This window comes from Ambystoma mexicanum, chromosome 2p, assembly GCF_040938575.1.
Source record: "Ambystoma mexicanum isolate Mex_15411 chromosome 2p, UKY_AmexF1_1, whole genome shotgun sequence".
Taxonomy (NCBI): domain Eukaryota; kingdom Metazoa; phylum Chordata; class Amphibia; order Caudata; family Ambystomatidae; genus Ambystoma; species Ambystoma mexicanum.
The window spans coordinates 167640822-167785000 of record NC_090923.1 but is presented as its reverse complement, the minus strand read 5'-3'; positions in this window follow the sequence as shown (position 1 = coordinate 167785000).

Sequence of the window (144179 nt, the reverse complement as noted above, 5' to 3'; positions counted from 1 at the left end):
ACAAATGGGCCTTAAAATGTTATAAAAGTTGCCAGATCAACTAAGACACAGTCTTGGAGCTCTGCAAGGGTAAGGTTTAAGCTTGAAACACCCTAGATTGGCCAAAAAAGCAGTTTTAAACTGTCCGGGGGTACGGACAATGTCCGCAGATACTGGTGAAATGGTGATGTTCCATGGACGTCCGGGGGCACGACAGCTATCCCAGGACAGCTATAGGGTGGGTGACAATGTTCGCATGTGCACCAGTTTTCGCAGGACAGGGGTGGTGCCCCTGGACTAATTAAAGTGTGTCATGCAAAAATGTACATGTGCGGACATTGCTCGCGACCGGGGGCATATCCATTTTGAGTATCGACGGACAGGTGCTGTGTCTGGGGGCACATTTATTTTGGGTGCGCGCTGTGTCTGGGACTAATGAAAGGTGCGTCATGTAAAAATCGACAGGTGCGAGAACGCCATTTTGAGTGCGGACACCCTGGAAAGTCACGCTGTCCGTGGACCCATAATTGGGCTTTTAAAAAAATAATTACTGGACTATACACACATTTATTTACAGTTAAAACATACATTAATTTAACAAAGACAAACTCAAAAGGTAGGGAACCTAATCTGGAGTGTGCATGCACTCATATTATATTAGATAAAGGGGGTATAGGAAATGGTGTGCTGCAGTAGTGGAGGATCTGGTGACTTCCCTTGGTCACCTATTGGGTAGGACAGACAAATGAGTGATTGGGCCTGATCCGGAGGAAGTCGGTCGAGGGTTAACAGGGCCGGTAGAGCTTTATACTTAAAACATATTCTTTATTCGCCTCGGCTCCTCATTCATGTGCCCAGCGTTCCTAGTTTTAAATGTGCCGGAAAAAGGACTTTTTCTACACAAACGGGATCCTCTGAATAGGTGCTACTATACAGTGAAGTCAAAGTGGTATTTGTATATCTGACCACAATACAACATAGTCACTCACAGAAAAATATAAACAAATAATAAGAGTTGCAACCTGGAGAGAATTTCATAAAAAGACATTTAGCTCATGTTCTTGATTTAGACCCATGTTTAGGCAATGTAGTTTGCAGATCATATGGATCTCAAATTGGCGCAGTTGTAGTTGTCTGTCTCCACTTCGGGCATGCATCTAGATATGTTTGAGTCCAACATAATGTGTACCCTTACTGTCATCTTGTTGGTGCTGGGTTTGCCAATGTAAAGCGAAGGGGAGTTTCGGATCTTGACTGTTGAGTTTTGACATATGTTCCCGGATTCTGACGCGTAATCCTGTAATGGTGCTACCTACATAGATTGTACTGCATACACATTGGATTCCGTAAACCACATATTTGGTGTGACAGTTGATATAGTCTGAGATCCCCACTTGTAGTCCTCCATGACATGAGAAAACCTTTGTTGGAGATAGAGCAAACTGGCAAAAATTGCATGTTCCACATTTGTGAAAACCCACTGGTTTGGTTTTTGGAGTTAACCAAGTGATCTGTCTGGTGGTATCAGGTTTTAAGAAAGAGGGACTTCAAGAATTTTGCAAGGTGAGTGATGTGGTAAATATGATCTTTGCTTGTTCTGTAATGTATTGTAAGAGGTCTGGATCTAATTTTAGGATATACCATTTTTTTTGTAATATGTGAAACAAAATCTTGCTATCATTGGAATATTTGGTGATGAAGTTCACTTTATCTGGAAACTCTCTGTTTGCTGGGTTAGCCTTGGCTAACAGCTGTTTTCAGTCCACTTTCTCAGTAAATCTCGCTCCTTGGTCAATGATGTCTTGTTGATACCCTCTTTCTGAAAATCTGGCACCAATTGACTTACATTCTTGCTGATATTGAACATCAGTGCTGCAATTTCGTCTTGATCTCAAAAACTTCCCTCTGGGAATATTATTGATTACACTTTTTCTGTGGCTGCTGGAGGCATGCACAATTGAATTTACGGCTGTTTGTTTCCTATGAGTTTGAGTTTGGGTGTAATTGTCTACAATACTGATGTTCAAATCTAAGAAGACCAATTGTGTCTCATGGATATTGCCAGTGAATTCAATATAAAACTTGTTATTGTTCAGATGCTGTAGACACATGTCAAATCTTTCTGAAGTGCCAGTCCAAATAAGAAGTAAATCATCTATGTACCTTTTCCAGATCTTTATATAATTTAGAAACACATTATTCTGAAAAATATATTGGTCTTCAAAGAAAGCCATAAAAAGATTGGCTAAGGCAGGCGCATATTTTGCACCCATTGCAATGCCTTTTGTTTGTGAGTAATGTTCACTGTGGAAAATAAACTGATTGTGGTTTAATGTGAATTGAAGAAAACTTTTAATAATTTCTACATACATTGTATGTGAAGCCGAGAATGTCCTAAAGGTGTAATCTATTGTTTCTAGGTCTAACTGATGTATCGAGGTATACAGAGATTTTACATTAGTGTCACTAGATAATAATGTGGCTGCCAAGTGAGCTGATTGAGGATTTGGAGTGTATGTGTGGTATCCTTTAGAAAAGCCGGTATGAGCGGCACTAGGTTCTTAATTGCTGAGTCGATGTACTCTGCCAGGCCTTCTGTGACCCCTCCTTGTCCACTCATAATTGAACATACTGATGGTAATTGTCAATACATTTTATGCACTTTAGGTAGGAAGTACACAGTTGGCATCCGTGGTCTAGTTCTGTTAAGAAATGATTTTTCATCACCCGTTAGGAGGCCTTTGGAGTACCAATGTTGTATTAATATTTGTAGTTCCATGACAGTTGAGCTGTAGGGTTGGTATCCAGTTTTAAATAACAACCTGGTGTCGAAAGGTGCTCATTGGCCATTTCAATATAGTCTTGTCTGTTTAGCACCACAATGTTACCTCCTTTATCTGCCTCTTTTATTGTAATTTGTGAATCATCTGCTAAATCCTTTAGGGCAGTTCTTTCAAGTTTTGTGAGGTTACTTTTTTGCTTATAAATCCTTTTGACTTGCCATCAATTTGATTATGTATTTAATTTGTTATTGACTAAAAAAAGATTTCTATTGCATTGTCTCCTGAAGGAGGGGGCATGAACTTGGAAAGCTTCTTAAGTTCCTGCATGTTCCTGCATGTCGATATTACTCTGGTGGATACCTAGTTCACTTTGTATTTTGATAAGTGATTTGGTATTTTCTTCATCTAAGTTAGTCAAGACATGGATGTTTTCAATCTCCTGAATGGTCAGGTTGCTGACTCCTACTGGTACATTTGCTGGTTCATATGTATTTAGTCAGTTATGAAAGACTTTTTAAAGTTTTAACCTCCTGGAGAACTTGTATAAATCAATCGGCACCTCTGTCATATCAGATGTTGCGCTCAAGGCGCTCAGGGCAAAAGAAAGGCCATGGTTGAGTAATGACAGTTGGTATGGTGTGAGTTGTTTGTCCGATAGGTTAATGACTAAACTTTGAGAATGGATTTGCTCATTTGATTTTTTAGACTGGATCTGGCTAATCTTTTGTTGGTATTGCTTTTGTCTCCTCTTTCTTGCTCCTCTTCCTCCTCTGAGGTGGTTGGAGTCATTTGAATATTGGGCCCTACAGGGGCCTTTTTTTTGGAAACGTAGTTGTTTAATGATTTGATTGTAGTTAGACTGGTTTTTTAATCCTTTAATGTCCGCTAGAAAGTCTCTCCTTTGATGTCTGGCAATGTCAAAAGGCGACTGATTTTCATGTCCTTCTTGTGTGATATTGGTGGTTTCTGTTTCTGAGTCTGCGTCTGAGGTATTAGGAGTGCTGGTTGGGATTTTTACTAAGGTCATGTCTCCATCGTATTTAGGCTGGAAAGTATAAACAGTGATTGAGAAAGTCCTTCTCATCTCTATCGAATTTGTGAAATGTTTGCATTTAATGTCATTTTGATATTCACCTAGTATGGCATACATTTCTTCACATTTTTTTTCCTTTTTTCATTTCAGAAATTTCTTTTTTAATTGTTTCTTATTCTGAAGTAACGCGTGTGTGTTCACGTTCCACATTTTTCAACATGCTTTCTGAACTGTTGGTGATATTTGCTTCCCAATCTGCAGCTAAATCTTGATCTTCTTTATGCGTGAAATCTGGAAAAATCTAAATCCTCAGGGCTCTCGGGATAATGTTTTGTTTAAGGTAATTCTTCAAGGAAACCTGCTCCCAGCATTTATTGATTTCTCGTTTGCATGGACGTTCTAGCTTAATAAACATTTGAAATAAAGTTTCTGGTGGTATGACTCGATTTTTAAAAGGATTGCTATCTATGCCACGTGGTGTAAAAAGGGCAGAACTGTCTTCTTCTCTAATGCGAAGATATTCTGCCATTATATACAAATCAGTCTGGTGTGAGATTGCTGCACTCACTAGGTACTAAGGCAAACTCAAAAGGTAGGGAACCTAATCTGGAGTGCGCATACACTCGTATTATATTATTATATTAGATAAAGGGGGGTTAGGGAATGATGTGCTGCAGTAGTGGATGATCTGGTGACTTCCCTAGGTCACCTATTGGGTTAGGACAGACAAAAGAGTGATTGTCCTCTACCTGTTGCACTCAACAACAGAATGACCAATTAGTTGTTCAGAAAAGTACAGATTTCACAGGGCATGCCCAAGAAATTTTGCCTATGCCACTGTATTTATTTTGATAGAAAAATCAAAACGGTCTTGTATACTGGTATCTTGTTTCTATACCAAATCAAAAGATTAACAAAATACAATACAAAATACACATAACCCACAACAGGTAGTAAATAGATAGTCTGTTTTATGCAGATACATATAATAACACAGGAGATTTCAATCAGTACTGCCTGAATTTCTCAAATTGGAACATAAATGGGCTATCCAAAAGTTTCAACATAGCTGAAGACGACACCTGTTTCAAATGCTTAGGGTCGTCATCAGGGCGAATAAAAAGTTACAATATTGCAACCGTCTGTAATCGAATAACACAAATAGGAGCATAAGCAGGGAGGTAAGGGGAGAAGAGTGGAAGGAAGGGAGAAGGGGAAGAGAGAGCAAAACGAGAATTAGAAATTCCTTTGAGCCATTATTCTTGCATATATAGGTGAACATGTAGTTTTCAAATTACTTGGAGCATGCTTAATAATAAATGAAAAGACCCTTTGTAACTGACCACATTACTGTGTAAGTGATATAATCCACCTTTATGCGACATGACATATCATTTTCCTTAAAGTACACCCTTGTAATATGGAACATCAAGTGTTGATTGAGGAGCCTCTATAACTTGCATATTTGGATCACATTATTCAAGTACCTTACAAGTTGTTGGCGGGGTAAGTAGCTACGTCATTACTAGTTGGATCATATTTAAACGGTCACTTCTTCCTGTTTGGTTCAAGTCTCTCTATGTGTAATTTCAAAGCCTGATCTGGGGATAGATTAGACGTTTAAAGCTGGGTTAGAATTTACCTCTCCTGATCACGCTGCGTTGTAAGCCACAGAATCAAGAGGTACGCTTACCTGTCCAAGCATTCATGCTGGGCGCACAAGATATGTTGCTTGAGAAACAAATTGGAGATCACAGCACACTAGCGTGCAACAAGAATCTAAAGGTAAACAGAGATGAGAAATTGGAATGGGAAACATATATGGGAGAATTGTGAATTTCAGTACAATGCTCATGAGGGGAGGACTGGAGTGAGGTTTCATCACAGCGTCTTTTCTTTAAATTGAGGGAATTTAATGGGGATAATAGGTTGGGAGAAGGTGATCAGGTGCAGGAACAATTAGGGCAGTAATAGCGAACATTTTCCTTAACATGATTTTTAACAGAGGCTAGGAGCTGAATACAATTATTATTCAGTTATTCCATTTTTGCTGATAATTTGATTAGTTAATTATGTACATTTGGGGTTAGGTGCTCTCTGTTTAAATGTTCAGATTCTCTCAAATGGAATTGGGCTGTATTTTCTTCATTACAAGTATTTACTGTTAAAAAGAAAAGAATGTTATAGTGAGATTTCAACAAATTACATGAATTATTTGTTTTAAAAAAATGTACTGCATACCATTAGAGATGTTTTTATCAGTAATTTCTTCATTAGGGACATTGGGCCTCATTACACGGATGGCGGAGAACCATGGCGCTATTAGCGCCATGGTTCATGCCGGTAAAATACCGGCACCACCTTGGTGGAAAGGGGAATTACCGCCCTATTCCAAGGTTGGCAGGGCGGTAATTCCCCCTTCCACCATTGCCCTTCCCCATTCCCATTTTTGCCCCATAGGGCTCTATGGGAATGGGGAAGGCGCTAATTACTGTACCGCAAATTGCGGTACTGTAATTAGCTCCCTGGTCCCTTTGCGGGTTGGGGAATTTAACGCCTGCTTTTTGCAAAGGGACCTCGTGGTAAGGCAGTAAGGATTTACCTGTACCGGTAAAATACCGGTACCGGTAAACCCTTACCGCCATCCGTGTAATGAGGCCCATTGTCCTCTAACCGTAACAGTGTGCTTGCCATTTCTGTTAAAATAAAAAATTGTGATTTTTCCTTATAATATATTTATATATAACCAATGGTAATAATAGAGAAATTAATACTCTCTACCCCTAACCCAACTCTCTGTACCCCCACCCACCATGCCTGCACTCTCCCTATACCCACTCTACCCCACCCATTGTACACCCACGCTACCCCCACACTCTCTGCCCCATCCACCCAACCCTACTCCTATGCTCTCTACCCACCAATTCACCCTACCCTAATCCCCCTCATTCCACCCCCATTCTGTCTAGCCCCACCAACCCTACCCTACACTGACTCTCTAACCCTAACCCACCCATCCATTCTACTCTCATTCACTCTAGCCCCACAACCATAGCCACAGCCACCCACCATATCCACACCCTCTCTACCCCATACCCCCACCCTACCCCTACCCGCTCTACCCCACCCAAACAACCCACACTCTATAAACCCCCACCCACCCTACCCCATTCTTTCTACCCACATGCCCTAGCCCCATTCTCTCTAACCCCAACCACCTACCCATCCAATCCCCACTCTCTCTCCCACCACCACCCCACCCTACGCCACTCTCATGACACCCAGATTCCCCAAACCCACTCTCTCTATCCCACCCACCCACTCTACCTCCACTCTCTCTACCACCACCCACCCTACCTCCACTTGCTTTACCCCACCCACCCTACCTCCACTCTCTCTAGCCCCACCCACACAACCCCCACTCTCTCCATCCCTACCTATCACACCCCCACTCTCTTCACCTCATCCACCCTACCCCCACTCTCTCTACCCCGCCCTACCCCAACTCTTTCTACTCCTACTCACCCACCCTACTCCTATGCTCTCTAACACCACCCACCCTACATCCACTTTTTCTACCCCCACCCACCCTACTTCACTCTCTCTACCCCCACCTACCCTAGTGCAGCTCGCTGAACCCCCACCTACCCTACCCTCACCCTCTCTTCCTATCCACCAAATCTCCACCCAATCTACCCTCACCCACCCTACCCCCACTCTCTCTACCCAAATCTACCCACACTACATCTGCACTCTCTAACCCCACCCTACTCCCACTCTCTCTACCCCACCTCACCTACCATACCCCCACTCTCTCTACTCCCACAAAACCTACCCTACACCCACTCTCTTTACCCCACCAATCCCCACTCTCTATACTCCATCCACCCACCCCCACTCTCTCTAATACCCCCACCCTCTCTATCCCCACCCACCATACCCACACCCTCTCTACAATAACATTACCGTCTCTACCCCCACCCATCCCCCACTCTTTGTACCCCCACCCACACTACCCTGACTCTCTATACCCACATGCCCTAACCCCATTCTCTCTAATCCCAACAACCCAATCCACACACTCTCTACCCCGTCCAACCCAACCTACACCACTCTTTCTACACCCATTCCACCCCCACTCTCTTTACCCTACCCACCTATTCTACCTCCACTTGCTCTATCACCACCCACCGGCCCTACCTTCACTCACACTACCACCACCCACTCACCATACCTCTATGGACTTTACCCCCTGCTGCACTATATCAACTCTCTCTAGCCCCACCCACTCTACTCCCACTCTCTCCAATCCACCAACCCTACCACCACTCTCTTTACCTCCACCCACCCTACCCACACTCTTTCTACTAGCACCCACCCCCTACTTGGGGCCCCAATACCTTCAACTCTCTCTTCCTAAATATCTTCCTTCTCGAGCTCTCCGCTCATCCGCCTCTAACTCCCTCAGGGTGAGTCGCTTCTCCAAACAAAGAGTTGGTGGTAGATCTCTTTCTTCGGATGGAGCCTCCCCCTGGAACAGCCTCCCTGCCTCCCTTTAACTTGAGGAGAACCATCTCCAGTTCCGGGAAGCACCTCAAAACCTTTCTCTTTGCTTCTGCTTTTTCTTCTCCTCTCCCCTGCTGACCTCCTGGCTGGACACCCTCTGATCTCGGGCCCAGGTCTCTCCGCCGCCAGTCTCACACCATGCACTGCCTACCAGCAACCCCCACACTTGGGAACTGTTTCTGTATCCCTACAGTCCCCCAACCAGCACTTGACACCTGATGTCTGCACTTACCCCTGCACTTGCCACCTCTGGCCGTTACTTTTACTTATTGTTATTATCCATTACCTGTACTGCACTGCCCCCCCCTTCCCACACACTTGCGCGATCTGAATTATACCTGGCCTAGTAGGATCGTTGTCTGTCCTCCCTCTGTTCCCCCTCCCTGCCTCATCGTGCCTTGAAACACGTTTATAGGCGCGTTATAAATATCATATCATATCATATCATACTCCCACTCTCTCTAACACCACCCACCCTACATCCACTTTCCCTACATGTACCCAGCCACCCTACCCCCACTCTCTCTACCCTCACCCAGCCGTCCTATCCCCACTCTCTCTACCCCCACCAACCTACCCCATCCCCACTCCCTCTACCCCATCTACTCAACTCCCTCTACAGATCTACCCTCTCTCATGCTTCCTCTCACACTCTCGCTTTATTTCTTAGCCTCTCACTATCAACTTTTCTCGCTCATATGTCCTCTTGCTCTTCATCCATGGCATTGGGCCTAATTATGAGTACGGCGGTAAGGGGTTAATGGCGCCGGTAAGGATGCCAGTGCCGTTAACCCCCTACCGCCGCATTTCGAGGTCCCTTAGCAGGTCCCACTAAGGCTGGCTGGTTTGACCAGGTCCCCTTAGTGGGAGCCGCTAAGGGACCGGGGAGCTAATAACGGGCCCGCTATTTGCTGGCCCGTTATTAGCTCCTTCCCCATTCCCATTGAGCCCTAAGGGGGCTCGAATGGGAATGGGGAATGGTTTTCAGAATGGGGACTTACCGGGTCCTCCAAGGTTGGAATGACCCGGTAAGTCCCCATTCCGACTACCCGGACACGACTTTGGCGGCAGCCATGGTGGTAGTAGCACCATGGCTGTCTCCAAACTCGTAATGACCCCCTTTGTCTCTCAATCATTTCCTCCATTGCTCTGTTCTAGTTCCTTCTCATTCTCTGGCACAACCTCGCCCCTTATGACATCCTCCTTTGAAAAGGTGCACTCTCCTCCTTGCACCCTGGTGCCTATAAATATTTAATGAAACAACAGCAGTAAACACCAAAACTATGGCTGTATCATCAGAGCCCTTAAAGAAAGAATAGTGGAGCACTTTCGAGCCATAGGAAATAGAAAAGGTAGGCACCCTCTTGCTGCACACTGGATGGAGCACCCCAGCAAGTACAACTACAGAAAGGTCCGATTAGCAGACCTCCATGATGGGGAAGATCTAGAACAAGCTACTTGGAGCGTGCATTGTGCCAGAGCCAAGCCCAATGCTATACAGGGTGCATTTGGTTGGAGATGATTTCCAAGATGAAAGTAAAAGGTCGTCATTTGTATAGTTCAAGTCTCACCCTGTTCATATGGTTATTTCACCAACGGGTAAATAAGTAGGAACAATACCAGGGTTTGCACAGTGCAGGGCTCATCTGCTAGACTGCATGAAGTCCATATCAAAATTAGTGTTTGTAATCAAGCAGTTGATCTAGCTATTCAGTCACATATTTGTCAAGTAAACCAAGGCCACTTATCTATCTCAACTAGTTGTTAGGGTTAATGATGGAGGGGAGACCAATGTATCTCAAAACCTCGGTCATCAAACCACACACTCGTCCTCATACCATTTGTCATCCTTATCAGTTTATTTCTGTTGTCAGTAGTAACTGAGAGGGCATTGACTTTGGTTTCTAAGAAGCAAGGTCAGCACATTGGTAGTAGTTTTCACCTAGTGATATGTACTCATATCATCATGGGAATCACCTAGTGATATGTACTCATATCATCATGGGAATACCTACAAAGATGTATGAGCTGGGATATCATGGGAATACAAAAGAGCTGATGGCTGGAAGGTTTAGCATTGATGTTAACCTATGGCATCATTCTGGCAGGTCTACCCAGACCATCATCTTTCTGAGGCCGATGAAATGTGTACCATTCAAGTGGATAACAATAAACATCTGTTATCTGTCAACAGCGCCAAGATACCCCTTCTGGAGGTGAATATACTCTGTACAAATTCAAGTTGTATGTTAGGTGCTATTGATCAATCCCCTATGCTTTAGGATATTGATTAACATAGGCCTTTTCTGGGTTTTGCCTAATTTGAGTCCCAATTACTGGAGTCCTTTGCCCTCCAGAGTGAACCTGTGTGCCCACTACTTAAGAAAGTAGATTGAAGAGTGAGAAGCGTGCTTTTGCAACACCAAGAAATACATGTGAAACGCATATCACATTTTGGAGAGTGTGGACGCCAGTGCATATAGACATGGCATTCCCTTGGGTGCGATGCAGCCATATGTAGTTGCACAAAATGGAGTTTGAATTTCACACTGTTGCAAAGGCAGAAGGAAATTATTCTGTAAGCAAAAGAGAGACTCTACCCTGAACTTGAGCTGAAGATAATTATTGAGCTATCTCTGTTGGGAAGAGAAAATCTACTGCCCTCAATCCATTAGTGATAGTAGAGTCCACAAGTGTCAAGTAGCAGAAGGGGCGTTTCACTCATTATTGACCAGCAGTTCACTCAGGTATAGGGGACTAACCCTAGTCAGGCATTTTTGTGTGATCAGGAGAAGGCAAAATTGAATTCCGGCCTCGATTGGAAGCCAATGCAGACTACGTCTGGCTTCATACACATGGTCCCTCTTCCTAAGGCTCTTACGATGTATGAGCTAATTTCCAACAAGGGGCAAACACAGTTTCTGATTGATTATTATATTGCAGGCAAAGTGAATGTTGGGGCACCTTCCTACCACGGATACGTGCAAAGGCTGTTTGTGAGGAAATTGAAGTGAAATGTTAGGTGGCATGGGTTGATATGAGTAGAGCTTTACTGGGCAGTCTCTAGGTTGGTGAGATTGATATTTCTGAATTGAAAAGGGCATGACTGGAGGAAACGGTTCTCCTGATAATTGAGGATTTCTGTGTGAAGTGTTGTCCCAATGACCCTATGATGAACATGACATTTCAACAGTAAAGCAAGTTGCTGATGAACTGAGTAATGAAACCAGTGTGCGGAATGACAACGTTGGCTCACCACTGTGAGTGGGTAATAAGCTCATCAATGGCATAAATGAATGAATGAATAATACAAAAAGGAACTGTTCTGAAGAGTTCTTATTGCCCATTGATGGCGATGACATGGATGACCGTCTAAGTTTGAGTGTGGTTTGAAAAAGAAGCCACAAGAGTAAGGATGCCTGCGTTTGCCACATGACTCTAGTTGTGCACCCTTATGAGCCATGAACATATCTGGTAATTTATGTCATTGGTTCATTTAACACTCTGCCTGATGAATGCACATACATTGTGTGCCTGATTGCTGTCTATTTTCAATCACCAGCAGCAAAACCTGTCACATATGTCATACCCAAGCAGTAAAGGATTTCTAGGAGGAAGTGTTTGTTAATGAAGTATTACCTACTCAACCGGTACCTAAGTATGAGTACTTGACACAAAGGAAACTTACAGTCATGTATATATCGTATTGTCGCACTAGCCAGAGCGTTAACAACAAGAGCCATTGAGTTGAACGATGCCAGTTACCGTACACATACCTATTTCCATGAAAGTTGAACAATGAGCTGCCAGTAAGAGATGCACTGACAGATAGCATCCAGCACATGTTAGTGACACCAGAGCGGGCGACTACTATCAAGGTACATGGCAGGTATATTAATATTAAAGGTGAAAACATTTGTGGATTTTCTCGACCTCTACTTCTCAGGCAAGTGTGGATACATTGTGGATACATTGTGGATACATTGTGGATACATTGGGTCCACATCCTGATATAGTTCATAAGAGTATACGTAGATTTTATTATAGCAGGTTTCATCAAATTCTATTCCATCAAATTCTTTCCATTGAATTTTTTTGCAAATGTATGTGGGGGGTGGGTTTGGGTAATAATACATGTGGGGAGGATATGAGGTGGTTGCAGGGAGTCTCCCCCTACATTCATTTGTGGCAAAAAGTCTGTCAAAAAAATGGATGAAATTGAATTCGATTAAATCGATTCAACAGAATCACATAGAATCCGTTCGCAAGTGTGATGCTGCTTAATTGTTTTTCGAATGGAAAGTAATGCTTACTTATTTATTTTGTTTATTGTTTGCTTGTTAGGCGCTTATACAAAAAGAATTTACTGTTTGAAAGCGCCCACAGGGCAGGGACGGAGGGTGAGTGGGAAATACATTCCAACATTACAACACAATATTTAAGAGCAGAGGGGAAAGAGGGAGGGGACGAACCTATTATGCCCTGTGAGTATTCAGAACGTGCAAGTGCAGAAAGGAAGAAGGAAGAGCGGGTAAGTGATGGGAAGTGAGAAAAGATAGAATTCCTTTAAGAAAGAAGAGCTGATAGTTGGACTTCTTGGCAATGTCCTTAGTGTCCTTAGTGTCAGGGAGGAAGGAAAGAGAAGAGTTGAAGATGACACCAAGGTTTCTGGCTTCAGCTGAAGGCGCAGGGGAGAGCCCAAGGAGGAAGGCCAGAATTAAGTGAAGAAGGAGGGAACAGGGGTCCCAATGGGAAGGAGTTCAGATTTACAGGCGTTGAGTCAGAGATCATTGGAGGTGCACCTGGATTGGATGGCAGATAGGCAGTCAGGGATGATGGAGGGTGCAAGAGGGTTAGCAGGGAGTCTTAACAAGAGCAGTGGGTCATCTGCATAACACTGGAAGTCGGAGGAGAAAAAGGAGATGAGGCGTCCAAGGAGAGCAAGGTAGATATTAAAGAGCCCGAGGCGGGTGTATTGAGCCCTGAGGGACACCACAGGTAGCGATGGAAGTAGGACAGGAGAAGGGGCGCAGGATGACTTGGGAAGAATGGTTAGTGAGGAAAGAAGACAGCCAATCCAGTGCCTGTTCCAAGATTCCAAGTGTATTGTGGAGCCTTTGTATGAGGATTGAATGGTTAATGGTTTCAGATAAAGAGGAGAAATCGAGAAGTATAAGAGCAGCTGGGGAGTTGGAGTCCAGAGATGCAAGCAGAAGTGTTCAGAAGAGCAGTTTCCGTGCCTTTGGATGCCCAGAATCCAGATTGATGGTCGTGAAGGCCTCCAACAAGTTCAGTGTGAGAGTTAAGTCGGGGCAAGGCCAGCTTCTCAAGTTGCTTCCCCAGGAAGGGGGTGATGGAGATAGGGTGATAGCTGGCAGGGCAGTTAGGGTCAGAGGAAGGTTTTTCAGGAGTGGGAGCACAAGGGCATGCTTAAGGGGGGAGGGGAAAGATCCAGTGATAAAGGAGTGATTGCAGAAATCAGCGAGAGCAGGGGCAAGAGAGACAATGTTATCCTTGATGGTCCTGGATGAGCAAGGGGAGACCTGTTTAGAAGAGACCTTTATGGAGCAGACAACTCTAGTAACTTCTTGAGGTGTGACAGGAGAGAAGGAGGAAAAGGTAGAAGGAGGAGGGAGGAGGAGTATGGTTTTGTGAGGGAGTGTAGAAAGGGTGGTCAGAATGTCCTAAGTTTTGGTGGCAAAGTGTGAGGCCAGTAAATTGCAGAGGGCCTGGGAAAGAGAATGGGAGGAGTTGACTGCAGAAGGGTTGGCTAGTTCCCTGTAGATTTTGAAAAGTTAAGCTGTGTTGTTGGATGCGCCGGAGACCCATGCCTGAATGTGGGATCTTTTCTTTGCATGGATGACGAGCCTATATTGCCTTTGGCGTAGGCAGCAGGCTAGTGTGTCAGAGAATGGGCCTGAGGCTTGCCACTTCTGTTCTGCTGCTCTGCAAATTCATTTCAGGGCTACAAGTTCGGGGTTGTACCAAATGTTAAGCTTTGAGCCAGGTTTCAGACAGATCCTCATGATTGGGCAAGAATGTCAAGAGTGCTGGTGATGGAAAGATGGAGGTTGCTGAGGGAAGAGTCAGAGGTAGGGTCAGAGGTGTGGTGGTGCAGGGGGGTGAAGGTGGAGGAAAAGACAGCTGCAGTCACGCATTTTATGGGGCGAGTGTTGGTGAATGAGGTTGGTGCGACTTTTGAGGGGGGCAGTCAGGGTGCCAATGGGACGCAGATGGGAGGGCAGGAGGGAGTGGTCTGACCAGGAGAGAGGGGTGACTAGTGGGGGGAAGAGAGAGAGGTTAGAGTGTATGAGGGCATCCAGAGTGTATGAGTACATCCCGAGTGTATCCAGTGTCCTTAGTGAAGTCTTAACATATTTCCACATTATAAAGTGACAGGCATGTGATAGGCACCTGCATTAGGTTGAGAACTAATATGAGGGGTTTTTCGCCCAGTTCAAGAAATGTGTATTGTACTAACCTAGCACTTTTAGTTTTTAGTTGACGTTACTTGGTGCCCTGTAAGCGCTACCTTTAAGCTGAAGCTACTGCCAGGGGAAGTGAAGATGGAGAGAGATGGGATGTTTGGAGGCATATTCTGGCTGTGGTTGTATGTTTAGCTTTTTTTAAACACCCTATGACCATTTCAGCCCACTACCTGCCCATTCTCGCTCAAAGTGCCCAGCAGTCCCCGGGATCTCTATTTCAAGCTCCCTGCTTAAGGGGGTGCAAATGTTATTTCTAAGCTGCCTTCTGAAAGGTAATTATATAACAGCAGCTGTAGACCAGCTCCTTGGTTAGGTTATATTATTTTATTGGAATTAATACCACGCTCCTCCGCCATTTGTATGATCTTCAGGTGTTCTAGCAGATCTGAAAGAGAGGGGGGTGAATGAGGTTGATGGGGAGGGAGAAGAAATATGAAATAGCTTTGTATTTGTGTTGATGAATGTAGACTCGAAGTACCCTGAGCTTTTCACGCAGGTCAGTTTCTAGGTGCACTGTGACAAGATCATAGCAGCATCTGTGCTACAACGATGAGTTGTGTGTGCCTGTGGGTATAGAATGCCTTTGCCCAAGGGATGGTACATTTGTTGTAAAGCTGTAGTGCTCTGATGTCTGATGTCTGTTGGGAGGGGTGTTCAATTGCCTTGTGTGGGTAACTTATTTGGCATGGGTATTCTGTGTTGGAACATAGAATTTGAGTGTTAGAACAGAGAGCAGTCAGTGATCTTGCCGGGCAGACAACCCTGGAACCACAAATAAGAGAACAGTGTAATGTCCCTTTAAGTAGACTGCGAGTGCAGTCAAGTCACATGCCAATAGAGGCGGGTCCCACGGTGAGCATTAGACCTGTGTCCGTATTGCTCTGTTACCGCTCCAGTGCCTCACCTGGACCAGGCCCCCACAATACAATATTGCTGACGAGGTGGGACCCCACGCTATTCACAGCACACTCCTGTTCCTGCCCATGGCAGGATTTGTATTTCTGCCAATAAACCTGGAAAAGTTGCAGCCCCTTCCACACACACCTGCCTTCCCTCACGGCCTTATCACACGCCGGTCAGGACTGTGTAGGGAGGGGCTTTTCACCCTGCTTCGGTCCACGGAGTGGGGACAAGCAAAAAAAAGAAATAAAAATCTGCGCTCATTATTCTTCCTTTGGAGGGAAACCCCTCATTGGGCACTGCATACCACCAGCATCCGGGAAAAGGCAAGCTGGGCCCAACACCCCTTCCAGCGCCACGCACTGCCGCTAGTACAGTGCCACGCACTGCCATTGACATTGTGGGTTGCAGCTTCTCAGAGGAGTGCCTGTGCACCCAGCCGCTGCCCAGCAGGGTGCCCTGCCGTCACCCAGGAGGCCAACTGTGGGCAGGGTTGCAGCTCAAGAGGTGAGTGCTTTTGCGCCCTGACCCCACAGTGAAAAACTAAACTGGTGCATCCATCGCCAGTTGGACCTAGGCCTACATACACGAGACACCACCACAACAATTGAAAAAGGGGGAAGAAGAGGAAGCACTGTGGGCTGCCAGGCTACCACGCTCATCAGCGCAACTAGCCCCTTTACAGGAGTTTGACATTTCGGGGGCCCCGTCATCGATGGGTCCCAGATAGATTGCGTGGGTGAAGAGGTTGGATATGTTCGTCAAGGCCACCGGAGAGGATGACAACGAGACGATGAAGTCCAACATGTTGTACTCAGTCGGTCTGGCGGTACACAATACCTTTGAGACTCTACGACCCATGGACGATTCATATGCAACAGCCAAAGCAGCCCTGATGGAGTACTTTGCACCCATGGCAAACGTGGACTATGAGAGAACCCTCATGAGGACAGCTGTGCAGAAAGAGGGTGAATCTTTTGACGCTTTTCACAGCAGGCTGCGTCACATGTCAGTGGCATGTGCCTGGCCTGATGTGGAGCATGAGATACGACAACAGGTCATACAGGACTGAATGGAGGTCAAGCTGCAGTGCCAGATACTGTGCGAGCCCGGAATCACGCTCACGTGCATCCTGGAGCTTTGGGGCTCCCACGAGCTGGCCGACGTCCGGGCGAACAAGGTGTGCTCGGCAATGAAGGATATCAACCTAAAGGATGCATGTGCGGTAGGACGGCGGCAGTTTCAAAGGAATGACAGGTGCCAGCAGTGGAACAGAAAGGAAGACAGAGGGGACATGCCTCAATGCCTGAACTGCAGGTTTGACCTGCCCCACCCCAAAGAGTGTCCGGCAAAAGGAAATGCGTGAGGTCGCAGTGGCATAGCGAACCATTTTCTTTTGCATGTGTCTGCAGAGCACCAGCACTGTCAACGCATTCAAGAGGCCCGGTGTCCTCGACACCAGCGACACAATAACCAACGGCGGAGGAGGATGAGCTAGGAGGGGTTGGGAGAAGACAAAGAGGATGTCTTCTTCATTTTGAGCAACAGGTCAAAACGGCAACAGCCCAGGTGCGTAAATTGCATCTGTTATTCCCTGATACCCATGTTTATCGACACTGGTACTTCTGTGAGCGCCATTGTGAGACCATTACCAACAGCTGGGTAGCGTAAGAAGGACGAATGTGCATATTTTTACATTTGGTGGGAAACAACCACTACCACTGAAGGGCGTTTTTGTGGCTTGAGACACTCATGAAGACATATCGATCAGGGCCTGTTTTTTGGTAACCAAAGTGAGCAATGTGACTCTACTAGGATGCGCCGCCGCTGAGGCATTACGTATTGTGAAATTCGCATTTGGAGTGCATCTTGAGGACATCCAGATGCTGCACATTGACAACACGGTGCAACCAGTCGCGTTGAAACATCGCAGGGTGCCCTGTCACCTGATAGACCGTGTGGAACAAGAACTCGACAATCTGATCAGACTAGACATCATCGAGAAGGCAGAAGGTCCGACTCCGTGGGTCTCTCCTATAGTGATCGCAAGAAACCCCAAACAGCCGGAAGCCATACGCATCTGCATGGACATGCGTCTCCCGAACACAGCAATCTGTCAGGAGCGATACATTGCACTGACCCTGGGCGACATCCTGGCAGCCCTACCAGGTTGCCGTTACTTTTCCAAGTTGGATCTCTGTGCCGGTTACTACCAGCTCGAACTGGATCCTGAGTCGCGCTACATTACTACCTTTAGCACGCACAAAGGGCTATTGAGATATAAGCGCCTGAGCTTCGAGGTCTCCTCGGCCACACAGGTCTTCCAAAATTCCATCAGAGGAACATTGGCTGAGCTACAAGGAGCAATTAACATCAGCAATGACATAATGGTTGACGCAAAGTCAGAGTAGGAGCATCTGGAGAGATTGGAAAGTGTACTGCAGCGCATTCAACATCTCTGTCTCACTCTGCACCAGGACAAATGAGCGCTCATGCAGAGAAAGATCGAGTTCTTTGGATTTGTGTTCCAAGAGAGTGGCATTTATCCTGACCCAGAGAAGGAGAAAGACAATGAGGAAACCCGTGCCCCGGTAAATGAGGTGCGGAGCTTTCTGGGGATGGCCACCTTTTGTGGCTGGTGTATACAAAACCTAGCCACTCATGCCGAACCTAACGAAAAAGGAATTAACAAGGAGGTGGACGGCACTTGAACAAAGAGCATTCAACAACATCAAGCGAGCGCTGACAGCAGAGGACACAATGGCTTTCTTTAATCCGGAGAAAAATTCAGAGATAACAGTGGACGCCAGCCAGTTCGGCTTGGGGGCCGTCCTTGTGCAGCCAGGTGAAAATGGTGTGGACTGTCCAGTAGTTTTTGCCAGCCGGGCGCTCTCAGCAACTGAGCAGAGATATTCACATATTGAAAGAGAGGCCCTTTTAGTACTCCGGGGGTGCAGATATTACCAACTCTACATCTACGGCAAACCGGTGAAGGTCGTCACGGACCATAAACCCCTAATTTCGATCATGACTGGCTCTTCCTCCAAGTCACCAGCGAGAATTGAAAAGTGTCTCCTTGCCCTACAGGATAATGATGTTGAACTCCCGTTCCGCCCCTGGGCCACCAACGCAGCAGACTATTTGTCACGCCACCCTGCCCCGAGTACCGAGAGCACTGAGGAGGTGGAAAGGGAGGAGTATATAAACAACATTGCCAATGCGATGACCCCAGCCCTCATGTCAATCAACAACATTCGAATGGCTTCAGTTGATGATGAATGTTTCAGAATTCTCCAGGCTGCTGGAACAAAAAGGGAGTGGCAGAGAGTCCTCTAAAAGTTTGGGGCAAGGACCGCAGAGGCAAGAACAGTGCTTGAGTGGATGTGGAGAGTGGAACTCACATTTCTGGATGATGGTTTGGTACTAAGGGGCACGAAGATGGTGGTCCCCGCCAGCATGGTGGGCAAGGTGTCGGAACTGGCACACAAAGGTCATCAGGGTGTCACTAAGACAAAGGCCCGGCTCGGCATGAAGGTGTGGTTTCCGGGCCTAGAAGGGCATTTGGAGGACTTTGTCCACAACTGTGTGTGGTGCCAGGCAGTGCTGCCGCACAGATGAAAAACCTGTATTGAGTCTATGGAAAGGAGCTGTGTGCCATGGGGCATGGTACACATGGACTTCGGATCGACTTGTAGAGACAACCATTTTGTGGTCCTTGTTGATCAGTGGTCAAGATACCTGGAGGTCCAGTTTGTTGAATCCACAGCCCTGGAGGACGTTATCACAGAGTTGGAGACGATATTTTCCACGCATGGACGCCCAGTCGAAATATACTCTGACAACGGACCTCCATTTCAAGGTAGAGGGTTTGCAGAGTATTTGCGCGACTACAGTGTTACCCACTGGAAGATCACACCACTGTGTCAGAGAGCAAACAGGGATGCCAAAAGAGTCATGAGGACATTGAACAAAGACTTCCAGATAGCCCACGGGCAAGGGTAGTGCGAGAGACGCACCCTATACAAGTTTTTGGCAGAGTATTGTGCAACTCGTCATGGCTCTACGGGTGTGGCCCCCGCTGAACGGATTTGGTCAAAATGACCGAATCCATATGACCTACACCACAAAATTACCTAAATTAGATACTACTAAATGTCCTATTGACCAAATGTTTGTAGGACATTTTTTAGTATCTATTTGGTGGTGTAGGTATCCCCGCAACACCCCGCTCACTATACTGTTTAGTGAGCGGTGGTTGTGGGGGACACGCCTGCGGCTGTTCCGACCAAAACAAAAGAAGGCTGTGGGGGTGTCCCCCTATAAAGACTCGAGGGGGTATCTGTACTCCTGCTCCCTATATTGCGGAGTCGAGGCACAGAGCACCCCAGCCAAGATTCTCTATTGTTAGTAGCAATGGATGAGCAATCAAGGCTTAAGCTCTCAGGAGATGATGCAGGCTGGTTCTTAAGTACAATGTAGTCCCCAAGCACCCACAAAGGAATGTCCACACACTATGTTAGTGAAAATACAGTCTTTATATAAATAAGGTTCACGTTATATACACAATCACAATAACACACTTTGTACTCTGATAATTTTAAGATGGTAAATATATAAAGTTTCTATGTGGTTGCACTATTACTCTGATTCCATTAAAAAGCATCAACTGAAGACAGTTCAAATAGCATACAAATCAATAAAGCAAAAGGTAATAACCACAGATGTAGGAGCAAAGCAAGTGTTCAGACAATTGGCAGAATACTCAGCCCCTACCATCAGGCACAGTTCTGCGTGAGGATCCCCCAACCTGGGCAACCTGTAATTAAGATATATCACATATCACAAGCCCAGTCCATATATTGTCTACCAGAGTCTTATCTCCTTCTATAAAAGTTCTGGCCCCCCAAAGTACCTGGTTTAGCAGAGTTTCGGTGTCGGGTCCTCGACGTATCCTTCTTGAGTGACCCCTTTTCAGGCAGGAGTCATGGATCATTGAGATCCCATGAAGAAATGGTGAACAAAGGCATTGAGGCAGCAGCTTCTGTCCTGGCGGTGCTCGCCGACGATCGGTCGTGGACGTCCTGTGAAGATGAGGCATGCAGTGGACCTCGACGATGATAGTTTGTTGCTGCAAAGAGTTACTGAAGAACTTTGGCCAGCCAGTTTGTCCTGGACTTCCCCACAATACCATATATGGAAGTTACACCCAACAGTCAGTCTGGGGGAAGGGACAGAGTCAGGGTTTCCCATGACTTTGGGAAAAACAAGGTGACAGGCAATATAAAGCAAGAGGACACAGGGGCCATCTTGTCTCCTATCAGGAATCAACTGAGGTATCCCAAAATGGAGGATGCTCAGAGCACCTGTCAAATTCAGCATGGAGCTGCCACCAGCCCATGCCCTGCTCTGTGGACCACACGCAGGTACACAAAAACATACACTAGGAGTACATGGTTGTGCTCCCACCCATGGGTGCAATAAGGGTATCACAGGGGTTTGTACACCAAACCAAAAACAGGAAGAGGTGCACTGCCAGCAGTCCCACATGGACTCCTGTGCAGAAAACCACACAGAATATACACGAAAAATGACTATAGGACAAGGACAGGGAGGCCTTGTCCCTCCAATGCATTTCCAGTATCACACCCCCGCAACACCACGCTCACTATACAGTATACAGTTTAGTGAGGGAGGGTTGTGGGGGACACCACTGCAGCTGACCCGTCCATAAATAAATAAATAAATAAATAAATAAATACATAAATTAAAGTACCCTAAAGCGCCGGTTCCAGATCACGTCGCAGGGACCATCGAGATGGAAGGAAAGGTAACTAGGGGTGTAGGCGGTGGGAAAGGGTTAGGGTTTCTGTAGATTTGGGGTTGTTTTACCTTGGATTACCAAATGGGAAATGTACGAACAATTTTGTATTACGTACATTTCTCATGCAGTCATTTCCTTCGCAAACTTTTCAGTCGCTGTAAAACAACCCCAAATGCGCTGAAGCACTATTTCCATGGTGCCCACGAGAATTTCTCCTAGACCACCTGCCACGCTCACCGGGAATCATTGATGATACCGCAGTATCTGAAGGAAGGAGTAAGGCAAATTTCAGGGTGAACGACTGAAGAAATCTGCAAAGCAACCGGGTACTGGTGAGAACAAGAAACGTGCGAAGGAAATTGTCTCACTCTCATGGGCTGACACCCCTCACTGTGACAGACACCAACTGATCAATGGTAACGGCTTTGGATGGCAATACAACGGTGACCAGGAGCTCCTGTTTCTTCAGGAAGATGGGACAGTCCCCAGAGTTGAGCCCCGAACGACAAAGGGGGACTGACTTCACACAGAGCGGGTCACATGCGGACAGTGAAAGAGAAGAAACGAGCCAGAAGGGCCCAACATCCAGTGACATGCGAGACAGCCTGGCTGACCAAGGAAGAGGTCTGACCTCGGCGGAGGATGACCCAGGAGGGGAAAGGCACTACCCTGTAAGAGAGCGCCTCAGATAGCCCACCTATGTGCAGGACTTTGAAGTGGACTTTCCCTGAGGCCAGAGAGCCCCCGTTCGTGTAATTCTTCAAGTGGTATCGTTGAACTGTGATATCTGTCTTTGAAGTTTGATCTCCCAAATTCAAGAAATAAAAATGGTAATGTTCCGTGATAAGCAACTATATTCTGTTTATGGTTTGTTTGAAAAAAAATATGAAAAGGGAGGAGTGTAAAGTCCCTTTAAGTAGACTGCGAGTGCAGTCACGTCACACGCGAATAAAGGTGAGAATTAGAATTGTGTCCGCGTTGCTCTGTTACTGCTACGGAGCCTGACCTTGACCAGGCCCCCACTATACAATAATCATAGCATGATTTAGCAGGGCATGCAGATGGTGTGAAAGTCATTGCAAGACATTATAAATCACAGAAACAGGTGAGAAAGGCCTTGCAACTACTGTCCCCCCTGTGTGACTATGATTGGGCTCTTGCAGACAGAATTAATTTCACTTTCTCACATTGCCACTGTCAGACTCTCTCTCTCTCTCTCGCTCTCTCTTTCTTTCTCTTCCTTTTGCCCCTCTAAATAGATACATGTTATCCAATGTGTCTCAAGGACTGGGAATTGCATATGGAGTTGCTGGACAGTCTGGAGACTCGCCTCATTATCATTGGCTCGGTGGTAAGCGTTATGGGAGGCAAGAACCTTTGGTACAGAGAAATGGCTGCTTGAGATATGAAGACCCCAGGCACCAGCGATAAAATTGTGCCCAAATAAAGTAGTAGAACTGTGACTGTGCAGGGGGTGGTGTATGTAGGAGGGTGTAAGTTGCAACACATTTTTAAAGGGTTGTATATGAGCCAAGTTGACAGCCAAGTGCGTGGACTATGCATAATGATGATCTCCATATCGCTTTTTATCAATTCCTCTCACTTGGTAGATGAATTGGATCATGTATATGTGACCTTTCTGAATCAATCACCTCTAGTGGCTGATCTCAACACTGGAAGAACCCATACTTAACACCTACATAAACAGCAGCTGCTTCAATAGGGGCCTGCCACAAATGTCTGCTCTCATGAAAAGAATTTGGTACTTTATGACAAATCTTTGATCCCAAGACTCACGGGTTTGGGGCGGATAGGTAAAAATGTGGCCCTAACGCTATTACCTCTGCATTACTGCTGCGTCCAATTCAGAATTTGGGAGGAAAGTTCCAGATTTATCTCCAGTTTTCAGCTGGAGCTAAATCCTGCCACTTTCTGTCCATTTTCGGTGCTATTACCGCAGCGCTATTATAGCCGGCCATAATTGCAGCCAACATGCCCCACAGAGTTCTATGGACTGTTAAAAAATGTGGGACTTACAGCCTACCACAACTCTGGATCCAGCGCCAATGGTGCCAGACCGAGTTGTGGTAATGCTATTTGCACTGGGCAGTATCCCAGCAGATTTACTGCAGGGATTCCGCCCAACTTGTGATGATGCCCAAAGTCTTTTATCTCCTTTGTTCTGACAGAGTGCTGGGGATGAATAGTCTGTGGTCCTGAATTATCCTACAGGAGTGCATTACAGTAGTCCAAGTGAATAGTCACTAATGCTCCCAATATAACTGCACACCTATTCAGTGACATGAATGTGAGGAATTCGACCATCTGCACTGACAGCCTGGGCTTTTTTGCTTTTTAATAATGAAAATGAATAATGGGAGGCCAACCTCAGAGAAATGTGCGAGGGCATTCCGTGCACATTTCATCTGCATCCCGCACAAACACATAGTCACATGTACTACAGCCTACAGGCGCCGTCTTCCCCTGTCATGTTCAGCTGGGATGTGACAGCCCATCATCAAAGCATCTCAAGAAGGGAGAAGGCACACCTTCCTCCAGCATGGGCAGCCTAATTTAAATATCAAAGGCTCCATGGATCTGCATTGCTTTTTTCCTCCGGCTGGTGGCAGTGTATACTAACGAGATAATTGAGGCAATCTTGCTGAGTGGGCTTGATTGCCAAAGAGACAACAGGAAGGCGGGACTACCATCCCTTTGGTATGTAATGTGTCATCTTGAAGCTAGTTCCCATCCCTCTCTATGAAAGGCAGTGAATGGCCTTTCTGGGTCCAGCAGTCCCTGCAGAGCATACCCCTTTCAGAGGGGAGAAGTATGTGTCGTGGGGGAGACAGGAAGTCTTCTCCCAGAACAAACTGCAAGGGAACCCTGCACTTTAAACAAGAGTAACAGAGGGCTCAGTTAACCAGAGAGACACTTTGATCTACAAGGGACGGGGAAATGGTTGGGACATAGGTATATGTTGTCACCCCCTTGCTGTCCTGTTGCAGACCACTCTGGTCCTTACCTCAGGCATAACACAAGCGTGCTAGTGGGGACCCAGGATTGGTTCAGTAAGGTGGGCTTAGCCTGCACCAATCACTGATACTCATTTTCCTTAAAAAGAGGGCTGAACTGAAGACTTTGAAAGGATTAAGAAGAAGGACTCATTTGGACCCGAGCTGAAGGTACAGTCTACCTTACATCTTCCGCCAGTGAAGGAAGGCCAGGAGTTCCAAGAGGGGAGCAAGATCCCTCCCCTAAACATCTCCCAGGGAACAGAGGGAGATACCGGACTCAGAGGACCCATCCAGCAGCCCCAGAACTGGTTCCCAGCCAGCAAACAGCATGCCCTGCTAGGTTCTGCCAGCAAGCTTCCTAGGTGGGAAGTGACAGAGTGTCTCTGGAGAACGGATAAGGCTGTTGCCTGTAATCACACTCCTGGGCTTTGGGCTGTCCGCCTTGTAAAGACATGAGCCCTGCGAAGAAGCTAGGAGGAGTGCCACACAAGCATCATCCAGTGTCCATCTTTCAAGGACATTTTCGAGACAGTCGAGTACTTGAACCGCATCTGACTGCACAGCTGACTGTTGTCATGTCGCAGTCACAAGAGCCATCCGAGCTGCCTCAAACAGTATTCAAGATCCGCCAACCAGCACAGAGACAGCGATTCTTGCCCCCGAGCCGCCACACCAGACAGCCTGCAGATGTCCATCCAACCCCGCTTGCCAAACTGCCTGCAACTTGGTACCCGCAGCTGTCTCCTGCCACTAACTCTGTCTCAAGGTCTGAGAAGCGCCCTGGAACCTGCTCGATGCTGTCAAGCACCAAGAACTTCTTCAGCACCAGGTACATTGTGTTTCTGCCCCCCCGGTCCTTCTCTGAAGGCCTCTGGAGACAGTTACAACCCTTTTTCCACTTGGTGCTGAAACCAATAACCTTGAACTGTAAGACTGATTACTTTACCAACTACCCTCCTGTCAATATCCAGAGTGCATCCCTTTCCGTCATGAAGCTGTTCCTTTGCAGGGTGTGTTATATTGTGTAGTGTGCTAGAACTGTCTGTTGTAGTAATAATAAAGTAGATATTTTTATGCAACCTAGACTGGACAGCCCCTTTTATCATTGGGTAATAATTGTATTTTTTCGCTCTGTTACAACTAACCAACGATCCACAGCCTTCAGAGATAAGCCTGCCGTTCCTTTCACTTTACCAAAAAATGGACAAGGACTTCTTATAATTCACTTGTATTCCAATCTTTTCGGATCCCTTCTGGTGTATTAGAGGTGTGGGGTTGATTGATGGTTTAGAAACTGATATACATCCCTGGACCACTGGTGCCCCCGGAAGTTGATTTGGCACAATGAAAGTGCAAATGCCATATAGCCACCTGATGTTAAAATAAAATCCCATGCCAATGGCCTGAACCTTTATAAACTATTATCTAAGCAATGAACCTGAGAAAACAACTTTAAAACTTTTTCGTAAATCACGCTGAGCTGTAATCCATGCTTCATGAACGTACAGTGAAAAAGGTTTCAGTTTGGCTGTAAGTGGCACAAGGTGGGAAAATGCCCTTGCTAAAACCAAACAGACTCTCAACCCCACTGAAGACGGAAACCTGCTCACCTCCCAACCCAATAAAAACCAACCTACTGCCACCTGAGGAATCTGTTACACCTAGTACCATGCCTCGGCCGTGGATTTCTGCACCCCACCCTGACACTAAACTCGGCCCACACTGAACTCCACTGAAAGGGGCTTTTGTCAATGTGAGATCTATCGAGGAAAATGCCCTGCACTTCAATGACTTTATGACCTCTCATGACCTAGACATCCTGACCATCACAGAATCGTGGCTACGTACAGCCCCCGGGCCAGCCCTCTCACTGGAAATCCCAACAGTCTTCTCTATATTCAGAAGCGATAGACCTAATGCTAGAGGAGGAGGTGTTACACTAATTGCTGAGGAATCTCTCCGTATAAGACAACTCACTACCTCCATGGGAGGAATTTTGATGTACTTCCTGCCAAATTGGCCATGTAACACACTGACACCATTACTCTGCACATACTCTGTCGGCCGCCGGGCCTCACCCTCTCCTTTGAAGAGGAATTCTTACACTCACTAGGCACCAACATTAAGCCTACAACCAGAACCATTCTCTTAGGTGATCTGAATCTCGGCCTTAATGACCTTTCAGATCTGAAAGCCATCTGAGCAGCCAACTGCACTGGGCTTTAAGCATTGTATTAGTGACCCCACACATGTAAAGGCTGCACTTTGGATTGGACAGCAGACCTTCATTGCCAGGTATCTCTCTGCTTCAACACACCTTGTCTGTATTGTATTGTATCGTATATGAATTTGTACCGTGCTTCAATGACCCGAGGGCTTATGATCGTTGACAAAACACACACAAGAAGGACAGCTACCTAGCTAACAGAGCAGATTGTATTCACATAATTTCAATGGAGGCATCACCAGCAGAGCAGATTTAATAAAATAGAAATGTCTGACCACCACATTGTCTTTCTTTTTCACACCTACTAGGATCACATCCCACTCCCGTCTCCTCTAAAACCTACACTGGACCGCAGTTCCTGCAAACCTATAAAAGACCACATTACTCCCCTACTCCAGGCTCTCCAACCACAACACTTAGACTCAAATGACCCTAGCGTTCTTGCGGAATTGTACCTACAGACTCTCACAGAAGCAGTTGTCTCTGTCGCCCCACTAGCCCCCAGCAAAGCTATCAATAAGGTCATGTGAACGTTCTGTTTATCCCAGAACTCTTAGAGCTATGCAAATAAATACAACTTGCAGAATCTAATTGGAGGAAAGCACACTCTGACACCCAAAAGATGTTTTTCACTGCTACTCTATATTATACTGGCTAAGTCCACGTCCTACAACACCAGAAATGCCACTGCCAAATCTAACACACTGGAGATATTCACCATCTTGAAGCTCCAGCACTCGCCTCCGCCCCTATATCCAACAATGAGTCTTGGTGCACGAACATACAAAACAACATGCTGTACAACATTGATACCCTACAAAACAAAATCAGCCACAATCACTACTTAAAACCCCCCAATTGCCTCCCGTCACTCATCAGCCTTCTGCTCCCTGGCCAGTCATTCTGCTTCAAAAAGATCTCTTAGCAGAGGTTGTAACTATTGTTAAGAGCCTAAAACGTTCTAGATGTGAAGGGAACATTTGTCTGGTCACCGTCATCAAGGAATGCTCATATGTACTGGTCCCCTTCATTACTAGATTCATCAACTACGCCCTCACCACCGGCTTCGTTCCCTCAAGTCTGAAGGAAGCCTGGGTACTCCCATTGCTAAAGAAAAACTCACTAGACCCTGCTGCCCCTAACAATTACTTATCAATCACTGCTGTCCCTTTTCTCTTGAAAATATTGGATAGAGCAGCATACATCCAAATCCAGTCACTTCTGGAGACCAACCATATCTTGGGTAAACACCAATCTGGCTTCCTGCTGGTCACAGAAATTAATCTGCCATGCTCAACCTGAAGAACAAGCTTGACGAAATCAGAGATGAAGGGAAACCTGCATTCCTTCTTCTCATTGATCTCTCGGCTGTCTTTGACTTGTTTGACCACCAAATCCTATGCCATTATCTTTCCACCACAGCCAACTTCTCACCAGAAGCCACCAATTGGATTGCCTCCTTTCTGGAAAATCTACATCCGAGTGTTAGCCAAGAACACCAGCGCCCTCCCAGCACTGATCCTCACCCTATATAACATATTTACCCCCTTATTTGACCAACTGGACTTGATCAGCATTTCCTATACTAATTATACCAACAACATACAAATCTTTCTCCCCGCTCTGGCATTAGTACTCAAGACTCACAGACCTTAAACACAGCATCCTCCATGATCTAGGCTTGTATGGACACACACCGGCTCTGTCTGAACCATGGCAAGAGAGAGATCCTCCTCATAGGCCCTTCTATAGTGATTAAGAAGCTCAATGCCTAATATACCTCCTACAATATTAATGGCACACAGATCCCGGTATCATCTTCTGTGCAGATACTGGAGTGTACCTTGACGACACCCTCTCACTCACCCGACAAGTCAACGCCATTGCCTCCTCGGCCGCATATACAACTAAATTCATTAATGCATCTAGAGCCTTCCTATCTCAAGACAGTTGCCTTACAATCGCCCAAGCTGTTACCGGGGCAAGACTTGAAAATTGTAATGGCCTTTTTGCAGGCACCTCATTACAGAACATACAAAAGATGCAGGTAATCCAGAACAATGCACTCTGAGCAGCATCGAATATCCTGAAACGGGGGCACATCTCAAATGCCAGAAAAGAGGGTCACTGGCTACCAATTTGAGAAGAATAATTTTCAAAACTCAATCTATTACACATAGATGTCTTTCCAACACTGCCGCACTGTACTTGTCGCACAAGATCACCAGAGCCCACTCGGTCAGACCCCATGAGATTGGCATACTCGCATAAACTCATTCAGCTGCAATTCAAAAAGTCTAAATCAGGAGGAGCAAGCTTTCCCACCTTTGCAACAAATCAGTGGAACTCACACCTGACCGCCGTGACAGCTGAACAATCATACTGGGCTTTCAGAAGGGCACTGAAAACGTAGCTGTTCACTTAATTTTAGCATGTGAATACCCAAACGCTCTGTTTTGTGTGTTAACATTGATTACGTGTAACTAGTTATGTAAAAGCGCCTGTATGCCTTCAGGTTTAACTCGCTTTGTAAATGAAAAAAATAAAAAATAAATACATACACTAAAGAGGTATGCTCTAACTTCAAAAAGAACAGTTTTGGTTTGGTTTAGTTTAGTTTATTCATTTGTATTGCGCGCCAGACCCGAGGGTAAGAGGGCGCAGGAACAAACAAGATTATTCTCAGCTTAGTTTCAGTGCTGTACAGTAGTTGCAGTGAGTACATTGGTTGGATCAGTTACAATAGAGGCAGTGATATACAATTTAAAATTTAAAAATATACATATTTACATAGTTTACAGTGGCATGGTAGGTTAGGCAGTCAATTAACAGTCATTGGCCCTCATTACAACACCGGCACTAAACCATGGCGCTATAAGCACCATGGTTGGTGCTGGTGTTGTAACGAGACCGCCATGGGGAAATGGGGAAATACCGCCCCATTCCAAGGTTGGCGGGGCAGTATTTCCCCATTTCCCCATGGCCCTTCCCCATTTTTGCCCCATAGGGCTCAATGGGAATGGGGAAAGCGGCAATTACGGTACCGCAAATTGCGGTACCGTAATTGCCTGCAAGGTCCCTTTGCGGGTCCCTACTTTAACGGCTGGAAACATCTTGCATAAACAATCTGGCAAGCCCTGAAAAATATAATTATGTAAGTGATTTCAATCGGGCACTTCACCTAAGTCAATGCATAGCGTGGGATGCACAACTCAAACCCTTAATTATTTATTTGTGTCTATAAGTTCTTTTATTCTGAACGATGTACCACTTATATCACTCCCCTCTCTTTTAACCACCCCCCCCCAGGGTCACACTGAACCAGGAAGCAGGCTGGTTTGCAAAGTTAAAATATTTATTATGTATTTCACAATATATATATCTCACTATTTTAATGGGTATACAATGATCACCAATGGGGTGATTTCACACTAAACAATCTATTTAATATAAGGAGTAATGATGGGAAAAATAATGCAGCATAGAAATAATACCTTTGCATGTGTTCAATCAAATGGCAATGTGATTACTATTTCCCCTGCACACCCTCAATCCCCACAATATGCAATATAAAGAGATAGAAGGAGATAGAACAGGTTTCAGGAATGCAGAATTCAACAAAATATATCAATCTCAATTCCCCCCTCCCCTCCCCGCAAACACCAGAGAAAAACAAGAATGATTGGCAAACTGTCAAAAATGGTTTTAAAGTTGAATGAATGGGGTAAAACACTAAAAATGGATTTAATTCACTGAAATGGTTGAAATGATAGTGGGAGCCGCTTTATATGGTTGCAGACAAACACTATCAATGATTTGAGGGTAATAAGCAGGTTGAAAACTAACAGGCCGATTCATGGAATAATTAGCGCGGCGCAAGTGGCCAAAAACTTGCGATTCGCAGTGGAATAGCGAAAATCGCAGTGCAAGTGCGAAAATCGCACAAAAAGCAGCGCACATCGATTCATGGAAGGCCGTGCGCGAGAAAACCATCGGATGTGCGCTAAAAAAGTGCGCGGCGCACGGCGCTCAGGCCATCTAACGGCGTGCGCCAGGTCACAGCGAAAATCGCACAGGCCACAGCGAAAATCGCACATAGCGCAGCGCACACAACAAAAGTAGGCGGAACACGGGGCGTAACACTCGGAATGGGGAACAACTTGCCAAAATGTGGGCGTCACAGGGGAAGTACAGGGTGCAAGTGCGCGGAACACCCACACGCTCGCTTACAACACGTATTCTTGGAATCGAATAGGTCAAAAAAGCGCACGGTCAAACCAGCGCACAGGCACAAACACGACCGCCACAAGAAAGCAGGCGGTAGCATCTCAGCGCCTGTAATAAATGTGCACCAAAAGGTGCGCCAACAAATAGCACCTATATACAGCCATGATGAATGTCCTATACTGTGGCCCTCCAGGACAAATGACGTGCAAAGGGGTACCCACAAACACGGACACCCGCTGACTGAAAAATAACGTGTGCGTGTATTCCGGGGTGCGCGGGAACTTTCACACGTGATTTGGCTGGGTACGTGGATCTCAGGGGTGCGCGGAAAGTCCCACACGCAATTTGGCAGGGTACGTGGATTTCAGGGGTGCGCGGGAAGTTCCACACGCGATTTGGCCGGGTACGTGCGCGGGAATTTACACATGCGACTTGGCTGGGTACGTGGATCTCAGGGGTGCGCGGGAAGTCTCACACGTGATTTGGCAGGGTACGTGGATTTCAGGGTTGCAGGAAGTTCCACACGCGATTTGGCCGGGTACGTGCGCGGGAATTCACACACGCGATTTGGCTGGGTATGTGGATCTCAGGGGTGCGCGGGAAGTCTCACACGCGATTTGGCAGGGTACGTGGATTTCAGGTGTGCGCGGGAAGTTCCACACGCGATTTGGCCGGGTACGTGCGTGGGAATTTACACACGCGATTTGGCTGGGTACGTGGATCTCAGGGGTGCGCGGGAAGTCTCACACGCGATTTGGCAGGGTACATGGATTTCAGGGGTGCACGGGAAGTTCCACACGCGATTTGGCCGGGTACGTGCGCGGGAATTTACACACGTGACTTGGCTGGGTACGTGGATCTCAGGGGTGCGCGGGAAGTCCTACACGCGATTTGGCAGGGTACATGGATTTCAGGGGTGCGCGGGAAGTTCCACACGCGATTTGGCCGGGTACGTGCGCGGGAATTTACACACGCAATTTGGCTGGGTACGTGTATTTCAGGGGTACGCGGGAAATTCTACACGCGATTTGGCTGTGCGCTCCCAGGTATTCCCTGTGCACCCTCCACGGCCCCTGCAGGCAGCCGACACCACAGGGGACTACCCTGCACACCTGCTCATGTCACCCAGAACCCCCACCCCCCAGCATCCAGGGGCAGCCTCCACCAGGCCCCCACCCATGTCAACCACCACCCCCACCCCCCAGCCACCATGGGCAGCCCCCACCAGGCCCCCACTCATGTCTCCCACCCACCCCACCCTCCAGCCACCATGGGCAGCCCCCACCCATGTCTCCCACCCACCCCCACCCCCCAGCCACCATGGGCAGCCCCACCAGGCCCCCACTCATGTCTCCCACCCACCCCCACCCCCCAGCATCCAGGGGCAGCACCACCAGGCCCCCACTCATGTCCAACTCATGTCTCCCACCACCCCCACCCCCCAGCATCCAGGGGCACCCTCCACCAGGGCCCCACTCATGTCTCCCACCACCCCCACCCCCCAGCAGTGCAGGGGCATCCTCCACCAGGCCCCCACCCATGTCTCCCACCACCCCCAGCCACCATGGGCACCCTCCACCAGGCCCCCACTCATGTCCAACACATGTCTCCCACCACCCCCACCCCCCAGCATCCAGGGGCACCCTCCACCAGGCCCCCACTCATGTCCCCCACCACACCCACCCCCCAGCCACCATGGGCATCCCACACCAGGCCCCCACTCATGTCTTCCACCACCCCCACCCCCCAGCCACCATGGGCATCCCCCACCAGGCCCCCACTCATGTCTCCCACCACCCCCACCCCCCAGCAGTGCAGGGGCAGCACCACCAGGCCCCCACTCATGTCCCCCTGCACCCCACCCCCCAGCATCCAGGGGCACCCTCCACCAGGCCCCCACTCATGTCTCCCACCACCCCCAGCCACCATGGGCATCCCCCACAAGGCCCCCACTCATGTCTCCCACCACCCCCACCCCCCCGCCACCATGGGCAGCCCCCACCAAGCCCCCACTCATGTCTCCCACCCAACCCCACCCCCCAGCATCCAGGGGCAGCACCACCAGGCCCCCACTCATGTCCAACTCATGTCTCCCACCACCCCCACCCCCCAGCATCCAGGGGCACCCTCCACCAGGGCCCCACTCATGTCTCCCACCACCCCCACCCCCCAGCAGTGCAGGGGCAGCCTCCACCAGGCCCCCACCCATGTCTCCCACCACCCCCAGCCACCATGGGCACCCTCCACCAGGCCCCCACTCATGTCCAACACATGTCTCCCACTACCCCCACCCCCCAGCATCCAGGGGCACCCTCCACCAGGCCCACACTCATGTCTCCCACCACCCCCACCCCCCAGCCACCATGGGCATCCCACACCAGGCCCCCACTCATGTCTTCCACCACCCCCACCCCCCAGCCACCATGGGCATCCCCCACCAGGCCCCCACTCATGTCTCCCACCACCCCCACCCCCCAGCAGTGCAGGGGCAGCACCACCAGGCCCCCACTCATGTCCCCCTGCACCCCACCCCCCAGCATCCAGGGGCACCCTCCACCAGGCCCCCACTCATGTCTCCCACCACCCCCAGCCACCATGGGCATCCCCCACAAGGCCCCCACTCATGTCTCCCACCACCCCCACCCCCCCGCCACCATGGGCAGCCCCCACCAAGCCCCCACTCATGTCTCCCACCCAACCCCACCCCCCAGCATCCAGGGGCAGCACCACCAGGCCCCCACTCATGTCCAACTCATGTCTCCCACCACCCCCACCCCCCAGCATCCAGGGGCACCCTCCACCAGGCCCCCACTCATGTCTCCCACCACCCCCACCCCCCAGCAGTGCAGGGGCAGCCTCCACCAGGCCCCCACCCATGTCTCCCACCACCCCCAGCCACCATGGGCACCCTCCACCAGGCCCCCACTCATGTCCCCCTGCACCCCCACCTCCCAGCATCCAGGGGCACCCTCCACCAGGCCCCCACTCATGGCCCCTATCACCCCCACCCCCCAGCAGTGCAGGGGCAGCACCACCAGGCCCCCACTCATGTCCAACTCATGTCACCCACCACCCCCACCCCCCAGCATCCAGGGGCACCCTCCACCAGGCCCCCACTCATGTCTCCTACCACCCCCAGCCACCATGGGCATCCCCCACCAGGCCCCCACTCATGTCTCCCACCACCCCCACCCCGCAGTCACCATGGGCATCCCCCACCAGGCCCCCACTCATGTCTCCCACCCTCCCCACCCCCCAGCAGTGCAGGGGCAGCACCACCAGGCCCCCACTCATGTCCAACTCATGTCTCCCACCACCCCCACCCCCCAGCAGTGCAGGGGCAGCCTCCACCAGGCCCCCACCCATGTCTCCCACCACCCCAGCCACCATGGGCACCCTCCACCAGGCCCCCACTCATATCCCCCTGCACCCCCACCCCCCAGCATCCAGGGGCAGCACCACCAGGCTCCCACCCATGTCCAACTCATGTCTCCCACCACCCCCAGCATCCAGGGCCACCCTCCACCAGGCCCCCACTCATGTCTCCCACCACAACCACCCCCCAGCAGTGCAGGGGCAGCCTCCACCAGGCCCCCACCCATGTCTCCCACCACCCCCAGCCACCATGGGCACCCTCCACCAGGCCCCCACTCATGTCCCCCTGCACCCCCACCCCCCAGCATCCAGGGGCACTCTCCATCAGGCCCCCACTCATGTACCCCTGCACCCCCACCCCCAGCATCCAGGGGCACCCTCCACCAGGCCCCCACTCATGTCTCCCACCACCCCCAACCACCATGGGCATCCCCAACCAGGCCTCCACTCATGTCTCCCACCACCCCCACCCCCCAGCCACCATGGGCAGTCCCCACCAGGCCCCCACTCATGTCTCCCACCCACCCCCACCCCCCAGAATCCAGGGGCAGCACCACCAGGCCCCCACTCATGTCCAACTCATGTCTCCCACCACCCCCACCCCCAGCATCCAGGGGCACCCTCCACCAGGCCCCCACTCGTGTCCCCCTGCACCCAGGTCCTCACAATCCCCAATCATGTGCGTTATGGTCAGCTTCCACAGCCAAAAGGCCCTACCAAGTAACCCATTCACCCACATGGAAATGGAAATTACATGTTACACCCCCAAAGTTCATAAAGCAAATGAACCCATGTCCATCACACACAATGGTTGCAATTGAATGGGAAAACACCCAACATGACATGCATGAAACCAATGAGATGATACCACACAGTGAAGTATGAAAACAAAATTGTATTAAAAAAAATTGAATGCAAATGAAATGAAACAAACTACAATGGCAATGAAAAAAAGATAAGCTGCATGTCCGTCCAAAAAAATCAAAACTACAAATCCAAATCCAAGAAAATGTTGTTCAAAGTCACAATAAAAATAAAATCAATCTGAGAGAGAAAAATAAATGCAAAGACTATTGCTCCATGGAGAATAAATAAAAAATAAAAAAATAAAACAATCCAATGAAGAACTATGTACAAAACATCCAAGGCTCCATGAGCACAACTGAACAAAGGAAACCTACAAAAAACCCTAACTAAAATCCAACTATATACAAAAAGTGGAGCAGTGTCTGTCGACTCCAAATCATAAGAAGAAACAAAGGAAACCTAAAACTAAAGAACTATATACAAAGGCGGCGGGCAAGTCCAGCGGCTCACTCCGTGGTGTTCCGGGTCAGGGCATCATCAAACTCCTCGTCTATGTCCCGGAGGCGGTCCTGTTCCATGGCCCCGAGGGTCCGCAGGGACGACGCCATCTGCTCCTCCAACCCCCTGCGGATTGCCTCGAGGTACTCGGCCCGCCTCAGGGCCCTCCGCATGGAGTTCTCCGCCCTGACCATCATGAGCCGCGCCACTTCCGCCCGCCGCCGCTCCGCACCTATCTGCTGGCCCAACCGCAGACACACGGAAGACACTTCCTGTCCAGGGTCCTCCTGCCCTCCGGCCGATGCCTGCCCCTCTGATGTTGACGGCCCCGAGCCATGATGCCTCCCACGTTGACTCTGCTGCTGCCTCCGACGCAACTGCCTCTGCCAGCACGACGGCATCCAGGCTGATGGAATCCACTGACGCCGTCGTGCACGTGCCCTGCCTGATGATGCCGGCACATCCTCCATCTGCTGGGGTACAGTTGCTGTTGTGTCCACCCCTGCTGGACCTCCGACTCCCGACTGTGGCAGGGATGGGATCCCCACCGAGCTGGCTGCATTGGTCAGGGCAGGTCCACAGGGGGCCCTGGTGGCATCTGGGCCGGAAGACGGCAAGGAGAACGACCGGCGTATAGCCTCCACAGAGGAGGAGAGGGCCGCCAGATTGGCCGACACATGCAGGAAACCCCCGAACATGGAAGATCCCAATTGGGCCACGTCGGCACGGTGCTCTTCGTGATGATGTGCGTGCTCCTCCCGGGAAGCACGCACGTCATCACGAATTGCACCCGCGTGCATCGCAACCCCAATCAGGACCTTCTCCATACGGACACGGGTCCCCTCGTCCGCAGGTGGAGGGGAGTCAGGTGACATGGACATCCCCTCTACCTGCGGACGGGCCTGGGACGGGGCATCCCTGCTGGTGCATGGTGGTGCACTCACAGGGTCAGGGACAGCGACATGCACAGGCCCCTCCACGGTGACCTGTGCTGCCTCCTGCCCCTGCACTGCACCACTTGCACCAGCAGGGATGCCCCCACCAGGCCCCATGTGTGCCTCAGTGGCGGCCTCCTCCTCCTCTGTGGAAACCACCAACCTGGATGGCTCCTCACCATCTTCTGCCGTAGCAGGCCCCTGTGGGGGCTCACCCATCCCTTCCGCTGCAGCCGTGGGGGCATCCCCGCCGCCTTGCTCCACAGCGCCGTCTCCGCCCTCTTCTTCACTAGCCGCTGCGTAGAGGGAGACATAGAACACAAGCATCAGGGTACTGTTCAATGGTCCCCTAGACAGGAAGCAATAGCAGATGAGTACCACTGTCAAAGTACACTTCCATCATGTCCCTCCACAACACATGGGTCAGTCCAGGCAAAACACACACAGTAACAGGCATGGTGCATGCCATGGACATTTCCATACATGTCCAATGGACTCTTGAAACATACAATGATATGGAACTCACATGCATCATGGGTCATGCCTATCACATGCACACACTTCACCTCAGTCACATCCATCTGGCCTCATACACCCCAAACACAGTGGATACAAGGATAACTAGGCTGCATCAGTGAATCTGTGCATTGTCACACACATGTGTCATGCATCCACGGCATTCACAAGTCACAGACACGCAGATCAGGCACACAGACATGGCTACCATATATGTACATGGCATCAGCACCCATCCCTCACCCCCACCCATGTCCAGGAACAGAGACTGGCATGCTCTCATGTGTAAAACCTGCATAGGGCTCCCCATTTAGCATTTAAACACATGCAACAACCATGTGGTTCACACATCACTGGTCGCACATGCATTACCATGATGTCCCTGCACACATACATGCATACATGGCCTATGTCACACATACAGGCAAGTATCAGACAACCAGCACACCGCAACATGCCCTGTCTCACACAGCAATGCTTGGCCACTTACCGCTCAACTCCAGACGGGTCTCCCTCTCAAGGATCTGGGCGTGGAGCGCTGGGCGTACGCGTTCCAGGACCCTCATCTGGATGGAACTCATGCGGCCCCGGCCCCCCTCCACGAGGCGCCGGGCCTTCACGAGGGTCCTGGACCTCAAGTCCTCCCAGCGCTTCTTGATCTTCTGGACGTCGCGGGTTGCCACCTCCTCCGCGTTGATGGCAACCACACAGTCGGCCCAGATCCTCTCCCGTCCTTCCTTGCTGGCGCGGGACGATCCAAAGAGGGCATCATACTGCCCCAGGACATGCTCCACCAGGACACCAACTTCGGTGGCAATGAAGCTGGTGCCCCTCTGCCCCTCTGGCCTGGGGTTGCCACTGGTGCCAGATGTGGAAGTGCCCGACATGGCAACCCCAGAGGCAGGAGTGGGTGGGCAACTGGGTCCTGGGGCTTGGCTGCGGAGCGATGTTATCCCAGTCGGGAGTCTTCTGTTCCAGCAGGGGTGGACACAGCAACTGGACCCCTGCAGATGGCTGATGTGCAGGCACCAAATGGCAGGGCACGGTGGCAGCAGGCAGGCAGGCAGCAGCAGATGGCACGTGGGAGGCTGCTCAGGGCACTGGGGGGCAGTAATTCGGCCTTCTGGCAGGAGCGTGGTCTTCCGTGTGTTTTCGCGTGGCCAGCTTGATACGGAGTGATTTGGCACGTGAAAATCCTGCACGTCAGCGTGAAATTCGAGGAAAGGCCCTTAGCGCGTAAGCACGCATACGCGATTCTACTGGACCAAAGGCCCTCAGCGGGTAAGCGCGTCTGTGACGTGACCCGCACGGGTGTTTCCCTCATAGCACGTGATGACGGAGCACACGTGGAAAGACTGCACGTCAGAGTGTCATCGCGTGTAATTGGACAAAAGTGTGCGTACACGCGATTGGCCTATGTACGTGTATTTCAGGGGTGCGCGGGCACTTACACACACGAGTACATCAGCGCACGTGTATACCGGGGTGCGCGGGAAATTCCACACGCTATTGGCCTGGGTACTGGATTTCAGGGGTGCGCGGGAAGTTTCACACGCGAGTACATCAGCGCACGTGTATACCGGGGTGCGCGGGAATTTCCACACGCTATTGGCCTGGGTACTGGATTTCAGGGGTGCGCGGGAAGTTTCACAAGCGAGTACATCAGCGCACGTGTATACCGGGGTACGCGGGAATTTCCACACGCTATTGGCCTGGGTACTGGATTTCAGGGGTGCGCGGGAAGTTTCACACGCGAGTACATCAGCGCACGTGTATACCGGGGTGCGCGGGAATTTCCACACGCTATTGGCCTGGGTACTGGATTTCAGGGGTGCGCGGGAAGTTTCTCACGCTCGCCTACAACACGCGCAAAGAAACACATACGCCAGTAGGAAGCAGGCATACGTCAACCCGCGACCCATAAATTTGCGCGCAAAAAAAAATAACAAGCTCAGACGCCAGGATGAATATACCGTTCCTAGCAGCAGTGGCCGAGGGCTACCAAAGGAGGAGGAGGAGGATAGTCAGGGCCAGAATATTCACACCCAGAACCAGCCTTTTTGGGATGCCTGATGACCAGGTGTATGGGAGGTACAGGTTTCCACCACACATAATACTGGACCTTGTGAGTGAGTGGGAGGATGACCTCACATCACCCACCATGTTCTCCCAAGCACTCAGCCCCCTGGAGAAGGTCCTCAATGTACTGCACTTCTTAGCCACTGGATCATTTCAGCAGACAAGTGCCATAGTGGGTGGGGTGTCACAGGCCACGCAGTCACGCTGCCTACACCAGGTCTTGAACATCATCACTGCACGCCCATCAGTCCGCAGGCACATATACCTGCCCAGAACACCTGCAGAAAGGCATGCTGCCGCCCTGGATTTTTACGGTGTGGCACGATTCCCCAAAGTGCTAGGTGCCATCGACTGCACCCATGTGGCTCTACGTCCCCCCAGGGCATCTGAGCACATCTATAGGAACCGCAAGCACTGGCATTCCATCAACGTGCAGGTAGTGTGTAATGCCAAGGGAATCATCACCTCAGTATATGCCAACTATCCCGGGTCCACCCACGACAGCTTCATTTACCGAATGTCCACCCTAAGCCGGGACCTAGAAGCTGGGCGGCATGGCGATACATGGCTGCTTGGTGAGTATGAATGCCACTGCACATACATGCATGTCAGATACTGAGCAAGGTCACAACCCCAACAATGATACCAATCACCACCTCCACAGGGGACAGTGCCTACCCTCTCAGCCCCCACATGATGACGCCAATTCGGAACCCCACCACGCCACCCGAGGTAAGATATAACACAGCCCACATTGCAACCTGGGGCATAGTGGAGCGCACATTCGGAGTGCTTAAGTCACGCTTTCGCTCCCTTGACCGTTCTGGCGGGCAGCTGTTATACGCTCCCCCAGTAGTGTGCAGGATCATAGTGGCAGCATGTGTCCTGCACAACGTTGCAACACGCCGGGGCCCGGCCGTGGACATGGTGGTGCCCCCAGATCCCCAACCACATGCACGGCCGCTGCGCATGGGAGGGGAAAGGGCACGGGGGGAGGCAGCCCGTACACAGCTAGTGGCTAATTACTTCACATAGAAATCACACCCCTGTGGAGTGCACACTGCCCTGGCACATACCATCTGACAATCAATGATGACTCAACCTGACACTGATCCTGAATGTCTGGAGAATCAACCGTCAAAACCATATCAGCCTGAGATTGTTCACCTGGAAGTGTTACAATGTGTGCATCCATACCTACACAGACACCACCAATGCAGTTTCGTGAAAAAACACATTCATGCAGCTAAAATGAATACCCACTTGCAAAATGCAACATGAGGACAGTGCCATGTCACCCAACCCATCCCCAGCACCGCCACACGACACACCGTGCCATGTCATGCTATGTGCAGGTAAACAAAGTAATCCCCACAACATGACACAAGTGTCACAATGTACAGTGTCCCTAATTGAAACTCGCGACAACTGAAATGCTCACAGTAATGCAGGACCAACAACACACTTGAGCAGGTATTTAGCAATAACACTTATCAGCTACTGACCCTCAAAACTACCATCAACATGACATTACGAATGTAAGGAATTAGTAGTCTCACCACCTGGAAATGCCTGCACTCCCACCACTTCCAACTGTACAGTGTTGCCGCCATGTAGAGTTGTAGGTGCACTGCTGCCAACATGGACCCCATCTCCAAAGTAGAGGGCCTTGTGTAGACATGAGGAAAGGACCTGCAAATTAGGAGGCAGACACGGATGATGAGTTACACATCAATGCAGCATGCAGTGTACAACACAACAGCAATATGCACTAGGAATGTATACACAGTATTGACTAGACTACCCACACATGTAGTGGGAGTCCAATGTCACCATGTAAGTCAATGTCACTTGGGCACACCCTTTGCAAGCCCATGGAAACGGGAAGCAGGAGGGGTGTATGTGACAAAAACCCAAGCATATGAACCAAATACATGACAAGCCTGCATGTGCCCAGCCACAATGCAGCGTATGCCCACAGGAGCCACAGAGGGCAACACATTGTCCCAAAAAATAAAAATAAAGATAAAAAAAAAAATCAAAAATGGCCATTAATGGGCCCGGGGGAATTGGAGAGGCCACCCAGGAGGTCCGAGGACAGGGTGCACACCAAAACCCACCTGTGTGGATCTTGCGGAAAAAAAAACACCTCCATGGGCTCATGGCCCACACGGCTACCCTATTGTGGGAGTATCACTGCTGTCGCTATTATCACCCTGTGCAGCTGCATCCGGAGGTGGTTGCACTATGGGAGGCAGCCCACGCAAGGCCCTAGTCTGTTCCTCCATGGCTGCAAGCATGCGGGTGTGGTAGGTCTCGTTCTGGAGGATGAGTGTGCGGAGGTCCCCATGCAACAACTCACGGGATGCCCGGACCTCCGCCCTAGTTGCCTGCATCTCAGCTGAGAGCGTACGGGTGAGACGCTCTAGCTGCTGTTCTGTCCTTCGGTTTGTTGAAGCCTCAAGCTCAACAAGAGTCGTCCTGAGGTGAAGGAGCTCCAGCCTCAGGGCTTCCCTGTGGCCCTGGGACTCTATGGAGATGGCTTCCTGCAGAGTCGCCAGTGCCGCCCGCCTGTCCCTGTTGGACGCCAACATGTCCTCCCTGTGTGACTGGCAGATGGAGTCGGTTGCCTGCTGTAGTCGCTCCATCAGCCTTTCGGGGGGGACAATGGAAGTGGCCACCCTATCCATGGCCTGAGCCATCATCTCTGATGATGCTGCCTGTTGGGTTGTCATACCGTAAATGGATTGCTCCCATGTGGTATTGCCAGGTGGCGTACGGCCACCACGTCGGCGGGCACCACACCTGTCTGGGGCAAGGCGAACTGCGCCTTGCTGTGCCGGCACTGCCTGAGGCTGCAGGACTGCATTCCCCCTCTGATCTGCTGGCCCAGGAACAGGATCAGATGTCGCGGAGTGTGACCCTGCACCCGTAACCACCAAAGGCGTAGCTGCCAACACTGAGATCCCCATTGAGGGTTCTGACCCTGGTGCAGGTGGGTTGGACAGAACAGAATCCCTCCCAGGAACACTCACCTGCGATGGCACGTAGGTCTCATCATCCGAATCAACAGCTGAGTACAGCTCGGGGGAGGTGCAGCCAGAGACACCCCTTGAGAGCACGACCTGCAGCAGTTGTGGGTTCTCACCCACCACCACACCACGTCCCTCACTGGTGGTCGGTCAGCCCTCGGACCCCTCCTGGGTCTGCACCATCTGCACAACCCCAGCAGTATCAGGTGCGTCTTCCCCTGCAAAGGCATAAAAGAAAACAAATGGAAACAGGCATTAGCACCATGGCACACAATGAGGGCTGAGAAGCAAGATAACCAGTACTTGATTGACACATGTCCCACATGACTAAAACCCTCCCATGCATGCACCCTCACTGCGTATGAAGGGCAGGCAAATGGCACACACTGATGACACCAAGATGGAAGATGAACACATTTTCTGCATGCTGCCTGGCAGTGGCATCACACATTGGCCTGTGATTGCCAGGTGAAATACACATGCCATCACACAGATGGCATGTGCCATTGCTATTGAGTGAAGATGGAGAGGAGGGCAGCACTTATTCATTCAGTCCAGTTCCCTCATGTAATAGCTTTTCTAATTCAAACAGGTCTGATTTTTCACCTGGAGCTGCCAGTCCAAAATGGTCCGATTGCACAGGGACATGTCTGAACAAATGATATCCAGGCAACAAAGTCACTCCACTTTACCATAGCCATGTCAGACATGTGACTAGAGGACTGAGAAATGCCTAGTAAAAGTGGTGGAATGCAAACAATCTGCCTGAATGAACATAGAAAAATAAGCAACAATGTTGTGGCAAGGTGACACTTCAAGGGCAACTGGCGTGCTGTTGGGCTAGATGTCTACTGTTGGCAGAAGGGATACTGCTATGGCCAAATGCTGCTGCGCAGAATGTATTACATGAAGCACATGGGTGACCCAAACGACTCAGGCGCACACAAACAGAAGCCCTCACACACACACCATGCACATGGATGACACACACATGCATGTGCACTCACCGGACAATGCCTCATAATCAGGCAGATCTCCCACGCCTTGGATCTGTTCCTCCGTGACGTAGGTCCCAGCGACTGACTCATGTGGAGTGAGTTCCATGTCTTCTACTGGAGACCCACCTCCAGTCACTAGAGTTGCGGCATGACTTGAGGCCAGTTTATTCTTTGCCCTGCGCTTTAGGTCATTCCAGCGCTTATAGCAATCATTGGCTGGGCGCCTCACGATTCCAAGGGCACTTACGATGTCCGCAACGGTCTGCCAGTGTGCCTGGCGTTGTGCAGGTGTGGTCTGTGATCCTGCAACAATGACCATCTCGTTATCATGTGCGGACACATACTCGACAAGTGCATTCAGTTCGGCATCCGTGAAGCTGGGCTTCCTCGACGGGCCGGACTGTGTAGCCGTGTCTGGGGCATCAGCCTGTGCCGGACGAGCACTCTTCCTCTTCCGCTTGGAAGGTGGCGGTGATCCTGAGTGTCCTACGCCGCCCTGGACACTAGGGGCAGGAGCCCTGGTGGACTCTGTATCAGGAGTGTGGGATTGCACACTCAGCATGGGAGTTGGTGCAGGCATTGGCTCAAGTGTAATGGTGTCAGGGGGAATGTCAGCAGGATGGACTAGGACAGACACTGTCCTGGCTGGGTGTGTGAGAGCTGGGGTGGATGGAGCCGCAGCTGCCCCTGCAGCCTCTCCACCCTGCCTACTTGGGGCAGCAGATGACCTTGCTGCCCCTGATCCACGTGGCCTGATGACATCAACGTGCACCAGCGCACGTGTCATAGGCCTGCTGACCTGGAAGTCAGCCATGGAGTCAGCCAGGTCTGGTGCCACAATGGGCTGGTCCAACAAGGGCTGAGCATGGATGGTGTCAGCCACATCAGCCTCAACCAGGGGGGTAGGGGGATTATGGGTGCCCTTGACTGGTCCTCCACACATGGGGGGACAGGGTCACCCTGCAAGTAACGACCACGTCCCCTACCGGATCCACCACGGCCACCACTTGTGGCTCGTCCACCTTTGCCACCCTTACGGATTCCTCGCCTCCCAACCATGGCACTGATGTTAATGTGCGTTTGGGAGTGGCTGTAAACTATTGTCCTGGGCAATTGGGGGTCAAAGGGGTTGGGTACCAGATGGTAATTGTACCCCAGTGCTCTGGCAAGGCTGAATGTGACCCCTGGGGAAAGATGACGGGTCACGCAACGCACAGGAAGCCCAAAAAAGGGAGATGACGTGCACGCAACCCCTCCTAGACCACGGGTGCGGAAAAAAAACCTGCACTACGCTGTGGCACCCAGTAACACAAGAATGAACGTATGCGTGTCACACGCAGCCTAGAATGACCTCTGAAGGGGTAGGCTACACACAGGACAAGCACAGATGTTAGATACGTGCGTGACTCACCGTCTGCCAGGAAAAAGAGCGTGAAAAAGAAGCGCGTTTGGTTGGCAACACCCCCGCCAAAAGAAGAATTGTACGCTGTCTGAGGAGACAGGACAACAGTAGAAGGGAACACTGTTTGAGGGAACAGGCCCAGGAAAACCAGAAAAAGAGAAAAAAGAGAAAAAGCTGTCAGAGGTAACAGGGAGTACAAACTTGAAACACCGTGAAGTAAATCGCGTGTGAAACGACAAGAAGTACAGATTTCACCCACTCGCTCTCCACGAAAAGCACGTACAAGGAAATGGTGTTCTACACGTACCTTTTATGCAGGCCCACATGTCCAGCGTCACTTCCGCTTGTACGCGCTAGGGCCATTTCCACCAATTACACGCTTTGTCGCTTCCGCGTGTACGCGCTATTTCCACCATTTACACGCTTTGTCACTTCCGCGTGTACGCGCTATTTCCACCAATTACACGCATTGTCACTTCCGCGTGTACGCACTATTTCCACCAATTACACGCTTTGTCACTTCCGCGTGTACGCGCTAAGGCCATTTCCACCAATTACACGCTTTGACACTCGGACGTGTCTTTCATTTTTTTAACACGCAACATTTCAAACGTGTGCCATATTCAACGCGCACGTGACTTCATAGACCCGCATGGGTCTATGAATGTACAGACGTGTGCTGACGCACTTACGCGCTAAGGGCCTTCCCTCGAATTACACGCAGACGTGCTCGATTTTCACATGCAAAATCACTCCGTATCAAGCTGGCCACACGTTCACACACGGAAGACCACGCTCCTGCCCAGAAGGCCGAATTACTGCCCCCCAGAGCCCTGAGCATGCTCCCACCTGCCATCTGCTGCTGCCTGACTGCCTGCTGCCCACGTGCCCTGCCATTTGCTGCCTGCACATCAGCCAGGGGTGCTGTTGCTGTCACCACCCCTGCTGGAACCGAAGACTCCCGACTGCTTTTCCATCGCCCCACAGCCCAGCCCCAGGACCCAGTTGCCCACCCACTCCTGCCTCTGGGGTTGCCATGTTGGGCACTGCAACATCTGGCACCAGTGGCAACCCCCGGCCAAGGAGGCAGAGGGGCACCAGCTTCACTGCCACTGGAGTTGGTGTCCTGGTGGAGCATGTCCTGGGGCAGTATGATGCCCTCTTCGGAAGGTTGCGCGCCGACAAGGAAGGACGGACTCGGATCTGGATGGACATCGTGACTGCCATCAACTCGGAGGAGGTGGCAGTCCGCGACTACGAACGTGTCAGGAAGCGCTGGGTGGACTTCAGGTCCAGGATCCTCAACAAGGCCCGGCGCCTCCTGAAGGCAGCGGATGCTAAGGGGCGCCGGGGCCACTTGTCGGAAGATCAGATGAGGGTCCTAGAACGCATATCCCCAACGCTCCACGTCCAGGTCCTTGAGAGGCAGACCCGTCTGGAGTCGAGCGGTAAGTGTACATGCATACTGATTGTAAGCTGTGTGTGTGGAGTGCCAGGAGTATGCAGGTTGAACATGTATTTTTATGTGGGCAAGTAGGGGGGGTGTACAGGGCCGTGAGGGTGACACATGCGAGGGGTCTCATGTGTGACACATGGATGGTGCTTGTGTGTGTGTGCTTGCATGGCACAGGATGTGGAGGAATGATTGTCAGGTGTGACATGGATGTCGATCGGAACACTGCGACAGTTGGCGGAGGTGTACACATGCATGCAAGTTTGGTGGTGTGTGTGCATGTGTAGTGTACTCCCTATGTTGCATGTGATGTGTGGATGACCTTTGGCTGCTCATGCTGTTGTATGTGAATGGATGGTGCTGGCTGTTCCAATATGCCTGTGGTATGGCTCATGTGTGCAAGTTGAAATGACATGTGTGTTGGGGATTGTGATGCCATGTCTGAGGTTTACCAATGCCACTCATGTATGACTGTCATGTGTGTATGAGTCCCTTGGGCAGTGCCCTGATGTCTGCAGCGTCAACTGATGAAGAGGGCGGAGAAGGCGCTGGGGAGCACAGCGGCAGGGGTCGCACCACCAGCCGGAGACGCAAGGCCCGGATCCCCTCCCAGGTTCTGATCTCGTCGGGGAGTGAGGAGTCCGGTGCCGTGTCCCAGGCCGCAGCTGTCGAGGGGAGGTCCAAGAGGTGGAGGTTGGAGTTGGACTCCTCGGCAGCAGAAGGGGCAGCTGGGACCCCACAGGGCCCAACGGAGGAAGATGGCACGGAGTCATCCAGGTTGGGGGGGGTTTGGAGGAGGAGGAGGCCGTGCAAGCGACAGAGGCGGGGTCTGGAGGTGGGGATTTCACTGGTGCTAGTGGTGCAGTGCAGGATCTGGGACAGGAGGCAGCACAGGCCGCCGCGGAGGTGCCTGTGTGCAATCCTGTCCCTGCTCCTGTCACTGCATCATCTTGCACCAGCGGGGATGCCTACCTCCAGACCCGTTCTCAGGGATGGGATTGGCTTACAACACCTGGCCTTCCTCTCCCTGCGGATGTGGCTATCCTGCACCAGGTTGAGCCTGTCCAGGGTGGGGTGGCGTTGCGTCAACGGGTCATGCGAGCTGACCTGCAGTCTTTTCATGATGAGTCTGCACGTCTTCTTGCATGGCTCGTTGACTGCGTTGACCCACTGGGACAGCTCACCAGGTCTGGATTCCTTCGTTTCCTGGACCTTGTTCCGACCCCCTCCTCCACGGAAACCCCTAAGCCCCAGTCGTCCTCCATGCCATCTTCCCACCCATGTATCACCTGGGTGCCCTGTGGAGCTGCCTCCGACCGTGCGGCCAGGCTGGTGGACAACAGATCCCTGCCACAGTCGGGAGTCGGACGTCCAGCAGGGGTGGCCACATCAACGACTGCACCCCAGCTGGAGGAGGATGTGCAGGCACCATCGGACAGGGCACATGGACAGCAGCAGCTGCAGCAGCAGGAGGCTGTAGGTGGGAGCCACGATAGCTCGGGGCCTTCAACATCGGAGGGGCAGGCATCGGCTGGAGGGCAGGAGGACCCTGGACGGGAAGTGTCTTCCGTGTGGCAGCGGTTGGGCCACGCCATAGATGCGGAGCGGCGGGCGGAAGAGGCGCGGCTCACGATGGTCAGGGCAGAGAACTCCATGCGGAGGGCCCTGAGGCGGGCCGAGTGCCTCGAGGCAATCCGCAGGGAGTTGGAGGTGAACATGTCGGCGTCCCTGCGGACCCTCAGGGCCATGGAACAGGACCGCCTCCGGGACATAGACGAGGAGTTCGATGATGCCCTGGCCCGGAACACCACTAAGTGAGCCGCTGGACTGGCCCGCCGCCATTGTATATAGTTATTTAGTGATAGGTTTCCTTTATAGTTTATTTTTATTTGGAGTCGACGGACACTGCTCCACCTTTTGTATATAGTTCCATTTTAGATAGGTTTTTTGGTAGGTTTCATTTCTTCTGTTGGGATGATGGACCCTGAATACTTTGTACATAGTTGGACTTTGGATTTGGACATTTTTTTTACTATGAATATTTTTTCCCATGGAGCAATGTTTTTCATTTTCTTTTTTCCCTTCATTTCCTTTTTATGGACTTGTACTTTGGAAGAAATGTTTTGGGATTATCATTTATTGATTTTAATTTGAAAAGGGACAGCCAGCTTAATTTTTTCTTTTTTTTTACTTGTGTATTTTGTTTAATTTTGATTGCCATTACTGTTGTTTTTAATACATTATTTGGATTTTTTAATTCTTCAATGTGTGGTTTTATCTCATTGTTTTCATGCATGTCATGATATGGGTTTTCAGGTTCACTTGCAACCATTGTGTGTGTGTGAGACACATGTGTTGATTTACATTGTTTCCATTGGAGTAGTATCATGGGTGCATGTAATACTTGGTTGTGTCTTTGGGCTGTGGTGGCTGGACATGAGGCCCATGCTTGAGGATTGTCAGGGCCTGTGGGCAGGGGGACATGAGTGGGGGCCTGGTGGGGGATGCCCCTGCACTGCTGGGGGGGGTGGGGGTGGTGGGAGACATGAGTGGGGGCCTGGTGGGAGCTGCCCATGGTGGCTGGGGGGTTGGGGGGGGTGCTGGACATGGTTGGGAGCCTGGTGGGGGCTGCCCATGGTGGCTGGGGGGTGGGGGTGGTGGGAGACATGAGTGGGGGCCTGGTGCAGGCTGCCCCTGCACTGCTGGAGGGGTGGGGGGGTGATAGACATGGTGGCTGGGGGTGGGGGGGTGGTAGACATGGGTGGGAGCCTGGTGGGGCTGCCCATGGTGGCTGGGGGGTGGGGGTGGTGGGAGACATGGGTGGGGGCCTGGTGGAGGCTGCCCCTGCACTGCTGGGGGGGTGGGGGTGGTGGGAGACATGAGTGGGGGCCTGGTGGGGGCTGCCCACACTGCTGGGGGGTGGGGGTGGTGGGAGACATGAGTGGGGGCCTGGTGGAGGCTGCCCATGGTGGCTGGGGGGTGGGGGTGGTGGGAGACATGGGTGGTGGCCTGGTGGAGGCTGCCCCTACACTGCTGGGGGGGTGGGGGTGGTGGGAAACATGAGTGGGGGCCTGGTAGGGGCTGCCCATGGTGGCTGGGGGGTGGGGGTGGTGGGAGACATGAGTGGGGGCCTGGTGGAGGCTGCCCATGGTGACTGGGGGGTGGGGGTGGTGGGAGACATGGGTTGTGGCCTGGTGGGGGATGCCCCTGCACTGCTGGGGGGGTGGGGGTGGTGGGAGACATGAGCAGGTGTGCAGGGTAGTCCCCTGTTTTGTGGGCTGCCTGCAGGGGCCGTGGAGGGTGTACAGGGTACACCTGTGTGGACCCACCCAGCCTAATCGCGTGTGATTATTCCCGCGCACCACTGTAATACACGTACCCAGCCTAATTGCGTGTGATAATTCCCACTCACCCCTGTAATACACGTACCCAGCCATATTGCGTGTGACAATTCCCGCGCACCCCTGTAATACACGTACCCAGCCAAATCGCGTGTGATTATTCCCGTGCACCTCTGTAATACACCTACCCTGGCTAATCGCGTGTAAAACTTCACGCGTACCCCTGTCATACACGTACCCAGCCAAATCGCGTGTGAAAATTCTCGCGTACCCCTCTAATACATGTACCCTGGCTAATCGTGTGTGTAACTTCACGCGTACCCCTGTCATACACGTACCCTGGCTAATCGCATGTGAAACTTCCCGCGTACCCCTGATATGAACGTTACCCGCTTTGCGTTCCTTGTTTGGCAGCCCTATCAACTGGTCCAGGGTTAGCACAGCCCTTTGCGATGATTTAGCGATTTTGATGGCTTTTCCTTGCGCGAGGGCGTTCTTGGGGGCGTTACTTGCGCTGCTGCAGGGTCGCTGCGATACTCTGCGCCACGGCTGGTTTGGGAGCCTAAAATCCATGAATACGCTGTGCGCGGAAATCGGTTTTGGCGCACGCGCCTGGCGCAGACAATCGCACGCGGACACTCTGCGCCAGCCGCTTGCGACACTTTTCTGCGAAATTCTATGAATTACCCTGTTAATTTTGAGGTCGGGTGCAATGAAAAGCTATTTTACACGTTATAGATTTTGGGCAAACGAAACATTTGCGGCAAACATTTCCGTGTGCGGTAAACGCGATTGCGGAAAAACTATAAGAGTTCAGGCAAGACAAAAAGGATTTCTAACAATACAGTTCTGGATAGAAGATAGATTTGATTTGGATAGAGATGACTATGGACAGTACATAGGCAAGAGACAATCCTATACTATGGATACTCACTACCAATGTTTTGAATGGAACCGTCAGGGATTCTGGTCAGGGATACTTTCTGGGAGAGTCTGCTGGGCACACCAGATTGGTTTGGTTCAGCGATCAGCAAGGCGCTCTGGACACCGTACGGCAGGACTGGACAGCAAGGTGCTCTGGTCTACATTGCGCAGCACAACTGGACTGGATCTGCAATGGCGCTCTGGTCTGCACAGCACAGCATGGCACCAGGCAGGGTTTCATCTTCCCTTCTAGTTATGAAGATAATTCTTTGACAGGCAAGCAGTTACAGCACAGCCTGGCTGCTCTTTGGTTTCCCCTTTAAGTTGAGGGATGGGTTCTGGAAGTTAGGCCCAGCTGAAAGTGGCTCAGCTATGCTCTGAGCCTTTCTGCTTGCAAGTTTTTGGAGTCTGGAACAAGGAGTGTGGATGGATCTCCTTCAAAGTGCTTTGCCATATTCGGGATGGTGGGTGGATCAGTGTCTTTTTCTAGGTCCTCAGCTGTCTCTATTTATGTGTTTCATAAAGGGGTGGGTATGCTGAATTATCCTAGGCGCACCCCCTAGGTACTCTATTGGCTAAAGTCTGCTCTCTCCCTTGATTGGAGGAGAAAACAGTGTGTCACCATGATGATGTAGTTTATGTGGCAAAATAGCCTTCCCTTTGCCTTTTAAACATACAATCTATTTTTGATATAATACATCTTTAAATGTGTACAATCTTTATACCAATAACAGACATAGATCACATATTTTGTGGAGCAAACCCTCTTCCAATTCTCGTTGCGGTGGGATCTTGGGTCTGGATTTGACACATTTTCACACTTTCTGTCTGGGACACACTATCTGATTTGTCCATGCTTCTGACAGAAATACAATTGCTACAAAACCAGAATTTTCACTGCGCCTTCTCAGAACATGACACAGAGTTCTGGCTCCTCTTAAAATGTGCACAAAAGAATCACATTAACAATGCTCCCAAACCGAATATTTCGCATTCTAATGATAGGGCGTGATGACGCTCCTAATGGCCTTTATTTGTTTTAGGGGATCCTTGAGCAAGGCCCTCTTGACCTTGTTGGCTTTTTTGGTTCAGGGGTGACCCTGGTCCACTCATCCTCTGACTCAGAGGCACTGCTACCAGAGGTGCCTGTCTGGTCTTCTAGGCTCTCCCGGATTCTGCGAGCCTGGGAATGGCTGGCAGAATGTCGGGGCCTAGTTTCTTGAGTCCTGTGGTGCTCAGAGGAGTCTTCTTATTCCCCCCCCCACTGTCCTAGCTGGGCAGAGGTTTTCAGGATGCCCTTAGTGGGCCTACTCTCATGGAGTTTCCCACTAAATCTTACCATCTGGTCTCTGGGGAAATTATATTTTTGAGGATCCATTTCTCTGACCTGACCCTCATCGGAGACTCCCTGATCAGAGAATGTGGCCCTAATACTTGGGAACCCCTACCCAGATGCCCACCCATCCATTCCTGGGAGGTGCTGATCTATGAGCCCCACACTCCTCATCAGATTGAAGTCTGCCATCCCTGTGGCCCTTGGCTCATGTGCACCCGTGGACATGGGGGTGGCAGAGTCCATGGAGTGGAAGAGATGAAGGTCTCTGGTACTAGGGTTCCTGTGGTTCTGCTCAGGTGTTTCCCTTTCCCAGCTAACCTCATCTCTCTCAGCCCCTGCTCCCTGTTGCCATGCAAGAAACTGAGCTTTCCGTTCCTCTATCAAGGCCTTGCTAGTCTCAATCAGTTGTTCTTGCATAGCTACCTGTCTGTGGAACCTGTCATTTTTCTCACAGAGAGCCTCATTGTCTCTCTGTGCTTTCTGAGTCCTTTTAGAATATTGGGCCAATCTTTACTGCAGGAGGGTTACCTCTGAGTCCTGTCCTTACTGGCCTGTTCACTTTTTGCTAGAGCATCTTCCATCCTCCTGGAGTGCTCTAACAGTTTTGTGTAATCTTTTTGGTGCTCACCCAGTCCTTGGAGGGCCAGGTGGTTTTCTTCCATCTTATCTTTTAAATAACTGACTTCCAGGCCTAAGGTGTCCCTTTCCTGAATAGAGTACCCCTCTGTGGAGCCAGGTCATCCCTTTGTTTTTGGATGGCACCAGCTTTCTGGCGCTCCTCATCAAATTCTGTCTGGGTGTCAAGGTCTTTCAGAATTAATTTATTATGTTCTTCTTTTTCTTGGTCTAGGCAGTTTTGCAGGGTGACTACCTGCTCGTCACAGGTCCTATTAAAATGTATTTTCTGTTCCAGCTTTTCTGGCTCTGCAGTAGACAGTCCAAACTTTTTTGGCACTCCTTCTGCAGTCCCAGCACTTTGGTATCCTGCTCTACCTTCTCCTGCTGTAGGATATCCATATCTTCTTTTATTTTTAATCAGGTACTGCCTGGTTTCATTCTCTGATTCATGGTTCTTTTGTAGCCTTTGCTATGCAGAGTCCAGATCAGTTTGGGCTTTTTCTAATGATTGGAGTTGCTTGTTTGCCAGATCTAGGTTTTTGGCATATTTGTCCTGTATAGCTCCAATGTGGAAATACGATATGCCGCTATTTTGGAAATATTACTTTGTTCTTCTTTTACCTTAGGGGCCATATACAGTTCACTCAGTGCCATATGTAATGGACCCTGATCCTGCCATATATTTAATCTGGTTGCAGTGGCCTGTTCTTTAATTTCCTGCAACCAAACATTCTGATCGTGCTCTGTCCATTCACCCCTGACGTATAATTTGTGCAGTAGGTGTTCTTTTGCCATATTGATTTCTACTATGGTTGCCATTCCAGAAACATTAATTTCCTTTCTGACTTAAAGAGGTTATTTTTTCTTTTTGCAAATAGACCAATTCCTTAGAACATTCCTATAGAAGGGTGCTTTTCACAGTGTAGCACAGTGTGGTAGCCCAACAGGGTTTATGCACCCTGTCAGTTAGCACGCTGTATTAGACTGTCACAAGTCAATGCCTAGCATGGGATGCACAACTGAAACCCTTAATTATTTATTTGTGTCTATAAGTTTCTGAACGATGTACCACTTATATCACTTATATCACGCCCCTCTCTTTTAAACCCCCGCCCCCTGGTCACACTAAACCAGGAAGCAGGCTGGTTGGCAAAGTAAAAATATTTATTATGTATTTCACAATGTATATATCACACTATTTTAATGGGTATACAATGATCAGCAATGGGGTGATGTCACACTAAACAATCTCTTTAATCACAAGGCGCAATGATGGGAAAAATAATGCAGCATAGAAATAATACTATTGCATGTGTTCAATCAAATGGCAATGTGATTACTATTTCCCCCTGCACACCCTCAATCCCCCAATATGCAATATAAAGAGATAGAAGGAGAGAGAACAGGTTTCAGGAATGCAGAATTCAACGAAATATATCAATCCCAATTTCCCCCCAGCAAACACCAGAGAAAAACAGGAATGATTGGCAACTGTCAAAAATGGTTTTAAAGTTGGCTTTCAATGAATGGGGTAAAACACTAAGGGCCTCATTATAACCCTGGCGCTCCTGGATTGAAGGGGGCCGGTACAGGACCGTCCCCCTTCAATCCGGGAGTGCCGATTACGAGCTTCCCATCGTGGGACCCGGATTGCATGCCTGGTAAAACCAGGCGTGCTTTCCGGATCCCGCAAGGGGAAGAGGGAGGCAATAACGGGCAAGTTGTACTCTGCCCGTTATTACCTCCCTCCCCATTTCCATTGAGCCCTATGGGGCCTCCAATGGGAATGGGGATGGGTTCCTGCATGGAGGACTTACCGGGTCCTCCTATCTCAGAGTAACCTGGTAAGTCCCCATTGCAGCAACCCCGTAATGGAGCCCGGAATGGAGGCAGCCATGGAGCTAATAGCTCCATGGCTACCTCCATTCTCATAATGAGGTCCTAAAAATGGATTTAATTCACTGAAATGGTTGAAATTCTAGTGGGAGCCGCTTTATATGGTTTCAGACAAACACTATCAATGATTTGAGAGTAATAATCAAGTTGAAAACTTAATTTTGAGGTCGGGTGCAATGAAAAGCTATTTTACACGTTATAGATTTTGGCCAACTGAAAAATTTGCGGCACACTTTTCTGTGCATGGTAAACGTGATTGCGGAAACACTATAAGGAGATGAGATGCGATTTTGGGTTCTTTGGAAAGCTTAGGATGTTAGCTTCAAGTAGACACTTAATTTCGTTTCTAGCATAAAGTGTGAAGAAGTTATGGACGTTTTTGTGGAGGTAGTTTTTTTTTCAGATAGAGGCAAAATGTAAAACACAACTTCTTTACACTAGGGAGGGACTATGAAAAAACAAACTACACAACAGCACAACCACCAGACCAGGACGCCTCCGATCAGGTTGTTGCCGGCCGAGATGCTTGCCTTCTTTTGATGAATATATCAGCGCAAAGATGATTTTAACAATATTATGACAGAAGGACCATAGGGTGAGAGAGAGAGTTCAGGAAAGACAAAAAGGATTTCTAACAATACAGTTCTGGATAGAAGATAGATTTGATTTGGATAGGGATGACTATGGACAGTACATAGGCTAGAGACAATCCTATACTATGGATACTCACTACCAATGTTTTGAATGGAACCGTCAGGGATTCTGGTCAGGGAAACTTTCTGGGACAGACTGCTGGGCACACCGGACTGGTCTGGTTCAGCAATCAGCAAGGCGCTCTGGACACCGCACGGCAGGACTGGACAGCAAGGCGCTCTGGTCTACACTGCACAGCACGACTGGACTGGATCAGCAATGGCTCTCTGGTCTGCACAGCACAGCACGGCAGCAGGCGGGGTTTAATCTGCCCTTCTGGTTATGAAGATTATTCTTTGGAAGGCAAGCAGTTACAGCATAGCCTGGCTGCTCTTTGGTTTCCCCTTTAAGTTGAGGGATGGGTTCTGGAAGTTAGGCCCAGATGAAAGTGGATCAGCTTTGCTCTGAGCCTTTCTGCTTGCAGGTTTTTGGAGTCTGGAACAAGGAGTATGGATGGATCTCCTTCAAAGTGCTTCGCCAAATTCGGGATGGTGGGTGGATCAGTGTTTTTTTCTAGGTCCTCAGCTGTCTCTATTTATGTGTTTCATAATGGGGTGTGTATGCTGAATTATCCTAGGTGCACCCCCTAGGAAGTCTATTGGCTAAAGACTGCTCTCTCCCTTGATTGGAGGAGAAAACAGTGTGTCACCATGATGATGTAGTTTATGAGGCAAAACATCCTCCCTTTGCCTTTTGCACATAAAATCTATTTTTGATATAATACATCTTTACATGTGTATATTTTGTGGAGCAAATCATCTTCCAATCCTCGTTGCGGTGGGATCTTGGGTCTGGATTTGACACATTTTTCGCACCTTTTGTCGGGACACAATGTCTGATTTGTCCAGAATTTTGTACATATGTGCGCATGATATCTGGGCATAATCGTATGAAGTTTCATGCTTCTGACAGAAATACAATTGCTACAAAACCAGAATGTTCACTGCGCCTTCTCAGGACATCACACAGAGTTCTGGCTCCTCTTAAAATGTGCACAAAAGAATCACATTAAAAATGCTATTAATTTTATAATTTGTACAAATTCGTACAGTCCTTTATCAATCTTTTTATAAATATGCTTTCTGTGCTTTGTGAATCCACAAATGGTCGTCTATCCCCGCCTCCTTGGTTTTGCAGCTTCAGCAGCAATCCCCTTCTTCTTCCTCTGGCAGAGGCCACTGTTGACACTTTACAATCTGCATATCTTTTCAGCCAAGGAAGGTCCATTGTCTCTCCCAGGAGCAGCCCCTGTGCCCCTCCCCTCTTAATAAACCCCTGAATGTGAGTTCCCGGTCCAGAGAGCACAAGGGAAGTGCCTTGACCAGTGGGGAATTTGCTTTGTAGTTTGGCTTGTATCAGGCTTACATTAAAAGTCACTTTGTTACATTTTTCTTTGTTGAAAATAAAACTTGCAATTTTTAAAACAGGCAACTAGAACTCTACTTCCAGTCTCTAAACCATGGAGATTGAATATTTGCAACCTATATTACTTTTGATAACAGGTCACTTAATTCTCAGACATTTGATTTCAATTGCACAAGTTTAAGCTTCTGATGCAACTAATGACAGCTGTTTTACAGGCAGCCGCTGGTACTGCTCCCATATTTTGACAGATTTTCACAGGTAAGCACACTTTTTACTGTGGATATTTTGATGATAGATTCTGCTTTTCCTGACATTGTGTGTTCATAATGATTCCTTAAATGAAGTGGCGGGTAACACCCAGCAAAGATATTGGATGTTTTGTGGTGTTTTGGTCCGGTATTTTGTATTTTCAGCAACCAAGAAAAGGGGATTTAAGAGCAATTTCTGGGTTTCTCTCAATAAAGCACTGCCTTTCCTGCAGTGTTAATTTTTACTTGGTGGGTAGCCCAGTAACATGTTTCAATAGTGAGGTCTCCTTCCACCACTGACAACAGGCAAAGTAGATCTGGCAGCCCTCTTTTTGTGCTTGGTGGCGCACAATTTTCATAGGTTTGGCGCGCATAGGGCTGTTGCGGCCATTCTTGATGATTCTTTTACCATCAGCACACAGGGATGTCGCAGGGCAGAGCCTAGTGGGTTAAAACATCCCACAGTTATGACTAGAGTTGTAGGGTTGGGGGTCATCCTGTTACCACGTTAATAAGGGTATGGCTTGAAATATACCATGTTTATATCTACTGTGTCAATGTGATGACCTTTTTGCCAATTTGGGAGGTACAGTTAATATTGAGGTTGATTACAGTATGGGAAATATTGCACCTTAATTGTCTGTGTTGATGTGAGGAAACATACTGTTGATTGAGGAGATACAGTTTATGTTAGGTCCTATAATGATGTTCCTTGATGTCAACTATGACCACAAGATTGTGCTCGTTCAACTGAATTGGTGAGATCCCGTGACATTTTCCCAAACCCCCTCTATTAGTGCCTACAATTATGTATCCTGTTGTTATCGCTGATCACAAGATTGTGGATACGATTTACTAATGTGAATTCTACTGGACTGGTGAGATCCACTGCTATTTTCCATAATTCCCCCACTGCTTTAGTTGAACAAGGATACAACTAGATGTGACCTAAATATTTATGATATGTATATATATATATATATATATATATATATATATATATATATATATACCCATCCACGGTGATGGACAGAGTTTAGTTTTGTACATTTTTGAGAATCAGCACTCAGTGAGGGGGGGGGGGTGGAGTTGCTGCCTCCCAGCCAATGATGAGACTTGGAATGGAGGCATTATCAGATGGTAATCCCACTGCTCTGAGACTCCTCAGAGCTGGAGGCTGCCATCTTCCTGGCCGGGGAACAAGGTAAGTGCCCTGACCCCACCGCCTCTGCCCTCCACTCCCTTTCCACAGATTTCCCTCCTCCTCCCGACCCACTTACCTTCTCCTTTTTTATTCCTATTTGAGAGTGGATGCACCGGGTCCACTTCTGTCCCCGTCACCTCCGCTCCTGTTCTGCGACATGCCACCATGGAAAAGGCGAAGGGACTACATGTCCTATCCATGGTGGCCTTCTTTTTTAATTACTTGTTTTTTTACTCTTTTCAATGACCACCACTGAAAGGGAGAATGGACTTTGTTTCCCTATTCCATGGTGGCCATTTATTTTTCTGTTTTCAGTTGCAAAACGTTGCAGCGTCTCGCAACTGAAGAAAGTTGCTTTTAGTACCCCGGTCCTGGTACTAATGACTCCCCGGCTCCAGCTTATTGCTTAATTGAAATTCACACACAACTGATATGGTTTATCTGTGATTAGGTTTACAGTTCAGTTCAGTCTATTCAATGATATTATATGATATTCATTGCACACATTGTGTACCTCATTACCGTACATATGTCATCATGCCGCAGCGTGATGGTGTGTTATGGCACGTACGATATAAAGCAGCCATTTTTCCTTGATTTCGATTTCTCCATGTGGTGCATATTGCTGACTGCAAGTAAGGCACTGTTCATGGTTCCTCTTGATCTTTTTGAATTTGAGATAATTTGAGGCTGAATATCATGCCTGTGGGTGATTAATGGTCCTTTATGGTGTGTTGCTTATTGTTATAGGAAGCTGTGGAGACACTACCAGTAGATGAACTGGAATTTCGAAAATAGGTTGATTCTATTGGTGCACTGAATGAAAATGATGACTTCTCAGTGTTTTCTGAAATAGGAGGTAAGGCCTTAAGCCTTTAGCTGAATTATTTACTTTATGTTTTTTTGCAGTTATCATTTAATCTTGAGTATTAGATGTATATATTTTTTTATTGTTAGGTTTTGAATAGCCTTTTGAGTTTGAACATTGACTTACCCTGGCAGACCAAGCGATTACTTCTGGACCTTTGATTAACACTGAACGATAACTTTATTCAATGGGAGATTAATGTACTTTATTTGAGTTATCATACATTTGCATTGCCTAATGGGTTGCTATAATTGCTTAATTGTGCTATGTAGATTACTACATTAAGATTTTTAAAGATTTATGGTGATATCTGCTCCTGACGAAGGGTGATACAAGAAACGCGTTGAGCTCACACTTGTTTTACTCTTTTCTGTATTAAATACATTTTGTTTTTTTGTTATATGTTGTGTTCCTAAATGCTTGTTTCTACCTGTCTATACTGACTGAATCATTGACTGTTACTCAGACAGTGGTCTGCTTGGGCGCGAGGGTCCTTTTGCTTACAGCTCTTATCTGTTCATTCTTCTAATATAGACGGTGGTGTCTGGACTCCTCAAAGTGCACCACAAAGCTACCAGCACCATCTCCTGGTCTAAAATGTTGCCAAATCCGCAGGAAGTTGAAGAGAAGCATACTGAGAGTGAAAGGGAATAGGTGGGGCTGTGGATCAAGATGGGCAGTCTGGTAACACTGTCAATTTAAATGTACAGTATCTCCGGCTCCTTATAGGAATTGCTCACTACCCCAGCTCCTTGGAAAGGTTTTTGGCAGAGATAATGATCAAGGGCCTGATTTACAAAAGCATTCTACAATGGTGCAATCCCATTAAAAAACGCGTTGCAAATCAGGCCCCAAATGTCTGAACCAATTGTTCCTTCAGACACTTGATTTAGAAGTAATGTGTGTCCTTTCATATATTCTTCAGCCTTGTATGCCCCACCAGAGAATGATTCCATGGGCCTCTTGAGCACGAGCTGCTGATGCCCTGATCATGCAGATGGGAGTGGATTCTAATCAACGCAGGCATGGGAAAGCCACAATATGAACGGTCGATTCTTCCTTCAGTTTCTAGGTACAATAAACGATTGCAAGAGAGGGGAAACAAGGGAGACAGGGCAGGAGGAACGGAGAGGAACAGAGAGGGAAGAGTCAAGCACGATTTCGGTTAAGATGTGGGGTAGGGCTCTAACCATAAGTACACAGACCAGCTGTGGAGCCATATAGGTTAAACCAGGATGCTTTATTATACATAGTCAGATATGTACAACTCCAGTTACTGGCAGGAATGTACATAACAGGATCAGGTAGGCAGTAGCATACATATAAGGAACAGACCCCCTGGCCATTCTCTCACCTCCAGCTCAGGCCCCCAACTGACATTCATGGAACACTCACACAAAGCACTCACTCAACATTCTCCTGAGCGGTCTATCATACATACACCAACATTCTATCAGCATTCACTCCTGGCCAGTGATACATAACAAGACTAACTCACATTACAACAGAGTCGCGAAAGAAAAGGGTGATAAAGTCGTAGTGAGGATGCATATAGTATGGGAAAAGAAAAAGCAGCAGGAATGGGACAATGGTGAAGGAGAGAGATAAATAATTACTGGAGAGAAAAGAAGGGTGTAATAGATACAGGAGGGAGAGAACGAGTAAAGAAAGGCAACAGGAAGGGGGAGGGTTAGAACACGGAGGACGCAAAGGGGGAAGACAGTGGTTGGGCCAGGAGAGGAAAGAGGGGCATCGAGAAAGAGGAAAAGGGTGTGTGGGGGAAGTGGAAGAGAGGAGAGAAACTGTTTTACGTTTGAGAACATCTGCAGTATGATACATAACTAACGTCGTGCTCGTGCAATGTGTTGGGAGGGGTTTACGAGCACTCACATCAGATCCCTGTCATTGGTAATTGCACTTAGTGGCCAGTGACTGGGTGATCTATGTGGACATGCAGGGTAAGTGGCGGGGCCAGCGTGATGGAAGCAGATTCTGACTGGCATGGGCACTGGTTCCTGAAGGGGGCAGGTTCACAGCTTAAATCGTGTTATTCTCAGCCCTAGGATCTCCCACCAGTGGCCTTGCTGTCACCTGCCACCCGCCACCCGCCTGTCATGAGAAGAGACCGAGCTCAGATTTATGCTTTTCATGCAATCGGAGTGGTGGTGAATTTGCAATTTGGGTGCTATTAACAAGCAAAACCTGGGTGTCATTTGAAAATCTCATTAAAAATAATAATGACCAACCTTTTCTGTGGCCTACACCACTCCCTGGCCCCAGGGACCATCCGAAGAGCTTCCAAGGCTCATTAGTGCAAACTAAATGGCCAGTAACAGGGGAAACTATTGGACATTTGTTACTTTGACTCTTTCTTAAAAAGACATGCTGAACGATGTTTTATGGTGTTTATTTGTGATTTCATATCTGTCAACTCACCTGACCTGGACTCAATTCACACACACGGCCAACGGCCAAGCCATCCATAGACGTCTATGGGCTCACACCCACTGAAGCAGAAACCATTGGCTCTCATCATCAGTTGGAGTGCCAATAAAGTGAGAGGTATGTGATTTTCACCCGGTCACATGCAAAACATGATTCCCTTCAAAGTTCCAGCAGATAATAGGGAAAGAAGGGGAAGGAATGGCGAGGGGTGGGAAGGGGGAAGCCAGGCCGAGTGGAGTATTTCAGTGCCCAATCAATTTCACGTTGAATCAGCTTTGAGAATAGATTTGAGCGCGAAATGCTCAGTGAGAAGCTTGGATTTGATTGTAGACCATTGGGCAGTTTACATACACTTTGCACCGGTGCAATTGCAAAGTTGCACGGTATTAGCACTAGGACAAAGTTTACCCTATTTTTAAAATACTGTGACACATTAAAAAAACATTGCATCATGACAAGAACTTTTCAATGCATTTTTGCGCCAGGCCTAGTGCCAATACCATTCCATATTAGCATTAGGACAAGCTTAGCCCTGGTGCAAAAATGCTGGGAAAATGTATCTTTTTTGCACTAGGGCAATTGTTGTGAACAAAAACTAACCTCAGCAATTTGCCAGACAAGATTAACTGTGTTTAAATATGGTACATTTTCTATCAGGTCAGCCATTATGTTTTGGATTCAAAATGTGGTAGCTACTTTACTGTATGGTCTGGAAACACAAAAGGTTGAATCCTCGACTGGATAGCGGAACACAACTGTGAAGTAACCATCACAGATACTGTACCCCAGATCTGGACTAACCACCATCTGCTATTATTTACAGTAGCAACGAACTCTGCCAGGGCCCAGTCCTCACTTGCCCCTCCTATGCACACGAGGAACAAAAAACTTATGACAGAGGAAAAACTGTTGCCCATTATACTACCTCAACTGAACTCGATCCCAGACAATATGGATCCCAATGTGCTAGTTGAACAATTTAGTGAAACTATTAATACACCCATTGACCACATAGCACCGCTCAAACTACGGAATAGTAAACCGAAAAAAAATCTTAACTCATGGTTCACTCCTCATCTAAAAAATCTTAGGCTAATTAAAAGAAAACTTGAAACTATTTGGAGACTCTCTCCTTCAGCCGAAAACAAACTTAACCTCTCCAAGGCATAATCCCAATACAAGAAAGACATCCTATTAGTCAAACAGGAAACTTATAATACTAGAATATCTCAATCTAAATCTAGTGTCAGAGAATTGTTCAGCATTCTGAAAGAACTGGAAACACCTATTGTTCCTCAAGAAAACTGCACCAAGGATAAAAAATGGTGCTCCAGCATACAGTCTGCCCTAACCAACAAAGCAGCCAACCTACAAACTAAAATTGCCCTCAAAAAAGCATCTCTAACGCCTCATATCCCGCAGACTATAGCACCACCACCAAAACCCAAACAAGAATCGCGTTTCTGCTTCTCTAAGGTATCGACCATTGAGGTAGAAAAGGTTATTCTGGGACTTAAACCGTCCAACTGTAAAGGCGATCAATGCCCTGCCCAACTGATTAAGGATGCTTCGAGAGAATTATCGCCATTCATAACTAAACACATCAACTCATCCTTTACCACAGGCACTGTACCGAATAACTTAAAAGAGTCTTGGGTACTGCCACTTTTAAAGAAGCAAACCCTTGACCCGGCCCTTCCCACTAACTTCAGGCCCATCACGACCGTGCCCTTTCTTCTAAAAATTCTAGACAAAGTGGCATTCATGCAAATACAAAACTTCCTTGACTCCAACCATCTACTCGGAACCTGCCAATCCGGATTCCGCCCACAACACGGGACTGAGTCAACCTTAATCGATCTTAAGGCCCAAATAGATCACTGCAGAGACAATGGCCAAGCATCCCTACTCCTCCTGCTAGACCTCTCAGCTGCATTTGATTTAGTTGACCATACAGTCTTATGCAGCCACCTAGACTCTGCAGCCCACTTCTCTAAAGAGGCCATAATATGGATCAAGTCATTCTTGAGTAACCGAACTATGAGAGTCTTTTCTCCATCAGCCTCGGCAGACCCATCCCCATAACATGTGGTTTACCTCAAGGATCTTTTGTGTCACCTACCCTTTACAATGTATTCACAAAGCCCCTCTTTGACAAAATGGATCATCTGGGTATCGCCTACACGAATTACGCAGACGATATCCAGATCCTCCTTCCGCTTTCAGGAGACTACGTCAAGGATCTGGCCCTAGTGAATAAAATCTAAAGCATCGTTCAGGCATGGATGGCCACACACGGCTTATGCCTGAACGATGACAAAACTGAGCTCATTCTCCTAGGCACCCCGACATACATATCCAAACTCAGCCCTGACTATGCCAATTTCATTATCGATGGGAATAACATAAAAGTAGCTAAGGAAGTGAAGACCCTAGGCTTTTACCTAGATGCCACCTTGAACTTTGCTAAACAAGTTAACTCTCTAGCCTTAGCTACTGCATACACATGCAAACTTATCAGAGCTAGCAAACAATTCCTCTCGACAGACAGTTGCATCACGCTTGCCAGAGCCCTTATACTTTCCAAATTGGATTATTGTAATGGACTATACATTGGGGCTAATAAACAGACCATGCATAAAATCCAGGTCCTCCAGAATAATGCCTTGAGAGCAGCTCTCAAGATTAACAGAAATGAGCACATATCTTCGGTAAGAAGAGAATACAAATGGCTATCCACTTCTGATAAAATTCAACTCAAAATTGCCTCCCTTACCCACAAGTGCCTCAACAACAAAGCACCACCCTACCTCAAGGATAGGCTACATATAAGAACCTCAACCAGACCCACAAGAACAGCGAACGCAAACTGCCTACAAGTCCCGCGATTCAAACTCGCTACTATAGGAGGACACAGCTTCCCAGTCAAGGCTGCGCAGCTGTGGAACTCCCTACCCCTTGACATTAGAGAACCCCAGCCATTTGTGAAATTCAGACAGAACTTGACCAATTGGTTGAGAGCAAATGACACCTAACTACCCTGACATGCTTGTATCCACTGACACACTAACCTGAAGTTCTACTTGCACCCCATTACCAGCCTATTTGAATCTGCCTCTTTCTTCCTGCAATGGAATGTTCCTGGTGCCTGTATATTATTACTGTGTATATTATTATTTTATATTCCTCTCAAGAATACCTGCACCTGTAAAACTTTGTTTCTGGACCTAGATCCTGCCTTGTATATATCTGCCTACTGTAACTTGTCTGATGTCCCTGTAGGTGTCCAGTCAACTCGTCGAAAAAAAACTGGTCGACTGCAATTTGGTCGACGCAATTTGGTCGAAAACCAAATGGTCGATTTTTTTTTTTTATTTATATATTTATTTTTCGGGTTTTCGTTTAGTTAAAAAAGGGGTTTTTAGAGAAAAAAAGGGGGTTTCTGGGGACCCCCCCCAAAAAAAAAAAGGGTTAAAATAAAAAAAAATGTTTTTTCGACCATTTGGTTTTCGACCAAATTGGTTCGACCATTTGTCTGGTCGACCAATGTTTTTCGACGAAATGTCTGGCAACCGTCCCTGTACTGTCCTACTTACCATGTACTGGTAATTAAGTTGAGCATATTCCTGTCTTGTGCGCCCTGATGCCCCAGGGTCTGGCGCGCTCTATAAATAATAAACTAACCTAAACTAAACTACACAAAAAGTAATTCAACCAACCTTTTTGAATCAATTGGAAGCAAATTTCTGGTGGGCAACCCTTCATCTTCCTCAGTGCATTGCTATGAGTTAGGGTTATCTTCTTTAACGGCTATCTATAACTGGCATCTGTGTAGTCTATTTCGGAAATGTTTGCTTTCTGCTTTGAATGATTCTACGTTGGCAATTGTATCAAGCTATCTGCTGTCTTCATCTCATAAATTTCCAAAACAGTGGTCCAAGAGGATCATGATGGTAATGGACAATGCTGACATCACTATTGATACTCGTGTGTTCAATCCAGACCGAGCAAAGAAAAAACTGCATATGATGGACTGGATTGACACAAGAGCTGCTTGTTTAAAACACAAAGATTTTAAGACTCACCTGTTTGGCCCAAAGAAATACTGAGAGATTGAACCCTTTCTTTGCAAAGCACCTACCCCTTCAATGAGAAATGCAGTATTACGTTATCGTTTCAATTTATGGCTGACTCGTGATGTGCAAGCTCGTAGAAAGTTGATCAATATTGAACATAACTGGTATCGCTTTTGCCATAATCTTGCCATTAAGGAAACTCTGGAACATGTGATTGTAGATTGTCCAGAATTTATGTACTTGAAACAAATACATTTTATCAAGCAATTGGTATACTTTGCACAAATTAAGCCAGAAAATAGATGGGTTGCAATAATAGCTACTAATATTATGAGCATTAGAATAGCCACAGTCAATTTTTTGAATGCTCTAAAACTGGATTAAATGTTGTAAAACTGAGTTAGACAATCCCTGAATTTTAACGGAAATAATATATACAATTATCTTAGTGAGATTGTACACCGAGAGCAATGCCAAGAGAAATTTTATTTTGTCTTATGTGAAATCTTGCTGACTTTGAGCCAAAAAAGTATTACTCTAGGCATATTTTATTGTATTCACTTTTTTGATATTCCCTTGAGTGTTGTTTTAAGATGGTTCTTCTTTTACTTTTCCTTTTGTGCTTGTTTTTTTGTTTTTGTATCTGTTTTTACTTGCTTTTTCAATTGATTGTTATGTGTCTAACTTAGTGTGTTTATTCAGTTTAATATGATTGCTAAATTCTGTTTTGTAATGAATTGATTAATTTCAGCTAAATTCAATTAAAACAAAATTGTTGCCATAGTGCTTGTGACAACTGCACTTGTCATGGTGCAATGATTTTGTAATATATCCCAGTGTGTTTGGAAATGGAGCAAACTTCGCCCCAGTGCTAATACCGTGCAATTTTGCACTTGCACCGCTGCAAAGGTTCTGTGTTCTGGCCCCATATGTATTTATCTTTCAAGCAGTTCTCTTCTAGTGTCATGGCTTTAGCAATTTATTTTGCATCTTTATATAGCGCCGCACAAGAGTGGGCCGCTTCAAGGTGCTTGTCAACAGGCGGAGGGGAAAGAAGTTATTGGGAGGCAATGGACAAAAGTTGAGTTTTAAGGGTTTTTCTAAATTCAAGATGATTGCCTGTGGAGCGAAGGTTTGCTTGCAACCTCAGCTCCTCTTCCCAGAACTGATCTCCTGCCCCGCTTTCCTCCCATCTCACCTGGGCTTACCAGCCTGCTTACAACCTGCACTCCTCTTCCCAGAACGCATCCCCTGTCCCGCTTTCCTGCCATTTCACCTGGGCTTACCAGACTGCTTGAAACCTCCGCTCATCTTCACAGAACTTATCACCTTCCCCGCTTTCTTCCCATCTCACCTGGGTTTACCAGCCTGCTTGCAACCTCTGCTCATCTTCCCAGATCTGATCTCCTGCCCCACTTTCTTCCCATCTCACCTGGGTTTACCAGCCTGCTTGCAGGCTCAGTCATCTTCCCAGAACTGATCTCCTGGCCCACTTTCCTCCCATCTCACCTGGGCTTAGCAGCCTGCTTGCAACCTGAGCTCCTCGTCCCAGAACATATCCCCTGGCCTGCTTTCCTCCCATCTCACCTTGGTTTACCAGCCTGCCTGCCACCTCTGCTCATTTTCCCAGAACTGATCCCCTGCCCCGATTTACTCCCATCTCACCTGGGTTTACCAGCCTGCTTGCAACCTCCGCTCATCTTCCCAGAACTAATCTCCTGCCCCGATTTACTCCCATCTCACCTGGGTTTACCAGCCTGCTTGCAACCTCCGCTCATCTTCCCAGAACTTATCCCCAGCCCCGCTTTCCTCCCATCTCACCTGGGGTTACCAGCCTGCTTGCAACCTCCGTTCCTCTTCCCAGAACATATGCCCGCCCCGCTTTCCTCCCATCTCACGTGGGTTTACCAGCCTGCTTGCAACCTCCGCTCATCTTCCCAGAACTGATCTCCTGCCCCGCTTTCCTCCCATCTCATCTGGGCTTACCAGCCTGCTTACAACTGCCGCTCATCTTCACAGAACGTAGCCCCTGCCCCGCTTCTTCCCATCTCACCTGGGCTAACCAGCCTGCTTGCAACCTGTGCTCCTCTTTTCAGAATGTATCCCCTGCCCCGCTTTTCTGCCATCTCATCTGGGCTTACCAGCCTGCTTGCAACCTCCGCTTATCTTCCCAGAACTGACCTCTTGCCCTGCTTTCCTCGCATCTCACCTGGGCCTACCAGCCTGCTTGCAACCTCTGCTCCTCTTATCAGAACTTGTTCCCTGCCCCGCTTACCTCCCATCTCAACTGGGCTTAACAGCCTTCTTGCACCCTCCACTCCTCTTCTCAGAACGTATTCCCTGTACCGCTTTTCTCCCATCTCACCTGGGCTTACGAGCCTGCTTGCAACCTGCGCTCATCGGAGGCGCTTCTCTTCAGCAGCGGCAACAACACGTTTTTAAACTTTTAGAGGAACTTGTGAAATGTGTAGTTCTACCTATTAATTGGAAACAAACTTTGGAATTAAACACTGAGCTATTTTGAGGTTCACCCTCTCAAGGTTGCCACAGCATTTTAAAAACAGGATCTTATTCAGGGCTCTATCTAGTTGTAATCAGACAATGCGTCCAACGACATCACTCCGTCTACTACACACCACGGCCTGAACTGCTACACACGCCTAGAGTTTGGAATCTCGTCACCTACCAAAGTTTTTATTAAAAAAAGAAATCTGAAAAGTTATATGACCATCCCCCAATGTTTGAACTACAGTGGAGACAGCCTTGCATTTGGGACGAATCAGGAAAGCCAGGATTAAGCCCTTCAAAGTGTCTGTGCAACGCTTGAAGAATCCGATTTAATATTAAAACCTTTTAGAATCGACTTCTTAAATTCACATTGTTTAGTCACCACTTTTCCAATGATAGCGTGAATCCTGACCCTGACAAGGTGTGAGCACTGACTTTCAGGATTCCACTCACCACTATGCCAGACCTTCACTCTTTACAGGCACAGTCAGCTACTGTGGCCCATACATTCCTCATTTTAATTCCAACAGTGCTCCATTTCACTAACCCAGATTCCAAAGGTTGAATTACAATGGACACCTGTGTGCCCTGGGCAGTTCCTCAACAAGCACAACCCTGCCGAAACGTTCTCCAGATACCCACTGCCCGTGAATAAATTAACTAAATAGCCCATCACACTAAACCCTAAGGTGTGCCACTGAAAGTCTTAATTGCAGCATCACAATGAAACATCTCTGGTGGCTGATCAGGGACAGTCGCACAATTAAGGAGAATGCGATTGGGCTCTATCAGAAGAGAATACTGGTTAACAGCACGGAAATGCAGGCTTGCAAGCTCTCAATAACAACTGATGGATTCCTGGAGAATGGCTCATGTGCAACGCACCTGCCTTGGAAACCAGATAATGCTCTGCCACATAGGGGTCAATCTTTGGCCAAGAACTTAAACATAGGAGACTGTAAACCCAATCAATATAAATGAAAGAAGCTACCGAATTTGTAGTCCCAAATTACTGAGAAAAAGTTTAATTGCCATTGCTTCAGATTATCATTGCACAACTGGGGTGGGTTCATAAAATGGTTAACAACACCCTACTAATCTGCAGTATCAGTGGAACATTACAATAAAAAATATTCCTGAACCGGTACAAATGACAGTGCAGAAGGCATCTGGGAATAAGTAGCTGCTGATTTCTTTGGCTCACCTCCCTCTGGGCAGTATCCATTAGTAGTAAAGGGTGAATATTGCAGGATACCTGACATTCCAGTAGTGTCTTCTACTTCATTGGCTTCTGCAGTTATGGCATTTGATAGGGTATTTTCAGAATGCCTGATCCCACTGGTAGTCAAACCGGACAACGCTCCCACGCTCACACTTTTTGTGGGAAACAAATCAAATTATTTTTTAACCACATGACCTTCTATTACCAAAGCAAACATCCATAATGGCTCCAAGAAACATCCTAGTAGATGAAGTTGTAGTCAGTGTTCTGCTAGTTAGTGCATAATAAAAACCACATACTCAAAAATGGTGCGCAAATGGGGCAAGAAACAACGCTGTTCATTACAGCTGGGCGAGCACAAATCAAACAGAACAGTGGATAAGCCTTGAGTGAGAGGCTGACATCTGAATGGACTATGAACAGCAGTTTTATGATAGGAAATACAATAGTCGGAAGTCAAGAGAAATACTCGCAAGTTAGAGGATTTGTTTTTTTCTGTGCTTCCCAGGGATTTGATTGGTTTGCAATCTCCTCCATCTCCTCGATAGTTACATCAATTAGTGAAAGCGTCATTATAGCAAACAGTTCAATAGTTTTCCATCACCTCAACTCCTCATGTGGTACCCCATTTTATTCACAACCCACCCGAGAACATCTAGTTGTTAAAGAAACAACATTTGTGTTGCCCTCCGGAATGTTAATACATTGCCATTGGTCAGTAACATTGAGAACAGGACACAAGGCACCCTGAGCTAGTGGAAAAGGGGACATTCACTAAAGACCTGTTAGATAATAACCTTTGCAGATGATGTGGAAGATACTTTAAGGGCTGGCTCCCTCAACATAGTTTAGAAACTTATCATCTGTTTGGTCCTCCAAGGAACACCACCCCGTTCAGTGTTCCTTTCCCACTTTCGCTTGCAGATGGGCATCAGCAATCATGTCACCGGCACACTGGTACAGAACCACCTCCCTGCTACCATGTAGGGTGGCTTGTTTGGCTGGCTGCCCTGCAGTTACATCACCCAGTTCTGGTTGTCTTAATTCCCATATGACGAGTAAAGTGAGCCTCCTCCCCCCTTTGCACATCCCTGTCGTTGTGGTCACTTGTTTTGAATTGAAAAGTTCCCAGATCCAGCCCCCTCCGAGGGACTTCCCACTATGCAAATTTGTGATTGTGCTATTTATGTCAGCCCCCACCTTTAGCTAATCATAGAGAAAAGTGTTGGACCAAGTTTACATCCAATGTATCATTACCCCCTACTATTCCCAGTGAAATCCTTTATTCAGTGTGTGTGTGGCTCAGAGTATCTGTATTATACCCTGTGTAGCCACCTACACTTTGCAACTTCGTTAGTAACACACTTGGTAGGTGTGTCCTCCTATCTGGTGCTGAATTAGCACCTTTAACACATTCCCCCTTTTGATAGATCTTTTGATCAATACTTCTGCCTCGTTCATCTCATTTTCCTTTTCTTTACGCACCTACACCCATGTTACCCTGGTCATGTCCCCCTCTTCCTCGTACCCGACACGTATTCCCCAAAAATCAATATTTCTGTCCGTCATAATCCATGGTAATTCTCTAAGTCTGGTGTGGTGCTGAAAATACTATTTCTTCTATACTCTCTCTCTCATTCACACAGGGGTTTTCCTCATCTAATACCTCCTTGACCTGCATTTCTTGCATTGCCATTGCATACCCTTTCTTGTGCTAGTGGCGTTTACACCACTGGATGATCAGATGACCGATGCAGGTGACGATGAGGATCACAACGAGCAGAGGTACAGTTATCTTAAACATAGCCACAAGCTAGTTGGCTGAACAGGCGAACAATTAATCCACCAGGATGCTGATGAAACGTCTTGCTCCTCTTTTGTCATTCTCTCATGTATTGTTCTTTCTCCCTCTACTGCCTCTGTGTTTGTTCCATTTGTTGTGTCATTGGCATGAATTGCGGTACAGCATGAGCTGCCTATCTTATGACATACGCCTCCCTTCAAAGCTGCCATAAGATCGAGAACAAAACGGATTTGGAGGTTCATCAACCATAGAGCCCTTAATTCTTCACGTACCGCATTAGGTCCATTTTCAGTTGTGTTTGCCAGTTGGAGCAGTTTGTACTGAGTAATCTGCAGCAATTTTGCATTGGCTTCAGCTTGCACCCCATGTACCAGAAGAGAAGTGAAGAAAACGGATGCTGAATAGTTTCAAATGAAATGGAGATTCTCTAGGTTTTTGGTGGACTCTAGCGAAATATAGTTACCATTTGACCTTTTCCTCCTTGTTACCTTATGTTGGTTTGATTGTTTTTTGGCTGCCAGTTTCTCCTTAGACATGGACAGCCCATTGAGCAATATCAAGTCTACATGGGGCACCACTAATATCGGGATATAAAGTGTCACCAGTGCACAAACTCTGTTCCAATCAGGTTCGGCGTTTGCTCTTGCTCCGCACATCCACCAAGTGTCCATGGCAGCAACGGTCCCTTTCTGCAACGCTGCGATGTCCATCGTCCACATGCAGCCGGTATTCATCCCCAGCATTATCATTCCGTTGACTCTATCTAAAACATAGAGAATATTGTGTCAGTGGCTTTATGTTTTCTGGACATGTGTTTTCGTTTATCCAGATTAAAGCATATATATAACTGTTCCGAATATTCTTACAGCTAGCATTTATTTTCTTAACAACCCTTTCTTCAAAGCCACCAACCCTTCTGCATGGCACTGTGCCATCTCTCTTTCCCCTTTCCCACTGTGCAACACCAACCCTTGGATTTGCATCAAGGGCCTGGTGTGGCACCATGGCACATCATTCCTTGTAGAGGTTTTACAATATATTCTGTTATGGACAGTGGCCACCTGTTTTCCATGTTTATCAATCCACTTTACTTCTATTGTATGTCCCTGGAACATACCCCTGGTTATGCACAAGGCCAGATGTACCAGACACCCTCCCTCGTCTGCTCTCACCTCTTGTGGTAAGAATTGCTTTGGCTTCCTGTGAGGTGTGGAATCAGTGAGCACACAAAGCAGGTATCATTGGTGTTACCCCTTTCCATGTTCTTCATTTCCCCATACCATATATTTTCTGAGGCCAAATGTGCCCCTTCCCCAGCAGTGTTTAATAAGCCCAGTGTGCTAGCCACACTTCTCTTATTGCCTGTTGCCTTCAAACCACCAGCTGATCGGCTCCTCAGTTTATCCTTATGTGCTAAATACCAGAAGAGAAGAAGGCAGAAAACAAAGATGCAAATAAAATAATACCTTTTACTTTTGCCCCACTCTTCTCATCAATCCCAGCCCCTTTTCTTTTTCCTTGTCTATCGTCCATCTTCCTTGTGGGTTTCATATAACACCTGATAGTACAAAATCTTAATGTAAATTGTGTTATACTTCCCGTCAAGTCACTCCTCCTCTTTCCAACGTACTGCTGTGGGTGTTGTGAATATGACATCAAACGGACCACAAAACCGACGCTCTTTCCACTTTCTTACCATGTTTGGATCTTATCTCCCAGACAGAGTGGCTGTGTTTGTGGAAGTGCTTGTGCACTCTCTTCAATATTGGTTGGTGTGCTTGTAGATTGCTGGACCTGTCGGAAATGCAATGAAGCAGATTTGTCATCTCAGTCAGGTAATTTTTCATTTCCTTTACAAGGATTTCTGAGCTAGCATTAGCATCTGAAATTGAACATGAATGAAGGAAAGGCTCAAGCATTCTCCTTCCTGGTACAGTTTAATGCAGAATCAAGTGATGATCCACAAAAGGTGTGTTACAAGGGCAAAGAGTGCAAGAGGAAGGCAAAAAAGCCATTTTTGACAGATAGAGTGCAATACCGTCCAACTTTTTTTGCGTTAGCGCCCACCCGTCTGGCGGTATTACCGCTGGATCATGGGTTGGGTGCAAATCATTACTCCCCATTCCATAATGGGGAATTTTTGGCGCAATTAATGCATGGTAATACCGCCAACGATAATTGCACCTAAAATGGGCATTTTCCCAGCAGGTTTACCCCCGGCTCTGAACTAGGAGCAAACATGCATTTAAGGGCTACCACCCAACTCATGATGAGGCCCATAGTATTTGTTAGCTTAGCCAAGCACTCTTTTAATAAGCCATTTATCCTGTCTATAATTCCATTTGCCTGCAGCCGGTAAACTGTGCAAAGTTTGTGTTTAATCCCGAGACTTCTTATTTCCTCAAAGAGATCATTGGTGAAGTGCTGACCATTATCTGATCTTATCCCTTCGGATATGCCCCATCTTGGGAATACTTCCCTTACTAGAAACTTCTCTGTGGATTTGGCATCATTCTCTTTAGAAGCGTGAGTGGGTAAATGGAGCTGTTCTAAAGCTACATTTAGCAATTCTGTGGCATCAGAGGCTTCCTTGTTCTATCCTGCCACCAAATCAGGTATGTTGGTGATAGTGAACACCCTCTGTGTTTCCATAATTCTTTTTCCTCTTTTGGCACTTCTCCTTGTTGAAACTGTCCTTCCTTTCTTCCTCCCCTCTCTTCTTTCTTTCTGCTGGGATCAGTGGCACACTTTCCTCTTCCTCTGCGTACCTCAGCACTCCACCTTCCTCTGATAAATATGATGCTGCTTTTGCCACTCTATCAGCCATTTAGTTCCCCATTGATACCCTGTCTTGTTTTCCTGTATGGGCAGTGCATTTTATTATTGCCACCTATACTGGAGCTTTAAATGCCTCAATTATAGGCAGAATCAGAAAAGATATTTGCTGCATGCCCCTCCATCATTTTTAGTACTCCTATCATCTCCCCCAATTCTGATGCCTGTGCTGAGTAATGCAATGGTAGTTAATGCTGGGATGCTATTACATATTCCCTGTTTATACTGCATACTTCTGCCGCACCAGTAAGTCTCCTTCCTGTCTTTTTGTCAATGCTTGAGGGCCCATCAATATAGACCATATCTGCCCCTACTATTTCTTGCTCTTTTACCTGCATGACCCCTTCCATCCTGTCCATATGTGCTGCACAGTCAAGTATGTAATCTTCTTCCTCTATTGGTTCAGTTAGGTATACTGCTGGTTTTACACCTTTATACCTTACCACCTTTATGGCTGTGTTTGTCAGTATGACCTCATATTGCGATTCTCTTTGGGTGGTCAATGCGCTTTTTGATTTCTCAAGAACAGCAAATAATGAGTGTTCCATGTACAATACTACGGGAAATCCCATGGTAGTCATTGATGCCTTATCAATTGCAAATGCTACAGCCGCAAGCGATTTTTCATAAAGGAAGTGTCCTTGCATTACTCGGTCTAAGCTTCCACTGTAGTTAGCTAGTGGTTTATGTCCCTGTGGCTTCTTTAGTGTGAGGACAGCTGTCATCACTGAGCCATCTGAATGCGAGAACAAATAGAACTTCTCGTTATAGTTTGGTGTTGCTAACACTGGTGCATGCGCAAGTGCCTCTTTTAGCTCTGCAAAATTCTCATTCATGTCAGGTGTCCATTTTATGTCCTTCTTCTCTTTCTGAACTTCCTTAAGGCCCTGCAGCAGAGGTTTAGTGAATGTGGCATAATCAAATACCCCAGCTTTGCAGTAATTACATAAACCTAGAAACCTCAGTCTTTCTTTCACTGTTCGCGGGCAAGCGTTTGAATGAATGGTCTGTGTTCTTTCGGATATTATTCTTCGCCCTTCGATATAGATTATTGGTCCCATGTACACTACATCTTGAAGATAATACAATGCTTTTTCCTTATTCACCATGTACGCTTTTTCTGCTTGTAGTGACAAAAAGTGTACTGAGTCTGTTTTACACTCTTCTTCTGTCTCACTGCATATTAGAAAATCATCTACATATTGAATCACTGTGCTTGATATTTGCACATTGCATAGATTCATTAGTATTATTCAATTGACGATACAGGGCGATTAACAGTAGCCCTGGGGATGCAAATCCTGAATAAAATGCCACAACGCTCCTTTTGATTTCTTCATTGGGTAAATTTCGGTATTGCAGTTGGCGGTTAATGTCTGAATTTTGCCTTTTTGCCATAATGTGTGCATAGAGGAATATATCCCCTCATCTGCTTCTCTGGTCAATGGCAATTGTTTTGACCGGGGCAGCAAAGTCCCTTATTTCAGTTTTATTTTTACTCTCCAATCCCTTTCACGGCTCCCATATTGTGAGGTCCCCATGTCCATAACTTATCTGTCACCTCCTTGAGATCTTCCTCTATGTGTTTGTTTTTCTTCTTCACTAGCTCTGTCAGAATGGGCACCAGTTTTTCCACTACCTGAACTGGGCATGATATCTGTATCGGGAGCACCATCTCTCCTTCCTACTTGTCATCAGTGAACAGTTGTTCAGCCGACACTCCTGTAAGTGTCAAAGTGTGGTCAATGCACAGCACTATTCACCACTCCATGTTGTCATCATTTGTGCCACACAGAATCACCATGTCCTTGCATATTACTACTTCTTCCAACTGTAATACCATTGATTTGCTCCTTAAGTCATCCTTCTGGCACTGTGATCTGAATAGGAATTCTGAAGACAGTCAGAGCACCTTCCCCTGTATTCCCGGTACTCATCGTAGCATAACTTCGACCCCGTACAGGAACATGCTGTTTTATACTGGCCATGCTATCAAAGGGCTTTAAGTGTGTGCTCCCAAAGGAGAGCTGCTACCCGTACATAGTAAATGTCGGGTGCAGAGCACACCATCCCTTTCTCTGTGAATTATATAGTTGCATTCAATTTACTGAGAAAATCTCTCCCCAATATGTTGATGAGTGATTTTTGGAGTATAGTAAGGGAGCTATGAGATGTTGCGTCTATATAGTTCATGGTAAATCCTGTGTTACTGGATGCGTGACCAGCACCCCAGAAAACCCCTGCGTATCCATGACCGTGTAAGATAATGGGAATCCCCCCTCTCTAATGCAGGATTTGGTTGCTCCTGTATATATGAGAAAGGAGAACTCTCTGGGTCCTTTTTTCACTGTAACCTCGGATTCCTCTTCGGGGTCATTAGTTATTGCTAGGACTGGACACGCTCAGACTTTCTGTGTGTGCCCTTATTGCTGTGTGTTGTTTGGTGGGAAGGGAAAGGGACCCTCTCCTACCATGCTGTCATGATCTCTGCTTCCAAAAGGTCAGGGTTTTCCCAACTCCCTTGGAAGCAGATCCATAACCCAGGTTCCGAGTGCCAACCAGTCCCAATTGGGACCTTTTGGACCCAGTCCTGGCGCCAGTGGCACCAGGCTCATAAATATGCCCAGTCCCAGCGCTGGAAGCGCCGGGCTCATAATGCTTGGGTGGACTTACCTGCAGCAGACCATGCTGCTTACTTGCCTGCCAGTTGAGCCTCTGATCCTCTTCTGTTTGGAACTACTTTTCCTGTTGGGTGGGGCTGGAGCCACTCCCTAGATTCAGAACACTGGAACTCTTCTGGAAGGCAGGAACTCTTTTCTTACCAGGAACTCTTTTCTTACTTAGGCGTGGCTGTGGAAGGAGAGACCTAAGCACTACAGGAGGCTATTTAAACCACACCCGGTGGATGAATCTTGCTTTGCGTTATTCTGCACCCTCTGCAGCAGAACGCTCATCGTGTCTTCTGCATCCGGTCCTGGGCCTAAGGAAAAAGGCTTACCATCCTGAATCCAGTCTTCAGCAACACCTATAAAGACAAGAAAGAACAGGTTAGCATTCCGGCATCTGAAAGGCAAAGGCTTACCTACTCTTCGTGCGCTCCGGAGGTCTTCACACTGCATTCTGGCATCTGAAAGACAAAAGCTTACCAACTCTTCGCACGCTCCGGAGGCCGTCGGCGCTGCATCCCGCATCTGAAAGACAAAACAAGGTGCGTTTAAAGACATTGGGGAACTTTAATACTCACGTGCCATTACTCCTTTCCACATCTAACCCAGTGGGTATCCCGGCACCCTGCAGCCGCTCCGAACTTGTACCTGCAAAATAAAAAGACAGTTAGAGCGCATCGTGAAGCTGGCAACAAGCGCTTACTTACGTGCTTCCAGGCGCTTCTATCCATTACACGGGCTCCATCTTCAACTCACTTCAGCCCGTCATCCGCCATCGCCGGAACCCTGCAAAACAAGAGACATCATTATTAAAGACTTTAAAGACATTTGAGTTACTCGAAACTTACCGTTCGTGCAGTAAACGACGGACAGTAGTCCTCTGAAGTCAAGAGGCCTGCGCTACCTATCCAGTGAAGAAACTGGTTACAGCACCCTGCTCCGAGGCAGATGGAGAGCTCGGCATTCACTTACCTAAGGTGAGAGCGTTAACCTGTGGGGGTCTACAGGAGAGGAGAAGGGGAAAGCGATAGGGACACCCCAATAACCCCAGTTCATTAACCCCGTATTTTCTATCTGCAGACATCTTACTCTGCACGTCAGGCATACAGGGCACAGAGGTCCAGCCCAAAGAGCCCACCGGGTGCTGCACATCACCTTTGAAGATACGGTAGTCGCCCAGTCAAGACCGGCGCCTCTGCGAGAATCAGGTGAGCGTTACAGAACGCAAAGCCTACCGCAAAACTCTCGCCCAGGCGCTATGGAAACCTCGGATACTGACCACCTAGCCCGGTTACTTGGGGAACTAAGGGCAGAAGTGCATGCAGCTCGTCAGGAAACGAACGCTCTAAGAAGGGAACTAATTATTTCCAAGGAGAGAACAGATGATCTTGCTAGACAATTGCTACAGTCACAAGCCGGACAGACCCCGCTACCCGCATCAGGGGCAAATCTTCCTTCAACATCCTCTATGAATCCAGTGCAGATCAACCTACCTGGGAATGTACCTCTGGCTCCGCCCGAACGATTTTCTGGTGACCCAAATAGGTTTGCGGTATTTATCAATCAGTGCCGGTTGCACTTCTTATGCCGGCCAGCAGCCTTTCCAACTGATCAAGCTAAAGTAGCTTTTGTAATTTCGTACCTTAGTGGCAATGCGGCAGACTGGTCGATCCCTCTAGTTAATCAAGATGATCCGGTTCTCCATGATTTTCAAGCCTTTCAGCTTAGTTTGGAAAAACTGTTCGCAAGACATGCACAGGGGCAAGCCTTGGACAATGACTTCTTTCGTTGCGACAGGGTAATCAAGACCTTTTGGCTTATATTGCATCTTTCAATAGACTAATAGTGGAAACTCAATGGCCTGAGGACAAAAGGATTACGCTGTTTTATAGAGGTCTACGTGGAGAGCTCAAAGACGTTTTAGCCCAAGTAGTGAATCCCCCACAAGACTGTTCGGATTATATAGACTTGGTCGTTCAAATAGATCACAGACTGCAGAACAGGAAGGCCGATCGTTCCAAGTTTGATGCTCGAGTATTTTCCAAACCGCCAACTCCTTCCAAAGGAGTAGACTCCGGAGAACCCATGCAAATAGGGGGTCTGAAAGGTCCTCTAACACAAAGGGAGCGGGAAAGGAGAAAACAGTTGCAATTATGCCTATATTGCGCAAACTCAGGGCACTTTCTTCGAGACTGTCCGGTGAAACCTGCCAAGAAGGCAGTAGGAGCTGCAGTTACCACAGTTACAAACTCTGAGCAGGGAAACGACCTCGCCCGACAAGAATAGAGGTCCTCTTGCCGAGCGTGAAAACCAGTTCCGTGACCTTGCATTTCGTGATACCTATGGTCCTCATTAGCCCTGATAATCCGGATCGATTACATGCAATTGAAGCTTACGTCGACAGCGGTGCCATCGGCAATTATGTGGATCATGAAATGGTTTTGAGGATGAATCTAACTCTTTGTCCCAAGGCTGTAAAGGACGTCATTACTACGGTGGATGGTACGGAGATAGCCTCCGGGCCAGTAACGCATACCACTCAAGAGGTGACGCTAGTAAGTCAAGATGGACACCATGAGAAGATCGTGTTCGATGTGATCAAGGCCCCTCAGTTCCAGATTATTCTAGGAATACCTTGGTTAGAGAAACACAATCCTCTGATCGATTGGCGAGCAAGAACTGTCCAGTTTCCAGAATGTGTCTCTACTTGTCACCCTCCACCTGGTGTTGCACTGGCAGCAATTTCTTCAGAGACTCCCCAGTTACCTCCCGAATACCTAGAATACCAAGATGTTTTCCGGAAGGAGCAGGCTAACTCTCTACCTCCTCATAGGTCTTATGACTGCCAGATAGACCTGATACCTGGATCTACTCCTCCTTGTAGTAGAATTTATGCCCTCACCGAGCCTGAGAACCTTCACCTTCGACAATACCTGGATCAATACCTAGCAAATGGGTTTATTCGTCCTTCCAAGTCCCCTGCCTCTTCAGCTTTGTTCTTCGTTCCAAAAAGGGAAGGAGACCTTAGAACTTGTATCGATTATCGCTCCCTGAACCAGATCACCGTTAAGAATAGATATCCGTTACCTTTGATCCCTGAACTCCTGGACCAAGTCAGAAAAGCATGCATATATACAAAGCTGGATCTTAGAGGAGCTTACCACTTAGTACGAGTAAAAGAGGGCGATGAATGGAAGACGGCCTTCCGCACCAAGTATGGGCTATTTGAATATCAGGTCATGCCCTTCGGACTTTGCAATGCCCCGGCCGCCTTTCAATGTTTTATGAACGATGTCCTCAGAGAGCTCATAGATGTGTGTGTTGTTGTTTACATCGACGACATTCTCGTTTATTCTTCATCGGAATCTGAACATCGGAAACACGTGAAAATGGTCCTCGAAAGATTGCGTCAACACAAACTTTTCGCTAAGTTGGAAAAATGTGTTTTCAACGTGACTGAAGTTGAATTCTTGGGATTCATATTATCACCAGGCGGAGTGCGTATGGATTCAAAGAAGGTCGATGCAGTTCTCAAATGGCCATCACCATCCTCCGTAAAAGGTGTGCAAAGCATGTTAGGCTTCGCTAACTTTTACCGCAGGTTTATCCCCGAGTTCTCTCGAATAGTCCAGCCCATCACTGCCTTGTTAAAGAAAAAAAACGTTTTGAATGGTCTACCGAGGCGGAACAAGCTTTCCAGGATTTGAAGACTAAATTTATTTCTGCACCAATCTTAAAACACCCTCGCCCCGAACTCCCCTACATCGTGGAAACTGATGCTTCAAGCCTTGCCATGGGGGCAGTTCTATCACAAAAGGACCCGGTAACCAATCAGTTGCATCCCGTGGCATTTTGGTCTCGCAAATTCTCGCCTCCTGAAGTCAATTACACGATTACTGACAAGGATCTTCTGGCTATCAAGTCTGCCTTTAAGGCTTGGCGGCATTATCTGCTGGGGGCCCGACACACCGTTACTGTGATTACGGATCACCGAAACCTGCAATATTTGAAAACCGCAAAAGCCCAATCCTCTAGACAACTCCGTTGGGCATTATTCTTTGCCGAGTTTGACTTCATAATTACCTATCGACCTGGTACAAAGAACGGTAAAGCCGATGCCCTTTCTCGGATGGGAGTGGAAGAACACTTGATCAACCCTAAACCTGTACCAATCATTCCCGAACAAAGAATTCTGGGTGTAATCGCCACAGAATCCATAGAGTAAGTTAAGGATAAAGCCAGGCAACTTGTAACTCCAGCAGACATACAGAATTGGCATCTGCAGGGAAAGGACTTTGCAGTAAAGGACAACTTATTGTATTTCCAAGAACGATTATACCTACCCAGCACAGATTAACAGAAAAAAGTAATCTCTTGTTATCACGACTCTTTAATGGAAGGTCATCCCGGTATAGCCAAGACCTCAGAAAAGATCAAGCGCTACTTCTGGTGGCCGTCTTGGAAAAAAGATATCAGAGACTTTATAAGGTCCTGTGGAGTATGCGCCCAAAACAAGAGTCAAAAGGAAAGACCAGCAGGCCTCTTACGCCCTATTGACATCCCACCTCGCCCTTGGCATACGCTTTCTATGGACTTCATCACCGATCTACCTCCATGCTCCGGATACAATACGATTCTAGTAATCGTGGACTTATTCTCCAAGATGGCGCATTTCATTCCGCTCAAAGGCTTGCCAACAGCAGCAACTCTGGCCCGAGAATTTCTCGAAAACATCGTCCGACTGCACGGTTTTCCTTCGGTTCTAATTTCGGATCGAGGTAGTCAATTTATTTCTCATTTTTGGCGAAGTTGCTGTCGGTCGGCTCAAATTGATGTGAGACTATCGACCAGTCACCACCCTCAGACCGACGGACAAACCGAGAGGACCAATAAAACTCTGGAACAGTATTTACGCTGCATGCTGCAACAAACTGAAAAAACTTGGAAAGATATCCTTTGGATAGCCGAGTATGCCTACAATAACTCTGTCCATTCGGGAACTGGAAAAACCCCGTTTTTTCTTTTGTACGACAGTCACCCTCGAACCTCGGAGTTGGATCCCCTCCAAGATCTTGAAACACCAGCAGTAGACTACCTGCATTCTACAATCACCCAAGCCTTTAAGGAAGCTGTTTCTCACCTTCAAAGGGCTAAAGAACAATACAAGAAAGGAGCAGATCAACATCGGAAGGAAGCCCCTCAATATCAAGTAGGGGATCAAGTCTGGTTATCCACCAAATATCTATCTCTAAAAGGGCCACGCACATTCAACCCAAGATACCTTGGTCCCTATTCCATCACTACCATAGTAAACCCAGTAGCGGTCAAGTTGGACTTGCCCCCGCACATGAAGATACATCCAGTCTTCCACGTCTCTCTATTAAAACCCGTGCAACCTCAAACCCGACTAACCAAATCTCCAAAACCTATCCTAGTTGATGGAGAACTCGAGTTTGAAGTCAAAAGCATTCTGGACTCCAAGATCTCCAAATCTAAACTATTCTACCTAATTGACTGGAAAGGCTACGGCCCCCAAGAGAGATCATGGGAACCTGCTGAATATGTCCACGCTCCTCGCCTAATCAAAAGATTTCACCGAACATTTCCTGACAAGCCAAAACCCCCGGAGAAGCCCGGTTTGGGAGGGGCCTTGAGGGGGGGTACTGTCATGATCTCTGCTTCCAAAAGGTCAGGGTTTTCCCAACTCCCTTGGAAGCAGATCCATAACCCAGGTTCCGAGTGCCAACCAGTCCCAATTGGGACCTTTTGGACCCAGTCCTGGCGCCAGTGGCACCAGGCTCATAAATATGCCCAGTCCCAGCGCTGGAAGCGCCGGGCTCATAATGCTTGGGTGGACTTACCTGCAGCAGACCATGCTGCTTACTTGCCTGCCAGTTGAGCCTCTGATCCTCTTCTGTTTGGAACTACTTTTCCTGTTGGGTGGGGCTGGAGCCACTCCCTAGATTCAGAACACTGGAACTCTTCTGGAAGGCAGGAACTCTTTTCTTACCAGGAACTCTTTTCTTACTTAGGCGTGGCTGTGGAAGGAGACACCTAAGCACTACAGGAGGCTATTTAAACCACACCCGGTGGATTAATCTTGCTTTGCGTTATTCTGCACCCTCTGCAGCAGAACGCTCATCGTGTCTTCTGCATCCGGTCCTGGGCCTAAGGAAAAAGTCTTACCATCCTGAATCCAGTCTTCAGCAACACCTATAAAGACAAGAAAGAACAGGTTAGCATTCCGGCATCTGAAAGGCAAAGGCTTACCTACTCTTCGTGCGCTCCGGAGGTCTTCACACTGCATTCCGGCATCTGAAAGACAAAAGCTTACCAACTCTTCGCACGCTCCGGAGGCCGTCGGTGCTGCATCCCGCATCTGAAAGACAAAACAAGGTGCGTTTAAAGACATTGGGGAACTTTAATACTCACGTGCCATTACTCCTTTCCACATCTAACCCAGTGGGTATCCCGGCACCCTGCAGCCGCTCCGAACTTGTACCTGCAAAATAAAAAGACAGTTAGAGCGCATCGTGAAGCTGGCAACAAGCGCTTACTTACGTGCTTCCAGGCGCTTCTATCCATCACACGGGCTCCATCTTCAACTCACTTCAGCCCGTCATCCGCCATCGCCGGAACCCTGCAAATCAAGAGACATCATTATTAAAGACTTTAAAGACATTTGAGTTACTCGAAACTTACCGTTCGTGCAGTAAACGACGGACAGTAGTCCTCTGAAGTCAAGAGGCCTGCGCTACCTATCCAGTGAAGAAACTGGTTACAGCACCCTGCCCGAGGCAGATGGAGAGCTCGGCATTCACTTACCTAAGGTGAGAGCGTTAACCTGTGGGGGTCTACAGGAGAGGAGAAGGGGAAAGAGATAGGGACATCCCAATAACCCCAGTTCATTAACCCCGTATTTTCTATCTGCAGACATCTTACTCTGCACGTCAGGCATACAGGGCACAGAGGTCCAGCCCAAAGAGCCCACCGGGTGCTGCACATCACCTTTGAAGATACGGTAGTCGCCCAGTCAAGACCGGCGCCTCTGCGAGAATCAGGTGAGCATTACACATGCTGACTGCTCTGTAGTGGGGCACCACATTTTTGCCTTGCACCACTGTGGTTCCCCCTACTACTGTGGACTGCTCGGTCACCACTGGGACCATTGCCCCGCTGTCAGTTGTCCCTCCTTGGGGCTGTACTCTCCCCTGCTGTTCTTGTATCTCGACTGGAGGACTCTGTATCTGCTGCCATCAGAGTTCTGTGTGAGACACCTGAAGGTGTCTCACCCGCTAGTGCATTCAGGTGGTCAGGACATGGCCATCATTTTTGGATCCAGTTCCTGGGGGTTTGCCAGTGAGGGAGGATTACCTGGGTGAGGGGTCTTCGACGAGTGGAAGTGGGGCACTGGATGGTGAGATGCGGTATCCCCTTCCCTGTAACATCCTTACCCCCATCCTACCAGGTAGGTTACTTAGGAACTCAACCCTGCCCCCTATCCCAACACAAACACTTCCTCACGGACAGCTTACTACGAGAGAAAACGGACTAACACCCAAGGCGTATACCTGACATATCCCAATACAATGGTCAGACAGCGTCAGGCAATTATTGATCATTACACACTCCTGACTTCCATTACACTTCCCAGACAGATAAAAGGCAGAGCAGGAGCGCACACTCTGGGCAAAGCAAAGCACATGAGGAGGCAGCAGTTCCAAGAGGGAAGTTTATTATTACAATGCAAAAGACGGCAAAACTGAAGGGGACGCAAGGAGGGAAGTGCCCTTCACCTTTTCAATGAAAGACTGTTACCTTCATGGACCTTCAAGAATAGGAAACGAAAGAACAGGAATCAAGGTTGAAGAATCTCATTGTGTGTCAGAGGTACCTGAGGCTCTCCCACATCGATAATCAAGGTGGAGAGAATCTTTTGCCGCTGTGTTACTGTCCTTGGCTCGTACAACAAAGCAGCACCAGTGAAGTCAACACAGCCTGTGAGTCAGGGATCCTGAAACCAGACAGGTCTGTGTTGAAGCCAAGGTTGCGAGCAGCAAGATTGTATAGTGAAAGCAGAAAAGAACAGTGTATGAAGCGTATGTGGCAAGTGACGCAAACAAAATTAAACATTAGATGAGTGATTTAACTTTGAAACCAAGATACAATACCTTAGACAGAGAGGTCCGGCACCACGTGGGTGCTCATTCGAAAGTCTCTGTTAGGTATCCAGCTGAACGTTTGCAAATGTGAAGAGTGATAAAGATTTGTGAAATCGAATTGGTCCTGCAATGGGTCAAGCACAACCCTGTGCACATTCGAAAGTCTTTGATAGTTGATGACAAACTAGATGAAGTTGGTCCGATCCCGGCAGAGGTAGATCAGCTGAAAAGCTTTTGGTTAAAGCAAGTTTGTGTTAAAAGTTATATTGGAAATTGGAATTAGTCCAAGCCCAGCAGAGGGAGACTAATCGAATATTGTGTTAAAAGGATCTGAGCATGACTGAGGGGGATACGGGATCCGATCCGGCTGAGGGCGATCCTTGGTGAACTGTGAGTCATCTGAGGAAGAATATCCTACGAGAAATTGGATGCATAAATAATCTACAAACATTGTGTTGAGAGAACATGAGCCTGGCTGAGAGGGATCGAGGTGAATAGTGAATTGCCTGAGGAATTGAGTACTTATGAAAATCTGAAAGTGGAAAGGAACTTATTGTTTGTTTGTGGCATCAGGTCCTCTGAATGAGGAGACTTTGAAAGGCAAAGAGACTTGGGCAGGGAAAGCCCTGATGCTAATGATTGAACTGTATCCTCGTGCTAGAGAAACCAGAGACTGTGCTAAGCTCGAGTGCAACGTCTTGTCACGTGCTGAAAACGTGGGGAAGGGAGGGCAACAACCTGAACATACTGACATATCATTTTGTGAACACTAATTTCTTTTTCGTAACACTGTCTCCCACACTAATTGTATTTAGAAATAAGGATTGGCAATAGGTTAATTGGTATAGGCCCTTTTATTTTGACAAGACACCACTAGGACTGCATTATTATTATTTTATGGTCAGATTTAGGATTAGATAGGAGTTTTTCAAACTCTTTTTGAAGTTCAATAAACACCCTTGAACTGTGGTCACTTGTGTCTGTTTTACTGTTGATACCCAGCTTTTCTTACACCTTGCTTTGTGCTACTTTGTTTGCCTGTGCCTGTTGCAGAAAATGACAAATGCCTCATACGCATCACATGTTCTCACATATGCAGCATGGTCAAAATACCCTGTACCCTCTTCCACGATACCCCGCTCTGCCTCAAGATGAAAACCCTCTCCCTGTAGGGAAGTATCCCCCATGCATGTAGTTCCCCTATAGTAGTATACCCCATTGTGGGCCATACTGTGGCTGAATGTTTATTTATTTATTTATTGGGCTTTTGTAAGGCGCTTAAACAGCTATAATAGTTGTTCAAAGCACCGCAAGGCAAGAAGGGAAGGGAACATGGGAGCAATCATGACAATACAGAAACTACAATCAATAGAAAAGACAGTAGTGGTACTATTAGGCCTTGTAACATTCAGAACGCGCAAGTGCAGAGAAGGAGGAAGGACAAGGGGGGTAAGTGCTATCGGTCTACCAGGGGGGGGAAGTTCCAAGGGGCCTATTATGGAGATCACAGGCAAGAGCACAGCAGTGAAAGCTGTGATGGGTGGGGTTCGATGCCAGCCCCAAACCAATAAGTGCAGACCTGGGACAGCACCCCAGGCTGGAGGGGCCCCGGAGGCAAGTGTTGGGGGTAGAAGCTGGTGGCGATTGGACAGAAGGCCAGAACCCAGTAGGACTCAGAAGGTATCTGGCCACCAAACTCAGCAAATGAGGGGAGTTAGCATGTAAGGGAGAGAGGGAAGGAGGAGGAGAAGAGAAGAGTCTTGGAAGTTTGCAGAACTTGAGGAGATCCAAGATTGAGAGGGAGAGGGAGGTTCTTCCAAAGGAGGGAGACAGCCGAGGAGAGCAATCTGCCACCAGCTCTCTGCTTGGAGAAGTGTTTGTCTAGCAGAGAGTTGGAGCCGGAGGATCGTAAAGATCTTCCAGGAGAGTATTTAGTGAGAGCGAGTTGCAGGTAGCATTGCCCCAGGCACCAGACAGCCTTTTGGATGATTCAGAGGGATTTTAACTTGATCCTTGCAGCAACCGGAAACCAGTGGAGGTATTTTAGGACTGAGAGATGCGGTCGATGGGCTTAAGGCCAAGAATAAGTTGCACAGCCCTATTCTGGATTAGCTGAAGGGGGCAGAGAGAGGAAGAAGGTAGATTGAGGAAGAGGCTGTTGTAGTAGTCCAGACTGGAGAGGACCAGAGCCCGAGAGACATTGAGCTTCTGGGGGAAGGTGAGGAATGGGAGAATGCCTTTATGGAGGTGAATTTGAAACTGGGCCTTCTTGGCAATGTCCAGGATATTAGGAGTGAAAGAAAGAGAGGAGTCGAGTATGACCGTGAGATGTTTAGCTTCAGAGGAAGGAGAGGGACAAGAGCCCATAGAGGGGGCCAGAGTGTAGGGGGGAGGCAGGGAACAGGGGCCCCAATAGGAAGGATCTCAGTCTTGCTAGCATTGAGACAGAGATCATTGGAGGTGCACCAAGACTGGATAGCGGACAGGCAGTCAGGGATGACAGAAGAGGAACAAAGAGAAGAAGAAGGGAGTTTGAAGAAGAGTTGTGTGTCATCTGCATAGCACTGGAAGTGAGGAGAGAAGGAGGAGATTAGATGAGCATAAGGAGCAATGTAGATGTTGAAAAGGCAAGGTGAGAGACTGGAACCCTTGGGACACCACAGGTAGAGATGGAGGTGGGGGAGGAGATGAGCCAAGGATCACATGGGAGGGGCAGTCGGCAAGGATGGATGTCAACCATTTCAGTGCCTGGCCTGAGATACCAAGAGTATTGTGGAGCCGCTTTATGAGGATGGAGTGGTTAACAGTGTCGAAAGCAGAGGAAAGGTCAAGGAGAATGAGAACAGAGGGAGAGTTAGAGTCAAGATTTGTGAGCAGTTCTTCATGGGTGTTCAGGAAAGCAATGTCCATGCCTCTGGATGCTCAGAATCCAGATTGATGGTCATGTAAGCAACAAACAAGCTCAGTGTGTTGGGTCAGTTGGGTGAAGACCAACTTCTCCAGGAGTTTCCCAAGGAAGGGAGTAATAGAGATATGACGGTAGTTGACCGGACATGAGGGAGCAGCTGAAGGCTTTTTCAGGAGAGGTTGCCTAAGGGAGTACTTGAGATTGGGGGGGAAAGAACCAGATGCAAGAGAGCAGTTACACAGTCACCGAGAGCTGGAGTGAGTGAGCAGATATTGTCCTTGAGAGTTCTGGAAGAGCAGGGTGAGACTTGTTTGGATGAGACCTTCATAGAGCATGCTACTCTATTGAATACATCCGATGTGACAGGAGATAAAGAGGAGAGAGTGCAGGCAGATGGGGTAGGTGGAGGGGGCTTGGGTCAAAACAGGAGGAGTGGTGGAGGGAGGATGAGAGAGAGATCAGGATGTCTGCGTTGTAGGGGTAAAGTGGGTAGCCAGTGCTGTGCAGAGGGCCTGAGATGGAAGAGATGAGGTAGAGACTGCAGATGGATTGGCTAGTTCCTTGCAGATTTTAAAGAGTTCAGCCAAGTTGTTAGAGGCTCCAGAGCTGAGGGCCTGGATGTGGGCTCTCTTCTCGGAGTGGATAAAGAGACGGTATTGCATTTGGAGGAGGTGACAGGGCAGTTTCTCAAAGAGTGAGCATGTGGTCTGCCACTTCTCTCTGCAGCTCTGTACTTACGTTTAAGGGCTGCAAGATTGGTGTCGTATCAACTGTTATGCTTGGTGGCAGGTTTCAAGCGATCCTCATGACAGGGGCAAGAATGCCAAGAGTGGTAGTGATAGCGAGATGAAGATTGTTAAGAGTGGAGTAAATGTGAGAGTTAGCGGGGGGAGGAGCTGGGAGAAAAGTCAAGGCGAATGCAGCTGCTGACAAGCGTTTCATCGGGCGAGTGCCTGCGAAGGAGGATGGCAGTGCTGGGGGTGGCTCAGCCAGGTGGCTGAGAGGTTCCAAGCGTGACGAGAGAAGGGAGTGGTGAGGCCAGCAAAGAGGGGTAGAGAGAGGATTGGTGAGCAGGAGGTCTGCATGAGTGATGGCATCAAGGGTGTGTCCAGAAAAGTGAGTGGGGCCAGAAGGGTGAATGGTATGGAGAGGGCTTTGCAGACGTCGCGAAAGAGAGCAGAAGCAGAGTCAAGATGGATGTTGAAGTCACCACAGAGGAGAAGTTTGGAGGTCGAGGACAGGATGGAGTAGGAGAAATCAGCCCATTCTGATTGGAAGAGAGAGGTAGGTCCAGGGGTTCTGCAGATGGTGGCAATGGTGAGACAAGAGGTAGGAGAGACCAGGCTTTTGAAAGAGTAAGGCTGGGTGGGTATGAGAGAAGAGGGAACCGACTCAGGGAAGATCAAGGCCACTGTCCGATTGTTAGGACGAGGCTGGGAGATGATGTTGTAGCCGTCAGGGCGGAGGGAGTCCAAAGCTGTGACTGAGCTGGTAGTGAACCATGTGTCAGTAAGAGCGAGGACATTGAGAGAAAAGTCTTCAAGAAGGAGGCAGTGTTTGATAGCAGAGCAAGCATTGAGTGCGGCTATGTGAAGCAGGTAGCCACCTTTAAAGGTTTTCCGAGGAGGGGTAAAAGGGCGTGGTACACCTGTCGAGGAGGAGGTGGGGCAGAGAGAGAGGAAGGAGAAGTAGCAGGCAAAGGAAGGAAGATGATGAGGGACGGCAGGCACCGGTCAAAGAGGAGGAGGTTGGATTGAGGACCCTGGGCCATGATAGTGCCACTGCGATAGACATTAATGATACTCCTGGATGATGAGAAGCCCACCCAGTGAGGAAGAGGGATGAGAGAGAGTAGAGATCAAATGAGGGGTCCATCAATCTGGAGAGGGAACAGAGAAGAGGATATCAGTAACAATCTGTCTGGAAGTTACGCTGTCGTAGGGGTCTGCAATGGGTAGACTTGGGTTATAGGTCAGGAGGTCTTTTTTAAACTTTTTCTTTCCAGACTTCGTGAGAGAGGGAGGATAGGTGATAGTATAGCAGTTAGAGTAGACAGGGGGGATGGAGAGTGCCATAGAGGTGGAGGAGAGGTGATGATAGAGGATAAAGGATAGAAGTAGAGACTGCACGACACAAACACAGACTTGCCTAGCAGCCGAAGAAAGGTCAGAGGATTTCCAGCAAGAACGTCCTGGAATGTACCAGTTCTGGAAGGTGGTTTCACAAAGATCAGTAGGAATACAGAAGTAGAAGAGGGGGTGGTAGGGGAGAGGACCAGAGACAGCAGTTGAGGAGGCTGGAGGGGGTCAAAACTGAAGGCATGCAGCGTTGGGCCCCATGATGCAGAGGATCTTCAGACATTGAGTGAGACCAGTGAGGTGTGCATCAGATGGCTTGGGCCCATGGTGCAGAGGAGCTTCATGCAGTGATTGAGACGAGGGAGGGTGCATCAGGTGGCTTGGGCCGCAGCACCATAAGGGACCCTCCGTGTTGAGCAATGTGGTTGGTTACAGATGCAGTGAGTCATGAGCGTATGTGTTGGGTGAGGAACATGCACTCTCAGTTGTCCATCTGGTCCAGGGTAAAGATTCTTTGTCACCAAACTCCACCGGTAACAGGCTGTAACTGTATGTTTGGGACAGGGCTCTGCAGTCTGGGGGAGATGAGCCCCCACTTTCTTTTACTCCATAGGGAGTCCTGTGTACAGATGATGCCTGTGTAATCTCTGCAGTGCTGCTGTAATTTAAACCAATCTGGCCTCAGACATTGTGGGCAAGCTGGATGTCTTTGGGCCTGATGGCGATTCCCCCCACCCCCAGCCTGAATGTCACAGGGGGTCGGTGTCCTCTAGGAGCCCAAACCAGTCAGGCCATGCTGGGTCACCTAAGAGCCAGCACGGCCGGGCTCTGGAAGCGCTGGTCATCTCTGAAGTACCTGGAGATTCCTCGTATCAGGTTCCAGGAGGCCAGTGCACAGTTAATCTGCTCAGCGGAGTTCTATCAATGCCGGTTCTCCCCCGTAGCTGCAGCGACAGGATGCAGCTACAAGGATTCCTGATGCAGCCACTGGCGGAGGCGTTCTCACAGGCAGCTCTAGCGACCAGCCTCACGCAAAGGCGCTGCATCACCGGAGGACTCACATGCGGTCCGCCTCACGTCTCTGGCACCCACTGTCAGTCCAGGATGCGTTGTTCTTCCGAAACGGGGTCAGATTGCAGTAGACCCACAGGGCGAGCTCAAAGGATGGTTGGGAGCTGCATAGTGCTCCCACGCCACACCTCCATGGTGCCCAGATCGCGTTGTTCTGCCGAACGGGCGTCGGGAGGTGCACTGCCTCAATCCTCTGCCGGTTGCGACCCACCGCCTCATCAGCACCAGTGCTCTCAGAGTTTTTCTTCCTCCATTTTTTAAAAATTATCTTTATTGGCATTTTCAAATTAACATAATTACTTCACATCACCCCTCGGACATCTCCAACTCCCTCTTCCCCACAGCCTCCCCAGGCAGAGTCAAAATTAAATTCTTCCATTGTACACATAGACAACAGGTATTCTTGCTTACGTAATATTCAATATCCTCAGGTTGTGTGGACACCATTGTTGTACAAAGTCACCATTGAAATAGTCCAAAACCACTCCATGTTGATGAACCCCCACAGTTTAACTAACCAGTCTCTTACCTCTGGTGATCTTTTCTGCCTCTACGCGTTTGCAATAACCAGCCGCTCTAGTAGGTAAACACATCTCTGGATTTAACAAGCCACACATCCATTTCCTAGGTGTCAGTCTCCCTTCAGAGGAAACCAACTTTTTTAATCTGATTTGTAACCTCTTCCCAGAACTTTCTCAAGATTGGACAATCTCACCATATATGCCTCCAGTCCCCTGTCATTCCAACATTTTTCCGTAGTCATCAGAAACATTTTATGCCATCTTTCAGGGGTATAATGCAATTGGTACATAATCCTATACCACGCTCTGAATTGACCTTGGCAATTTGGGGATGTTTGTCCATGAATGTTCCCAATGAGTTCTCAGGAGATTCATCCCTAAAGTCTTTTCCCACTTATGCATATATCCCCAGTCCTGTCCCCTCTCCTCTTCCATCAATATCAAGTACAACTTAGGCACCATTTACCTATTACCCGTATGTGTGGTAATCAATTTTTCAAACGTGGTGAGCTCTCTCCCCGCTGCTGCTCTTCCCCGACCTAGCTAAGCAATGCTCAAGTGATAATACACCAGCCTATCTTTCTCTAATAGGCCAACAACCTATTTACAATATTCAAGCATATAAATATCTCCACCCTGCATAATGTCACACAACTTTGTACAACCTACTTTCCGCCATTGTCTAAAATGCTCCCTGTATCATCCCTGGGTGGAATTGCGGGTTTCCAAATAGCGGAGTAAACAGGGATGGGCATGTAGATAGACTTCCCTTCCCTTATCTAATAACCAAACCCATATAGCGAATACCACTGCAAGTATCTGTCTGGCCTGAGTAGTTGGAGGCCTATCTTTTCTGTAGAGCCATAGAACCCCTTCCAATGGATATCCAGCCACCACCCTATCCATCTTTACCCAAGGTTTCTTGGCATTCCCCGTAAACCATTCCCAGAGTACCCGTAACTGTGCGGCCTCATAATATTGTACACAATTCGGAAGACCCACACCCCCCCCATGTCTGGGTGCCATTAGTGTTGGTAGTGGAACTCGCCAAAGGAATTTCGTAACCTCTTTATTTAATGCCTTGAAATAAGACCATGGAATCTTAATTGCAAGAGCGTGGAACGTATAAAGTATTCTCAGCAGAGTCACCATCTTAATAGTAGCTACTCTTCCTAACCATGACATTTGTAGCGGGGTCCATTTACCCAGATCTTATTTTACCTTTTGTAATAGTTGTGGGTAATTGCAATCAAACAACTGTGAGACCGTCTTTGTTATGTTGACCACAAATATTTAATATAGCTATCTGCCCTTATAAACGCAGAATAGGAGGATATTGCCTCCTTCGATTGTTCAGATAATCCCAATTCCAGAAGTTATGATTTCCCCATGTTAACCATAAGGCCAGCCACCCGCTCGATATCAGCTAGTTTCCCCAACAGTGCTGGTATTGATTTTGGTCGTGATGTATCAGTGTCATCAACATGTCGCCTGCAAAGGCCACGCTCTTATGCTCCTCTCCTCCAAAGGGAATGCCCCGTATTGCCACCCTCGACCTGATTCTATGCAAGAATGGTTCAAAATATATTGTATATAGAAATGGCAATAGCGGACACCCCTGCTGTGTTCCCCTACCTATTTCTATACAACGAGAGACTTGTTTATTAATTGCCAACCGTATCTTAGGATCCTGATAATTTGCCCGCACCATCCATATAAACCTGGTCCATATTACCATCTGTTCCATCGCGGAAAATAGAAAGGGACATTACACGTGATCAAATGCCTTTTCAGCATCTAGTGGCACTAGAACAGTGGGGATCTGTTTAAAATTTACTTTTTCAATTAAATGGGTCACCCTCCTAAAGTTATCTGAGGTCTGTCTACCCATTATGAACCAAGATTGATCTGTATGTATCAATACCGGGAGAAGCAGCGATAGTCTCGCTGCTAAAATGCTTGTGAGCAGCTTTGCGTCGATGTTCATTAAGGTGATGGGTCTATATGACCCGCATTTCATCGGGTCTTTCCCCGGTTTTTCAAACACCACCACCTTCACCTCTGACACAGTTGGTGTCACAGCCCCATTTGCCACAATAATATTGAAGAGTTCCACTAACTTTGGGACCAGCTGCCTAGCATATTTCTTATAAAATGTGGCTGGGAACCCATCTGGACCCGGTGCTTTATTTATTGGCATGCTCTTATTGCTGCCACCACTTCCTCCTCCCTGATATCCCTATCTAGATCATCCCGCTCCTCCGCCATTATTTTTTGCAAATGTATATCCCCTATATAGCGTTGTATCTCTCCAAAGTATGGGTGGCTTGACACATATAGTGATTCGTAAAATTGGGCAAAGTTCTCAGTTATTGCCTCAGTTTTGGTTACTATCGACCCATCTGGCGGCGACAATCGTTGTACCAGCTTAGCAGCCTCTAATCCATTTAGTTGTCGGGCCAAAAGTGTATCCGCTTTATTAGCGCAAATATCGTATCTTTGTTTAGTTATCAGCAAGGATCTCTCCTCTCTTCTAGTCAGTAGCATATTCAGCTGACTATATAATTCCTTCAGTTTATAAGACAGAGCCCTCGTTCTATGATTAGCTATAGCCAATTGGGTATCTCGCACTTGACCCTCAAGGTCTCCTTCTACCTTTGCCCTATATTTCTCCCACTGAGCCCGAAGTGCAATAAGTTCTCCCCGCATTACCGCCTTGAAGGCATCCCAGGTCCCTTCAGGCATGACTGATTGATTGCTACTAGTATAAAAATAATCTTCTATTTGACGTCTTATCTCCTCTACCCTACCTTCATGATGCAACAATTCGCCTAGAAACGTCCATGCCCACAGCCCCATGCACGGCCCCATATCTTTCACCTGAACAATCAAGGGAGCATGATCCGACAATGATATAGATCACACTTCTATTTCCTTCACTACCCTCATTAATTTGGCTGTTGCCCACTCATAGTCAGTTCTGGACAGGGACTGATATATGTGTGAAAAACCCGTGTATCCCTTTTCATCTCCTCTCTTCATCCACCACACATCTCGCAATTTTAGGTTTTCAAAACTTTTCTTTAACGCCCGTGTGGGTAATACTGCTCCCTCTCCCCCACTCCTAGCCTCACCCCCACTCTTATGTATCTAAGGGTCCCATTCCAAATTAAAATCACCCGTAAGCATTATTTCCCCTCTTGCAAAATCCTTCAGCTTACTTACAACCTCCCGCAAGAATCTCACCTGCCCTGTATTAGGTGCATACACCGTTGCCAAGGTGATTAGTTCATATTCGAATTGCATCAATAGAAAAAGATATCTCCCCTCTGTGTTCGCTTTGTACAGCACTACCGAAGGCCTTTCTGTATCCCTGAGTCCAATCATGACCCCAAAATCTTTCCCACTGCATTAGATTGATAGATTCGGGAAAACTATTGCAGTGTTCCAGCCGATTTATCTACTTTCTTAATGTGTGTCTCTTGTAACATGATGACATCCACTTTTTCCTTTTTAATTATAGTTTCCACCTTTTTCCGCTTCCCGGGGGAGTTTAATCGCCTAACATTATGTGATATGACCTGGAATACAAAGTATACAGAAATGATTCACTGTCATGATTGAAATAGTCCCCTGTAGTGATAGTTGCCTTTTCCTTCTTTTCCTCAGCCTCCCTCCTAATCCGCCCTCCATCCCCAAACAAACCCCCCCAACAACCCATCCCTAGACCAGGCCTATGATCCTAAGATACCCTCGGGAGACATCCCCCAAGCTAAGGCCCAGAAAATTACCTGAGGCCACCCCCACCAGGAAGTATCCTACCACATCCCCTGGATTCCAAGACATCCTCCACCAGCCTTCCGTTCCTGTCTTTGCTTAAAACCAACCCCAATTATTTACCCACCTCCCTTTCTGTTTTCCCAGAACACTTCCCTTTTGAAAGGTTCCTTCCGTTCCTCCCCCTTGCCCTCTTACTAGTTGACCTTTCAAATGAACCCCTCGACCACCCCTCTTCCCTGATACCACATACCAGTCCCATTGTCGCATCCTTAGTTGGGAGGGGTCCTTGTTCATCTCTCTCCATGCCCCTCTTCTTCCTCCATATTCAGCAATGCGAGTCCTTCTGCACACAATGTTATCCGATGTTGTACCCACTCCAAGGTAAAGAGCAGCCCAAATGGAAACGTCAATTTTTATGGAATCTGTTTTGTAATGAAAGCATGTGTCACTTGACCCGCATCCCTTCGCTTTTGAAGTTTCACCAACGCCAAATCTTGATACAATTGAATTTGCATCCTGTTCACTGTAATATTCCCTTCTGTTCTTGTTGCCCGAAAAATGCTATCTTTTAATCCATATGAAGTTACTGCAAACAAGAGGTCTCTAGGTCTAGCACTGGGTTCTCTCCTCCTTGGACCTACCCTATGAACTCGATCGATCCCAATGTCTTCTCGTTGTATTTCCGTCAACAAATTTCCAAAGCATTGCTGAACAGTAGTTTTCAAATCTGTGTCCAAGATTTACTCCTGTCCTTTAATTCAGATGTTAGACCTCCATGAGTTGTTCTCCAAGTCCTCTGCTTGTAATTCTAGATTTTGTGAGACTCTCGCCAGCTGTTCTAAAAGTTCACTCTTCTGCCGTACCTCAACCGACATCTCTCTGAGTCCTTGCTTAGTGGCATCCACACTTTCGCCCAGCTCTTTCATTTCCCCTTTATCTTCCTTCAAAGAGGTTCTCATATCTTCTCGTAGTGAGGTGAACTGTTGCTGAAAGTTGTTTGTAATTCTTGAGCTATACCTGGTAGCTTTTTACCTCACTGGGCTTCTCATTCCCTGTGCGCACCTCTGTTTCCTACTCTGGCACTTGATCTCTTGGCTAATTCCAGATTCAAGTCACTCCTTATTTACATTGGCCTGCTGGTATTACTATATAGCTCTGCGTGCGGGTATTGCCCAGCCACCTTTGGGCAGCTAACTCTTCATTGCACCCACTGCAAGGTGGGTGAGTGCCCACATTGCTTTACTATATGCTGTGGAAGCTCCACACCAGCCAATATCCCTAGTGCCAGTTTCATGCCCTTACTCCAGGCATTTTGTGTCCAAGTCCCAGGTCCCGGGCAACTAAGCTTTAACTCCTCCTCCTTTGAATATTATACTGCTTCTGAGCACCCCCGGGGATACACTTTCCCCTCTTTAGACCTTGGTGGCACTCTGTCGTAGGAAGACTCCACCTACATTGTTCCTCCTCACCGCCGGAGAAGCTTCACCAACGTTTTTCACGGATGGGATGGACGAGTCTGCTTTGGGCATCAGAGCAGCATCATGCAGGTTCCTGCTGTGAGGAGGACGTCAGATTCATTCGCTGAGGCTTCTCGGCTGCACAACACACCACAGGCAAGCCTGCGAGTAGTGCAAACCTGCTATGGTTTGTCGGGAGAGGTCTTAGCTTCACCATGCTTCTCGGAAAAATAATTAGTTAGGGCACATGATCGTAGCACACAGGTTCCAGCACTTCTGGCACTCCGGACCACAGGTAAAAGATATTTTTAAGGATCTTTCTGACTCGTTATGGGGCCCTGTTCAGGACACAGCCATCTTGTTGGGCGGCCATCTTATCATCTCCCCTTCCCTTATCATGTATCCTCCTTTTTGCATTGCTTGCCCTGCTCGAAACCCTTCCTTTGGTGCTTGTGCCACTGCAGCAGCATCTGGCACTAACAGTGCTCCTTCCATAGTGTATTTAGCCAGCTTTATTTGTATTCATTTGTTTTCGGCCCTTGTAGCATTCTCCACTGCCTGCCTCTCTCTTTCCTGCTTCCTTTTACAATAGTGTATTATTGTTGTTTGTATTTCGGGATGCCTTTCGCTTCTATACCCACTATCTTGTCGAAGGATGCCTGTACTTCGGTTGGCAGTCCTTTCACTAGTATGTGATAGAACAATGGTATACATTCGTCCCAGGACCTTCATGACTTTTGGGTCCATAAATACTGAACTCTCTTTATACATTCTGCCGGGACGACTTCTCCTTTCATTTTATGAGTAATCACTGTCCCCAAGTCATAGCTGTCTGGATACATGATTCTTAGAACTTCCCAGACATGTGCTCAACAATTATTAAATGGAGCTCTGTCATGAGCATTGGTGCTCAATTTCACTCCTTTGTAGCCCGCCTGATTCCAAAGGTTTTCTGCCTTTTCTCTTATGATTGCATCAAACAAGCTTTTCATATCCTCTATAGCCAGCGTCAACCCTGCTGTCTTTTTCTCTAGTGCCTGTATCCACTTTACAAGGTAAACTACATATTAGGTTAGAAACTCACTGAGGAACCGTTCACTGTGGTTACTAAATTTAGACCTCAGCGCCTTCCTTTCTGTTGCAAACTGGTTTGAGTTGCATGAATCTGGTAACTAGACAGAGAAAAATGGTTCCTCTACTCTGTTCCTAAAAATTGCACTTGAATTGGGAATACTCCCAATACCTCATCAGGCAGTTCAGATGCAGATTCAGAGGAGGATCAAGAAAAAAAAGCTGATCAAACAGAGGGTATGAATAAAAACATGTCAGGACAAGGATTTCTGAACCAAATAAGAAGATATAAAAAAGGAAACAAAATTAATTATCAAAAGCAAATACGTTTTTTATTGCCAGTCCAAACGAATCAACAACAACCCACGTCAGGAGGGGGCGGTGGGGAAGCGGGGCAGTGGAAGACTCAGGAAATTCAGATGCTCTAGAAGTTTTCAGACGACCAACCAGATCATAAAGGGCAAATGTACAAAGATACCAATACACTACTTATTATCACCAATAATTGTGTGAAGTCTATTTTTTCTATGGCTCATGAGTTTATTAAGAAGTAACTAAAGCAAGTACATATTAGGTTATCCTGGTCCATTGTTTGTCAAGGCACGAAATGGGCTCCCCCTCATCCCTTCTGTAATAATGGCATTACCCGCCTTTTTGGTTCGGCTCCTCCTCCCTAGACAACATGTGGTAACCCCATTTTTATCTTCCCTGTCCTACTGCGTAAGGAGGTCCAAGGACCAATCTCTACTAAAAGTGTCTCTGTCCTGTCATCTCCATTCTTTTCTTCCCCAGCTCCTCAGTTTGTCGGGTGTCCATTCATCACTGTCCCTGTCACTCAATTAGCCTCCCATTGACCCTTCGTCTGACGCTATTTCTTCCTCGTCCTCCTCATCGTCTTTTGTTGTTTCTTCTTCTCCGTCCTCCCCATCTAATTTGAATTGTATTCTTCCCGATAGCCACTCCACCTTGTCTCCCTTGTTCTTCCTCTTCACCACTTCTTCAATTACACATTCTTCTTCACTGAGCAACGCATCCACTTGCTGGTGTGTGTTCTTTTCCATGTTTGCTAGATATTTTCTTTCGCCCCTTCTCTTTTTCCCCTGTGCTTTTCTCCTCATCTCCCATAGATGTTTCTCGCTGTGGATTAGTGTATCCTGCATCTGGTCGTAAAGTGGCATATAACCCGTAGGGTGGGGTTCGTGAGCTTGGTCCGTCCCCTGTTAGGAAAGCACGGTATCAAACAGTAAGACGGACACAGTTCAAGGGTTTTTATTGAACTTCAATCAGGTCTGAAAAATGCCTATCTAATCCTAAATCTAAAGATGGGAGCAAGCTACAACCATCAATCAATAATAAAGCAGTCCTAGTGTTGTCTTGTCAAAATAAAAGGGGTTATACTAATAAACCTATTGCTGATCCTTACTTCTAAATACAAATAGAGTGGGAAACAATGTTATTCAAAAGAAAAGAGTTCAAGAAATGATATGTCAGGATATTCAAGCCGTTGGCATCCCTTCCCCATATTTTCAGCACAGAACAAGGCAGCACACTTGAGCTTAGCATAGTCTCTGGCTTTTCTAACACGAGGGTGCAGTTAAAAAGTTCAACAGCATGGCCTTCTGTGCCAAAGTCTCTTTGCCATTCAAAGTCTCTTTTTCAGAGGGCCTGATGCAACACAACAAACATCAAAGATCCTTTCTTCTTAGGATTTCAGATGTAACAATTCTGGGGTGATTTCTGTTCACCCCGGGTTCCTCTCCGCCGGCTCAGACCCACTTTGACACAAAACCTTCTTGGGTGATTTTCGCTTCACATGGTCCCCCCCTGTCAGACTTAGACCCACTTTATCACAAAACCTTCAATTGATCTCCCTCTGCCGTGCTCGCACCAAATGTATTTACTTTGCCACCAACTATTTTTACTGTATCAACATCGAAGACTTTCAACGGTGCGCAGGATTTAGCTTGACCTGTCGCAGGACCACCTAGATTTACAATTCTCTAAAACTCTTTCACTTTTCAGCTCGATACCTTACAGAGACCTTTGATTGAGCACACACGCAGTGCTGGACCACTCTTTAAAAGGTATCATATCTTGGTTTCAAAGTTCAATCACTCATCAGCAGTTCAACTTTACTTGCGTATTTCGAACAATGCTCGTTCCAGCACTCGCCATACAATGTTGCCACTTGCAACCTGACTTCAACACAGACCGGTCTAGTATCAGTCTCCCTTACTCACCGGCTGTGTTGGTTTCACTGACGCTGCTTTGTTCTTGGAGCCAAAGACAGTACCACGGTGGCTGGTGATTCTCCCTGCCTTGATTCTTGATGCGGGAGGACCCCAGGTATCTCTGACACACAATGCAGGATTCTTCAGCCTGTTTTCGTGGTCTTATGCTTTCCAATATGAAGGGTTCATGAAAGGAACAGTGCTTTGTTGAAAAGGTCACATGAACTTTCTTCCTTGCGATCCCCTTCTGTTTTGCCGCCTGTCTTCTCTCGTTAAACTGCCATCTTGGAACTGCTGTTTCCTCGTGTGTGTTGCCTCACCTTTTATCTGTGTGGGAAAGCTTAATGTTAGTCAGGTGTGTGTGATGGTCAGTAATTGCCTTACCTTTCCTGAACATTGCATTGGGACACGTCAGGTATAAGGCTCAGGTGTTAGACCATTTTCTCTCATAGTGGGCTGTCCGTGAGAAAGTGTTCATGTTGTAATGAGGGGTGGGCTTAGAGTTCCTAAATATCCTACTAAGTAGGATGGGGTAAAGGTGTTATAGGGAAGTGGATACTGCGTCTCACCATCTGGTGTCCCACTCCCATTCCCCGAATACCCCCCACCCAGGTGATCCTCCCGCACTGGTCCACCCCCAGAAACTGGAACCAAAAGTGATGGCTGTGTCCTGGCCACCTGTATGACAGTTCCCCGCGGACTAGTGGGTGAGACACCTTTTGGTTTCTCCCATCCCTCCCACTGTCACTTCTTATTTCTTTAATTTATCCTCTTTGGTGTCCTCGTATAGTTTCCAGAGACCCAATATATTCTGCCTGCTTTTGAGCTTAGAGCTGTTATATTTTATGAACAGGTATGAGAATGTATTCTCTATTATTTTACTATCAAACATCTCTTCTCCTGGTCAGGCATGGAAACACTGCCCTGCAGTCACCTCTGCCCACTGGTAGTTGTACTTTGATATTTTATTGCTAAGGGGTTGTCCGTATATGCCATAATTTCCTTTTCTTTTATTATTCCACCATGTGTTCCCCTTTTTCTCTTTCCCCAACTCTTCCCCCTCCCTTATTCCCAGACACACCCTTCAATGTTCACTCTGGCCCTCTGCACAGGGCCAACCAGCCACTCCGCTCGTTCACTCTGGTGCTCACCACAGGCCCGACCACTCACTCTGTGTTAATATTTGATAGCCTTCTCCACAGGCGCACCTTGCACCGACGGCGCACTCCTGCTGTTAATAATGCAAAAAGCCTGCTATTTTACACAAGATACCTCTGGGTATGGATCCACCCACTGCATACCCTCACCATTCCCTTCAGTAGCAGAACTGCCTATGTGATATGGCAAGGGGAGAATCTACGGATAAGTCTCTCTTAATAGCTATTTTGGAGGATTGCAAATGGATGAGGTTCCAATGGAAACAAGATCAAACCATGAATGCCATAAACACCAATCTAATGGCAGTTAAGTCATAAAACCCCCAGCCCAAGGGCCTTTAGAGGAGAAAAATATGTTCTCCATATTCAAACCGGGCCCCCTCAAAGAGGCTTTCGTTAAATCTAATGGATACAAAAACTTGAGGGGAAAACGGAGAAAAGAAACAATAAATATAACAACTACATGAAAAAAGAAATCTAATGGCTCAAGATCCTTTCTATGAAATATAAGAACGCTGCCAACCCTTGCCATAAGCCAATCGCCGAAGCATCCCAGAATAGAACAGGTGTTACCATCAGAGGTTCCTCTGCTAACTGAAGTGCCCACCGCCTCCACTGCTCAGAGATCTAATGGAGCACGAGAGAGGAATCTAATTGGGTTGAAATTGAAATTCAGATCAGATAAACTTGCCACAATTAGCAAGGGCAATGGAACAGCAGACCTACAGATGTTGATAACCAAATTACAGCCATCCAAAATGCTATGCCATTCATAACAATGGAAGAAAAAAGGCGAACAAGGAACTTTCAAATCCCAACAAGAATGCCGGCAGCCAATGCAGTCCTAAAAGGGAAATGGCAGCGGAGATTCAAAAGGTTGAGTACACTTACACAGAATGCTCCAAAAAAAATTCTAAAAGTGTATTTGAAAAGAATCATATCAGGCCCTAATGCCCCAATTCTGAATCATCAGAATGTTATGAAGCTCTTCCAATGCATCCCACTGATGATATAAGCGTAGTTGAATTCGTAGTTGAGAGGAAAATGGACTGGGGGATCCTTCACTTAGATTTGTCCCCAACCAAAGAAAATGTATTAGCCCAGAGTGACACATTATTGCCCCTGGGTTATGAATTGAGGGACCGTCAGGTGGGGAAGAACTCAAGTAATATGGATATTGCCAATAAAAATCAAGCAGAGCCTATCCTATGCAGTTTGAAAGTTTTTTTGCCATCCCCTCTGCTTCTCTGGTCTTTTTACTGTTTTTATCTATTCTACCTCCTCTCCATTCCCCTTCTCTCTCTCACCTCCCCGTCACCTACTTTTTACTGTGCACTTGCTCTATCAGAATTGTCCCTTGACCTAGTATGATAGTAACAAATGTTTATCTCCCCCCCTTATTTGTTATCCCCCTCCCCCTCCAGCACTATCTGAAATGTCATCAGGCCTAGTACGATAGTCGCTTGTTTCGTTCCTCTCCCTCCTCTCTCCTTCCCTCTCCCTCACCTCATGTAATTCTCCAGCTCTACCACAATGTCGTACGGTCTGCTCCCATTTCCTTCCAATCTGTGTCTTAGCACCTGCACTATCTGAAATGTCGCTAGGTCGAGTACGATAGTTAATTTCACATTCTTGTTCATGGCCTGTAAGAATGTTTAGTATTTTCCCTTGTTCCCTCCCTTCTCATGAAGCGCTTTGAAACAATTATGACTCTGCCGGTCCGGAAACAACGGCGGCGGTAAATCCACCACCACTGTTGTTTCTGCACCGGCTGATTCCGAGTTCTGCAGGTGGGAGGTGTCACTCCCGCCAGGCCTGACCTGGCAAGAGTAACTCCCCACCTGCAGGTGGAAATGGAAACACTGGCTCCGTCATAGACGGAACTGGTGTTTCCATTGTCCCTATCCCCATGGAGTCCTACAGGACTCCATGGGAATAGGGATTTATGGAATTCCGCCTCCAGAATTACCGGGTCACCGGGGTTGTAATGCCCCAGTGATTCCGGTAATCACAGAGGCGGAATGGTATTTCGGGTCCGGCGGCAGCCTGCCGGTTTTTCCGGCACGGCTACTGCCGGACTCGGAATGAGGTGTGTAGGTGCTATATAAATAAACTATCATATCATATCATATCCTCAAGGAAGCTGCGGCCAGTGACAAAGGAAATGCTGAAGAATGTGCAACCCAAAGGAAAAATCAGATGCCTCTTTTGCAAAAAGTCTTGTCTTCTCTAAAATGTACTATTGAGAACCAATGCAGTAAACAGTCGACCAACCGCAATCCTAATACCAACAAGCACGAAGGAGCTGGGTCAACAAATTGGGACTGGCGAGCCGGAGCATTGGTGAACAATAAAAAGAAATAGACTGCTCGGCCATTGGAGGGATGGGGCTTCTTATTGGTTCTTGGAACTCATGTGGATTTAAATCATTATTCACTGAAAACATATGTCCTCTGGGTCAATAGGACATTTTATGCTTTAAAGAGATTTGGCTTAGGTCCGCCCCCTCATGTGAGTGCTACAAGTCGCATCTAAACCTGGCTTGTAAAGGCATCTTGGGAAGGCCTTATTCTGGTCTTCTAATTCTGGTTGATGCAGGCCTGACAGTAATTAGCCAAGAAAACTTGAATCCATATGTGCAAGTGTTAAAACTTAGTAGGAGACTTCGCCCAGCTGTAACTAAGTATCTTCCAGTGAATGCGTACTGGAGGGTTAATATGGATCGGAAGGTGAAGTTTATTAAACTGATAATGAACTCCATTGATAAAGCCATGAGTGAATGGGAAGATCCCAGCATTATAATATGCAGAGATCTGATGGTGTGCTTACTGAATGGGGATGGATGGCCCCTGAAAGAATGGCAAATGGATGAAGGAGCTCGGCTGTGGGTTATCAACTGCTAGAGATATATTCATGGTAAATGCCCAATCGGAAGGTGATAGACCGGGGGCATGCACATGGGGTAGAGTTTTTCAGAAATCCTGCTTGGACTATTGCTTTGTTTCAAGTAACATGATAGAAAGAACTGTTAGATTTGAAATAGTAAAGCAGCCTCTCAGTTACCATGACCTTTTGGCCCTCTCTCTAAGGGATTGCTACCAGGCTCCATACTGGAACAAAATGGGACAGGTGGAGATATCATGTGAGAAAAACCAGTTGAGGATCCGTCCAAACGAGATCAAAAACATAGCTTGACAATATGAGTTATCCATTGAGAAGGACCAGTCCAATGTAGAGTATCTATGGATCCTCAAAGATTATGGCATTCCCACCAATAAAAGGAGAAACATGGGCATAGCACCTAAACATGCATATGATCCTTTGGTAGTGATGGGCAGAAGAGAGATGAGAGCTTACCTTATAAGGCTTAAGAGGGAGAGAGGGCCTGGAACAAATGAGAAAATACGTGCCCGCAAGTAAAAATATCACAACTGGCTATTGGCCACGAGGGCCTTGCGAGTGCAAAGAGATGCAGAAAGAATGTTGGAAGCCGTTTGTCAAAAAAATACAAGCAATCTGTGGGAACGTCTAAATAATAGCAGTACTTTTAGATCCACCGACAGAATGAGTCAAGTGGCTGAAGATTGATGGGTCTCCCATTACTCTGCCATCTTTGCTAATCATCAGGCATCTAATGTATTGGAAAACAGAAACTGCTCAAAGAGGGGGACCTTTTCATTGGAGGGGGTAAATTTAAGGCATATGATAGCCTGATTTAGCTCCTCGAGAGCTGCTGGTCCGGATGGTCTCTGTAACCAGATGCTTAAGGAGAACATTGACACATGGAGTGGGCTGGCAACATCCATGTTAAAGCAGGTAATGTGATCCAAACAACTCCCGGAAGTGTGGCGGGAAGCCATCATAGTTCCCATATTCAAGAAAGGCGATCCTAAAAACTATCACCCGATCGCCCTTCTTGACTCTCTGGGTAAACTGTTTGCTTCGGTCTTGTTAGGTGATCTAAACACATAGGCAACAGAAACAGGGAGACTGCACCCCAGACAAACTGGGTTTGTGAAGGTAGTAGGGACCTTGCTGAACCTGCTTATTATTAATATCCTGAAGCAAGTACTGCTTGGATCGAGGACCTTTGTATACATGTCCTTCATGGACCTTGAACAGGGCTTTGATGGTGTAAATAGAGAACGCCTATGGAATACATGAAAGGAATGGAATTGTCCGGTGGACCTGACTGAGGACTTAATGGCTCTATACTCAAATACCTCGATACAGGTGAGACTAACTGCCACTGGCCAGCTCTCAAGAAAAATGTCCACCTACTGTGGATTGATGCAGAGGTGTGCTTTGGCACCACTGCTCTTTAGCTTATATATGTCAGATCTTGGAGACTCCCAAAAAACAGTACGAGCCCCCCCATCAAAGATAAATATGACTGAGGTTCCCTGGATACTCTATGCAGGCGACTTGGTATTTATAGACCAAACCCCTGTTGGCCTACAGAGGAGGATTGCAAACTTCAGTGAATATCAATGTTGGGAAATCTAAGGTCTTAGCCCTGTTGTCGGCATATAGAAAACAGAAGACCGGGTGTGTTTGGAGAGTAGAGGAAGAGGAACTAGAGGTTATTGACTGCATGGTTTATTTGGGAGTAACAATCAATAAGAACATTGATGAGAAGAGCCATTATATGTCTCTTAGGATTAATGTATTGAAGCTCTCCATTCAGGATGCGGTTTTACACTGTACGTATGGCAGCTACTCCCTCCTACCTCTCTTCACATTCTATCGACAAAATGTTGTGCAGATACTGACATATGGCTCTGTAGCAATGTTAAACCTACCATGGAAAATGTGGGTAGTGCTAGAGGTTTTTCTGGCGAAAGATCTTGAAATTACCAAATTCCCTTCTGATGTCAACAATCAGACACAAACTGAGACTTCAATCTCTAGTCCCTCTGGTGCTGTGGAAATCCATAGCTCTATACAGGAAATGCATGATGGTGAATTCGACGGCCCCCTTTGAAATTCTGAAAATACAAAATAAAAGGCCTATCACGGTGGAGATCAAAAGTTGAGGCAATATTAAGGGACGCGAATATCGAGCTTGAGGAATCAATTGCAAACCCCATGAAAGTAAAAAAAATAGCTCCAGGCCTTAGACTGGATAGAAAGTGTCAATAGGAGAGGTTCTGATAATCTAAAACCAATCTTGAGCATGGAGCGAAAGGGTTTGAACTAATCTCCAACGTACCTCCAGAGGTTCCCTTCACCTCTCTATAGGGATCTCCTACTGAGATGTAGACTAAATATCCTTGCCACTAGAGAAGTTGAACTGGCAAGGAAGGAAATTGAACTAGCAAACTCCCAATGTAGATACTGTGGAACGGTGGGGAGGGTTGAAACTCTCTTCCACCAAGTAACCTCATGTAAAGCTCTAGTGGAAATACAATCACAATTTCTGGAGGCCCACTTTAACAATACAGGATCTATGTCCACTGAAAAGTGGTGGGAATGGGTATTACTTGGAAACAGAACAAGCCTTGTATTGGCCGTGATGAAGTTAGTGGAACATGTGTTGAAAAAAAACAACATTGAAACCCTGACTCTTCACATAACATTGGCTAGGATAGATGTACCCTTTCTCCTTTCTTTTCTCTTTCACCTTCTATCTCTTGGTCCCATCTCTTCGCTTTTTTTAAGAAACTGCATTGTCCAAAATGAGGATAGCCTGGACAGACGGTGTAAGAAGAGTATCTAAATTCAGTTGATTCATTATGGGGAAGAATGAATGTGATATGACGATATATTTTTTGTTATTTTTATTGGGGGGTGTGATGTTGATGTAAAAGGTTTTATAATTTTGTGAAACCAATAAACATTAAAAAAAAGAAAATTAAAAGTCCTTACAGTTTACAGCTAGATGGCAGGGGTGGTGCAATATTTAGTGTCTGCTCATGGAAGGATCAGCACATGTGGGAGCAGGGTGATCTCCCGTCACCAATCCGACAACCTTGAAACGTTAAGTGAAGCAGCACATTAACGTATATCCTTGAAGGCTCTCAATGACATTCGACAGCCCAAAGAAAATGCAGTGTCCACTGGTGTTACCAACATCTGGAAGGTATTTCAGAATTGTTGAAAAGAGCAAGAGGAAATATTGAAGAGGGTAGGTTTTAGTAATAATTCATACCTTTTTAAGGGAAAAGGTGTATATGAATTATTTATGGTTTTGAAAAGCAGAGTAGCAAGACGAGATTTTATAACACTGTTGATATGAAAATTGTTGATATTATATGTTTAATGATTGTATGGATTTTGTAAGAATTAATTGTATATTTAGTAGATTAAATGCTTGTGTTAAAGCTTTAATAAACGGGAAACACAAATAAAAAAAGATAAGGATAGTGGTATGCTTTCAGAAAAACCATCGATTCCCAGGAATGGCAATATGTGAGTATGACCTTCTCACATCAGCCATGGATCGGAAAACTCCTCCAGAGTTTCTACAGTCTTCAGCAGCAACGTTGGCAATTGGCCCATCTTCAGGAGTGCATAAAGTGTATCACCCCCAAGGGTGACGGGTCACTTGAGAATGGATCATCTGGATATCACCCTTCAATTGCAAGGTAACAAAACTGGGATCTCAATTACATCGCTGGAAGTTCAATCATATTGCACAACTCATCGTACAGGAGTGGAAGACCATGTGTCCAAGATTTGAATCTGTAATTTTGATGTACTAAGCAGACAAATGTGTGCCTGCCCATTTTGCATTTTTAAATGATTAATATTCCATGGAAAAAATGCACCAAATGGTAATTATCAGACCTGACTCATCTTAGCAACACCATATCCCGATTTGTGTATTTGATCATTTAATTTTTTTCTCACAAAACCACATAGTAAAATAACATCCTAGGTCAGGTAATTCTATCCTGTGGCCATCTTGGATTGGTGACATTACTGCCTGTGGTCATCTTGAGTCGACCACTCTCCAGCTGATGGCCTCTGGGAACACCAATCAGGAAGTAATCGCCTTATCCCAGCAACACAAGGGACAACAATAGAGAGACCAACCTCTGGTGGACCAGGTGATCAGGGGATGAGAACGTTCATCATAACTTCTGCTTTGTGGCTTCACTTTCTGTCTCTAGCATCATTTGCTGGGGCCATTTTGGATCAGTGATATCCCTTCCTGTGTCCATCTTGGTTCAGTGACACAACGTCCTGTGTCCATCTTGAGTCGGCTCACTCTCCACCTGATGGCCACAAGAGACTCCTCTGGGAACACCGATCAGGAAATAATTGCTTATTTCAGTAAAACCCAGAACAAAATCAGAGTGACCAACCATTGAAGGGCTAGGCGATAAGGTGATGAGAGCGTGTGACATCACTTCTGAACTCCCCAGGGTTGTCCAGATTGGGACGTTCCAGTTAAGGGCAATACAGTGAATGGTGAGGACCAGCCACTGACAACCTCTTTGTGTCTTCGCCTATGAGCCTGTGCTTTTACTTTCCTATCTGCTGCACCTCAGAGTACCCCCTTGCTTGATACTTACTGTGTTGTCTCTCTATACTGCGGTACTCAACTATAATGCATTCACTCCTACTACTCCTGCTGCTTCTCCTACTCACCTGTCCCTACATATTCTCCAATCACACTACAACTTTCTCCTTTCAAATCTTGTTCGCCACACATGCTACAAGGTTGGTGCCGAATTCTAGTGGGAAAATATTCACTCCTTATATTCCAAGCCACTCTCTTCTGTCATGCATTGACTGTCTAGTCGCTGTCCCCCGATTTCATCTTCAAAGAGTGGGCGGTTGACTCTTTTCGGTGGCCACTAGTAAGTTATGGAATGGCCTCCCATTAACTTTGAGGCTGACCACGAACCACCTGCACTTCCGTTGCTTGTTAAAAACTCTGCTGTTTCATTGATGTTGTACTACTGTGCGCGTTATAAATCTGAATAACACACCATAGCACCTACCCACCTCGCCACTCTTCCTCTGAGACTGAACTTCTCTACTCTTCCTTAATGTATCAACTGAGCATTGCACTCCGGAAGGCTCAGTCTGTATGCAACAAAACCTCCTTTATCACTGACTACTTTCATGCCAGCTCTACCCACCTAGACATCCTTGCTATCAGTGAAACATGCATTTCTCCATCTACCACTACCACTCTGGTGGCCCTACAAAACTCCAAACTATCCTTCATTCACTCTTCGCATCTGACTGGCGGCGGTGGAGGCTCAGACACCTACTATCTTCCCTCACAAATCTCCAATGCAATGTACTCTCCTACTTCTTTTGAAGCCACAATCTCAACGATTGTTCCGTCTCACTCGGTTCCCACCATCTCCATCTATCTCTGTCCTGGTCCCACTGGATCATTCTTTAATGAACTTGGGAACTCCTTGATTACATTTCTATTAATCATCACCTCGTTCTCTTAGATGACTTTAACCTTCGCTCTCTAACCACTCCCCAAAAATTTGAACTTCAGTCCTTTCTCAGTGACCACCTCTCCATTCTATCCATAACCTACCAACCCACCCCAGGGGTAACTATTTGGATCTCTTATTCATCTCCACCTCTCTCTCAGCCACTAATACTACTGCCAAACCATCCATATCTGATCACTACACTGTTTCCACCACTATCTTCTTTCCTCCCTCTGGCCTCACCTCACCACTTGCCTGACCTATTACTAAAAGGTAATGTAAACCTTCTGCCATTCCCCCTTTCTCTCTGAACTACAGTTCTCACTATTCTCCTTCACACCTGATGCCTCTTCCACAAACACTGCCTTCTCCAGCTTTCAATCCCTACTATACGACTGTAACGCTCACCTGATTCCCGCAGAGGCGCCGGTCTTGACTGGGTGAATGCCGTATCTTCAAAGGTGATGTGTAACACACGGTTGGCTCTTTGGGCTAGACCTCTGTGCACTGTATGTCTGACTCGAAGAGTAAGATGTCTTAGGTAAGTGAACGCCGAGCTCTCCATCTGCCTTGGGGCAGGGTGCCGTAATCAGTTTCTTCACTGGATAAGGGTGCAGGCCTCTTGACCTCAGAGGACTGCTGTCCGTCGTTAACTGCACGAACGGTAAGTTCTGGGCACTTCAAATGTCTTAAAAGTCTTTTGTAATGATATCTCTTGTTTTGCAGGGTTCCGGCGATGGCGGATGGCGGGCTGATGAGAGTTGAGGATCGAACCCGCGTGAGGAATAGAAGCGCCTGGAAGCACGTAAGTAAGCGCTTGTAGCCTGCTTCACGATGCGCACTAACTGTCCCTTTTATCTTGCAGGTACAAGTTCGGAGCTTTAGAGAAGCTGAAGGGTGCTGGAATACCCACTGGATTCGGCGTGGGAAGGAGTAATGGCACGTGAGTAATAAAGTTGCCCAATGTCTTTAAACGCACCTTCTTTTGTCTTTCAGATGCGGGATGCAGCGCCGAAGGCCTCCGGAGCGTGCGAAGAGCTGGTAAGCTTTTGTCTTTCAGATGCCGGAATGCAGTGCGAAGACCTCCGGAGCCTGCGAAGAGTAGGTAAGCCTTTGTCTTTCAGATGCCGGAATGCAGCGCGAGGCGTTGGTGACAGCCGATGGACCAGGTAAGAGATGCGCTGCCACTGAAGACCGTAGTGCTAACCTGTTCTTTCTTTGTCTTTACAGGTGCTGCTGAAGACTGGATTCCAGGATGGTAAGCCTTTGTTCCCTTAGGCCCAGGATCAGAAGCAGAAGACACGATGAGCGGTCTGCTGCAGAGAATGCAGAATAACACAAAGCAAGATTCATCCATCGGGTGTGGTTTAAATAGCCTCCTGTAGTGCTTAGTAGTCTCCTTCCACAGCCACGCCTAGGTAAGAAAAGAGTTCCTGCTTTCCAGAAGAGTTCCAGTGTTCTGAACCTAGGGAGTGGCTCCTGCCCCACCCAACAGGAAAAGTAGTCCCAAACAGAAGAGGATCAGGGGTTCAACTGGCAGGTAAGTAAGCAGCATGGTCTGCTGCAGGTAAGTCCACCCAAGCATTATGAGCCCGGCGCTTCCAGCTCTGGGACTGGGCATCTTTATGAGCCTGGTGCCACTGGGGCCAGGACAGGGTCCAAAAGGTCACAATTGGGACTGGCTGGCACTCAGAACCGGGGTTATGGGTCTGCTTCCAAGGGAGTCGGGCAAGTCCTGATCTTTTGGAAGCAGAGATCATGACAGCACCCCCCCTCAAGGCCCCTCCCAAACCGGGCTTCTCCGGGGGATTGGGTTTGTTAGGAAATGTTCGATGAAATCTTTTGATTAGACGAGGCGCGTGGACATATTCTGCAGGTTCCCAGGATCTTTCTTGGGGACCGTAGCCTTTCCAGTCAATCAGGTAAAATAGTTTAGATTTGGAGATCTTGGAATCCAGGATGCTTTTGACTTCGAACTCGAGTTCTCCATCAATCAGAATAGGTTTTGGAGATGTAGTTAGTCGGGTTTGAGGTTGCACGGGTTTTAATAGAGACACTTGGAAGACCGGATGTATCTTCATGTGAGGAGGCAAGTCCAACTTGACCGCTACTGGATTTACTATGGTAGTGATGGAATAGGGACCAAGGTATCTTGGGTTGAATGTGCGTGGTCCTTTTAGAGGTAGATATTTGGTGGATAACCAGACTTGATCTCCTACTTGATATTGGGGGGGCTTCCTTCCGATGTTGGTCTGCTCCTTTCTTGTATTGTTCTTTAGCCCTTTGAAGGTGAGAAACGGCTTCCTTAAAGGCTTGGATGATTGTAGAATGCAGGTGGTCTACTGCTGGTGTTCCAAGATCTTGGAGTGGATCCAACTCCGAGGTTCGAGGGTGACTAAAGTATAAAAGAAAAAACGGGGTCTTCCCAGTTCCCGAGTGGACAGAGTTATTGTAGGCATATTCGGCTATCCAAAGGATATCTTTCCAAGTTTTTTCAGTTTGTTGTAGCATGCAGCGCAAATACTGTTCCAGAGTTTGATTGGTCCTCTCGGTTTGTCCGTCGGTTTGAGGGTGGTGGCTGGTCGAAAGTCTCACATCAATTTGAGCCGACCGACAGCAACTTCGCCAAAAATGAGAAATAAATTGACGACCTCGATCCGAAATTAGAACTGAAGGAAAACCGTGCAGTCGGACGATGTTTTCGAGAAATTCTCGGGCCAGAGTTGCTGCTGTTGGTAAGCCTTTGAGTAGAATGAAATGCGCCATCTTGGAGAATAGGTCCACGATTACTAGGATCGTATTGTATCCGGAGCATGGAGGTAGATCGGTGATGAAGTCCATAGAAAGCGTATGCCAAGGGCGAGGCGGGATGTCAATAGGGCGTAAGAGGCCGTCTGGTTTTTCCTTTTGACTCTTGTTTTGGGCACATACTCCACAGGACATTATAAAGTCTCTGATATCTTTTTTCCAAGACGGCCACCAGAAGTAGCGCTTGATCTTTTCCGAGGTCTTGGTCATACCGGGATGTCCTTCCATTAAAGAATCGTGATAACAAGAGATTACCTTTTTCTGTAAATCTGTGCTGGGCAGGTATAACCGTTCTTGGAAATATAATAGGTTGTCCTTCACCGTAAAGTCCTTTCCCTGCAGATGCCAATTCTGTATGTCTGCTGGAGTTACCAGTAGCCTGGCTTTATCCTTAACTTCCTCTATGGATTGTGTGGCGATTACACCTAGAATTCTTTGTTCGGGAATGATAGGTACAGGTTTAGGATTGATCAAATGTTCTTCCACTCCCATCCGAGAAAGGGCATCAGCTTTACCGTTTTTTGTACCAGGTCGATAGGTAATTATGAAGTCAAACTCGGCAAAGAATAGTGCCCAACGGAGTTGCCTAGAGGATTGAGCTTTTGCGGTTTTCAAATATTGCAGGTTTCGGTGATCTGTAATCACAGTAACGGTGTGTCGGGCCCCCAGAAGATAATGCCGCCAAGCCTTAAAGGCGGACTTGATAGCTAGAAGTTCCTTATCAGTAATAGTGTAATTGATTTCAGGAGGCGAGAATTTGCGGGACCAAAATGCCACGGGATGCAACTGATTGGTTACTGGGTCCTTTTGTGATAGAACTGCCCCCATGGCAAGGCTCGAAGCATCAGTTTCAACAATGTAGGGGAGTTCTGGGCGAGGATGTTTTAAGATCGGTGCAGAGATAAATCTAGTCTTCAAATTCTGGAAAGCTTGTTCCGCCTCGGTAGACCATTCAAAACGTTTGTTTTTCTTTAACAAGGCAGTGATGGGCTGGACTATTCGAGAGAATTCGGGGATAAACCTGCGGTAAAAGTTAGCGAAGCCTAACATGCTTTGAACACCTTTTACGGAGGATGGCGATGGCCATTTGAGAATTGCATCGACCTTCTTTGAATCCATACGCACTCCGCTAGGTGATAATATGAATCCCAAGAATTCAACTTCAGTCACGTTGAAAACACATTTTTCCAACTTAGCGAAAAGTTTGTGTTGACGCAATCTCTCGAGGACCATTTTCACGTGTTTCCGATGTTCAGTTTACGATGAAGAATAAACGAGGATGTCGTCAATGTAAACAACAACACACACATCTATGAGCTCTCTGAGGACATCGTTCATAAAATATTGAAAGGCGGCCGGGGCATTGCAAAGTCCGAAGGGCATGACCTGATATTCAAATAGCCCATACTTGGTGCGGAAGGCCGTCTTCCATTCATCACCCTCTTTTACTCGTACCAAGTGGTAGGCTCCTCTAAGATCCAGCTTTGTATATATGCATGCTTTTCTGACTTGGTCCAGGAGTTCAGGGATCAAAGGTAACGGATATCTATTCTTAACGGTGATCTGGTTCAGGGCGCGATAATCTATACAAGTTCTAAGGTCCCCTTCTTTTTTTGGAACGAAGAACAAAGCTGAGGAAGCAGGGGACTTGAAGGACGAATAAACCCATTCGCTAGGTATTGATCCAGGTATTGTCGGAGGTGAAGATTCTCAGGCTCGGTGAGGGCATAAATTCTACTACAAGGAGGAGTAGATCCAGGTATCAGGTCTATCTGGCAGTCATAAGACCTATGAGGAGGTAGAGAGTTAGCCTGATCCTTCCGGAAAACATCTTGGAATTCTAGGTATTCAGGAGGTAACTGGGGAGCCTCCGAGGAAATTGCTGCCAGTGCAACACCAGGTCGAGGGTGACAAGTAGAGACACATTCTGGAAACTGAACCGTTCTTGCTCGCCAATCGATCTGAGGATTGTGCTTCTCTAACCAAGGAATTCCTAGAATAATCTGGAACTGAAGGGCCTTGATCACATCGAACATGATCTTCTCGTGGTGTCCATCTTGACTTACTAGCGTCACTTCTTGGGTGGTATGCGTTACTGGTCCGGAGGCTATCTCCGTACCATCCACCGTAGTAATGACGTCCTTTACAGCCTTTGGACAAAGAGTCAGATTCATCCTCAAAACCATTTCATGATCCACATAATTGCCGATGGCACCGCTGTCGACGTAAGCTTCAATCGCATGTAATCGATCCGGATGTTCAGGGCTAAGGAGGACCATAGGTATCACGAAATGCGAGGTCACTGAACTGGTTTTAACGCTCGGCAAGAGGACCTCTATTCTTGTCGGGCGAGGTCGTTTCCCTGCTCAGAGTTTGTGACTCTGGGAACTGCAGCTCCTACTGCCTTCTTGGCTGGTTTCACCGGACAGTCTCGAAGAAAGATCCCCGAGTTTCCGCAATAGAGGCATAATTGCAGCTGTTTTCTCCTTTCCTGCTCCTTTTGTGTTAGTGGTCCTTTCAGGCCCCCTATTTGCATGGGTTCCCCGGAGTCTACTCCTTTGGTAGGAGTTGGTGGTTTGGAAAATACTCGAGCATCAAACTTGGAACGATCGGCCTTCCTGTTCTGCAGTCTGTGGTCAATTTGAACGACTAAGTCAATATAGTCCGAACAGTCTTGCGGGGGATTCACTACTTGGGCTAACACATCTTTGAGCTCTCCACGTAGACCTCTATAAAACAGCGTAATCCTTTTGTCCTCAGGCCATTGAGTTTCCACTATCAGTCTGTTGAAAGACACAATATAAGCCAAAAGGTCTTGATTACCCTGTCGCAATGAAAGGAGCTCATTGTCCAAGGCCTGCCCCTGTGAATGTCTTGCAAACAGTTTTTCCATACTGAGCTGAAAAGCTTGAAAATCATGGAGAACCGGATCATCTTGATTAACTAGAGGGATCGACCAGTCTGCCGCATTGCCACTAAGGTACGAAAGCACAAAAGCTACCTTAGCTTGATCAGTTGGAAAGGCTGCTGGCCGGCATAAGAAGTGCAACCGGCCCTGATTAATAAATACTGCAAACCTCTTTGGTTCACCAGAAAATCGTTCGGGCGGAGCCAGAGGTACATTCCCAGGTAGGTTGATCTGCACTGGGTTCGTAGAGGATGTTGAAGGAAGATTGGCCCCTGATTCGGGTAACGGAGTTTGTCCGGCTTGTGACTGTAGCAATTGTCTAGCGAGATCGTCTGTTCGCTCCTTGGAAATAATCAGTTCCCTTCTTAGAGCATTCGTTTCCTGACGGGCTGCATGCACTTCTGCTCTTAGTTCCCCAAGTAACTGGGCTAGCTGGTCGGTATCCGAGGTTTCCATAGCGCCTGGGTGGGAGTTTTGCGGTAGGCTTTGTGTTCTGTAACGCTCACCTGATTCCCGCAGAGGCGCCGGTCTTGACTGGGTGAATGCCGTATCTTCAAAGGTGATGTGTAACACACGGTTGGCTCTTTGGGCTGGACCTCTGTGCACTGTATGTCTGACTCGAAGAGTAAGATGTCTTAGGTAAGTGAACGCCGAGCTCTCCATCTGCCTCGGGGCAGGGTGCCGTAACCAGTTTCTTCAATGGATAAGGGTGCAGGCCTCTTGACCTCAGAGGACTGCTGTCCGTCGTTAACTGCACGAACGGTAAGTTCTGGGCACTTCAAATGTCTTAAAAGTCTTTTGTAATGATATCTCTTGTTTTGCAGGGTTCCGGCGATGGCGGATGGCGGGCTGATGAGAGTTGAGGATCGAACCCGCGTGAGGAATAGAAGCGCCTGGAAGCACGTAAGTAAGCGCTTGTAGCCTGCTTCACGATGCGCACTAACTGTCCCTTTTATCTTGCAGGTACAAGTTCGGAGCTTTAGAGAAGCTGAAGGGTGCTGGAATACCCACTGGATTCGGCGTGGGAAGGAGTAATGGCACGTGAGTAATAAAGTTGCCCAATGTCTTTAAACGCACCTTCTTTTGTCTTTCAGATGCGGGATGCAGCGCCGAAGGCCTCCGGAGAGTGCGAAGAGCTGGTAAGCTTTTGTCTTTCAGATGCCGGAATGCAGTGCGAAGACCTCCGGAGCCTGCGAAGAGTAGGTAAGCCTTTGTCTTTCAGATGCCGGAATGCAGCGCGAGGCGTTGGTGACAGCCGATGGACCAGGTAAGAGATGCGCTGCCACTGAAGACCGTAGTGCTAACCTGTTCTTTCTTTGTCTTTACAGGTGCTGCTGAAGACTGGATTCCAGGATGGTAAGCCTTTGTTCCCTTAGGCCCAGGATCAGAAGCAGAAGACACGATGAGCGTTCTGCTGCAGAGAATGCAGAATAACACAAAGCAAGATTCATCCATCGGGTGTGGTTTAAATAGCCTCCTGTAGTGCTTAGTAGTCTCCTTCCACAGCCACGCCTAGGTAAGAAAAGAGTTCCTGCTTTCCAGAAGAGTTCCAGTGTTCTGAACCTAGGGTGTGGCTCCTGCCCCACCCAACAGGAAAAGTAGTCCCAAACAGAAGAGGATCAGGGGTTCAACTGGCAGGTAAGTAAGCAGCATGGTCTGCTGCAGGTAAGTCCACCCAAGCATTATGAGCCCGGCGCTTCCAGCTCTGAGACTGGGCATCTTTATGAGCCTGGTGCCACTGGCGCCAGGACAGGGTCCAAAAGGTCCCAATTGGGACTGGCTGGCACCCGGAACCGGGGTTATGGGTCTGCTTCCAAGGGAGTCGGGCAAGTCCGGATCTTTTGGAAGCAGAGATCATGACGACTCATTCTCCTCTCACTTCCCACTGCTAACTTTCACCCTAAATCTCACCATCCTCAACCATGGGTTACCCCATTCATATGCTCTCTTCACACAGCCATGTGTCAGCAGCTGTGCAAATGGAGGCATCCCCACTGCCATGATGACTTTCAAGGCTACCTCTCTGTCCTGACTTCCCTCAAGTCTTCTCTTGATAGAGAAAAAAGGGAATTCTACCTCAACATCATTGACTCTCACTCTACCATCCTTTCCAGCTAAGGGGCACCCTAAAATCACTCCTCACTCCTCCTAAACCAATGACTATCAATCCACTATTACCGCCAATGACCTAGTTAAATACTTTGCTGCACACATTTCCAAGATTAGTACCCGGCGAGAGTCAAGCAGAATGCAACACGCATTCTGATTGGCTCTCGCTGGGTCCTTACCCGGCAGAGAATCCTTCGATTCTCGGCCGGGACTCCAACTTCCTTGTCCTCGAAGGGGGGCGTGGCAGCCCCTCAGCCAATGAGGAGGCTCAAAGCGGGGCCATCCCCACTCCGAGCCTCCACCCGCTGAGAGGCTGCCTCTCCCCCCGCTGGGGACTCAGGTAAGATTTTTTTTTTTTTCCTCCCTTTCCCACCCCACTTACCTTCTTGCTCCTGCGTCCCTGGTGGGGGATGATGGCAGCCTCCAGCAGTGTGGAGACTCCGCGCCTCCACACAGCTGGAGGCTGCCATCGTCCCCTGGCAGGGACGAAAGGTACGTTTATTTATTTGGCTGGTCGAAAGTCTCACATCAATTTGAGCCGACCGACAGCAACTTCGCCAAAAATGAGAAATAAATTGACTACCTCGATCCGAAATTAGAACTGAAGGAAAACCGTGCAGTCGGACGATGTTTTCGAGAAATTCTCGGGCCAGAGTTGCTGCTGTTGGTAAGCCTTTGAGTGGAATGAAATGCGCCATCTTGGAGAATAGGTCCACGATTACTAGGATCGTATTGTATCCGGAGCATGGAGGTAGATCGGTGATGAAGTCCATAGAAAGCGTATGCCAAGGGCGAGGCGGGATGTCAATAGGGCGTAAGAGGCCGGCTGGTTTTTCCTTTTGACTCTTGTTTTGGGCGCATACTCCACAGGACATTATAAAGTCTCTGATATCTTTTTTCCAAGACGGCCACCAGAAGTAGCGCTTGATCTTTTCCGAGGTCTTGGTCATACCGGGATGTCCTTCCATTAAAGAATCGTGATAACGAGAGATTACCTTTTTCTGTAAATCTGTGCTGGGCAGGTATAACCGTTCTTGGAAATATAATAGGTTGTCCTTCACCGTAAAGTCCTTTCCCTGCAGATGCCAATTCTGTATGTCTGCTGGAGTTACCAGTAGCCTGGCTTTATCCTTAACTTCCTCTATGGATTGTGTGGCGATTACACCTAGAATTCTTTGTTCGGGAATGATAGGTACAGGTTTAGGATTGATCAAATGTTCTTCCACTCCCATCCGAGAAAGGGCATCAGCTTTACCGTTTTTTGTACCAGGTCGATAGGTAATTATGAAGTCAAACTCGGCAAAGAATAGTGCCCAACGGAGTTGCCTAGAGGATTGAGCTTTTGCGGTTTTCAAATATTGCAGGTTTCGGTGATCTGTAATCACAGTAACGGTGTGTCGGGCCCCCAGAAGATAATGCCGCCAAGCCTTAAAGGCGGACTTGATAGCTAGAAGTTCCTTATCAGTAATAGTGTAATTGATTTCAGGAGGCGAGAATTTGCGGGACCAAAATGCCACGGGATGCAACTGATTGGTTACTGGGTCCTTTTGTGAAAGAACTGCCCCCATGGCAAGGCTCGAAGCATCAGTTTCAACGATGTAGGGGAGTTCTGGGCGAGGATGTTTTAAGATCGGTGCAGAGATAAATCTAGTCTTCAAATTCTGGAAAGCTTGTTCCGCCTCGGTAGACCATTCAAAACGTTTGTTTTTCTTTAACAAGGCGGTGATGGGCTGGACTATTCGAGAGAATTCGGGGATAAACCTGCGGTAAAAGTTAGCGAAGCCTAACATGCTTTGAACACCTTTTACGGAGGATGGCGATGGCCATTTGAGAATTGCATCGACCTTCTTTGAATCCATACGCACTCCGCTAGGTGATAATATGAATCCCAAGAATTCAACTTCAGTCACGTTGAAAACACATTTTTCCAACTTAGCGAAAAGTTTGTGTTGACGCAATCTCTCGAGGAACATTTTCACGTGTTTCCGATGTTCAGTTTCCGATGAAGAATAAACGAGGATGTCGTTAATGTAAACAACAACACACACATCTATGAGCTCTCTGAGGACATCGTTCATAAAATATTGAAAGACGGCCGGGGCATTGCAAAGTCCGAAGGGCATGACCTGATATTCAAATAGACCATACTTGGTGCGGAAGGCCGTCTTCCATTCATCGCCCTCTTTTACTCGTACCAAGTGGTAGGCTCCTCTAAGATCCAGCTTTGTATATATGCATGCTTTTCTGACTTGGTCCAGGAGTTCAGGGATCAAAGGTAACGGATATCTATTCTTAACGGTGATCTGGTTCAGGGCGCGATAATCTATACAAGTTCTAAGGTCCCCTTCTTTTTTTGGAACGAAGAACAAAGCTGAGGAAGCAGGGGACTTGAAAGGACGAATAAACCCATTCTCTAGGTATTGATCCAGGTATTGTCGGAGGTGAAGATTCTCAGGCTCGGTGAGGGCATAAATTCTACTACAAGGAGGAGTAGATCCAGGTATCAGGTCTATCTGGCAGTCATAAGACCTATGAGGAGGTAGAGAGTTAGCCTGATCCTTCCGGAAAACATCTTGGAATTCTAGGTATTCAGGAGGTAACTGGGGAGCCTCCGAGGAAATTGCTGCCAGTGCAACACCAGGTCGAGGGTGACAAGTAGAGACACATTCTGGAAACTGAACCGTTCTTGCTCGCCAATCGATCTGAGGATTGTGCTTCTCTACCCAAGGAATTCCTAGAATAATCTGGAACTGAGGGGCCTTGATCACATCGAACACGATCTTCTCGTGGTGTCCATCTTGACTTACTAGCGTCACTTCTTGGGTGGTATGCGTTACTGGTCCGGAGGCTATCTCCGTACCATCCACCGTAGTAATGACGTCCTTTACAGCCTTTGGACAAAGAGTCAGATTCATCCTCAAAACCATTTCATGATCCACATAATTGCCGATGGCACCGCTGTCGACGTAAGCTTCAATCGCATGTAATCGATCCGGATGTTCAGGGCTAATGAGGACCATAGGTATCACGAAATGCGAGGTCACTGAACTGGTTTTAACGCTCGGCAAGAGGACCTCTATTCTTGTCGGGCGAGGTCGTTTCCCTGCTCAGAGTTTGTGACCCTGGTAACTGCAGCTCCTACTTTCTTCTTGGCTGGTTTCACCGGACAGTCTCGAAGAAAGTGCCCCGAGTTTCCGCAATAGAGGCATAATTGCAGCTGTTTTCTCCTTTCCCGCTCCTTTTGTGTTAGTGGTCCTTTCAGGCCCCCTATTTGCATGGGTTCCCCGGAGTCTACTCCTTTGGTAGGAGTTGGTGGTTTGGAAAATACTCGAGCATCAAACTTGGAATGATCGGCCTTCCTGTTCTGCAGTCTGTGGTCAATTTGAACGACTAAGTCAATATAGTCCGAACAGTCTTGCGGGGGATTCACTACTTGGGCTAACACATCTTTGAGCTCTCCACGTAGACCTCTATAAAACAGCGTAATCCTTTTGTCCTCAGGCCATCGAGTTTCCACTATCAGTCTGTTGAAAGACGCAATATAAGCCAAAAGGTCTTGATTAACCTGTCGCAATGAAAGGAGCTCATTGTCCAAGGCCTGCCCCTGTGAATGTCTTGCAAACAGTTTTTCCATACTGAGCTGAAAAGCTTGAAAATCATGGAGAACCGGATCATCTTGATTAACTAGAGGGATCGGCCAGTCTGCCGCATTGCCACTAAGGTACGAAAGCACGAAAGCTACCTTAGCTTGATCAGTTGGAAAGGCTGCTGGCCGGCATAAGAAGTGCAACCGGCACTGATTAATAAATACTGCAAACCTCTTTGGGTCACCAGAAAATCGTTCGGGCGGAGCCAGAGGTACATTCCCAGGTAGGTTGATCTGCACTGGGTTCGTAGAGGATGTTGAAGGAAGATTGGCCCCTGATGCGGGTAACGGAGTTTGTCCGGCTTGTGACTGTAGCAATTGTCTAGCGAGATCGTCTGTTCGCTCCTGGGAAATAATCAGTTCCCTTCTTAGAACATTCGTTTCCTGACGGGCTGCATGCACTTCTGCTCTTAGTTCCCCAAGTAACTGGGCTAGCTGGTCGGTATCCGAGGTTTCCATAGCGCCTGGGTGGGAGTTTTGCGGTAGGCTTTGTGTTCTGTAACGCTCACCTGATTCCCGCAGAGGCGCCGGTCTTGACTGGGTGAATGCCGTATCTTCAAAGGTGATGTGTAACACACGGTTGGCTCTTTGGGCTGGACCTCTGTGCACTGTATGTCTGACTCGAAGAGTAAGATGTCTTAGGTAAGTGAATGCCGAGCTCTCCATCTGCCTCGGGGCAGGGTGCCGTAACCAGTTTCTTCACTGGATAAGGGTGCAGGCCTCTTGACCTCAGAGGACTGCTGTCCGTCGTTAACTGCACGAACGGTAAGTTCTGGGCACTTCAAATGTCTTAAAAGTCTTTTGTAATGATATCTCTTGTTTTGCAGGGTTCCGGCGATGGCGGATGGCGGGCTGATGAGAGTTGAGGATCGAACCCGCGTGAGGAATAGAAGCGCCTGGAAGCACGTAAGTAAGCGCTTGTAGCCTGCTTCACGATGCGCACTAACTGTCCCTTTTATCTTGCAGGTACAAGTTCGGAGCTTTAGAGAAGCTGAAGGGTGCTGGAATACCCACTGGATTCGGCGTGGGAAGGAGTAATGGCACGTGAGTAATAAAGTTGCCCAATGTCTTTAAACGCACCTTCTTTTGTCTTTCAGATGCGGGATGCAGCGCCGAAGGCCTCCGGAGCGTGCGAAGAGCTGGTAAGCTTTTGTCTTTCAGATGCCGGAATGCAGTGCGAAGACCTCCGGAGCCTGCGAAGAGTAGGTAAGCCTTTGTCTTTCAGATGCCGGAATGCAGCGCGAGGCGTTGGTGACAGCCGATGGACCAGGTAAGAGATGCGCTGCCACTGAAGACCGTAGTGCTAACCTGTTCTTTCTTTGTCTTTACAGGTGCTGCTGAAGACTGGATTCCAGGATGGTAAGCCTTTGTTCCCTTAGGCCCAGGATCAGAAGCAGAAGACACGATGAGCGTTCTGCTGCAGAGAATGCAGAATAACACAAAGCAAGATTCATCCATCGGGTGTGGTTTAAATAGCCTCCTGTAGTGCTTAGGTGTATCCTTCCACAGCCACGCCTAGGTAAGAAAAGAGTTCCTGCTTTCCAGAAGAGTTCCAGTGTTCTGAACCTAGGGAGTGGCTCCTGCCCCACCCAACAGGAAAAGTAGTCCCAAACAGAAGAGGATCAGGGGTTCAACTGGCAGGTAAGTAAGCAGCATGGTCTGCTGCAGGTAAGTCCACCCAAGCATTATGAGCCCGGCGCTTCCAGCTCTGGGACTGGGCATCTTTATGAGCCTGGTGCCACTGGCGCCAGGACAGGGTCCAAAAGGTCCCAATTGGGACTGGCTGGCACTCGGAACCGGGGTTATGGGTCTGCTTCCAAGGGAGTCGGGCAAGTCCTGATCTTTTGGAAGCAGAGATCATGACGACTCATTCTCCTCTCACTTCCCACTGCTAACTTTCACCCCTAAATCTCAACATCCTCAACCATGGGTTACCCCATTCATACGCTCTCTTCACACAGCCATGTGTCAGCAGCTGTGCAAATGGAGGCATCCCCACTGCCATGATGACTTTCAAGGCTACCTCTCTGTCCTGACTTCCCTCAAGTCTTCTCTTGATAGAGAAAAAAGGGAATTCTACCTCAACATCATTGACTCTCACTCTACCATCCTTTCCAGCTAAGGGGCACCCTAAAATCACTCCTCACTCCTCCTAAACCAATGACTATCAATCCACTATTACCGCCAATGACCTAGTTAAATACTTTGCTGCACACATTTCCAAGATTAGTACCCGGCGAGAGTCAAGCAGAATGCAACACGCATTCTGATTGGCTCTCGCTGGGTCCTTACCCGGCAGAGAATCCTTCGATTCTCGGCCGGGACTCCAACTTCCTTGTCCTCGACGGGGGGGCGTGGCAGCCCCTCAGCCAATGAGGAGGCTCAAAGCGGGGCCATCCCCACTCCGAGCCTCCCCACGGCTGAGAGCCTGCCTCCGCCCCCCGCTGGGGACTCAGGTAAGATTTATTTTTTTTTTCCTCCATCCTCCCTTCCCCACCCCGCTTACCTTCTTGCTCCTGCGTCCCTGGTGGGGGACGATGGCAGCCTCCAGCAGTGTGGAGACTCCGCGCCTCCACACAGCTGGAGGCTGCCATCGTCCCCTGGCAGGGACGAAAGGTACGTTTATTTATTTTTTTATTTTTTTCTCTTGCCCTTCCCCTCCCTCCCACCCTCCCAACCCCACTTACCTTCTGCTTCTTTCCGAAGGCCGCCATGGAAAGAGAAAACGGACTTCCATGTTCCCTTTCCCGGCGGCCATTTTCTTGTTCGTTTTTTCTTTTTTTTTCTGTCCGAAAACGCAGCGGTGTTTCGGGTCAGAAAAAAATACTTTTAGTGCCCCGGTCATGCATATAATGCGGGCCGGAGTACTAATAGCAATATGACCCTCGCGGCGGGGGCATTACCGACTCAGGTAATGCCCCGGGGCCTTCGTTAAGGCCCTCACTTCGCTCGGGCCTATAACTATGGGCCCTGGGGCATTACCTGAGTCGGTAATGCCCCCGCCGCTTGGGACATATTGCTTAATTAGAGACTCTTTTTTGACTTCCTCACACTCCCTCCTCCTACATTCTTCACTCCGCCTACTCTACAATCATCCTCTGCCTCTTTAGTCACGCTAATACTGAAGAAGTCTTACCTCTACTGATGAAGGCTAACCACTCTTGCACCCGTTCAGACACTCTTGCTCCTCATCTATACAAGTGAAATGCCCCTTTAGTGGCCTCTCACCTAGCTGAACTCTCTAATTTGTTCTTCAACTCTGCTTGCTTTCCCTCTATTTTCAAATCATCCATGGTCATCACTTTCCTAAAAAAGCAAGGGGCTGACCCAGACTTAAAGGCTAACTTTTGTCATGTGTCTCTCCTTAGACAGTACTCTAAAGTGCTTGGAAGGGTTGTGTTCAATCGTCTTAATTTCTTAGACAGCCACAACCTTCGAACCCACTACAAACAGGTTTCCACTCCTGCCACTCCACGGAAACTGCTCTCATGAATGTCTTCAACTTCATTGCCTGCTTAGGACTAAAAACTATCCTCTGTCCTAATTCTCCTTGACCTATTTGCTGCCTTTGACAATGTTAATCACTCTAACATCTTAATACTCTCTTTCTTCTTGGGATTCATAAATGAGCCCTCACCTGGATTGAATCCTACCTGGCACTTTGCCATTTCTCTGTCTCCTGGGTCAACAACACCTCTCAACTCAATTCTCTAACTTTTGGTGTTCCACTAGTTTCTGTCTTGGGTCCTCTGCTCTTTACACTCTACACATCTGCTCTTGGGGCACTTAACTCTTCCTTTGGTTCTCATACCAAATCTTTGAGAACAACAACCAATTCTCCCTCTGTTTTCCTGAACTGTCCCCCAATCTCTATCAAAATTTCAAACTGTCTCTCTGCCATTAAATATTGGATGGCTTTGCACCCTCTGATGTTAAATTCTACAAAAACAGAGGTGCTCTTCTTCCCTGCCAAATACTCTCTCTCATCTCTTCCCCTGACTATCCAGTTCCAACATGATACTCTTTCCCTGCTCTTCTTCAGCTAGAGATCTCAGCATTATCAATGACCCTTCTCACGCCTTCTCTACTTTCATCTACAAAACTGCAATGGCAGCTTGCCTCAACCTCCTAATACTAGAAAAAACATGCACCTCCTTGGTTTGAACACTGCCAGGCATCTCTGGACCACTTGTCTAAACTGGACTACTGTGCCAGCATCCTCTGCTTCTCCCTGACTATGCTTTCTGTCCTCTCAAAAGGATCATTAACTTTACAACGAGGACTCTTTTTTTAAATCCCTCACTTCACACCTACTTCCTCATACCATAACCACACTGAATGACTGCTGATACAAAACAGGGCCAAATTTAAATTTCTTCTCCTGGTTTACAAATCTATCCATATTGTATTATCCGCTCTGCCTAGTCGAATACCCTTGTGGCCCCTTGTCTTTCCTGTGCTTCCTCTCGCTTCCGCTCTTTCTCTTTTATTGCTCCACTTGCATGGAATTCTCTTCCCCCAGCTGAGTTACCCTCTTAACCTATCTCTTATCTGTCTTCCAGCTAAACATTTTCCCTCACCTCTAATCTGCCTATGTCCCTATTTTTCTCTGCCTCCACTCTGGCACTTCATCTAACGTGGTCTCTCATCCCTAACACAGCTGGCCATACCGCCTACCTGCACTTACAAATGTGTAATGTTGGGTGCCCTAAATCTATTTATGTCCACCAACGTATTGTCCCTGGTGACTGTTCCATTTACTCCCCTCAACAACCTGGTCAGAAAGTCACTCGAAGTCACCCCATTGTAAGAGCTCACTGCTTCCCATCAATTCTGATGTATCTATTGAACATTCTTTTGTGATCAAAAGAGCATTGCTCCTCCCAGTTTATAAATGAATGAATTAATTTATTCATTAATGACATCTCTGTTAGTCATGTATTCCTTATTCTCCAATCATTTGCATTCTATCGCTACAGAAATCACAAAACTATTTATAGAATTAAATTTTTCTATGCAACGCCCTCGATACTAGGCATTAGAAAAATTTCATAATGGCTTTTACTTTGCCAATGTTGTCCAAATAATTAAATTCTTACAGAGAACTAAACGATTAAGCTTCAACACTTTACTGGATTTGGCTAAAAACACATCGCTATTTTTCTGCAACATTTTGTGCCTACACGTTGCTGGGTGAGCACAGTCAAATTATCACACATCATACACGTATTTTAACCCCTTAAGTGCCAGGCTATGATGCAAGTCTATGCAAAAAGGACGAGCATATACGTCCTTGGCACTTGGATACTTGATCCAGCTTTATCAGGATAATTTTGATGCACTTTCTCACCCGCTCCACTAGACCTTGAACTAGATCACTCCTTATTAAACTGGCATTACCGGTCAATCTTGCAATGTACACCAGTTGTGAGGATACCAGTCGTTATTTTGACTTGTACTCCAAAGGGGTCTATGTTTTTAGGTCACCAGGTTGTTTTTCGCTGAGTTTTTTGCCAAATATTTTTGGCTGAAAAAGCTCATCGAAAATGTATTTTTGTTTTATTTGGGAGGTCTCACCATGCTATTATCTAGTTCCTATTCCCCACACTTCTACCTCTTATATCCACATACCCACCGCCCATCATTTTTGATGAGTTTTTTCAGCCGAAGATTTGCGGCAAAAAACTCAGCGAAAAACCACCTGGCGATGTAACAAAGTCGTACCCTCCAAAGCGCCTTGCTTCTACTTATCATTAATTATTGTTGCTTCATTTTACCAGATAACACAACAAGATAATGCTGCAAAGCAAGAAACAGAGCACTCAGCACCTTGCCTAGTGTGCTGAATTGGTGGAGTGCCTTTCAGTAATTGGGTTTTTTTCTTGTATCAAATCCCACCCCTAATTACAACCATATTCATGCATGGTGAAATATATAGAAAAACAAGATGACCACATGTACCACAACATTTCCCTTGTGTAATTTATACTGTTTTAATGCTGTAAAAAGTTGCAAACAAAGATTACTATATGTTGAATAACAGAATTAAAAAAACACAACAATTATACATCGAATCGTAAACATGGAGAGGGGAGTTGAAACAATTATTTACATCATTCATCAAACATATGGTTACACATAACCAAGGTTAAAGAATAAAGGAAACGGATGCTGATAAGTGCAAGTGTGACAAACGAAAAACCCAGTGCTCAGAATAAGGGCAAAGAGCAAGAGAGGAAAAGCTCCTCTGATTAAAAAAAAAGGAAGGAAAGGAAAGGATAAATGAAACAGTTTCATAGTGACAGTTTCATGTATTCTAATTTGAGCAACAATCTAAACAAATCAAATAGAGGTTGGGAATCCCTCAAATGTCTAGTATTAGTATACAATTTATTTCAAAATGAGTCTAAAGGTTTTTTTTAGAAAAGGTTTTCAGAGATCTTCTCATAAGACTCATATAAGGGAAACCCCCACTGGGTTTGCCAACGCATATAGGGGAAACAGAAAACATATATTTTACCAGGACTTCCTCTTCAGCCCAGGGGTCGCTCTGGCCCCCAGATATTTACTGATGGTCCCATCTTTTCTTCAACCTCTTGCATGCATTCAGATGACTGCTATGACCCACAACGCCCTCTCTTGCCACCGGCTCCACAGTTGAGGATTTGATGCATGATTTAGGCACAGTAGAGATGAAGAAAGAGATACATAGTTTTAGAGGAGCCTTAAATGTGGGTACCACCTGTACATTTCCCAGCCTTCAAAGTTCCATCTTAAAAGATTTGTATTCAAGCAGCAAGGGGAAAAGTGATGGGATTGCAGTCTGTGTACACATCATGGTAGGTCTAACAGCATTTTAATGCTGTCCAGTAAATAAAGTATGGTAATATTTTCCAAAGGATACTTTTTCAAACTTGCTCCTCTGAAAGGTTCATCAAGGATACCCTTGATCTAAGTATAGCCTCCTCTAGATGTGAAGTGACTTCTGCTGCACCCTGCCAATATGTGCCTCTTTTCAAACATCATAACCTGCTACTGGCATTTCCTTCCAAGCAGCACAGCAAACACAGCCAGAGCGTTGAGACACTAGCACCGACAAATATTCTTTATTGATCAGCCGGGGTACCAGAGCACAGCAAACCAGCATGTCTTTTTGTCATAACATTTTGTGTGAGATTATGTACCATGCATATCCCTGGGTGCCTGTGTGGGGCCAAACCAGGAGGCAGAGCAGTAACCGCTATGTGAGGTGGGGCCTGAGAACTGTGTGGGGGGACCCGGGGCACAGGGGTGGTCCAGCAGATATCATCACTTTGCGGGCATGAGCCCTTTAAGGAAGGTTCCGCAGGTCCATTACTGGTGGACCTTCAGCGACACCATTATTATTCCCAGTACACAAAGCCCAGTAGTCAATTGAAGACCACCTAAATGATTACCAGGCATGCCTCAAGAAGATGAGCAGACACAGAAACAAGCAGTTCTGCACCGGCTCGGCTTGGTGAGGCATCTGTGCAGCAACATGCATACGCAAATCTAGGAAAATCCAAGATAGCGGACCAGCCTCATCTAATCTCTGTTTCAAGTCCCTGACAAAGACGGAGAAACCAATCAAGGACGCCTGAAAAAATAAAAATGCTTGCCCACCAGTCAATCCCCGAAGTAGAATTAGCATGGCGTTTGCGTACCCATGTGAATCAGATATGGCCCAGTGGGTGTGGGAAGGCAAGTTAAAAGTGGTTGCATGGGCATTTGAAGTAGCAGAGCAGTGGGTGGAAGAGGGGAGGAGTTGAAGGCTCAGAGAGAGGTTCAGGTGTAATCGCCACTAGTCCGCAAGCTAGCTATTAATGAAACTTCTGGATGTTCCACCACCTGCTTGTTCCTCTTCCCAAGTCTCACAGACAAAGCATAGGTTTGCACAGTCTTGCTGTCACTATGCCTACATCACCAAAGGCCATCCCATCATCCTTCTTCTTCTTCTTAATTATCGGATGCGTGGGCGGACCCACATAGGCGCTTCCCCATCCTAAAGGATGATGTGCACCAAACCCACCAATCAATACTTAGCTCACATAAACTCACAACTCCTCCCACCGCCCCGTCTGCCTCACATCCCATAACCCTATCTCTTGTTTCCTACTTCTTCACCTCTACCTCAAATACTTTTTCTCCCTCCTTCCAACTTCTCTGCCTTCCTCCCTTTTATATGCTTTACCTCTTTCACCACTTGTTCACCTCCTTCAACCTCTCCTATTTTCTCCCCTCCTCCTTAATGTTCATGTCCTCCATCTCCACTGCTCCCTCCCCTTCTCCTGATGTATGTTGCCTCTGGCATCTCTTGGTCGTTCCCCTAGTCCTGCTCTTTCATCTGTACCTGTGCCTAAAACTCCATCTGCATCCTTACACCTTTAACCAGTATTACACCTCCACCTCTCTCTAAGCCTTGAGCTCCATCATTCTTAGGAGCAGATATGTACCAAAGACTGTGAGTGACATGAGGGAAAGCCCAGGAGATACTTTTGGAAAATTCTTTTGAACCAAGAAGACTTTGTTTTGCCATTCTGATTCTATTTCCAGGTGCCCAATGTTGTACATAGTTCCAAAGAAACCTTTTTGAACTAAATCCATTAGTTGCCTCCTCTGTCGAATACATTTGGCCTCACAAAATGCACCTCTTCTGTGTTACAAATGTGGTGTATTCACACCTCAAGGACTGGCACTGAAAAAGTCCCAATTTGTTTACCTCTCATCATGTACTAATTAATGTGATCAGTTTCGCAACAATGTTTTAAACATGTTTCTCTTTTTCTGATGCATAATGAACAGGCTGGGACTGACTCTCTAAGATGTTCAGTGGAAAGGATGTGGAGATACCCAGAAGAACCTCAGAGATGCACCTGCTACCTTGCACCCAATTCACAAAGCCTAAAACTAGCTTAAATCTAGAAGTGCCAAAGCATCTTTGTGATGCTGATGTGCAATTTCAATTCACAAATATGTGCTTAATGGCATTTTAGAATGCTGCAGGAATTTCCACATTTGCTCTCGTGCGCATTTTGTAATTTTGAATTGCGCCCAATGTAAGGTGGTTTATGGCATTAAATTGGCAGCAGCCACATCCTAAGTGAAATGATTCCACCAGGCATGGGAGGTTGACTGCCATGGTAACCCTTTGCCAGCCGGCCCCCAAAGGGGACCGGCTGGCACATGCCATTAGCAACTTCGTGATGAGTGTGAATCGAAAAGGCCATTGGTAGTGTCTGGAGACTGCATCTGTGTCCACAATGCATTTTAATAGGCTGATCCCATATGTAGCAGTAAGTCAGGGCCAGGTGATATGTCCAGACCTGTCCATGTTCAAGGCCGGCGCCACAGACGATTATGAGCAAACAAGCATTCATCAGTGGGGGCCGACAAGGAGTGCTTCTCCTAAATTACCGCTGTCAGGCTAGCACGCGGGACGTGCCACTCACCATGACAGGTTACTCAGCCAACCTGCCAGAGAGCTGCGTATGGGCCTTCAGAGGCTTGGATGTGACCTATCGAGATTACAAATGTGCAGCAAACCTCTCCACTGCAAGATGTGGCTGGAGCTAACAAGTCGCACAGTGTCACAGACTTCCTGTTGCATTCTAAATGATACCTAAAATCAAAATGCTTTGGATAAAGTAAGTCACACACTATGCTGCAACCCAAATTGGTCACTTTAATAGGATCTTGCCTTGTTTTTATGTAGCTAATATCTGTAACATTTTTTGCTGATTTGTAGAACTGTAAAGCCAATGTTATTTTTTGACATTGGAAGGATGAAAGGGTGTGCTAGCCGTGCTTTAATTCCTATCTGTGACTTGCAGGCTGCACTTGGAATAGAAGTGTATCACTTTTATTATTATACCATTTTATGCAAATAATGCTGCATTTAGCATATTCCTTTGTTGGAACTTTGAAATGTGATATCCCATAGGATGGTGAGTTCGGCAGAAAAAATTTGGTTTTACTGTGATGGCAGTCCCACCGGTTCTGCCAATGTGCTCTGCCGGAAACAAAGTAGAATTACGCCTTGTCTGTCGTGGGCATCCCGGATATGTGGAACCGGTGGCACCACCATCATTGTAACACCGGTGGAGATGGGTGCACCGCCAACAAGGTGAGCAGTCCATCCGCTTCCGACGTGTGCATGCTTGATGCAGCGGGACCACGTAGACGGAGCCAGAAACACCAGAACTGGAAATAATGTGATCGCCGGAACCTGAAAGAGGCCGGCGGGCATTACAAAAATCACAATCCACTGCAATCTGCCTGAAATCTGCCTGTTCTGGAAGACATCCACCCCTTCTGAGTGCCTTAACCAATCAAGGAACATAACAGCAAGGATCCCGCAAAACTGCTCTTAAATTTGTAAAGGGCCATCGCTCAAATATTTGCGCGATATCAAGCGTTAAAAGTTATTTAGGTTCTATTATTTATTTATTTTTTCCTTTTCTGTTTCTTGTCAGGGGCTTCAGCTGATACAAATAATATTGTAATTGGAGCATGCCAGGGAGCTATTTTCTGCTGACCAGCGCCACAGCACACAGCTCCAGAGGAAGGGAATCTGGGAGGCAGTTGCCCGGAAGGTGACTGCTGTGGGGGTGACACCACGCAGTGTCAAGGACTGTCACAAGCACTGAGACGACCTGCGCCTGAGGGCGTGCAACCTCCTTGCTGCACACCGCAGGCACTGCACGGGTACAGGTGGCGGACCATACTCCCCCATCAAGCTGCTGCCCTGGGAGGAGGAGTGCAGCATTGTGCTGAATATGGAGGGATTGAGGGAGTCAGTGCAGCAGAGGTGGGAGCCGGGACACATATCGAGGCCGGTGAGTACACAAAGTGCCCCACTTTAAACTGCACACATGCCCCCCCTGTACTCCCCCGTACCACCATTGCACTGAAAGGGCCATAGCACTGCCCACATCACCCAGACCCGACTCAGCATTAGCATTGTCACCCCACCTAGTCAATGTAGAGACTGCCTCCCATGCATGCCTCATACCAAACCACTTTACAAAGCACCACACAATGGCACACATCCTGAGTGGCGGCCCCGAAAGAAGGGTGCCTGTAAGGTCACCAGCACACATGTCACTGGACCGGCACACATATGATGATGCCCCATTGCACTGGCTGCCAGGGCCGCAGCGCCCAACAGGCCTCTCCCTGGCGGGTGCTGTGGCCCTGGCAGGCTCAGCTGGCATGGAAGCACTGGCACCGCTGGCAAACGCGCTGCTGCTTCAAAATCACCATCACCATGGAGTCCTACAGGACTCCATGGGAATGGGGACCGCCCAAATATGCCACCTGAACACGCGCTTTGCCGGGACTTGCAATGGCCCTGTTGCACTGGGGAGTCAGTCAGTGGATTTAGCAGCACGGGGACAGCCACACCCGCCAGATGCACCAGCGGAATGTGGCCAACTACACAATGAGGCCCAGTGTCACCTGCTCGTAGGCGTGGAGCTGGTGGAGGCCAAAGGTGTGTGGTCGCTGGCGAGTCGGCCCATGCCTACCTGGAGGGCAAGTGCCATTGTCTCAGCTATTGTGGACTGGACGCTGTTCCCCTCATGAACTTTCCTGGCCAAATGGACAGTGGCCACAGTTGACCGGCCAAGTGCACTGGCACATCGACATCCAATGGCCTGGTTGCCTTTTCTAGAGAGGCGGGACTACTCCAGGTACTGCTGCACCAGGGCAGTGAGGGTGTCCTGACACTCCTCCATGCATCTGAGACATGCATTCATTTCCCTGACAGAGCTGGGTAGGGTGAGTGCTGTGGGCTTAATAGGCCCATGGGGCTGAATGGCTCCCCCACATCCGGGGTGTCATTGGTGTCATCCCCCGTGTCAAGTCCAGTGTCTCCAGCTGCATCCCCATCACTGGTGTCAGTGCCATTGTAGTCGGGCTGCTGGGGTGGGGCTGGTGCCCGTCCCCATGTCGTTCCTGTTGTGTGTGCTTGTGCCACAGCGACTACTGCCAGGTGGTCTGTGGCAGCTAGTGTGTCCTCCACAGGGGCTGCCTGTTGCACTGTGGCAGCTGGGGTGTCCTCCACAGGGGCTGCCTGTTGCACAATGGCAGCTGATGTATCCACCACCGATGTGCCAGCGAACACACACCATTGGCCTCCACCAGCTCCACACCTGTCAGCTCCCAACCAGGCACCCCTAGGAGGTGATCCATATGCCTGTCTGGCATGGCAGACAAGTCCACACATGGTGTCAAGCGTGGGTGCAAGTAGGGCGTAACCATGGACATGCCAAGGATCACACATGGCCATTGAACACTTGCACCACGTGTGACTAGTTGGGGATGGGGAGGGGGAAGGGAAAGTTGGGGAGGGGAGAAAGTTCAGGAGGGGGAGGCATAGTTGGGAGGGTGTTAATGGGTCACCTGCAGTTACAATATTTAATGTACAATAAACTTAGTTCTGCATACAAATCACAACTGGACATTCCGTTTTTGCGGGAGTATAAAGTGTTTAATTTCATGTGCTCAAAAGTATGAGCCACCAGTTCTGCACCATGTGGTTGTGACTAGTGTCCAGAAGAAGTTTTGTATTAGTGCATCACGTGCATGTTGTCCATCCATGGCCTCCCGGCGGGGTCACAATGGCATCCTGATGGTGGTCTGGAGGGTTGCCCAGAGCATTGCCAGTGGTTAAGATTAATTCTAAACCTTCCAGCCATCACCTCTTTGTTTTTGCTATGTCACCCCGAGTGGGACGGGTATGCCCAGATGTGGGTCCCGTGCCTGCTGGGCCTAGAGACCCAAGCTACTCCTCACTGATGAGCCCCAACAAGGGCGAAACATGTTTGGGGATGCTTGTGGTCTCGTGCAGAAGGGATGTGGCCTAGCAGTTCGGGATGGACCGCCGCTTTTGGGGTGGGGCCAAGCCTGATTTGCATATGGTATTTCCCTTCTGTAATGGCTTGGCGGGCGAAGAACGGTGGTCTGGAGGGTTGCCCAGAGCATTGCCAGTGGTTAAGATTAATTCTAAACCTTCCAGCCATCACCTCTTTGTTTTTGCTATGTCACCCCGAGTGGGACGGGTATGCCCAGACGTGGGTCCCGTGCCTGCTGGGCCTAGAGACCCAAGCTACTCCTCACTGATGAGCCCCAACAAGGGCGAAACATGTTTGGGGATGCTTGTGGTCTCGTGCAGAAGGGATGTGGCCTAGCAGTTCGGGATGGACCGCCCCTTTTGGGGTGGGGCCAAGCCTGATTTGCATATGGTATTTCCCTTCTGTAATGGCTTGGCGGGCGAAGAACGGTGGTCTGGAGGGTTGCCCAGAGCATTGCCAGTGGTTAAGATTAATTCTAAACCTTCCAGCCATCACCTCTTTGTTTTTGCTATGTCACCCCGAGTGGGACGGGTATGCCCAGACGTGGGTCCCGTGCCTGCTGGGCCTAGAGACCCAAGCTACTCCTCACTGATGAGCCCCAACAAGGGCGAAACATGTTTGGGGATGCTTGTGGTCTCGTGCAGAAGGGATGTGGCCTAGCAGTTCGGGATGGACCGCCCCTTTTGGGGTGGGGCCAAGCCTGATTTGCATATGGTATTTCCCTTCTGTAATGGCTTGGCGGGCGAAGAACGGTGGTCTGGAGGGTTGCCCAGAGCATTGCCAGTGGTTAAGATTAATTCTAAACCTTCCAGCCATCACCTCTTTGTTTTTGCTATGTCACCCCGAGTGGGACGGGTATGCCCAGACGTGGGTCCCGTGCCTGCTGGGCCTAGAGACCCAAGCTACTCCTCACTGATGAGCCCCAACAAGGGCGAAACATGTTTGGGGATGCTTGTGGTCTCGTGCAGAAGGGATGTGGCCTAGCAGTTCGGGATGGACCGCCCCTTTTGGGGTGGGGCCAAGCCTGATTTGCATATGGTATTTCCCTTCTGTAATGGCTTGGCGGGCGAAGAACGGTGGTCTGGAGGGTTGCCCAGAGCATTGCCAGTGGTTAAGATTAATTCTAAACCTTCCAGCCATCACCTCTTTGTTTTTGCTATGTCACCCCGAGTGGGACGGGTATGCCCAGACGTGGGTCCCGTGCCTGCTGGGCCTAGAGACCCAAGCTACTCCTCACTGATGAGCCCCAACAAGTGCGAAACATGTTTGGGGATGCTTGTGGTCTCGTGCAGAAGGGATGTGGCCTAGCAGTTCGTGATGGACCGCCTCTTTTGGGGTGGGGCCAAGCCTGATTTGCATATGGTATTTCCCTTCTGTAATGGCTTGGCGGGGGAAGAACAGTGGTCTGGAGGGTTGCCCAGAGCATTGCCAGTGGTTAAGATTAATTCTAAACCTTCCAGCCATCACCTCTTTGTTTTTCCTATGTCACCCCGAGTGGGACGGGTATGCCCAGACGTGGGTCCCGTGCCTGCTGGGCCTAGAGACCCAAGCTACTCCTCACTGATGAGCCCCAACAAGGGCGAAACATGTTTGGGGATGCTTGTGGTCTCGTGCAGAAGGGATGTGGCCTAGCAGTTCGGGATGGACCGCCCCTTTTGGGGTGGGGCCAAGCCTGATTTGCATATGGTATTTCCCTTCTGTAATGGCTTGGCGGGCGAAGAACGGTGGTCTGGAGGGTTGCCCAGAGCATTGCCAGTGGTTAAGATTAATTCTAAACCTTCCAGCCATCACCTCTTTGTTTTTGCTATGTCACCCCGAGTGGGACGGGTATGCCCAGACGTGGGTCCCGTGCCTGCTGGGCCTAGAGACCCAAGCTACTCCTCACTGATGAGCCCCAACAAGGGCGAAACATGTTTGGGGATGCTTGTGGTCTCGTGCAGAAGGGATGTGGCCTAGCAGTTCGGGATGGACCGCCCCTTTTGGGGTGGGGCCAAGCCTGATTTGCATATGGTATTTCCCTTCTGTAATGGCTTGGCGGGCGAAGAACGGTGGTCTGGAGGGTTGCCCAGAGCATTGCCAGTGGTTAAGATTAATTCTAAACCTTCCAGCCATCACCTCTTTGTTTTTGCTTTATCCTGACATCGTCGTCATCATCCTCCTCAGCAGGGTCCATGTCCGGGTGCAGTGCAATGTTGCGTCTAATACACATATTGTGCAACATTGCACCAGCCAGGAAGATCTTGCCCACCTTTATGGGGCTATACATAAGGGCACCGTTGGATCTGCTGAGGCAGCAGAACCTTGTCTTGAGCAATCCAAATGATCTGTTTTATAGTGCCCAGTGTACGTATATGTGCACAGTTGTAGGCTTCTTCTAGCATGTGCCGTGGCCATCTGATGGGTGTCCTCAGTCATGGCGTGAGGTGGTATCCGGCATCACCTACATGGGAGTGACAGAAGGGGGATGGAATCTTTCTTATGCCAATTTCATGTCAGTGACGTGTGCATCTACCCATTTGCCATATTTACTTAGCACAAGACTTGGCAAATGGCACAGATGACCCTAGTGACTGGTGCAATGCCATGTTCTGAGACTGTTCTGCATGCTCACTGTTTGAAGTCATACATTGAAATGGCCTTAAATGCTGCTATGTGTACTTTTGTTGGTATGGAAACAAGGGTGCATGGCTGCCTACCAGGAGCCTCGTATCTGGTACGGAGCTACCAATCTGCCTGATGCAGCCAAATCGCCCAAGAGGCCTGACACTGCTGTGTGCTTCTGTCCCGGTAGGCAGTGTGCTCACTGGAACACTAGCAATGTTTACAACAGTGCCAATCCTCCCGTGTCCATATCTCCATTGCATACTATGGCACCCCATGGTAAGGTGGACTTGCATTTTACCAGCACCTGGCTTCCGGGGCCGCAAAATCCTGTAATGGCCCTGTGGCACCGGTAAGCCAGGTGCATGTAAGGAGTCTGGAGTCTGGCAGAACCCCGGCAGGGGCACGGTCGGGCTTCACGCCGGCCTCCTGTTGTGGCCCATGTGTGGGTTCCCTTTGATGTCTCTCACACATTGTTGCCCAATTCCACTGCATTGTTTGTTCATGTTTTGTGTATTGTGTTATAATGTATGTCTTCCCTCCTTTCCATTTACCTCCCCTGGTGTGGTGATATTAGTGTGGAATGCAGTGATGTCACTATGCTTGGAGTGTTGTGATCTGAATATGTGTTCCATGGGGAGCGGTTGGTGAAGGAGAGCTGGCTGGGCTGGCAAGGATGTGCCGGTGTCTCTGCTGTACTATCTAACTAATAAACCCATATGACTTACCTCCTGGCTCATGTGTGTTCATGACCATTACCACTTTGTTACAATGGCAACGAGGATGGGATCCTGTCGTGGAGGGGACAGCAGCTGAACAGGACACCGACCTCCAAGTACTCACGTCCTGAGTAGCAGTCAGCAGTGCAGCTCCGGACCGGAGTTTGCAGTTCAGCAAGCCGGGTGGTGCTGAACAAGATGAGGAGGCTCCTGATGTGTGTTGAGAGCGGGAGCCTGGACTGCCTGGGGTGCCCAACGGTGTTCTCCTCCAGCCTGTAGCGGGTGCTTGGCAGTGCGTTGCCCTCGGGACCTGTGCCGAGTGCTGGAGCACCTAAGCAGCGCTTTGTGAGTGCCAGGTGATCTGAGGTACTCATCAATCTCCGTGGTGGTATACTGCCGTCTGTAGCAGGGACCTGTTGGTTGGGTCCTTGGGTCCAGTGCCGGAGCGGAATGATAGTGGTGCCGGCGTGGTGCCGGCGGGGTGCCAGCGTGGAGAAGATGGACTTGGTGAGCATGGTGTCTTTTGCTCCAGTGCCGGAGCGGAAGAGTAGAGGTGCTGGCGGGGAGCAGATGACAGATGGCGCTGCCAGTTTTACATGCGGCTGGGGGCAAGGAAGAGATGTGCCTCTGGGGCTTGGTGTCAGAGTGCGTTGCATGAGAAGACACTGTTCACCCACCGTCTCTATGGATGGAGGTCGGGGCCGCTGTATTTTAGCAGCAGGGCAATGTGACCCCTGTAGTGCTGCAGAGAAAATGACATCGGGTGGGCGTCACCATGCGTGCCATTCTCCATGGCTGGAATCTTGCGACATAGTGGAGTGCGTGGCACTGTTGATGCGCAAGTTGCCGTACAACATGATCTTCCTGATCCCGGAAGCAAAATACATTGGTCCAACGTCCATGCCAGCACGGTGCGGTTTGCCTTCGGGGTGGTGGACTCTGGATATGGTAACGTTTGGGATGATGGAAGTGGCAGGATGTTATGGACCGGAGTTCTTCCAGGAGCAGGTGGTAAGGACAGCGTTGCAGACAGGGGTTTGTCTGCAATAACTGGATGAGAGTTTTTCTGTGCGAGGATGTAGGGCCAGTTTGTATGCAGTGGCGTATTTGTGTTGTGTCCCCTATGTTAGGAAATGTTTCTGTGTTTGGCCAGTATGGGTGCGAATATGAGTGTGAATGTTTATGTTGTGGCCTCTTTTATGAAACGTTAATTGCTAAATTATGATGTCATTGTGCCTTAACATGTTTTCTTACAGGAGGGGTTGGGAATTGCTTGATTACAATGTTGTGTCTATTAACATGTTTTCTTACAGGAGGGGTTGGGAATTGCTTGATTACAATGTTGTGTCTATTAACATGTTTTCTTACAGGAGGGGTTGGGAATTGCTTGATTACAATGTTGTGTCTATTAACATGTTTTCTTACAGGAGGGGTTCGGGAAATGCATCGGAAGATGTGTTATTTGTGAAGTAATGGAGACATTTGATTTTATCGTTCTCTGTATTTAAACGGGCGGTGCAGTTATGGGACTTGTGGGAGGTGATATTGACTGATTTACATGAGAAATTTGGTGGAGATGAATTTCCAGTTAATTTTTGGCAATTTTCCACATTTTGTATTTGAGCTAAAGAAACGTTGTTCGTTTAGAACACTCGTCATTGCGCTAAGAGCTCCAGTGATCATTTATTATGTGTTGTGTGTCTTTTGTTGAGGTGTGAGTGTGGGTGCGGGTGCGCATGTTGGAGTGAGCGCATGATTTATAGTGCGTGTGTGGGGTAACCACTGGGGTAGCCTGGTCGGTGCTAGGGGTCCCACTTTAAGGTAGGGTGTGCCATTTTGGACGTTCCTGGTGGGTGTGACACCGTGATAGCCTGGACAGTGCTGGAGGTCCCACATTAGGAGGTGGTGTACTGTGTTTGGCAGGGACTAGGGGTCCTGTGGTGCGTGGAGTTATTCTTTTTGGCAGGGACTAGGGGCCCTGTGGAATGTAGAGTTGTGCTGTATTTGGCAGGGACTAGGGGTCCTGTGGTGCGTGGAGGTATTCTGTAATTGGCAGGGACTTGGGGTCTTATGGAGTGTAGAGTTGTGCTGTTTGGCAGGGTCTAGGAGTCCTGTGGTGCGTGGAGGTCTTTTGTAATTGGCGAGACTTGGGGTCCCGTGTTTGCATAGAGGAGAATTATGCAGGGAAGGGACTTGGGGTCCTGTGGTGTTAGGTGTGGTATCTAGGTTGTACTGTGTAAGGGGGGGATTTTTGGATCTTTTTCGGTGAGCTTAGATGCGCTGTTTCTCAAGGACTAAAGTTGTAGAGTACTTGTCAGGTTTGGTTGAGGTCAGACATAATGTGTTCTCTTTATTTAGAGTGTTTTGGGACTGAGGTTGTTGTGCTTTTTTTTTGTGCTCATTTGAGTTGGGTTAGTGCCTGGGGGTGGCAGCCCTGGTGCCCTGGGGTGCAGACCAGGGTGGAAGGATGTAGGTGCACTGAAGGTTCTGATTGTTAGATAGTGTATCCGTTTTGGGAACGCAGGGGTGTGGCAGGCCCTATGTTTCAAGGGGCAGCTTGAAACAGGTGGAGTGCTTGTTTTTATTGTTTTTGTTCCTCGAGTTGGATTTCCAGTTCAGTTGAAGGGAGGTGCAGCCCTTACTACATGTCGGTGGGTTCCTCTTTTATGAGAGTTTATTGGAGAGTGGAGTGCAATTAAGATGTTGTTGTTTGGATCTGTGTTCCTATTGGGATGGTGTCGTAGAGCATAGTTTTGTTTCCATCCAATTAGTGCTTTCAGGGTTTTATTAGTGTGGAGCGAGGTTTCAGTGTGTTTTCTTTGTGCCTTTATGGTAGTGTAGGGTGATTATGCTCATTTGTTGGCTTTGGAGTGTGAATGGGTTCCATTTGGACCGTCTCAAGGGGTTGGGTCTTGTGTCCATTTGTGCTTGGGTGTTGCTGGGTCAGATACGTGGTGGCCATGCGTATTTGTATCGGTATAGTGTAGGATGGTGTGTGTGTTGGAATGTACTAATAGTGTACTTAAGATTGAAGCTTTCCTATTATTGGAAATGAAGGGAGGGAGAAGTGTTATAATGTATGTCTTCCCTCCTTTCCATTTACCTCCCCTGGTGTGGTGATGTTAGTGTGGAATGCAGTGATGTCACTATGCTTGGAGTGTTGTGATCTGAATATGTGTTCCATGGGGAGCAGTTGGTGAAGGAGAGCTGGCTGGGCTGGCAAGGACGTGCCGGTGTCTCTGCTGTACTATCTAACTAATAAACTCATATAACTTACCTCCTGGCTCAGGTGTGTTGATGACCATTACCACTTTGTTACATATTGCTTGCTTTGTGAAAATATATTGTGAAAATATATTCCGTTTGGTGCCTCATAATATATGCATGTTGGCCTAAGCACATTCGCATCAAACCACAGTTGCGGCAATAACAATGGCCACGTTGTCATTTTGTTTTCTCCTCCATCTTGGCTGCTTTATTCAGTTCCTTGATCCTTTTGCCTTTTCTATCGAAGCGCAGTAGGAGACCGCTGCACAAACTTTCTGAATTTACAGACAGGAATGCAAATTCTGCTGAGCGAGTTGTTTGTCTTACACTTTAGAACCTTGAAGTCCTTGTAGAAGCATAGCTAATCTGACCATTAGGTGCCTTCCTGTCTTGTCCATGTTTTCCCCGCTGACTGACAATAGGCTCTAGGAGCAACATAGAAAAGTTACGCAAAGAATGTTACCTTGTACTAGAGAACACAATATGCCCCCACGCACCGCTACACCCTGATCCCAGACAGTAAATTGTCTGCAGGAAAACAGGGAAATATGCAAGCATGTTGTCATGGTAATACCATCTATGTGGAGAGGTCATGAACCCTATGGTCCCAATCACATGAAGGAGCTGGACAAGCATATTGTATGTTATTCTAAATGTATATATGTCTGTTTTCCGGTGACTCTCTCTTTCCCTCAACAGTGATTGTGTGCATGCATCGTGGGGTGCTGAGAGCCCTTCGTGCGATTGTAATAAATGTTGTTCTTTGACCATGTGACTGGCGTATTTCAATTTCTTTGTAGTAAGCCTCATTTTGGTCTTTCAGCTTCACCATGCCATTCTACATCTTGTGTGTGCTCATATGCCAATTTGCATGTCTGCGATCACAGGTACAATTTGTTGCATGATGGCACACTTTTGTGCATGGATTTGGGATATGGGAAAATGTGTGCAGTGCTACGTTTATGGTTCATCACACATGGTGCTGCATGGGTGTGGTTGTCATTCATTGTCAGAATTGGGTACTGTTTGAGGTTTGTGTATTCACTGTAATGTGCAGTTGGTGCTTGCTGCACAGTTGTGTAGGGGAGGACGGGTTTTCGATTGGCATGGTGACAATTTCCTTGGTCCCTATGCAGAGTTGTTGACTTGGTTGTTTGGAGTCTCTTTTCCGTCAGTGATTCTAACATGCCTTGCCATGTAGGCCTATGCCCTCCTTCTATGCCTATTGTGTCTGCCCATACAGTGTCTGTTAATATGTCGTACATTGCTCATCATGCCATTCATTCCCATGTGCCACATTTAGGTTCACATACATGTCTCATGCATCTGGGTATGTGCTCTTGTGACAGGCATGTGTACTGGCTACATCCTGTGGGGTTCACTTCTGGTGGTGTGTAGGATTGCATTCAATTGACTTGTCTGTGATGTAGGTGGTGGGGGATGTGTAAATGGTGTGATGTATTCTGGTACATGTGGTACTTTTGAGTTGCCTCTATGACTTCCAAATGATTGGGATTGGGTGTGATCCGTATGCCCATTTGGTACATGCGTTACATGCCTTTGAAATCAGGGAAGCTATTTGTGTGTGTTAGCTTGCTTTTGGCACATGCTCTGCTGACTGTGCATCTACCCCCCCACTACCCAGAGGCCATGCATTGGTCATTATATTCACCCAACAACCAGGTGAACTCTGATGAGTGCCTTTAAACCCCACCCCCCGATACACAGAGGTCATGCATTGGTCATTCTACTCACCCAAATGCCAGGTGCGCGCTCCGCTGTGCCGTGCCATGTGTTCTGCCAGCATGGAGTTCCGCAGTACCATTGAGTCGTGGGTGGATCCCGGTAACCGGGCGCAACAATGGGTGATGAGGTTCAGCATCACAGACCGTCTGCACATTGAAGGAGTGTAATTGTTTCCAGTTTCGATACACTGTCGCAATGGCATCTCTGGCCACCAGCTCCACTTGGGTGCAATCTAACGCACCAATGGCATTGGGCATGCTTCCAGGGCATAGAAGGCTACTTTGGTGGCATTCAGCTGGGTAGTGATTTGGGGTAGGGCGGGGTGGTCTGCCACATGGCGTAGGAGTGCACCCAGGACTTGAACAGGACCCTTGAGAAACAGGGTTGTGATAGCCTGTGCGCTCACCCACGGTGTGTTGGTATGTGCCTGTTGCCAAGAAGTGTAGTACCGGCACTACCTTCAGCAAGGGCGGGATTGCAGTCTGTATAAACTAAACTAAACTGATATATATATGAGGCTGGTGATGTCAAGCTGGTACAGGGTGTGTATTTGGCTTGGGGTCAGGTTCCAGGGCATAGCCCTGATGCAGGGTATTTGTGGCTGCTTGCGTGGTGCTACCTGCTGGCCATTGATGTTCTGCGTGGCCAACTGGTTCCACATTCACCCCCTGCGCCTCTGCCACCTACTCTGCCTCTCTGCTGCTTCATCCTCAATCCCTCCTTGCAGGTTCCCCAGCCCAACTGCTGCTACAGTGACTGCCAGCATGGTTGTGTTGGGAGGGGGTTTTGGTGTGGGTGTGGTCCTCTTGAACAATCGCAGTGGTCAATGGTGTGCAGCTGGGCTGATTTTGGACACCTGGGGCCTGTTGCTGCTCACCTGGTACTGTTTAATGCCTGGTCCACGGTGCTGGTATTACAGGCACGGTATTCACGGTGCCACCACCATTTTTATGGCGGTGTTTCAGTGTAGGCGATACTCAGAATGTGCCGGTACTAATACCGTACATGGTGATTCAGGCACGTCCGACAGGCTCATTCCGCAGTTTACGGTCACAGTGCTGCTGGATGCAGGGCAGCGTGGGTGTGACTTGCGTTAACAGTGTTTCTGCCTTTGCAACTCTTAATGTGCCAGTCGGGAAAATGGTGCCAGTACGGTGCTACCGGCACCGCTCTTTCCAGACCAGCATACTTGTAATGAGGCCCATTGCCTTCCCTCTTCACCCAATGGCTAATGCCACATATAAGACGAGACAACACCTACCAGGCAAGAAGACAGAAGCCACAGAGCCTGATGATGGACCATCAGCACATTTTGCGGCAGGCAGATGTGGCTCCATGAAAGAAAATGTCCCAATTCCATTAAAGGTTTTGCTTAATTATCTTATGTCTTATGAAGCAAGAAGCACCAGTGACTCATGCAAAAAGGACTGTCATCTTGTTGGGATGCATGTGCAGATTGTCGCTCCTCTCAGATGATTTAGATTGCGAAAAATGTATTAAAACATGGAGAATAGGTGCACAACGGTGTAGGGGGAGGGAGGGCGCTTCATCTACGGGACTAACTGGTGCGAGCAGGGAATCACAGAGGAGGGAACTAACCAGTAGTTTTTGCAATGGAATTATGCAAGATACATGACCAAGACGTAATTTAGTGGTCTCCAGGGGTTGCAGCTGCAACCCCTGATGTCTCCCTTGCTGTTCCTGTGGTCTCCCTTGCTACCCCTAAAAAGGAAAAAGAAAAATTCCTTTTAAAAAAAACTTAAAAATTCTTATGCAAGCTCTTCGGCTGTGGCCAGCGCATGTCGTTGTTTGCTTCTGTAGTGGCTGGCTTTCTTGTTCAGGCCTCAAGGGGTGAAAGGTTGTGTTCCATCGCTTCCCGCGATATTACTTCGGGGTGGGGTCAAATGACATCACTTCCTGTGATATCATCAGAGGTCAAGGGTTGTGTGATGTCACTTCCGCTACCCCTGGCATTTTGGTGAAATGATGTCCCTGAACATAACAAACATATATACATGGTAATTATAACAAAAAGTAGTGTTTTATTTAGGAGTAAGCCTGAATCTTCACAGGTCATGTTGAAAACACAGAACAACGAGGCCTTATCCTTTATCTGACCATTACATTTTGATTCCCAGGCACGGCAAGAAATGCACACCTACACCCACATTAACTAGGCCTTTGAACAATCAGGCAGGAATGTGTGTAGCTGATCAGGCAAGAGGCTGTGGGCTAGCACAGAGGTCATATTCTTGGGAAGCGATGCAGAGGTCCTGGGGTGCTAAAACATGAATCAAGATTTAAGACACTAGCGCCCCCCAGAATTATGGCCATTCTATTTGAAATACCATATGTGAAGGAAAATAGGTCCTAAATCCTTTGCAACACGGATTGATTAGTGGGACACTACGTTTTCTCTTGTGGAGGATATCTGATAAAGGGGAAAGCGGAGAACAACATGATCTATGCTT